General features: G+C 36.5%; 16 protein-coding genes and 1 pseudogene across 20 annotated transcripts in view; 10 read left to right on the top strand and 7 right to left on the bottom strand.

The window, feature by feature from the left end:
• Positions 1–6,099, bottom strand: part of LOC114734142 (uncharacterized) — a 6,587-nt gene extending 488 nt beyond the window's left edge. The window contains exons 1-15 of one of the 2 annotated variants that reach the window (XM_028921686.1): positions 5,938–6,099; positions 5,634–5,698; positions 5,467–5,539; positions 5,139–5,261; positions 4,454–4,623; positions 3,956–4,105; positions 3,531–3,674; positions 2,995–3,055; positions 2,515–2,828; positions 1,740–1,871; positions 1,535–1,654; positions 1,319–1,405; positions 1,078–1,209; positions 869–986; positions 658–783 (exon numbers count right to left, since the gene is read on the bottom strand). In XM_028921686.1, the coding sequence (XP_028777519.1) occupies positions 658–783; positions 869–986; positions 1,078–1,209; positions 1,319–1,405; positions 1,535–1,654; positions 1,740–1,871; positions 2,515–2,828; positions 2,995–3,055; positions 3,531–3,674; positions 3,956–4,105; positions 4,454–4,623; positions 5,139–5,261; positions 5,467–5,539; positions 5,634–5,684 (1,801 nt within the window). In that variant the 5' untranslated portion in view covers positions 5,685–5,698; positions 5,938–6,099. Of the gene's footprint in view, positions 1–657; positions 784–868; positions 987–1,077; positions 1,210–1,318; positions 1,406–1,534; positions 1,655–1,739; positions 1,872–2,514; positions 2,829–2,994; positions 3,056–3,530; positions 3,675–3,955; positions 4,106–4,453; positions 4,624–5,138; positions 5,262–5,466; positions 5,540–5,633; positions 5,706–5,937 lie in introns of both variants that reach the window. The other variant, XM_028921685.1, reaches the window with a different exon arrangement.
• A 620-nt stretch (positions 6,100–6,719) lies between these two features.
• LOC114734250 (mediator of RNA polymerase II transcription subunit 27) lies at positions 6,720–11,865 on the top strand. 2 transcript variants are annotated; one of them, XM_028921834.1, is made up of 8 exons: positions 6,720–7,037; positions 7,217–7,382; positions 7,980–8,427; positions 9,185–9,244; positions 9,331–9,399; positions 9,517–9,560; positions 9,639–9,834; positions 11,495–11,865. In XM_028921834.1, exons 1-7 carry the CDS (start codon positions 6,758–6,760, stop codon positions 9,811–9,813), a joined length of 1,242 nt encoding a protein of 413 aa, XP_028777667.1. In that variant the 5' UTR covers positions 6,720–6,757; the 3' UTR covers positions 9,814–9,834; positions 11,495–11,865. The 2 variants fall into 2 exon arrangements, with proteins under 2 accessions (XP_028777667.1, XP_028777666.1); XM_028921833.1 differs by lacking the exon at positions 11,495–11,865 and adding an exon at positions 10,755–11,135.
• A 1,455-nt stretch (positions 11,866–13,320) lies between these two features.
• Positions 13,321–17,348, bottom strand: LOC114734232 (receptor protein kinase TMK1). The gene is made up of 2 exons (XM_028921808.1): positions 14,670–17,348; positions 13,321–14,106 (listed from the first exon to the last, which is right to left on the bottom strand). The coding sequence occupies exons 1-2, from the start codon at positions 17,032–17,034 to the stop codon at positions 13,598–13,600; spliced, it is 2,874 nt and encodes a 957-aa protein (XP_028777641.1). The 5' UTR covers positions 17,035–17,348; the 3' UTR covers positions 13,321–13,597.
• Positions 17,349–25,745: 8,397 nt separating this feature from the next.
• LOC114734234 (ribosome biogenesis protein NSA2 homolog) lies at positions 25,746–28,943 on the top strand. Its single transcript, XM_028921810.1, has 9 exons — positions 25,746–25,831; positions 25,942–26,061; positions 26,176–26,243; positions 26,909–27,017; positions 27,119–27,187; positions 27,318–27,375; positions 28,022–28,257; positions 28,449–28,500; positions 28,586–28,943. Exons 1-9 carry the CDS (start codon positions 25,829–25,831, stop codon positions 28,651–28,653), a joined length of 783 nt encoding a protein of 260 aa, XP_028777643.1. The 5' UTR covers positions 25,746–25,828; the 3' UTR covers positions 28,654–28,943.
• A 1,946-nt stretch (positions 28,944–30,889) lies between these two features.
• LOC114734233 (digalactosyldiacylglycerol synthase 1, chloroplastic) lies at positions 30,890–35,204 on the top strand. Its single transcript, XM_028921809.1, has 7 exons — positions 30,890–31,516; positions 32,142–32,174; positions 32,482–32,569; positions 32,744–33,228; positions 33,318–33,584; positions 33,740–34,089; positions 34,376–35,204. Exons 1-7 carry the CDS (start codon positions 30,890–30,892, stop codon positions 34,887–34,889), a joined length of 2,364 nt encoding a protein of 787 aa, XP_028777642.1. The 3' UTR covers positions 34,890–35,204.
• A 3,694-nt stretch (positions 35,205–38,898) lies between these two features.
• LOC114734131 (aluminum-activated malate transporter 8-like) lies at positions 38,899–40,887 on the bottom strand. Its single transcript, XM_028921668.1, has 6 exons — positions 40,611–40,887; positions 40,365–40,505; positions 40,007–40,279; positions 39,796–39,905; positions 39,555–39,698; positions 38,899–39,451 (listed from the first exon to the last, which is right to left on the bottom strand). The coding sequence occupies exons 1-6, from the start codon at positions 40,885–40,887 to the stop codon at positions 38,987–38,989; spliced, it is 1,410 nt and encodes a 469-aa protein (XP_028777501.1). The 3' UTR covers positions 38,899–38,986.
• Positions 40,888–57,017: 16,130 nt separating this feature from the next.
• LOC114734174 (BEL1-like homeodomain protein 1) lies at positions 57,018–60,914 on the top strand. Its single transcript, XM_028921725.1, is given in 8 exon segments — positions 57,018–57,284; positions 57,461–57,516; positions 57,878–57,966; positions 58,132–58,388; positions 58,391–58,963; positions 59,187–59,560; positions 59,653–59,713; positions 59,799–60,914. Coding segments are annotated over 5 exon segments (2,061 nt in total). The 5' UTR covers positions 57,018–57,284; positions 57,461–57,516; positions 57,878–57,966; positions 58,132–58,154; the 3' UTR covers positions 60,618–60,914.
• A 5,546-nt stretch (positions 60,915–66,460) lies between these two features.
• LOC114734255 (E3 ubiquitin-protein ligase PUB24-like) lies at positions 66,461–67,868 on the top strand. Its single transcript, XM_028921839.1, has one exon. The coding sequence runs from the start codon at positions 66,613–66,615 to the stop codon at positions 67,834–67,836; it is 1,224 nt and encodes a 407-aa protein (XP_028777672.1). The 5' UTR covers positions 66,461–66,612; the 3' UTR covers positions 67,837–67,868.
• An 11,356-nt stretch (positions 67,869–79,224) lies between these two features.
• On the top strand, positions 79,225–80,806 carry LOC114734157 (E3 ubiquitin-protein ligase PUB23-like). Its single transcript, XM_028921703.1, has one exon. It carries the CDS (start codon positions 79,329–79,331, stop codon positions 80,595–80,597), a length of 1,269 nt encoding a protein of 422 aa, XP_028777536.1. The 5' UTR covers positions 79,225–79,328; the 3' UTR covers positions 80,598–80,806.
• Positions 80,807–84,261: 3,455 nt separating this feature from the next.
• Positions 84,262–85,009, bottom strand: LOC114734198 (dof zinc finger protein DOF3.5). The gene is made up of 2 exons (XM_028921747.1): positions 84,628–85,009; positions 84,262–84,539 (listed from the first exon to the last, which is right to left on the bottom strand). Exons 1-2 carry the CDS (start codon positions 85,007–85,009, stop codon positions 84,262–84,264), a joined length of 660 nt encoding a protein of 219 aa, XP_028777580.1.
• Positions 85,010–87,417: 2,408 nt separating this feature from the next.
• On the bottom strand, positions 87,418–95,130 carry LOC114734151 (DExH-box ATP-dependent RNA helicase DExH1). 2 transcript variants are annotated; one of them, XM_028921696.1, is made up of 16 exons: positions 94,975–95,130; positions 94,495–94,640; positions 93,770–93,869; positions 93,469–93,681; positions 93,251–93,346; positions 92,577–92,852; positions 92,096–92,299; positions 91,867–92,022; positions 91,243–91,335; positions 90,918–91,132; positions 89,639–89,798; positions 89,197–89,470; positions 88,926–89,118; positions 88,625–88,811; positions 88,114–88,482; positions 87,418–87,968 (listed from the first exon to the last, which is right to left on the bottom strand). In XM_028921696.1, exons 1-16 carry the CDS (start codon positions 95,128–95,130, stop codon positions 87,840–87,842), a joined length of 2,967 nt encoding a protein of 988 aa, XP_028777529.1. In that variant the 3' UTR covers positions 87,418–87,839. The 2 variants fall into 2 exon arrangements, with proteins under 2 accessions (XP_028777529.1, XP_028777530.1); XM_028921697.1 differs by lacking the exon at positions 94,975–95,130 and having other exon boundaries at positions 93,770–93,873; positions 94,495–94,577.
• Positions 95,131–95,703: 573 nt separating this feature from the next.
• LOC114734150 (trafficking protein particle complex subunit 8) lies at positions 95,704–108,586 on the top strand. 2 transcript variants are annotated; one of them, XM_028921694.1, is made up of 28 exons: positions 95,704–96,012; positions 96,098–96,192; positions 96,524–96,623; positions 96,843–96,947; positions 97,110–97,272; positions 97,902–98,022; positions 98,220–98,282; positions 98,370–98,450; positions 98,567–98,661; positions 98,753–98,903; positions 99,284–99,370; positions 99,493–99,612; positions 99,694–99,822; positions 99,910–100,007; positions 100,116–100,239; positions 100,539–100,646; positions 101,538–101,679; positions 102,715–102,825; positions 102,952–103,015; positions 103,112–103,184; positions 103,543–103,728; positions 103,840–103,950; positions 104,297–104,461; positions 104,557–104,715; positions 104,925–105,158; positions 106,056–106,229; positions 107,596–107,714; positions 107,838–108,586. In XM_028921694.1, the coding sequence occupies exons 1-28, from the start codon at positions 95,853–95,855 to the stop codon at positions 108,388–108,390; spliced, it is 3,891 nt and encodes a 1,296-aa protein (XP_028777527.1). In that variant the 5' UTR covers positions 95,704–95,852; the 3' UTR covers positions 108,391–108,586. The 2 variants fall into 2 exon arrangements, with proteins under 2 accessions (XP_028777527.1, XP_028777528.1); XM_028921695.1 differs by having other exon boundaries at positions 95,705–96,012; positions 102,715–102,804.
• A 1,371-nt stretch (positions 108,587–109,957) lies between these two features.
• On the top strand, positions 109,958–111,669 carry LOC114734244 (syntaxin-121-like). Its single transcript, XM_028921826.1, has 2 exons — positions 109,958–110,624; positions 110,904–111,669. The coding sequence occupies exons 1-2, from the start codon at positions 110,057–110,059 to the stop codon at positions 111,329–111,331; spliced, it is 996 nt and encodes a 331-aa protein (XP_028777659.1). The 5' UTR covers positions 109,958–110,056; the 3' UTR covers positions 111,332–111,669.
• Positions 111,670–114,012: 2,343 nt separating this feature from the next.
• LOC114734240 (syntaxin-121) lies at positions 114,013–115,331 on the top strand. Its single transcript, XM_028921817.1, has 2 exons — positions 114,013–114,709; positions 114,797–115,331. Exons 1-2 carry the CDS (start codon positions 114,148–114,150, stop codon positions 115,150–115,152), a joined length of 918 nt encoding a protein of 305 aa, XP_028777650.1. The 5' UTR covers positions 114,013–114,147; the 3' UTR covers positions 115,153–115,331.
• Positions 115,332–116,781: 1,450 nt separating this feature from the next.
• Positions 116,782–122,968, top strand: LOC114734197 (putative deoxyribonuclease TATDN1). Its single transcript, XM_028921746.1, is given in 20 exon segments — positions 116,782–116,865; positions 116,960–116,980; positions 117,082–117,182; positions 117,966–118,023; positions 118,118–118,161; positions 118,244–118,324; positions 118,420–118,490; positions 118,596–118,706; positions 118,968–119,050; positions 119,587–119,668; positions 119,670–119,694; positions 119,870–119,927; positions 120,020–120,066; positions 120,149–120,229; positions 120,325–120,401; positions 120,500–120,610; positions 120,872–120,954; positions 121,488–121,704; positions 121,985–122,068; positions 122,688–122,968. Coding segments are annotated over 20 exon segments (1,524 nt in total). The 5' UTR covers positions 116,782–116,843; the 3' UTR covers positions 122,755–122,968.
• A 1,127-nt stretch (positions 122,969–124,095) lies between these two features.
• On the bottom strand, positions 124,096–125,875 carry LOC114734231 (33 kDa ribonucleoprotein, chloroplastic). Its single transcript, XM_028921807.1, is given in 5 exon segments — positions 124,096–124,395; positions 124,502–124,546; positions 124,548–124,811; positions 125,122–125,223; positions 125,362–125,875. Coding segments are annotated over 5 exon segments (939 nt in total). The 5' UTR covers positions 125,776–125,875; the 3' UTR covers positions 124,096–124,281.
• Positions 125,876–126,860: 985 nt separating this feature from the next.
• On the bottom strand, positions 126,861–131,282 carry LOC114734230 (nuclear transcription factor Y subunit A-10-like; annotated as a pseudogene).
• Positions 131,283–141,137: the final 9,855 nt, after the last annotated feature.

Raw genomic sequence — 141,137 nt, 5'->3', positions numbered from 1 at the left:
GATTCTTGTTGGTGCATCAACTTACAAATTATTCAATACTCCACGAGGTGTCTCAGTTTTCAGAATCTCTGTACCAAATAATCCAGGACTTTAGTCGCAAATTAAATTTTTTATTCCAAATATTATACATGGCTCTCACGTTTTAAGTTAAAATACTACATTTCAAATAATTGAAATCACATCCTTAAGAAGATTGAAAAACCGAAATATTCTATTTGACGCAACCTATAAACAATCTACTCAGACAATTATATTCATTTTTTCATGAGACACCAGCTACAGATTCCGAATTTATTGTCTATGAACAACTACATTCCGCTTTCACATGTTCATCGGATTTTTTTGAAACAATATAAGCACTTCCACAGATCAGTCATCAAATAAATGCAAATTCACAAATACCCAAGAGTATCGAGCAGAAAAGGCCAGAGGCATAGGTAATACTAGACTACTCGTCGTTAGTTTTGATACATAACAGTACAGCATCAAGAGAACAGGGTTGTGAAAATTTAGAAATTCTAATCTATAAATGAAGAGCACAAAAACCTAATCATCATGCACGATCAAGAGATCAAACAATGAAGAAATTTTTTAAAAAAGAAAAAAAAAAAAAACAAGACAGCCAGTTACAATTGTACCGAGGACAACAACACGTACATAGGCAGCAACAAGATATTGTCTTCAAGAAATGTGAATCCAAATGAGAGAAATAGTAAAGGCAACACAAAGAGAGCTCTTGAACTTCTCTAGGAAGCCTGATAAAGGGACCATAGCACATATTTCCTGCAACAAGAAAAGGCAATATGATGAGAATATAGGAAATAAGAGTACAGGTAAGTTAACAGTGGTTTTTTTTTTTTTTTTTAACCTTCTTGACATGCACAGTAAAACTCCTGCAATGAGTTCTGCATGTTGTCATATACACAAACAAGTGATGAGTTCAACAAGGCATGCTGTCCAATGTGGAGTTGAAGACGTAACACTTCCTGAATCAAAATCCAATGCTTAAGGACAAGGAGACAGTAAATAGGTGATTTAATAAGTTACATCTGAAAACTTCACATATTTAGTGATTACCTGTGAGAAGGCTGGGTGTTTATCACCAATCTGGACCAGCAGCAAAGGGAGCTCTCTTATCCACGCAATCAAAGCATCTTGAAATTCAAGATTTTCCGGACTGCTTGCATCTAGATGAAGCTTACCTTGGATCTATAATTTGCACCAAAATATAAATATAGGTATAAGTTGCTTTCATTTGATTATCTGTTGGTCTCCAACTTGAAGTAATTATTAGGGATAAAAATGAAGCCAAACTCACAGAAGTTAGCATATCCTCAATTGCAGAAAGACAGGCCATTTTCAATAAAGAAGCTGGCTTGCTTTCCCTGAATGTCTGTGTAAACGCCTGCATTCAAGAAGTGTTAATTATCAGAACAAACAAGTTACACAATTTAAAAAGAGTTAGAAAACCCAGTCAATGGTATCTAAAAAGAAACAATCAAATATTCAGAATCTTTAAAATCATATGTCAAACCTGAAGAAGACGAGGTGTCCAATAGCATGCCTCATAAGTAACAATTTTAGGAATATAAGGAAGGAGTTGAATTAAATGCTTTTCCCAGACAGGTTTAGCTGACTGTGAAGCTTCACAAACCTGCATAGCAACAAGTCCAACCACTTTCAAATTGTATAACTCAATAGCTCAAACTTCCAAAAAGTTATTGGTGCATTCATCAAACCTTCCCAAGCAGTGCATTATCCAGAAATTCAAGGAACTTCTCCAGCAAATCAAGAGGAAGACAGATCCGTTCATTGAGTTGAAAAAATATTTTCATAACAACCATATTAAGTTCAAGGCATCTATCATATTCCTGGAAAGCATAGGTAAAAGGAATCAGATCCACTGGGAGTGCAAACCAGAACACTATTTTAATCTGAACGAACTCCCCCCCCCCCCAGGGGGGGGGGGGTTGCAACAAATAAAGGGTATTTCAACACAGAAAAGTTCAATTGTATGCTTATTTTCACATAGAAACTGGCTGTAACATTGTAACACATGCCATTGTTAACTTTTAAGTATCCAGTACAAACACATAAACCAAGAGTCATACTCCCAGAAACGCATCATCAAATTAAATATCCCAAGTAACTGTCAAGCTACAAGACTGTCAACTGGTACTTTTCCAACTTTGAACACCTTCATTGGAAATTAATATATGTGACGACAGTGATCAAATATTTGTCAAGTTGGAACACAAGGCATGCCATATCAACGGCCAACATTCCATCTTGAGTTGCAAGAGCATGAGCTGCGCTTGCTCATGCTCTTGCAACTAAATACCTAGCTGAGCAAAATGCTACAATTGATTTAAAAAAGTCAAATTAACAGACATATTCAAGATGAATAACAAGTCATTCTGAATAATTCTATTTTATCTTCCACACCCTATATTGCATCAACAGTTCTCCCCTCCCTAAGAAAAGGTTAAGAAACCAAACCCAAAAAATAAGTACCTTTTCTGAATGATTATGGACAGGATTGAGGGGGAACAAAGAAAATAATTTCCTCAACATTAAGGAAGAAATAGCGTCATCCCATATCATCATGCCAAGGTCACCAAGAGAACTCTGGGACTCTGACTGCTCCCTATTACTCCCATAAATAAAGGACCTGATTATCATATCTATGCAGTTAAGTATAGACAGCATACAAGAAGAAGACATCCCATCAAGTTTTGGGGAAGCACGAGCTTGAGGAATGAATTCCTGGAAACTATTTAGTAATACTGGCACAAGATCCTTCAGTTTCTTTATGATAAGAGGAAATCCTATAAATCGAGAAAGCATAAAGCAGGACAGTCAGACCATTAGTGTCTCCATTGAACAAAAAGAATTCAGATCTGAATAAACAATTAAACAATTCTACTTAAAAATTATTCAAACTCATCAACATCAAAATATCAATTATCTGTTTTAAAATTTATGATGTCTTACCAGTGGATCTTGCAGGCATATCATCCTCAAAAGCATGCAATACCCTTTGTCCAGCATCATTCTATTGAAATTAAAGAAAGCATCAGAGACAAGTTCGTGAAGCCAAAAGCAGCTGATAAATATGCAAAAGTATTAAAGAAAAAAAAAATTTTTGTGGCACAAAAGCAAGCAATTCTAGATGTGGAAAAAACAGTAACCAGATGCAATCTCAGAGGCTGGGTGCCACAAAAATTTCATATGTATCATTCCAGTAAATAATATGCATTGTGCAAAATTACATTTTATTTAAAGGGTTTCTGAGCACCAAGTACTCCATTCTCTATATGCCAAAGTTACAAATCTGCATAATACCCCTCCCCCTCCAGATCCATGCAAGGGCAATGACAAAGAAATAAAAACATTTCATATTCACACTAGAGCTTTCAAAGGTACAAATTGACAAAATCTAGTATATTGTTAAAATGCCAACAGCAATTAGGCTTACGCATAGAATTACCAAAACAAAGAGTTCATTACTTTAATTGAAAACAAGAAACCTTATCATGCAAATCAGTTTCTCCTTTATTCCATGGCAAGAGTGACAAGCAGCGAACCAACCCAACAAGAGCAACCTTCAATTTCCCTTTCTCCTGTAAATAGCACTGGTTCTTCCTAAGAATATCATCGTAGTTTTGGAAAATCTGTTCATCATGCAACCAACGAAACAGTAAATACAAAGCTCCAATAGAGCTATTCCAATTAAACCACACAATTACACCAAAGAATAAAAAGATCAATATTGGCATGGATGGATGCAGCTATCAATATCTCATTGCAGGAACATCGGCAAAATTAAAGCAGCCCACTGCCAATACAGCATGAGTCAATGCCCTTTAGCATTCCCTTCTCCAACAGAGAATACATGCACATGCATCTCAGGCAGCAGTTTCCCATATATCTTCTAGAGGAAAAATGGTGTCACCTTCTCAGCATATAAAGGTAAGGAAGGTGGATAAAACTCAAGAACAAGATCCAAGAATTCAAAAGCTTTGAGCCGTATGTCAATTGCTAAATGTGTCATTGCTTTGAAAATGTAAGCCATCAGCAAGGAAACAACCAGCTCTGGATTATCCTACAAAATAAAGGTAAATCAATTGCAAAAAGGGATAAGTGTACAGTGGCATTAATTATAATGAGTACAAGATGCATCAAGGTAAAACAAGTCATATCTCCAGAACCAAGATTGAAGAGAGCATCAAAATCAACTAATCCAAAAAGATATAGTATATGCAACTATGCGAGTAACTTTTGAATTCCAAAAATAAATGTTTAGATTGTCAAAAAGAAAACCAACTTTTCCACAATTTTCATTTTCAATATATCCTATACCAGGTTAGAATAGTTAATTTTGATTATTAATTACCCATCTTCCATTTCAGCAATGGAGAAAAGATAGTGAGGAAAATTAACCTATACATACCTCTTCACAGCCAGGCAAAATTACTAACTTAAATAGATCATACAGTGAATCTCGAACTACTTTGACATCATCACCAATGCGCTCACGAAGTTTTTCTACAGCAGCATACTTGTGCAACTTCAGTTCTGTTGGATGTTTGATGAACAGTTCCTTGATACCCGCCAATGCATCTTTGAATTTTGGGGAGGGGGACGGGGAAGGATTGGCTTATATTAGCATTGAGTACCGTGTAAATAATATAAAAGTTGCATGCTCCAATAAATTGATTAAAAAGAGCAAAGATGATTTATAAACATGCAGCAATCATAATGGGCCATTCAAGTTAATTCTCTAAGATCCAAAAAAAAAAAAAACCAATTAACTTGCACCTCAATCAATAATAGTGCAACAATATAAATTGAAAGTTGAGAAAAAGACCTGTCTGGAACATCTATTCATCATTTTCACAATTCATTTATTCTATTGTTACTCAAGAGAAAAAGTTTGCTTTTAAAGATTACCAACGGATTCCTGAGTTCCATATCCCAATTAACTTATTTTCATTGAGTTCGGCTTAATTTGGTGTTGATGAGTGTTTGATGTTTTGTTTTTCCCCTTCAACATTAACTTGGCTTCAAACGTAATATTTGTTTTTAGGCTTACTGACCCTGCTAGCATGATGACAAAACATTCAACAAGGATATACCTCTTCGAACTTTTGGGTTGTGATGCGATGTTTGTTGAAGAAGCTCTTTTAATGTCAAGCCTTTCTTGTTTACTGCTAAGCCTCCCTTCTCTGATGCCACACTCTGCTCGGGCAAAATAATTGCTGCCAGAAACGTGTGTAAGCATAGAACTAGTTCATGTAAAGTCATTTAGAACTTGGAAGTATCAACCAAAGAAAAAATTCATTCGTAAATTTAAAGAAATCATTTTTAAAGAGTACATTTAAAATTGACTTGATTATTAAACCAGTGAACAGTCATATCAATAATGAAACCTAGAAAGAAATTGCAGCTGAAATAATGTAGTACCTTTGGATTTAATTTCAGTATTTGTAGAGTTCTTAGGTGGTGGCAGTTTCCTCCCTATCTTTCGCTTTATTTTCTGAAATTGTTCAATCAATGAGCACTTGAAGAATTTTCATACTAGTAAGTTTTAGTATATATACTGAAAGAACTTTACTAATGTGTTTTAGTACCTTGAAGTCCACGCCATGCTTTTTCTTTGAAGTGGCTTTCGAACGAGTCATGTTTTCGGGCCAAACTATGCACTGAAAATACCCAAACGAACCAGTTGAACTTTTAACGGTCTAGACAAGGTAAACAGATGTCTACAGCACAACTGAATATGACAGAAACCTTGTGCTGATAAAGCCAAAAGACTAGGATAGAGAACTAAAACGAAGCTCAGTTAATAACAGGTAGAATATCAGGTTATTATTGCCCTCGTCAGTCTCCGTCACAGATGATACGAGCAGGAGGGACAGAAGGAGATAAAGGAACTACCTGTGATTGTGATTGAGGAGTAGAAGACACTTATGTTTCCTAAGTGCCGGAGACGATGAAACGGCGAACGTATATGACTAATAGACTATGAACGTCCGCAAGGGTCAGTTTGTGGCGGCGAAACGAGGGAACTGGACGGAGCAGGAACAAGCACGATGCGCTCTGAGTAACAAAATCAAAAATGTTAGAAAAAAGACGTTAATTTTAAGTAGAACTAAACTTGCTCTGGCCAAAAAAAAAAAAAGAGACTCTGACCTTATGGAATGTAAGGGGAACAAAATTGTTATTAGAAATGTACTAAAATTTTTGCATTTTTTTCCGATAATTTTTGCATAGTTGAATTCTAGTTTAATCATATCATAAGTTTTGAATATTTCTTATTCATCAACAGTTGGCAAAAGAAAGATTTATTAATAAGTAAGATTTTGGGGGGAAATCTTATGCTTACATTTTGTTTGGCTGGAGAAGGGAGAAAGATTTTTGATGAAAGAGAGGGGATAGGAAGAACCGGAGAAGGGAATTTCAACTATCCTTGTCTGGACTGATTTGGAGGGAAGTGAATGAAAGAAATTTTTTTCATGCTTCACGAATAAAAAAATTAATTCTCCCCTTTATTTTTCTCTTCATTTTAATTTAATAATTTAATTACCTTCAAAAGTAGAATTATTTTGGGCCAACTAATGGGCCCAAAACAGGGGATTATGGGCCCAATCTAGTTGACATCGAAACCAAGCTCTCCGGGCCGCCTCGTGATCAAATTAAACTCCCCTCCACTGTGGAACGGAGATCGCGAGATCGATCGCTGGTAAACAGACAAATGCACCATAGTCAGCCGGTGACGACAACGGTTAACTCAACACCCACCCCTGCTTCCACCGGAAGCCCTTCGGAGGAGGCTCCGCCGAAGCAGGTGGCGCTAGCAATGGATAGGCTGGGCCAAGCGGCCCGAATCATCGCAGATATCAGAATTGGCGCCGACCGTCTTCTTGAAGCTCTCTTCATCGCCTCACAGCCTCATCAAAGCACCAAGCCTTTGCAGCTGTTCCACAACGAAGATGCTTCCATGCGTCGACATCTGCAAGACCTTCGTTCCCTTGGTACTCTGTTTCTACCACTTGGATACTAAGTTGTACCTGGGGATGACTTTGTTTTTAGCTTTGGCTTCTTGCTTCTAAGATTAGGTTTTATACTCTCAGTATTGCTTTAACGTCGTCGTTGTTGTTTATTGACATTTTTCTTTCTGCTAATGCATCTTTATGTTATTTTGTGTTGGTAGGAAGGCAGCTAGAAGAGTCTGGGGTTCTTAACGAATCGCTTCGATCGCGAAGTAATTCTTGGGGTCTGCATATGCCTTTGGTTTGTCCAGACGGCGCTGTAGTTGCATATGCTTGGAAACGACAGCTTGCGGGGCAAGCTGGGGCTTCTGCTGTCGACAGAACTAGGTTCGTTGCATGGCAATTGGTTCGACATTTTGCTGCCTGAATTTCAAAAGTCCCTTATAGTACTCATTGGTGATTAACTGACAAACTGTGCTAGTTAGTAGCACGGCTTGTAAATGAGGAGGAATTTTAAGGAATTAATTCGATGAAGTGTGTTGCGGAAGTACAATGCGGGAGACCTTTTGTAATCCTCTCAAGAATATTTTGCATGATTTTGGGGAACACCTTCGGTCTTCAATTTTTGTAATGGCATTCAGAATGCTATTGGAGACAGTTATACACGCATGCTCTGAATCAATTGAGGAGGGAATTAGATCATTTGTCTTATACCTAGTCTGTGCAAAATACTTTAATGTTAGTCTGTAACAAAGCTATGGCAATTTTTCCTATAAGAGGTAACAAATAGAAACTGATCACTTGCTCACTGAAGCTTATTTATATTAGATTTCAGGTGACAAAATTAAAATTATTGGCCATTTAAGAAAGTGGAGCGGCAGCCTTTTTGTGCTCCTCTTTTGTCATGCAATTCATGAACAGGGCCTCTAGTGTTACTGATTTATGCTACATTGATTGCTCACTTAGGCTTCTCAATGATTTCAGGTTGGCTCTCAAAGCCTTCACTGATCAGAAAAGGCGATTCTTCCCTCATCTTGATGATGGACTCCTAAATAATGACACACCTTCAAAGAAACATTGTGGTTCTGAAGAAATCATGTTGGATTGTAAAGATGAAGCTAGCAGTCTCAGTACATTACCAGATGTTCTAAAGCGTTTGGAAAAGGAAGTGCCAAATCTGGAAATTTTAACTTTTGAACGATTGGACTGGTTAAAAAGAGCTCCTTCACTACCCTCCTCACAAAATGAGAATTCTGTAGAACATAATTTCCATGGATCAAATAACCTAAGGCCAGGATCATTTGGAACTGATGCTGCAGACAAAATTGCTGTGATAGAGTTGCTATTTCCATCTGTCTTTAGAGCTGTTGTATCTTTACACCCTGCCGGCTCCATAGATCCTGATGCAGTAGCTTTCTTCTCTCCAGATGAGGTACACTTGATAATATTATTATGAAATTTGTCCTTGTTACTTTGTTCTTGGAGAATTTTGTAATACGAAATTTTTTTGGTTATTTTGCATGATTTGACCATTCTGTATGAGGTGAATTGCTCAACCCACTATCAATGTTCTGCTCTATTTGGAAAATATGTAATTCTTCCACTCCTGAAGCCATAGTTGTAGGGAGAGAATCGATAGGCTGCTATGCTTTTATGGCAGCTAACTTTTGAAGCTGTTCTTCTGCATATCCTGTATTTATTTTATGTTTTGAAGACTGTATTTTAAAGTTTAAAGTAGAGACTAGGAAGCTACAGGAGTTAGGTGGCTGACCCTGACTTGCTTTGTGTATTTATTATCAATCCTTAAACTCAAAATCAAATTCAGTAGTTACCAGGCTTCATATTCAGATTGAGACCTTGGTTTCTATTAGCACCTCTCCTGATTCTTAAAATATTCACTTCTAAAATGGTTATGTGGACTAGTGGCCCTCCAATGCAGTTATAAGAGTTGTTTCTTCAGTCCAAACAAAAAATCCTCCTTTGTTCATCCACTTGTGATGTTTCTGTCTTATTAGGTGCTCTATTTTAATTCTTCATGTATGGTATAACAATGAAACTCTCTGTGTATTGGTTTTCAATTAAATTTCCTTTCTGAATTAAAGTGACACGAAAGACATCCATATATTCTAACATCCTATGTTGCTTGTTTCCTTGCTCCATTGTATCTAACTGTCTATAATCTTCAACAGGGTGGAAGCTATGTACATGCAAGGGGTTATTCGGTTCATCATGTGTATAGACATATCACGGTAACAGATGTTGTTGCTAATTTCATAATATTGTAATTATAATGTGCAGCCTTTGTGATTATAACTTCATCTTGGTTTTGTCATAGGAATATGCGGCTACAGCTCTGCAATATTTTCTAGGAAACCAAGCTGAAACATCTCTGTATTGTTTATTGGTACTGAAACTGTCTTTTGCAAAGTTTCCAGCATTACGATAATGCTTTGTTTGGTCACGTCAGTAGCTGTTCCTATGGATACTGGGTTTTCTCACCTTTCTGGTTCTTTTGTTGTAGCACTGGATTTGCAGCTACCAGACCCTTTTTACAAGGTCTTGCAGGTTTGTATCAGTTTTCAAATTCTTTGGATTTCTATATCAGTTATCAGAATTATGAATCTCACTTTGCTGCTTCTGCAGTAAGTGTTCTCTGCTACTTGCTATGGATAAGCAGTCAGCTTTGCTGTTACCTCCTGTCCATCGTGCCTATTGGCAGTTTTCTTTTTCAAAGCTGTTGTCAACCATCACCTCAAAAGACCAGAGCACAGATACTACTCAGGCTTTTCACGTTGGCTGCTTCTCTGCAGAAACGTAACTGCATATGCCAATGATATTGGTAAGCCTAGCGCAATAGTAGATTTAAAACTTCAAGGCGCCAGTTTAGATTCTTTAAAATGTTCATTTGCTTGTGTTAGAGATGTCATTCCTCATCTTCCATGTATCCAGAGGGTGAGGATGCTGAAATGAACTTTCCTTATGTTATAGCCCCCATTGTTTGTTTGTTTTTGTGTGTGTATGTGTGTGTCTTAATTTGGCTTGTACGTTGCTAACCTTGCAAGATCAACAGAGGGGCAGCATCTCCTCTCTTCAGATGATTTCTGTAAACATTATTCACTTGTCGATGGGAAGTTTGAGGCAGATGGATTCTCTTGTATAATTACAGAGTCGTGAAGACAAGAGTTATATGGGCAATATCACTTCTGTCCTTGGAGCCCCTTGATATTGTGTCATAATTATCTAAATCAGATCCTTTCCCTTCATCATTAAAAAAGAGCTTAAAAGCGTAACACAAAAGAATGCAATTGTGCTTGGGATCCATATCTCATAATTACACACATAACAACACCACCCCCGAAAAAAAAAATAGGAAAAGAAAAAAGCAGCTACCACATTCACAAAATAGAGGACCCGAACTGATCTTCATCTTGGTATAATATATGTTTATTTGGTATGGTAGTGATGAAGACACCTGGCAGCACCTAAGATACCCAGAAGGAATTTTAGTAGTGTCATATATTCTCATTCTACTTTATCAAGCTAAATCATACATCTCACATCTTAAAATTTCACCCAACATAAGAAACACAAATATAATGTTACCTTCTATTATGCCTTCATGTTCTATGCTGTGGTGTCCAACATATTAAAGATGTAGAACCATCAAAACAAATAAATGTAAAACCAGAGGATCTAACATCCCCCTTATGCTACAGTTTTCTTTGGATTTAATAGAATGTTTGTCTTAATGCGTTTCAGGTTGTAGTAGTGACTCACTTGGTTGAAGTTGTGTTCCTGATAGTTGTAGAAGATTTGAATAGAAATGTTCGGGAAAAGGCTTGTCATTGCTTGAAAGCCGTAGTGTTTGCTTCCTGGGCTTCTCTTCCTCTAACAATAATGCATGTATGTAGTTTCCTAATTTCTGTGCAACAGTTGAGTTAATTGTAGTTAGTGATAAGTTTCAGCAGGAAAGGAGATGTAGGAGTTTTGTGGAAATTCTTGTTGATGGGTCTCCTTATATTTTTTGTTCCTCTTGAATATTTGTGGAAATACTCCCTTGTATTCTTGCGGAAATACTCATTATGGTATATGTGCTTGTTTTAACTGCTCAGTTGATATCTTCATGTTCAGCTTAGGGAAGGGTTGCACTTACTGCCCGCCCGCAAAAGAGGTGGTTTCTAACTTCTTTTGGTTTTTTGGGTCTTTTTGGCCCAATCGCATCTGACATGCGCAGCAGATCTTTCTTTCTTTCTTTTGTGGTCTTTTGACATGCACACATTAGTGATACCTGTGGTGTCCCCCACAATATGATACACTATTCAAATTTTTGCTGAGAAAGATACTCATATCTAACAGTACCTCGAATATAATTGCCTTTAATAAGAGGATACATGTGCCTAAAAACCAAAAGGAAAAAAAAAAGTTATACTTTGTTCTCTTGAGTTTAAAAGAGAAACGAAATAATCTGTACAACTGTCTGAGGTCTGAACTACTTACAGGGTCTTTGCAGAGATGTCTGTTGTCCAAGATATGAACTGTCCAGGACATCTCTCTGCTTTAAATATTTACTTACGGGATCAGTCTCTTCTGTGCCTATACTGAAAAAGGTCATTGGACGTGGTTTTTTCACATGATATCAACTATCAACCATAAGATCATTGAGAAATATGAAAATTTGCTGTTTGGGAGAGGGGACAAGCACGACTATTTTATTTATGTAATTTTACTATGCTTTCATTATTAACATTTGATGTCTTTTGTTATTTTTAGTGATGGAGGTTTTTTTTTTTTAATTTTCACATTCTACAATTTTGTTTACCAGCTTAACCATAGTTCATCATTTAATTAGATATCTTCTTTATTCTATATATCTTTTTGACTCTGTATGATTAAACTTTAACGAGTTATATACTTATATTCGTGCTTTTTATAAGTTGAAAATAATATAACATTTTTTAAATATTGTGTACCACAGAATTTGAAAATAATATAACATTTTCCAAATATTGTGTACCACAGAATTTGAAAATAATATAACATTTTCCAAATATTGTGTACCACAGAATTCACACTAGTTCTTAGTTGGTGGAAGCGAACGACATGTGGCAAACACATGCTGATCGATAGCATGTGATTGTGAATGTGTTTGTTAGTGATGCGCAAAATAATTACTTGAGATTTGACGGAAACTTGAACATCCCGAGGAGGCCATGTGAGGTTAGTCAGATCATCAAGAATCAGCTCAGAACGTTGCTGGCTGCTTTCAATTTGGGGGTCTCCTTCTCTTAACACCCTACCAACTTCCTGCCCGCGATGTGCCGCTCCAAGCAGATTGGATTAATAATGCGTCAAATCGTTGTCAAAGTGACAATGAACCATGATTTCATTTCTCGCGGTACCACCATAGAAGGGTAGTTCAAATTTAAATGGAAAGAAATGTTTAAATTAATTTTTCTTTTTAGTTGCATTTTGCTCACACTGTGAAAGATTCATGTAGGTTTTATTATTCACATCTTATGCATACGAATCATTGCAATTTTCTTTAGTGTGTGCGTGTGCAGGTGTTACAGGTTTTTGTATGATATATTCATTTGGTCTCAACCTTATTGTTCGATCATAACACAATTAGTGTGTTTTATTTTATTTTCCCCGATCGCAACGCGATTAGCACATATAAATTGAGAGAGAAGAGTTTAAGATATCAAATTTATTGTCGTTTAAAAAAAACATAGAAACTGATGTAATTACTAAATCGTCGCCTTTTTAGGATTTCATACTGTCTTATATCGAATATCCTATCGAATATCCATTTGTTCCGATTTTGCTTGCCTGGATAGCCTGTGAAGCCCAAACTAACCTGGCATTATCTTGTGCTAAACCAAACAATGTGCAATGTGAGGCATTTGCACGAATTAGCAAAGGGAGCATGCATTGTTTTCCAACAAGGGGGGAAATGGAAAATTAGCTTGCAGGCCAAATCAAATTTCAAATGGTCAATGAATGAAAGTCCGGAGACAAACAACAAAGAGAATTATAATAAAATCCCAAAAAGAAAAATTACAGAATAAGTCTAAAAAATTATAATTTTCTATTCTGAAACTTGTTACTGTTGTTATTAGGACTTTTTAATAAAAAAATTTTCTTAAGACATTATTGTAATTCTCCCTAACGAATTTTGCTTGGGTCATCAATCGTAGTGAATGAGGCACCATTATATTTATAGACAACCCACTCAGCTAGACAGGGCAAGAGAATTTCTGATCGAAAAGAAATGAAAATTTCCATCTTCCACAATCCAATTCATATGACAAAGGAACACACAACGTTAATGAATGAACAAATGGCAAACACACGTTGATTATGGCTGACTATCTACAAGCATTAACACTTGAGAGTCTCGTAGTTCAACATACAAAGCATACACGTGAGATTTCTAAAGCATATGAAATCTCATGCTGATTTCGACCATCAAAACAGTGGATACAAAATACAAAACAGTTGACGCAGTGCGTTTTTAGCCACAGCAAAGCATGCTACCTGCAGCTACGTACTAGACAGTTGAGACCAGAAGAAGAAGAAGAAGAAGAAACAAACCGCTTGTTTTAGCGACCATCAGCAGAAGTAAAAGAATCTGCAAATCCCGTTGGCCTTGCGGGGATACTGCCTTTACTGTCTTCCAGGTCCATGTAACTCAAGTCCTTTCCTTCTGCCTCTTGCCAACCCTTCACCATCTGATTGAGGGGAAGGCTATAATCAATTCCAGAATACTCCTCAGTGTCATCATCAAAGGGTTTCCATTTTTCAACGAGTGGAGCCAGAACATTTACAGCATGGCCCATATCCGGTCGCTGGCTTGGTTCTCTTGCAGTGCAGTGACCAGCTAGCTCGGCAATGACACTAATACTCTCAAAAGTTTCTTCTTTTTTATCAAGGGACGGATCAATAGCAGCCGTAAGTTTATCCTTATCAGATTTTATATGCCAGAACCATGCTGGCAAGTATTGGTTTTCCTCAGGTCTATCCTCATCAAGTGCCATCAATCCAGTCAACAACTCCATTAGCACAACTCCAAAACTAAAGACATCTGCTTTGGTTGTGATTTTTCCCGTCACTGAAACATTTCAATAGATGAAAGCTCAATTAGTACAATATTTATATGTACCTAGTAAATTAGGTCCCTTTGCGTTGAAGCATGGGGTTCTAAAAATCTGCTACTGAAATGAACTTTTTTTGGATAAAAAGAATTGCACAGGTTGTCCAGGTCTTTCCTGAATGCCAAATGTTTGTGAACATGCGTATCTCAACTTTCAAGATTAATCAAACTGAGCAAAAATGTTTATCAAAATTTAATGACTGATTTCATGATTAAATTCTCGAAGAGCAGCCAAACCATATTTTTCTCACATTTAATCCTGATATAATGATATGAAACATATTCTAGATGAGGATTAAAGTATATTGAGGTTTAATTCGATCAAATTCTGCCACTTCATTAACAGCGTCAAATCCAATTCAATTTCAAGACAGTTTGAGCGGAAAATTTATCCACTGACTATAAATTAGTCTAGACTGCTCTACTAAGAAATATGCACCTTACAGAAACAAATAAAACTTTAGATTCCATGTACTGCTTTAGGATATAAGTACATATAATCTTAACAGCTAGCGAATTACCTGCATATTCTGGGGCTAGGTAGCCAAAGGTCCCAGCAAGCTGAGTTACTACAGATTTTTCACCATCAGGAGCCAGTTTAACCAATCCAAAGTCTGAGACTTTGGCTCTAAAATCATCCCCAAGCAAAATATTGGAGGGTTTAAGATCCCTGTGAATGAAGCTCTGATGAGCCAGACTATGGAGATACTCCATTCCTCTGGCAACATCCAATGCTATATTGAGCCTCCTTTTCCAAGAAAGTGGCTCCAACTTAAGGCTCTTCCATTGAAAAAGATGTTTGCTGAGAGCCCCTTGGGACATATACTCATAAACTAGAATTCTCTCATTACCTTCAACAGAGTAACCCAGGAGAGACACTAGATGACGGTGTCTAACTTTCGATAGAACTGCAATTTCGGACTGAAATTCATCCAACGCTTTGTTACTAATTATACCAGCTTCCATTCGTTTTACTGCTATTTTAGTCCCATCGTCCAATTCTCCCTTATATACGACACCAAATCCACCACGACCAAGCTCATTCTCTGGGGCAAAATTTTTAGTCACGTTTCGAAGAACTTGAACTGATATCACAAGATTTCCAGCTTCAATGACATGAGACTCCCCAGTTGCACTGCTATTTCTACTTCCTGAACCACTTCCTGTTAACGTAGACGTATTTCCATAGGTATTGTTAGCTACAGCAATCTTTACCATATTGTCTGGATCAGACGGATCTCTAGGGTGGATTACTAGTGAACTCGGAGCCAGTGAGCTATCTTTTCTCCTCTTGTAACAATATATCAGGGGAATGAGCAGAAAAGCTGCTGCCGCAACACCTGCAACAGGGGCTACAATTGCAACCAAAATTTTCCTGCTGGAATTCTGTGATCCAGAAGTAGTATTGGGACTGCGATTTGTGTGTGTTGACGAGGATGGAGTGTCAATTGAAGGAATAGAATTCCCAGAAGATGAGCTGTTCCCAGATGAAGGGGCCTTTGAGTTTCCATTCAATAATGAGTTCCCAGCATCGACAAGTTTCAACTTGCTGCTAAAATGAGGCACTGGAGGGGAAATGTTATTGTTACTGAGATCCAACAGCGTCAGAGAACTCAAGCTAGTCCAATTACTAGGTATTTGACCGCTCAGATTGTTGCCCCCCAATATGATCTTAACAAGTGAAACTAAGTTTGCAAGTGAGGGGCTCAGAGTACCATTGAGTTTAAATCTGGGCAAATTAATCACGGACACCTTTCCGGAGGCATCGCAATTTAGTCCCAGCCATGGACCTTTACACGGGTCATTACCAGACCAAGATTCAACTAGGTTTAAAGGATAATTCAATCCATCCAGAAAGTCCAGAAGTGCCATGACTTCAAAGGCACAAGGAACCCCTGGTTTGGGTTGACAAAAATAATTATAAGCGTATGAAACTTTGCCTGCTGCGAAATTTGGAATCGGTCCCATTAGGTGGTTGTTGTTCAAATTAAGACTGTCGAGTTTCATTTTACCCAAAGCATCTGGGATTATGCCAACGAGCTGGTTAAAATTGAGATCGAGATCCTTGAGAGAAGTTAAGGCTCCAATGTTCTTAGGAATCGTCCCTGTGAAGTGATTTCCATGAAGCCACAGACTCGTAAGCGAAGTCATGGTTGCCACCACATCAATAGAACCAGTGAGACCGCCGTCCAGCTGATCGTTCAACCACAGAACCTGCAGAATCGAGCCACTTAAAGACGCAGGAATCTCACCAGTTAAATTGTTGCGTGAAAGTCTCAGGGCAGAGAGAGAAGACAAACTCCCCAGAAAACTCGGCAATGGACCGGCTAAGTTGCAGCTCATACAGGAAAGATTGGTTAACTGCGATGAATCTTGCAACTGAGGGGGGAATTGCCATCCAGTACTGGCATTAAAATTATTATCATCCAATGCCAGAGCTTCCAGGCTCAAAAGCCCGTCGAAGAAATCAGTGGGAATGGAATCGAAGTCATTGTAGTCCAAGTACGCGTATCTCAAATTGGATAACCCACTGAAAGTCGGTAACGGCCCGTTGAGTTTGTTGTTCTGAAGGCCAATGTTTTCCAGCATGGAGAGCTGGTTGAAATTCTGAGGCAGAGGACCACTCAAGTTCAAGTTCTTAGCCTGAATCTGGGAAACTCTATTTCCCTTGCAGAAGATGTACTTCCAGGGAGGGCTTCCGCATGGGTCTCCACCATCTTCAGGCCACGGCAGAAGCTCCGGGTTGTCCAAGCCTTTCCTGAACTGGTTGAGAATCTTAACGTCATTCGGATCAGTGGCGCTAAAACCCACTACCGCAAGCGAGAGAATGAGTGCTGAAACAAGCTTCAGGAAACACTCGTCCATGGCGGGAGCTCCGCGGTTCATTTAAAGCATCGACTCCTGAGTGATTGACGAAATGCTCCTGCTTCATTCAACCATACCATCTGGTCAAATCCGGCGCAGAAATACAAGAGGAAAACGCAGATTTCAGATACGAAACGAGGGAAAGAACCTAGAATCCCTGAAATAGAAATGTAGAATGCGACGAACTCTTTTTGGAGTGAGAGACTGCAATGTCTACTTTGTTCTTCTGAGACTAGAAAGCTCAGATCCGTTTATCCGCCTCATCGACATTCTGGATTCGCTTGTCCAGTTCGCCCGACGTCACGCTTTTCATTTTATCAATGACTGCGGAACTGCCACGTTCCATCCGGGATTGCCAAACGCGGCCTTGTTGCCCCAGATGTCATGTCTCCAAAGGGCCACGCTATTTTGTTTTATAAATCATGACCACTACAAAATTGCCATATGGCTGTTGCGTCGTAATATGATACTCAAGTAAAGCCATTCATTCATTCATTTTCGTCAGAAGCCATTCAATTCAGTAATTATTTAATAAATTATAATACTTCTTGTTGCGTTATCACGTTCATGTTTATCATTTTTACATCAAGAAAAACACTTGCAATAATAATTAATACAGATGCTCAAGGAATCTGTCTAAATGCCTCAAAAAATAGTAAAATAATAATAAATTAGAATAGAAACTTAAAAGTACAGAAAAATATGATCAGCTACAATTCCTTAAAAAAAACCAGTTACAAATATTTAGTTGTACAAATTATAACAATAATTAATTAGACTCTTGCAATATAAGAGTATCATATCATCAATGTATGAGCAGCAAGTATAAAACTTGCAAATAAATTCAATGTTATTGATGTTCTGCTCTGAAAAATATAGGTTAAAGTATACATTGAGTCCTTTAATTTTGTACAAAATTTCAATTTAGTCCCTTAACTGTAAAAAGTATATTTTTAGTTCTTTAACCCTAAAATTTTTTTTTAAAAATGAGGGTATTAAGATCTTACATGTTAATAACATATTTTCAAATGTTAACATATTAAGTTTAATTTTGAAAACATTCATGATTGTTACAAAAAATCATCATTGAAACCTAATAATTTTATGATTAAATGACCAAATGTTTGTTTTTTAAAGTTAAAAGTCCAAATTAAAACCTTGTACAAATTTAAAAGACCAAATGTATATTTTAACTAAGAATATATAAAAGTGACGTATGAATATGCAAAGATTGAGGCGTTAGAAAAATTGTTTCATTAATGAGATGATTTTGGAATCCCTGCCATAAATAAATAACATCTTGTTTGACCATCCCTAACTAATGCGTTGGTAACTAAGTCTTAATATTAAGACCCAAATGTAAAATAATAATTAAAAAAAAAAAGAATGCTGTCGTGAATTTTACTGCAAGGTGTTAAGCCCGTGTTCAGACAAAAAAAAATACTAAAAGGAAAAAAATCTCTAAAATAGTAAATTATTTTTTTATTTTTTAAAGTTTTGTTTAGTATTTATTCTTCCTATTTTTCTCTTACTTCCTTCTCCGTTTAATCGAAACATGGTTTGACCTTATTTTTCTGTTTAAAAAAAAAAACTGATGAAAAAAAACTGATCGAAACATAGTTTGACTGTTTGGCCGAGTGGTATGTGTATGTGAGGTGTCTACTTCACGGGTTTTATCCCTCCCCCTTGCAACTGAAAAAAAAAAATGATGGGAAAATGATAGTCAGAGCAGGGGAAACCGCAGGAAACGACATGCCGTCAATGACTTAGGATTGGTTACTTTAACTTCTTCGCGCAGAACTTTGATCACGAGTTAATATTTTATAGGTTTTCGCCGCTCTTTTATTAGATGATAAAAATTATTGTTTTAGACAAAATTTATAATTTAAAATTTAAAAGACTAAAATTAAAACAAAAACAAATTTAGAGAATCAAAATTTATATTAACTCTTTAATTATTTTTACTCACGGCATACCGTAACGTAAGTGAGAAATCCAACGCGGAACTTTAGCAACCGCTGATGAAATCATGAAACGCAAGTTTAAAGCCTCGCAGGAAAAAAACTCAGATTAATTTCAGACTCAAGGGGATTATCTAACCAGCTTCAAAAGTTCCTTATTTGCGGTTTTTTTTTTTTTTAACCAGCTTCTTTGTTTGCATACAATATCATAATTAAGCGGTAAGTGTATATGTATGCGTAACGTCGTTATTCGCAATTCAAACTACGGAACTAAGAAATGGTGACACGCCAACACACTTCATGTGATTTTTATGAATCATTTGGATTATTATAATGGTGAGGAGTCAAATGATCATAGCCACGTGGTCACGTGTAATCTTTAAGTGAACAGCCAGGCATTCATTCGTCCAAACTCCAATTATCCACATGCATTTGCACGTGCCTAATAACACTATGATTATTGCTTGCATGAGAAACACAATTAGCCTTTTATTTCAAATTTAAGCAAATATCCAGTTTTTTGTTGCCATGTGGGAAGTACACCCAAGCAAACTCATCTGTCAACTAGCCCCACACACACACACACACAACATTTTAATTTGTATTTCAATTTATTGAATTACATAAATACAAGACAAATGCATGTAAATCAATTTTTATCTCACGGCTTATCCGTTTGATGAAAAATAAAATATATTTATCCTGAAATGAAAAATACGGTGAACATGAAACGTAAAACATAATATGAATATATATATATATATATATATATGGAACCTTGACGTCATCTAACATTATTTCGCTTATTTCTTTTAGTTATTAAAAAAAAATGCAAGGCCGCGGAGCGAAAGGGGATGTTTGGTTGAGTTCGTGTACTGTGTACAAGAACATTTGTGTCGAGTCGATAAAAATATTTACTAAAATATGACCTTTTATTTTTAATACAAGAGTTAGCAAAATTTTTAATTTGATTCTAAATATAAAATATTAATTTATTTTGTCTTTTATATTTATTTATTTATTTAAATAGTCCTTATAATAGTTGTAAGTTAAATGTTTCATCAAATAATAGTTCTAACTAATATACATGATTAGTAAAGATATTTTAAGAAAGATAACACATTTATTACAAATAACTAGTTTAACAAACTTTCTTAATCTATTTAAATTGTTAAAGACTGGAGGTAACATTAACAAGCCGGAAGTTATAAACCTTTCCGTATTTGATTTTAAAATATAAAAAAAACAAGAACACAAAAAATTATTACTCGTCGTTTTTTAAAAAAAAAAAGTTGTAAACTATAAAATCATAGTCAACGTTCTACTGATCGGCCGGATGCATGCCACCCGCTCCCGGTAAATCAAAGTCAAAATTCAAAAGTCAAATCCCCGTTGTTACAGAACACCGACTAGTCCCTTTGCCTGCTAAGCATGGCGTGGAAAGACGTTCTGAAAATAATTAATTACATTTATGATCCCTTCAGCTGTTAAGAAATCGTTACAGCTATAATGTAATTTTTATTACTACCTCCTGTTCTAATTATAAGAACTAATTGACTAATTTGAGGAGATTAAGAGAGTAAGTTGAGTTAGTTATTTGTTCTAAATAGGTATTGTCTTTCCTAAAATATCCTTGCTAATCAAGTGTATTAACTAGAATTATAATTATTAGAAGGATTATCTTGAAAAAAATTGAGTAAATATGAGAGACAAAGTGGATTGGGTTCTTATATTTAGGATCAAAATAAAAGTCAAACAAATTCTTATATTAAAGACCGAAGGTAGTATTTTATACTACCTCCGGTCCTAATTATAAGAGCCGGTTGGCTAATTTGAGGGGATTAAGGAATTAAGTTGAGTTAGTTATTTGTCTTAAATAGGTATTGTCTTTCCTAAAATATCTTTGTTAATCAAGTATATTGACTAGAACTATCATTATTAGAAGGGCTACTCTGAAAAACAATATATAAATATGAGAGACAAAGTGGATTGAGGTCTTATATTTAAGACAAAAAAAAGTCAAACAGGGTCTTATATTAAGGACCGGAGGTAGTACTACTTCTAATCTTAAATATAATAGCTAGTTGACTAATTTAAGGAGATTAAAAAAATAAATTAAGTTAGTTATTTATAATAAATAGATATTGTTTTTCCTGAAATAACTTTGTTAATTAGGTGTCTTGGCTAGAACTACTGTTGTTTAAAGGACTAGCTTGGAAAAAAGTACAAATATAAGAAACAAAGTAAATCGGGGTCTTATATTTAGGACTAAAATAAAAATTAAACGAGATCTTATATCAAGTACCGGAGATAGTATATTGGATTTATTCATTTCCCTGTGTTTTCTGAAATCAAACATGCCTTACTTTTAATTTGTCCTGATGTCGGTTGAATAAATATGCATGCATAACAAGACAAGAAATAATTAGGGTGCTGAGAACTCGCTAATAATGCTTGTGAGTTATATCATGTGATCCAGCTCGGTTGAAAGCTCTGCTTCAACTTGTTTTGTCCGGTAAGAACAATAAGACGCAAGTTTTATTAAACTATTTTCACGATTTTATATCGAGATCGATGATGTTGAAGATATATGCATGGTTTCTTTTGTTTTACTGCAATCTAACAAAGAAGATCCAGTAACGTAACTTTTTCTAAAGCAGCAACATTTGACTTCGAATTCAAAAAATGGTTTAGCTAGTCCAGTACCAGTGATTTCTCCACCCAACTAAACGTGTGTTATGAGCATTGCACATTGTTTGAGATAAATTTGTTGACAAGTAATTTCTTGTAGATCACACACACACACACACACACACGTATATGTTCCTTGTAATGCTTATAGTGATAAGGATGCTGCTGTTCAGTGTCCACATAGCCTTTAATGTATGGAAATGAAATAAAAATGTGACGAGATATCTCTGGTACCGTCACTCATTCAAAGTAAAGATATGGCATATGATATAATTGGGTTCATTATTTACTCCGAAGAAAAGAATCATGCCGGCTGAAGTGGGAATTAATTAACATATTTATACTTTAACAGCTGGTATATTTATATTCTCATGAGTAAAAGTCTCTGCGGAGAAATCTTATCTTCACGGGCACAGAAGGCAATATCCTTAAACAGTTGCCATATCCCGAAAGACTTCATAAGGTGAGTTTGATAACATGTGATATGAAGTAAAGCGCACGACCGAGAACATGAGATGCGTTAGAATAACATTTAAGATTAATTAATTATCTTGTTGGATCGACAAAGCAAAAAAAAAGATTAATGTTCTCGAAGCACTCGCGAAGAACAGTAATAGAGAGAACATATGCGAGAGATTCAACAATTTGAAGCTGTCATTTTCCACAATTTAAGCTAGCAAGCACCATTGGTTATATTATTATTGCAGTCCAGCTGTTTTCTTTTGGGTTTGCTTAGTTAATCAATAATCAAGGTGAGGAAAACCCGATCCACTGAATGAAATGCGAGGCACGCATTGCCAAGTTCTTAACACATAATCCAAATACTACCTCCAGTTTTTAATATATAATCTTATTTGATTTTTATTTTGACCTTAAATATAAAATTTCAATTTATTTTGTCTCTCATATTTATTTATTTTTTTCAAAAGTAGTCTTTCTAATAATAATATATAGTTCTAGCCAATATACTTGATTAGTAATGATATTTTAAGAAAAACAGCACTTATTTATTATAAATAACTAATTTAACTTATTTTTTAATCTACTCAAATTAGTCAACTAGTTCTTATATTTAAGATCAAGGTGGTAATTAATTAAGAATGATTAATAATATCACGAGAAATTTAGAGAGACAGGACGATCGAGTTCGAACTCTGTTCAAACGAATATATTTGTGTCGGGAGCTGAATTGGATTTGGACTCCCCACCTATGATTCCGTGCATGCATGTATCCAATTTCATCATCACAGACAAAAATGGGGCACCCAATGCTATAACATTCCCTGGAAACAAATGGCATCATATTTTATTTATAATGATTTACAGGGTCACAATAATAAAATACAGTCACTTGGCGAAGAGAGTGACAACTTTTAAGCGTAATGTGTGGTCCACATTATTCGATCACCAGATAGAGAAGAAAATATGTAAAAATAAGCCGGTCTTATTTGCTACGAAACATTGAAAATAAGAAATATAAACTATGATTGCAATTGAAAAAAACCATTAAAATTTTTTTTAACATGAGTAATTGCTTGTTATATATGATTAGGTAAACTCATGGAGATAGGATTGAGAAATACTACTTTCCCCTATGATGTTTCTCAATCCCATATATATGGATTTGTCTGATTCTATACAACAAACAATCTCTTATATTAAACACTCTTTTAATAGATTTGCTCAATCCCAATTCTAATCTTTATCTCTTATTTTTAATGTTTTGTACCAAACGGTATCTTGATTCATGGAATAGCTTAAAGATGAGTCATTTGATGTTTTAAATTAAAAATAATCAAAAGTAGTACTTGGTATTCATTTGATCATTTCATGGTATAATACTGTAATTAATCCACATGCTGTGGCAATGGCGTATAGCATAGAACCAATCATCATGCCACAACAAACAAACATACCAAAAGTCTTGGCGTATGTGGATCCATGGGCATTAACGTAATTGCCTATTTTTAACAAAATTTAAGGGGTTTATAATTAGATATTTTGAAGGGAAAGGTGGGGGTGGCACAGGGAACCAGTCATGAGTGAGTGAGAAACAGTGAAATGATGCAAAAGGATGGGAAGGGAGGCCATGCCCGGTTGCAAAAGCTGGTTTTGGAGGAAGGCACATACCACAGACAAAGTCGGGCCCCATGTCTATTGCTATACTTTTTGTTTCTATTGTCTAATGAATCAATCCATTACTAACATTAAAAAAAAAAAAAGCTGATTTTTGGGTTCAATTAGTCAAAAGTTGCAGACCTACATTTTTGGCCTTTTCTCATACCTTTTATTTAGTACTCTTTCGGTTTTAAATATAAGACTCAATTATTAAATTGATTTTGGTTTTAAATATAAGACTCATTTATCATATTTATCAATTTTTTCTAAATTACTCATATGAATACTCCTTCAACCATAATCAAGTAAAAGAAGGAGATGAGGTGTTAAAAAAATATGATTATGATATTTTAGGAAAAATATGTCATATTTCTTATAATTATTTAATTTATTTAACTTTGTTAATCTAATCAAATTAGTTAAATATGTTTTATATTAAAAATTTTTATCGTAAACCAATCTTTTCGCTTTAATTTCGGGGGGATCAAAGACACAGGAAGACATCCCGCAGATTGCAATCTCTGAAAAGAGCTTTAGAATAAATAAATTATATATCAGGTGGGTGACCGCCACTACTGCAGCATCAAGGATCAAAGTACTTGGTCATGAGTGATGAGATAAATTTGCTCTGCAGATGTGAAGGAAAAAGGAAAGAACGCAAGTCTAGGCAGTGATTTAGTCGGTGTCTTTGATTAAGCCATGGTTTTCGTGATGTTTGGATCATTGACTGGGTGATTAGATTAGATATTTAGTTTAGACATGATATTGAAATCGAATCAGAAGGCAGCCTGGTAATAATAAATAGAAAATCTTGAGAAACTCCAATGCAAGTACCCTCCTGCGCGTTCGTTGGTGGGTTATTGTTTCCCATTGGCCATTAGGCCCCATCGTGAAAGAGACGTCTCCCTAAATTCTAGATTACACCTCGCCGTCCCTAACACGCGCACGCCTTTTTCTACGGTTTTTACTAGCAGTGTGCCATGTAGGAGCCGAAAGTCTTAGTTTTCATTTAGTACCTGTCTTGGCAGTCAAAAGGGCCTTTGAAAATGGTAGGTTATTATTACCACCGATGGGAAAGAGCCTGTTATTTCGTTTGTTCGGCCATAAAAGTAGCACTCATTTATGTGCGCCGATTATTGGGTGAAAAATTGATTCTGCCGAAACCAGACTCGAGACATTACTTTTTTTGTAGCCTTCTGAAAACGGTACCGTGTGAAGATTAAACATGGGCATATATTCGAAATGACAAAACAATGTGGTTATGTCATGTACAATGGAGGGTTAATGTCAGGTCCCTCCCGAAATAATGATAACGGAAATGGGAGATAGAGGCGCGGAGCAAAGGGACCCCAAATCAGCAAATAATTATCGAGACGCATGGATGATTGGTGACTTGGTGTCTCCATGCCCATTACCAGCAGGCAAAGCTAGGCTGTCTCGCTGTCGTCATGCCAACATAAGTACATCCCTACAGTACCATATCGATTTAGCACTTTGTCCTTTTCCCTTGCCGTAGTTCTACTTGCCCCATGCTCACGGCCACCCACCCCCAAAAAAAAAAAACAGCAAATATTCACTTACTCTTAATATTTAACCAGATAAGTACTTTACTCTATAATCTACTACCCCCCCCCCCCAACAGGACCAGTATAATTTAGTTGCTCAGAGTGTTTACGTTGAATAGGCCCTCCTCCCTGCAAATGCCTATTACTATTGAAAGGGCCCAAAAGCAATCAGATAACACCACTGGAGGTTTTCCCCTTTTGAATCTTGTTCTGATAGGCCCAAATTAACACTTGGGTGTGTCAGGCCCAGATCCAAACTCATATAGCAAATTGTTAGCCCAATCTTTATCAGTGGGCTCATTTTAAAAAAGCGCAGTGTCGCTGGTGCTCTTCCCGGCTCGGTTAATTGCCAATAAAACCCAAATAAAATCAATCCCCACATAAAGTTGGGGTTTATGCGTCGCGCATACCAGGTTCGGAACAGAAGTACGATTGCCGACTCTCGGCTTGCTCTGAACTGAGGAATTCGCCGCCGTCACCATGGTTTGCTCTTCACCTTCATCATGCAGCCTTCATGGCTCGAAAATCTCATGCGTCTACTGATTCCTTATTTCATGTTCCGTTCTTTCTTCATTTTTTTTTTATTATTATAGCCACAAGGGGATTATATCGAACTCCATAGAAAGCGTCATGGCTATCGTCTCGACCACTTCGAGCGAAAGCGCAAGAAAGAGGCTCGTGAGGTTCACAAGCGCTCTGCCATCGCCCAGAAGGTCGTATTCTTTTCCCCCATTCTCTCGTTGAGATTTCAACTACCTTCTTCTTCTTACCAGCTTTAGTTGTATCTCCATTATTCTTACTGCCTTCTATTAATTCGCGTGGAACAGACTCTGGGTATCAAGGGCAAGATGATTGCCAAGAAAAATTATGCCGAAAAGGCTCAGATGAAGAAGACGTGAGTTATTACTTCGAGTTGATTCAGTTTTCACTCTTAATTCTTGTCTTTTCATATTAATTTTAAATACGATGTGGAACTGATTGAAATAATATGTCAGTCAACGTTTAATTGTGTTTATATTTTGCATTGATCAACCAAATGTGTTTTTAACCCTCATAACTTTATTCTTTTGGCTAGAAGTGTTATTTCACGGCTGAATGCTGCCTTTCTCTACTCCCCTCTCCCAACCCTCTCCTTCATTGTGACTGACTTGCATTTTTAGAATTCTGTTGGTTTCTTTTCGGGTATGTCTGGTAATTGGAAGGAATAGTGAAGGAAAGAGTATGGTGGTTTAGTATGTAAACTCCCTAATTTCAAGTAATTGGGAACTTAATTATAAACATTTGAATATGATCTGTGTGAACATTTGAAAATTCATGCCTTGTTATGGGTGATAGCTTATCAGAGGTGGGTCTTGTAACGTTTTCACAGATGATATGCCATGCCTGCGGGGTGTGTGTATACTACAACAAGTTTTGGTTGATGTATTTATTTGGTTCTTGAGTGCTTTTATTATTTCAGAATAATTGGTTAATTTTAGACTGTTAGTGTAGTTCTATTTCACCAATTTCCCCGCTATTTTGAAATTCCGGAGTAATAGATTCACCATCATTGATCAACAGTTTGGCCATGCATGAAGAGTCAACATCCAGGCGCAAGGTTGATGATGATGTCCATGATGGGGCAGTTCCTGCATATCTTCTTGATCGTGAGAATACAACCAGAGCGAAAGTTTGTCTTTCCACATTCTGTATCGAAAAGATTGATCTGATTCCTCTGAATTCTATGTAAAGTGAACTAACACTTTTTTTAATAATATAAAAAATAATTAGGTTCTTAGCAACACCATTAAGCAGAAAAGGAAGGAGAAGGCTGGAAAATGGGATGTTCCTCTACCTAAGGTAAAATTGCACCCAATCTTGTGCTCCAAAATGTAAAACGATTGTTTTTATTTTGCTTCTAAGCCCATGTGGTGGGTAACTTGCTTGAGTGTGTTGGGGATAAGGGCTTTAATGCAATTTTTTGGTTTAGGTGCGTCCAGTGGCTGAAGATGAGATGTTCAAAGTGGTCAGGTCTGGCAAAAGAAAGAGTAAGTCATATGCCTTGATGGTCTCTTTATGATTAAGTTGTTTATTTTGATAATAATTGGCATAAATTCCTAACTCTGAAACATATGGTACCGGTTGCTGGCTGGTGCAATACATTAAACAGGGTATATAGAAGTTATTTACTTTTTGGTTTTTTTTTTTGGGGGGGGGGTCCTTAAATATTAAGACATTATTTTGAACTGTGATAGTATTTTTCATATTGTCTACTCATTGTTGGCTTAACTTGTCCTTGTTCTCTGTGTGCGTGTGTGGATAAAGTGTTCTTGCCCTTTATTAGCTTGATTATGTATGAAGCCAAGTGATCTCCATCTGTAGCTTGAATCGATTTAGGTGCTTGAGCCCTGAAGTTCTTCCTTTTGCTGTGGCTAATTTTTTTTTTTTTGGGGGACTGATCACTGAAATTGAAGCTGTGGCTAACATTATATGCTAATTCTTGAGCTTGGGTTTCGTGATCTTCAAGGGTCCTGTTACTGCTGAATGTAGTCTACGTCCATGATCTTTGGTCTTTTGATGCATTTCGTTTTCAAGAAACGAAGTCGTGTTATATGATTATATTAAACAGGATATGTAATGATGTATTCCCATGCTAGAATTGCACATGATAAATGATAACCTACCATTTTGCAGCTAAACAATGGAAGAGGATGGTCACAAAAGCTACATTTGTTGGGCCTGGTTTTACCAGAAAACCTCCAAAATATGAGCGTTTCATACGACCTACGGGATTGCGGTTTACTAAAGCTCACGTGACGCATCCAGAACTGAAATGCACCTTCAATCTAGAGATAATTGGAGTGAAGAAAAATCCAAATGGTCCTATGTACACCTCTCTTGGTGTCATGACCAAGGGAACCATCATTGAGGTAAATCTCCTGATCTACTTGGAGGTTTCTTTTCAATCTAATGGGGTTCTGATGGGATTAAGCTGTCTCATGACATCCCATCTTGCCATTTTGTTTATCGATCTGCTTCCACTGGGCAATGGTATTGTAAGGGTTTCGAGAAACTGAGAATGACAGTGTTACTAAATTTTATTGGTCAATTTGAATTTCAGGTGAATGTCAGTGAACTTGGTCTGGTCACCCCTGCTGGGAAAGTTGTATGGGGTATGATTATCAGCCTAACCCACGTGTTTTTTAACCACTCGCGGATAATTTGACTAATGTGCTGGTTGTATTTGTGATAATCCAGGTAAATATGCCCAGGTGACAAACAACCCAGAAAATGACGGCTGTATAAATGCAGTTTTGCTTGTTTGAGCTGGAAGCAAGGATTTGAGTGCTGACTTGATCTCTATGCCCGTGCTGGCTCTGCTATTGGCTGACTCATGCACCACTATATTTCATTTCATCTTCGTGTAAACTGTTTTGTAATCTCTGCCGGCGCCTGCATATTTAGAATGAGGAAACTGGGGAACTATTAAAATTTTTGACCCAACAGTGGCAGTTGTCTGATTATACTAATATTTAGCGAGTCTAGTCTTCTGTGGTTATTGTACCCTGGGGAAATCAAAGATTTGTTGAGCAAAATTAAAGTTCTTTACTGAGAAGTTTGAGTTTTTTTTTTCTTTTGGGGTACAATGAGAAGTTTTTCGCTCACGAGACAGAGGGCCATGCCCTAAAACAAAAGGAAAAACTAGACTATGGGGGATATTAGATCCCAAGCACTCTTGATCAACAAGTGTCCTAAGATAAGTGGGACAGACATCCGGCAAAGGAGAGGAGGATGGTCCCTGTTTAGCCAACGAAGAGGATTATTCCTTCTCCCTTGTTACAAAACCTTGTCAAGTCAAAGTTCCATGGTAGTGGGCTCTAATAAAGCCCGACGTTTAAGTCTTTCATTGGCCCCTTCTTTGTTCCTCTAAAGTGGACCGTCAATTTTATTTGGTAGATGGTCACCTCTAGCTTGCAATGAAAATCAAAGAAGTTGATAACGCGTGTTGCAGAACCGCAGATAGAATACAAGATAGGCAAGATAGGACAAGGAATGATGGGTGCATATTGGCAGTACTCCACTGAAAGGGAATGGGGCAGCAGTAGCAGCAAACCACTCGTCCATGCCATGGAAGCAGAGAGAGAAACAGGGATGCTTGGTCCCTCAAATATCCTTCTCAGCTTCCAATGACATCTCTCAAGTTAATAAGGAGGACTTGCTCGGTCCTTCTTGTTCGTTGTCAGCTGTCATGCTCATTTAGCTTCCACCTATTCATCCCTCCTTTGTGCGCATTATATTACGCGGTCCTTAATTAAAGTTGCTGACTACTCACTAGCACATATTGACACGCATTCCCCCTTAAAAAGTAGATTTCTACCAACTAATTATGACACATGTTTCGTGAAATAATTTCCACCGTCCGATTGGGAACCAATTAAATTTGATTTCTTTTATTTTTTTTAACCCTTTACTATTATCAACACATTTTTTCTGAAAAATATAAAATTGCATCGAAGATTTGCCTTTCGCATAATAAGATATGTAACTTGAATTTCATGTTTAATAACTTTGGTATTGGCGAATAATTAGAACTTCGTGCTCGTGCCTTTAAAATACTAGCAAGCATCACTCAAAAATAAAAATAGTTAGCATAATTGGCCTTTTCATTTTAAAATAGATTATGAGAATGTTCTGGATGAAAATTTTTATTTGAATTATATTATTTATAATTTATGAATAGCGTAATTGCTTTAATAAATTTTATTTTGTATATTAGTATATTAAATAAAATTGCATAAGTCAAACCCACAGAAGATTCAAAAGCTGAATTTTATTAATCAGGTGACTAAAAAAGCATTTACGCTAATAGATGATCAACCATGTATCAACCTAGATGAATTATAAGCAAAAAGACAAAGTTGAAGTTGAATTTTTGTATTGGCTAATTTCTTCTAACGTTGATAGATGTAAGAGAAAATGACCCATAAGTCCTAGTCAAAAAAAAAAAAGAGTCTCAAAATTTTGTATTTATAAATTAAATTTAACAATTCGAGTCGTGTTAAAAAACAAATTTTCATATTTACAGATTAGGTTCCATTATTTACAAGCAGAATTAATAAAATTTATAAAAAAATTAATTTTCTATATCATCTTTCTCTATTTAATGTTTTAATTGAGATTTACTTGTGAATAATTTCCCGTAACTGCGATTCAACAACTTCGATATCGAAGGGCGGCGGTGACAAACCCGACCCGGCTCTATTTCCCGATCTGAGCATATTCTCCCAAGAAGAATATAAATACCCTTTAGCGCGAAACTCCACTACCCAATAGGACGCCGCCATATGAGCACCTCACGTGATTCTCATCCACGTCAACTTACAAATTCTAAACCGTTGTTAGTCCTTTCTCGTTTCTTCCACTTCTTTGTTCTTCTTGTGGCAAGCGCTGCTCGCGTTCCCAGCATTCACCTATATGATTCAGGACTTCTGAATTCTCAGTTCTACGAGCTCCACGAAAAGCTCTTTCCTTGCGTCCTTACTTCCTAGTTCACGTCCCGCCATGGCCACCCCGAGTCAGACTTCCCCCTCTTCCAGCGCGTTTTCATTCATCTCCAAGGGTTGGCGGGAGGTTCGGGATTCTGCAGACGCCGATCTCCGTTTGATGCGAGACCGAGCCAACTCCTTCAAGAACCTTGCCACCTCTTTCGACCGCGAGCTGGAGAACTTTTTCAATTCTGCTTCCCCGTTTTCCGTTCCGGCCATACGGGCTTCCCCGCAGGCCGAGATTGATTTTGTAAAGAAGTTGCAGCCCAAGCTGTCTGAAATTCGACGGGCCTATTCGTCGCCAGATTTCAGTAAAAAGGTTCTCGAGAAGTGGCGGCCCAGGTCGAGGATTCGGATCGATTTGTCAGCGATAAAGAATGCAATTGTATCCGAGGTTGAGGATGGGGATGAAATTCTCGATTTTGATAGGGGTAGGAGAGCTAGGAGATTGAACTTTAGAGAGTTCTGGGGGGAGTGGAAGCGAGAAGGTGAAGCGGATGGGGAAGGGCAGTCCGCCAGGGATTGGGAGCCAATTCGAGCCTTGAAGACAACGTTTAAAGAGTTTGAGAAACGGAGGTCGTCTGTAGAGATTTTTGATGGATTCAAGAATGGCGAATTTGTGGAGAAACTAAAATCAGGCTTGGTACGTTTCTTCTTGCTTTCTAATTCATTAATTCCCCCCTTAACATTTTTTAGATTGTGCGGTTTCATGGTAAAAGCAAGTGGTTCGGTGTTTCTATGCGTACTTTAAGCTGAAACTGCTATTAGTTGCTTTCTTGTTAAAGATAACTTGATATTATCTTGGCAAGTGCCACCTTTAAGGGAGAACAAAGCTTTCCAGAACCAGTTTTGAGGCTTTCATTATCCTAACTTGACATGTGTCAAGTAAACTCTATAGCTACATACGCGCACCCACACACCCATTTTGGTGCTGATTTGTGGCCCAATTCCGCAACTAAGCTTTTATATACGATGCAGCATCAGACTATTCGCATTCTGCTTTCACATTGTTTTCAATGGCAGGCCTATAAATTAGTCCCAATTTAAGTTGCAACCAACGATACAATTGCTGTCTTTTTTATGCTCGTTGCATAAGTGTTTGCATTCTATTAAGAAATCAGGTGATAAGCTCATGTGTGTGGTAAACTTTTATTAAATCTTCTTTTTCAGTAGTTTGTATTTTAAAGTGACTATGTGGACGTTTCACATTGGAGCATAAATTTTATCAATACTTGTATTCTAAGATATCATTTCTTCATTTCTTGCAGAAATCAATGTGCATGGAGCCTCAAGATTCAAAGGTGTGTGCCAATTTTCTTTAGTTACCTTTGGTTTTATAAACTTGCCTGCTGCATATTATCCACTTCATCGCTGTAAAGAAACAAAGTTTGTCAATGGGAGGCTCTAACTTCTGTACGTTAGACCATTGTGTATTGTAAGTCTTTTGATCAATACTATAAGGGAGAAATGAGGGGTACGTTGTGGTTAAACGTAATTTTGCATGCTTCATTAGCTTTCCTGTAAATTGATTCTTGTATTTCTGCACCTCAGCCCATGCTTTAGATCAAGTACCATGTTTTATATTTTTCCCTTTAACATTTGTTGCAGGAAGTGCCGCCATTGGATGTGCCTGAACTTTTGGCCAGTTTTGTCAGGCAATCTGAGCCATTTTTGGATCAACTTGGAGTCAGAAGAGGTACAGAATTTACGTGGGAATTATTTGTCAGGTTTTATCCAGCTTTATACGTGTTCAATGGAAATTGTATTACTTTACTATGTAGCGGTCAGCTGTTCCTTGTTTCTTTCATCTCATGTAGGGTTCACTTTATCCTTTTGTGAGTTTTGATAGTTTGTTCAAATGCGATTGCAGAGATATGTGACAAGATAGTGGAAAGCTTGTATAGCAAACGCAAAAACCAACTTTTCCTGCAGTCCCTATCTGGGGAAGAATCTTCTGCTCTTGGGAATGAAAATATAAATGATGAATTGGATTTGCGAATAGCAAGCGTCCTTCAGAGCACAGGGCACCGATATGATGGTGGGCTCTGGACAGAACATGCAAAGCATGACCCATCAGGCACCGAAAGACATGTTGCAATAGTTACAACTGCTAGTCTTCCTTGGATGACAGGAACAGCTGTGAATCCACTATTTCGAGCAGCATATCTATCACAATCTGCAAAGCAAAAAGTTACTTTACTGGTTCCGTGGCTTTGTAAGTCAGATCAAGAACTAGTTTATCCTGGCAATCTCACTTTTAGTTCACCAGAAGAACAGGAAGTTTATATACGGAACTGGCTTGAGGAAAGGATTGGTTTCAAGCCAGACTTTAAAGTTTCCTTTTATCCTGGGAAGGTAATTCTTTTATGAAGTTAGCAATATGCTACCTTGTATCAAATTTAAATTATAGTCGATTCTGAGGTATTTGTCCTTCTTGTGTTTAGTTTTCAAAAGCAAGACGTAGTATTATACCTGCTGGAGACACTTCTCAGTTCATACCATCTAAGGAAGCGGACATCGCTATACTGGAAGAACCTGAACATTTGAATTGGTACCATCATGGTAGGCGTTGGACAGACAAATTCAATCATGTTGTTGGTATTGTCCACACAAATTACTTGGAATACATCAAGAGAGAGAAAAATGGGGCCCTCCAAGCGTTCCTTGTGAAACACATAAACAACTGGGTGACAAGAGCATACTGCAACAAGGTATGATTTTTATCCTGAGCACGTAAGCTAGCACTTGTGATAATTCGAAAAAATATAGAGTAATTTTTTTCCCCTTTATTAATGCACATCGGAGTTAGATTGTTATTGGAGAACTTAACAAGACAGAAGGACCTAAGTTGTTCATCTTTATCCAGGTTCTTCGTCTTTCAGCTGCCACTCAGGATTTACCCAAGTCTGAAATTTGTAATGTTCATGGTGTGAATCCCAAGTTTCTGAAAATTGGGGAGAAGATCGCTGCAGAGAGGGAGCTTGGGCAGAAAGCCTTTACAAAAGGAGCATATTTCTTGGGAAAGATGGTATGGGCGAAGGGATATAAGGAACTGATAGACTTATTAGCGAAGCATAAGAGCGACCTTGATGGATTCAAGTTGGATGTATTTGGAAATGGAGAGGACGCTCATGAAGTTCAGAGTGCAGCTAGAAGATTGGATTTAAATCTCAACTTTCAGAAAGGAAGAGACCATGCGGATGATTCTCTTCATGGGTAAGGATAAATTGAAATGGTTTTTTTTTTTTGGAATGTTAGAATTTATTCACCTGAAAGAACCCTTGCATTATCATAAACCATATGTAAGTTAATTAAGAAAAGTAACTGCTTTTAGTTGCAGCATAGAGTAACTACATTTTATGGAGACTGCAATGTTGAAACTGTTCATGTCTTCAATGCCTCCACCTACGGGATACTGTTTAAGTCAACCAGATACTAGTAATGATCTAGCTTTTTGTTCAATTTGGCTAATCTTTTGACACTTTTTCCTCCTTTCTTGAAGGTACAAAGTCTTTATAAATCCTAGTATTAGTGACGTGCTCTGCACAGCTACAGCTGAGGCGCTTGCCATGGGAAAATTTGTGGTGTGTGCTGATCATCCATCAAACCAGTTCTTTATGTCATTCCCAAATTGTTTGACTTACAAGACACCTGAAGACTTTGTGGCAAAAGTAAAAGAAGCTTTGGCCAACGAACCCCATCCTCTCACCCCTGAGCAAAGATATCAGCTTTCGTGGGAAGCTGCTACTCAAAGATTCATGCAATATTCTGAGCTTGACAAAGTCTTTAAAGGGGAAAAGGAAGGTGGAAAGGCTGTTGCAAGGTCCGCATCAATGCCTAATCTGACGGAACTAGTAGATGGAGGCCTGGCTTTTGCTCACTATTGCTTCACTGGTAATGAATTCCTGAGGCTTTGTACTGGAGCAATACCTGGTACACGTGACTATGACAAGCAGCACTGTAAAGACCTTCATCTCTTGCCCCCTCAGGTAGAAAATCCTATCTATGGCTGGTAAATAGACTAGTAGTTAGTGGAGCAATTTCTGGGACTTAGGATATTATCAGCACTGCAAGAACAATCTCTTGACTTAGTGAATGCTGAATAGAATAGCAAATAGATTTACCAGGTTGAATTCGTAACGTTAACTATAATAATAGTTAGTGGTTGTAATTAGTTGTAATTAGGATCTTTCATGCGATCACTCCTAAGTTTATGCAGCTTATTTGTCATACACATCCGGAATGCCAAAATTTCAGTTTTCCCTTGTGACATGTTTTCCCTCCTTGTAAAGTGAGTAAAATTCTATGGATAAGCATCCGTTTGACGAAAATGCAACAAACATCACATGTACTGAGGATGTTGAAGGTTTGAATAAACCAATTACATTAGTTAAATATGTTGTGTGTGTTTTGCTAGCAAACCCCCCCCCCCCCCCAATTTTCCCATTCAGTTGAAGCACGGTCCTCGTCATTGTCTGTAACCTTCAAGAAGATTTCAGCTTTGTTGCTGTCCTGAATTAACAATATTTACTGTGTTGGAGACATAAAACTGGTAGCTATTCGTAAATACAGTTCAAATCTCCCGAGAAAGACTAGCTAAGGCATCTTATCATTGAATGTGAGTTATCGTAACGAATGATCACAAGGCATTTAAAGAGGACCTTACGTAAAATATATCAAAGAACTCATCCCATGCACAGTATTTTTTTTTGCCCAAAAGAAAAGAAAAATTAGACAAACATAGAAATCATAGTATGATCGTCCATGTGTAATCTTCACAAGTATAGGCGTCACAAATTCAATCGTATGACAGATCACAGAATCAAGTGTTTTTGAATATGATTGTTTGGCCCTTTTCTGTGAACAAAATACATCTAACCAGTCTGATGAAGCACTGGGATTCAAAGAGCTTCTACGCCATCCTTCACAAATTAGACCATCTCCCCCGGGGGCCTTATGTCCATTACTCCATTTTATACGATGATGGGTGCCCACGCCCAGGCTCATCTAATCTGCTATCCTACCTTCTTTTGCAAAAAGAGAGAGGGAGAGAGTGTGGCGGAGAAAAGCGACGAAACATATATAAAACTGATAAGCAGCTCAAAAGAAGTGCTCGTAAATTCTCCTTTCCGGATCAAGGTTTAGACAACGTTTGAAACAATAAAAATTTTAAATATCTGAAAAGTTCTGATCTGCAATATATCCTACGTGAGACGGGTATAAATTTTCCCTTTAAACTATGGTGTCACATGCCATCCTGCTTCCCATTTCGTGCGTGCGGTATTAATTAATAGCCACGTGATTCCCATGAAAGACCGGTAAGTGGTATCCCTCCAACTAGGTTAATGTTTGAAGACGAAGATAGAAAACATAGCGCTCACCGTGTGTAGGATCTGGAATGTCTTTTAGTTGCAACTTGTTGTAACTAATTTGATTAAGCCCATGCTTACTTCTGTTCCTATTTATACCATTAACAATATATATATATATATATATATATATGCATCTTGTTAGTTATTGGGGAAATCATAAAATTTGAGAGGAAATAGAGGGAGCCTATGGGTGCAGGCACTTGAAGAATATCTCCACTGAGGAAAACTGTTGTTGAGAACAACACGTGTATGTAAACTGAAAAAAAATCAAATGTAGTTCAGCGCATGCAAATTTATCCATTGGAGTGAAAAAGGAACAAGGAGGGAAACTGATGATCATGACTTTAATATCAAAAAGCATGCATATTGCTGATGGCGTAAAAAAATTGCATATTTTGTACTGCTTCCTTTGATTTTGTTCGCACCGTTCTTCTTGGGGAGAGTCCGTGCTTGTGAACTTGTATATTTTTCTAATTAATCCCAGATTAAGAGTGAAGGGCTGGGCAATTTTCTACTTCAAAAGACATTCGAAGAAGCTTTCCCAATTAATTTGGACTCTTCTTCGGGCAGCAAAAGGAACAATGTATGTAGACACTGAAGTCAAGCTAATGCTAACAATGAGCGTCTTTTTCTAAAGACTTCTGAATTCTGATTGTTCGATGCATAAGATCCTTTCTGCTATTTTTTTAAATTGAGATCCTAGTGATTTGGCAGCTGTCGAATGTTCAGCTTTTAGTTCAAGGCTCTGCCTTGGACTATGGGATAGTAGCCACTCACTGCTTATCTCAGTTATTGGAAGACAGAGTACACAGAAGCATACTTTTTAACCCAAAGAAAAAGCAGAAGTATACAACTATTTTTAATTTTTTTGTTGGCATACCTTGTGTTTATTTAAACACACCAACGAAATTGTTTATCCTTGCTCTTTATTGTATTTATTGTATATATGAAGTCCCTCTTTCTCTTGCAAGAATATAGTTATCAGATATTTTGTTACTAAACAGACAAATGGATACTAACTGAAAAATGTTTTTATGCGGGGAAAAAAATTGAATTTGATTGTAATGATCTGATAAAAAATTGCAATTAGGGAGTCAGGGAACAGATCATCTGTTTTAGTTGACCATGAAATGTGTGAAAGAAAAATAAAGATCGAGCTATGTATAACATTAATATACGTATGAATTCAAAATAACTCACGTCTTTTAGGTGCATATGCATATGCATGCCACCCTCTTTTGTTTCACCTTTAAGATTTCCTGTAATTATAAGTATATGCTGACTGCTATTTTGTTGGGAATTGGACTTCAATTGCATATACTAAGAAAAGTCAAGTGCTAGAAGTCTCAAATGCTTTGGCTGAATATTCCATTCTCACTGTGGAGGATATATATATATATATATATATGTATTTATATATATAAAGCATATGGTTTCTTCGAATTGTGCTGTCAAACCTATGTCTCAATATTATATATTGCAGACAGCTGCATTTCTTGGTCATAACTGCCGCAGTTATAAAATCATGAAGACTGACTCTAGTAAGTCAAGAGTGTTGTATTCTTGAACCTTTCTTTAGTAGAGTAATGTTTTTCATTTTTCAATAGTTACGCTAATCTTTGTTGATATACTCCTCCGGTCCTTATTATAAGACCCCATTTGACTTTTTATTTGGTCCTAATTATAAGACCCCAATCCATTTTGTCTCTTATATTTATGTATTTTTTTCCAAGATAATCCTTCTAATAATGATAGTTTTAGCCAATATACTTAATTAGCAAGGATATTTTAGGAATGACAACACTTATTTATTATAAATAACCAACTTAACTTACTTCCTTAATCTCCTCAAATAAGTCAATTGGGTCTTATAATTAGGACCGGAGGAGTATATATTACTCTTCCAATTCTAAATATAAGACTTTTATATACACTAGTATAAAGGTCTGATATTATGAGTGTTTAGTTTAGAAAAGCATCTCCCTACTACTACGAGGTAGGAGTGATTCTTGGTCATAAGCTACAAGTAGTGCCAACTGTTCATAGACCTATAATACGTATCAATCGTTGTATCATTAAACTAATTTTCAGTTTTTATAAATATATTCAGCGTCATATGTACGTTAATCATCCATTAATTTCATTGAAGCTCAGGGTATAAGCTTTCAAGCATCTTCAGGGAAAAGCAAATTGCCCGTGTCACTTCTATTTTGGCTTCTTCATTTTTGCGCACTTTCTTTTATTATTCGGATACTCCCTCCGGTCCTTAATATAAGAGTTTGTTTGACTTTTATTTTGGTCCTAAATATAAGTCCCCAATCTACTTTATCTCTTATATTTATCTTTTTTTTAAATAGTTCTTGTAATAATAGTAATTTAAAAATACACACTTAGTTAACAAGATATTTTAGGAAAGATAATACTTATTTATTACAAATAACTAAATTAGTTTTCTTAATCTATTTAAATTAGTCAACTAACTCTTATATTAAGGACCGAAGGTAGTATATCGGAGTCATGGGAGCGAGAAGCACCAAATGTGGCTCAGACGCTTTGCTAGTTTAATTTAATTTCCCTAAGTTATTTTCTTTAATATCCCACATACAACAATATTATCTAAAAGATGAGGTCAGAGACTACATTTTAATACTCAACCTGGAGAAAAACTGTTGAGTAAGCGACTTACTAGCTGGCCTCTCTCAAATTAGCAGTAACGGATAACAAGTAAATTTAAAATCAATCTATTTACAAGATGCAATTTCCTTCCCAGTGTCTGAACCTTGGATGGTAATAATTTCAATATGATCTGCATTACCACCGTCTGCGACAGGATTGATAACACCTCGATGAAGTAAGTGTGGCTTCTCCGGCGAGACATTGGGCTCCACTTTGTCGAAATGAGCCAAGTTGGAGAGTTCAGAGACAGCTTCATATATTTCCTCCACTGTCCTTGTGATTTCTACGAGTATGGATGCCACCGTGGCAAGTGGAACTATTGCTAAGACGTCTATGTCCTCTAACGAGGCAGTTTGGACTGCGATTTCGAGGTCTTTAACTGCGGTTTTAGAATTCTCCAGGTGGGGTTTTACTTCACAAGGCTCTTTCATTGTTTTAATGGACAAAGATAATGCTTTCAGTGCGATGCTTGATTCAGAAGTCATCTTCGTGCATGATTCTTGAACTTTCCTATTAAATTCTAAAGACACCTGCAGCAAGCAAAATCCATATAATATTAAGAAAAGTAGGTGTAGGAGAAGTGGGTTACAAACTGTTCGATTTATATCTATAAACTATGAGTAAGTGGGTTACTTGGATTTCAGTGCTAAGGTAACCGCTGAGAGCTTCCATCTTGTAAGCACAGTTCCGAGAAAGTGCTCCAATCTTGAGGTATTGTTTCCAAGGGTGACGAAAACGAAATCGGCCATGTCCCGGTTCCCACCTGGCTAGATTTGCCTGTTGATATTGTGGAAATTATATAAGATCCTGAGAAGTGACGAGAATGCAGAGCAAAACAAAATCTCGAAAAGAAGAGACACTTTTCAATGCTCACCAAGGACTCTTCACTTGCTTTGGAATTCAGAACACTCTTATATCCTTCAAGTTTTGATTTTTCAGGTTTTGCTTTATCCTCTGAGCGCTGAAAATATTCAGCGTCGAAACCTGAAAATTAACGACGCCAGGAGTTAAATTAGAAAGACGCGACGTGTCCGCATGCAACAACATGAAGTAAATAAATCTTATAAATATCAGTATATATTTACCTTCGAGGTAATTAGCTAGCTTTTCAATGTTGGAAGCGACCAACTTGTGAAGGTCTTCGCCTGCCCAAACTGGGCAGACGAATAAGGATATTATCATGCACGTTGCTCCCCCAATTATAATGGTTGAGAACCTTTGATGAGCAACCTCGAAGAGTTTCTCTATTCTGTACCCTGATACTGCGACCAGACTGAATGTTAATATAAATATCACCATTCCATAATCATATCTTGCCTTTATCTTTGGGAAAAACCTCGAAAATGTAGAGCCTGCCGCTGCATTCACATAAAAACGAACAATTTAGCCCCACAGATCTATTCGTTTCAAACACATTCACGACCATTCATCTCTTTTATTTACCCAGAATGAAGACGAGGGTCCCGAGTACAACAGGCTCTCCTTTTTCTCCAAATAAATTAGCCAAGTGTTGACTTCCAAATCCTAGAGCTCCTGCAACTAATGTTGCACATCCCCTATTTATGCCTTTACTAATGGTCGCACCTGAACATCGGAAACAATACAAGCATATTACATAATTCAGACATATACATTTGTCCGTGATATGATAAAAATACATGAGTTTTGTGATTATCCGTATGAACCTACCTACGGTGAATTCAAACACGACAACGACAGTGAGGACAGCCCACATTCCTGCAACACCAAAGCCATCATAAAGAGGCCTCCAGTAGTATATGAGAGAGACTAGTGTGAGAGCTAATCCTACTTTTAGAGAGTGAATGATTCTCCTTGGATCATCTTTTCCAATCTTCTTTATGCCCTCCGCGAAGCTGATCACTTTGGACTTGGACTTGTGGGGCAAATCCTTGAGGCAGTTCCACCAACCTCCTTCTTTCACTTGTGTTCCTGACTCAATTCCCATGGCTCTTATAAGCTAAGGCTAACCAAACCAGAGAAGAAGAGCTATTTGATAGATAGATCGAGGCTTGAGGTTGTGGAAGGAAGTTTGCTTCCGAAGGACATATATAGGGTACAAAAATTCGGTCATCTGATGCAACTCGAAGAATACACTTTTTTTCAATTTCTTTTATGATGAGGTGCGCATCGGTTGCTGCTTCTAGTGTTGAACAGGAGATAATAAATTATTCTGATCAGAGAATCTCGTGACTCTCTAATAGTTCATCCACCAAATGCCTCGGCTTTTAGAGCAATAATCAATAAAACAGAAATTGTAATAAAATTGTACAGTACACTATTGCCTCAAAAAGAAACTAAAATTGCATAGTGACCACTAATGTGACGAGTCTAGTAAAGATTATTCATAATAAATGTACGTGCTGACTTGAAGAATTCATTGCTGATCTACATGCGCTTCACTCATCTATAGAATTTGATTAGTGAAACAATTGGTTCAACGTGTTGCCATGGCTGGCTGGCAAGCTGGGTTTATTTTCTGATCAAAAAATATTTTTCAGAGCAGGCCTGCAAATTAATGAGAAAACGAATGAGATGACGGTGACGGTGAGTCACTCTTCATTTCTTGGGCTCAATGAAAAGGTTTAACTAGTGAACACCTTTAGTTTGCATGCAAGCCACCCACTTAAAAATTCCAAATTAATTAATATACTAGTATATTCTTTAACTCGTCGAATATATAATCAGATCAATAAGTGAGAACGTAACTTCGTTGAATTAGGTCATCACCAACCAAAATAAGACAGCTGGAATAAAAAATAGGACTAGTTAATTAACAGTGTGCGATTACATATTTCAGCCTTTCTGAAGCCTTAAAAATTTTAATTCATGAAAGTTTCGATTCCTATTCTATCCTTTTTGACACTGCTTAGCCCTGATAAAGTATGTTGCATCCACAGTAATACTTGAAAATTTTAACAAACTACTTAGGTTTTATATTGTACGGAGAAATAGTTAAGTTGCTAAAACGAGAACCCTAGAATAAAATAAATGTTGAATGTGGAGGACAGGCTTACGTCGTCAGATGAGACATGCTTACAAAAGATACCTAGAGATCTATGTCTATTGCTCGTTTAACCACAAATCCATATATTACAGCTATTTCTATATGTATGTGTGTTTAAGGGGATTTTTGGTGCCAAATATTCATGTGACTCATCTCTGAAACTTCATGCGATGCATGGAAACACACACACACACACACACTTGATTAATTACATAAAACTGCATGCAATTATAATCCTGTAAGGATTCATAAAATTATATACATTGGGTTTTCAAATATTAATAGTACAAGTCGCTCTTGATCATTAAGTCGGAAAAAGATTATGCAACTCATTACTTATCCTGAGATTTTTTTTTTTAAAAAAAAATTAACTGGTGACAAGTGGACGGCGTCACCATAGCGTGTGGCCTATAATAAAATCGAACAAATGTTTCATGTACTATCGTATTATGTTATCATAATCTACAGATCAGAGCAAGTGACTTAAAATAAGATTCACCTGATTTTTATGTGTACGTCTCTCTCTATCAAGAAGACTCCATTTAATTATTTTAATATCCACATTCATCTTAGAAATTAATATAAACTTAGCAATTATCATTAATAATTTATTGAACAGTCAATCAATATCGGGCTTACTTATTCAACAGGGATTCGTTCGTGCTTATTATAAGGATGTCAGCGTGACTTTAATTAATAATTTAAATTTAGAAATGATAATTATATTAAATTGACGGGTGCTTTCTGCTGTAGGCACTAACTCGCACATAATAGGAGCTTTACAGCTTGTAAGTCACTAACCCAAAATTAGAACACAGAAAAAAGAAAAAAAAACAATTGTGTCTCAGACTCTATGGTGATTGTCAGTAATTTAAGACAAATTGACATAAGTAATGGGACTTCCATTAAGCAAATTATAAAATTCAACAAAACAAATAAATTAATATATATTATCATGTCCAGGTTTCGCCCAATACCGTCTTCCAATTTGATCATCTCCTTTCTATATTTATTTATCAATATGCCTTAATGCCCTATATCTTTATGTAAACGCCCCACGTCCTCCCAATATATACAGTGCCTTGAAGACGATATATAGATGGTGCTCTACCTAATATCTTTATCTCCTAAGTCCTGGAATAATTTATTAATATAATAAATGCCTTATAATATTATCAAGTAAGATGTTGTAGCTGCTCCAAAGAAGGGATGTCTATCGTTCTTAACATGCATACGTTAGTGATTATTAATTGTTATCTCTAATTAAAGCAGGTTTCGATCACCACTAGAAAGTTTTTCATCACTTGCATAATATGAAAGTGATATGTCTTGTATGCGCCAGAAAGAAGCTATTATGGCATATATAATTGTCGAAGATTCGGCAAAATAAAAGAGATTGTCCCATAAAATTTTTTTTTTTAAAAAATCAGGTCGGCTATATATATATATATAACATCTAATAAAGTGTTATATTTGTGTTGGTTTAGTTTGAAAGGACGTACGTGTGGTTGTTATGGAATTAACAAGCTGTGACACAAGACATCAATATGGAGGGGCAAAAGTTCCGTACATTTTTGGTATGACCGAATCGGTGATACTTTATTTGTCTGAAAGCAACATTCTGGTAATTAATAATAACGCTTTGATCCTCATTGGGTCACTTCCTTTAGGAATTATGAACTGCATTATATATACTAGGTCAACTTTACATTATAAGCTAAAAGAGCAATGAAATTAACGCTACATCATAATTAACACAATGGGTGGACGTACGGAAGACACAAACCGTTAATCAACAAGTTTAAAATCACTTTATAAAGCTCATATTCCGAACGAATAAATACGTAATCTTTTGGCAAAAAAGGAGTAAATTATCTAAATTAAGTAATTAACAGTATTCTCGGTAATGTGTCAATCATCACTATAATATTTAAGTTCATGTCCTATTAAAGAGTGTGTTTAATATGAAGGTTTTTATATATATATATATATATATATATATATCGCTATCTAATTGAGTTAGATTCGAACATTATCTGACCCCATTGGAGGCAACTCTTCTAAAAACGTTGTCTACATTTGTACGAACTCAAACTCGTGATTTTGTGCATAAACTGTCAAAACTCTTTTTACTGGGATCGACACTTAATAATAATATGAAGACTTTATTGATGAATAATCTGGTCTCTCGGTGACTAAAAATTATCATATAAACAAAGTTTTGGGCTGATGTTTTTCATGTAAAACCGGAAGGTAAAGTTCAAAGTTTTGGGCTGACCATGTTTTCATGTAAAACCAGAATGGAAAGCTCAAAAAGAAGAAAGGTGACCTCTAAGAACTGGATTTAGACCCAAAAAAGGACGAGGAGAACTTTTCCTTTAACGGGCTGATCATGGGCCGGCATTGTCGTTGGGCCAGGAAGCCCTTCTTAACCTCAATCAGCCCACGGGGCGAAATCTTGCGTCGGCTTTCAAGATGACTAGTCCCTGGTGTAAACCTGTTGCTACCTGCTAATAAACACAAGAAGATAATAAATCTATGATTTAATCATCAGTAATGAACTAATGCTATAAAAATTATATATAATCTTTTGTTTTCATAATTTTGGCGAGTAAACCAAGGACAGTTTCTTTTCCAAGTAAAGCATGAAAATAGGACAAGAGGGATGATCCTTTCCTTGTTTGAATGAAACTGCGTTTAGTCAGCATTGAGGAAAGAAGCAATGATTATTCTAAAGAGATAGAGCGTGTAGTGATTTTCATCATTGCTCCCCTATATATTTCCAAAAGCACAAAGGAGATCAACTCAAGCTAGCTTGTGCCCTCTAAAATACACTGAGCTGGACCGCTTTAACAGATGACAGATATATGGAGAAGCGAAATTTCTTGCCAAAGTTACTCTATTTTCAGGGCAAAGTGAAAAATGGCTGTATTTTTAATGGATACTAGATGGTATATATAACCATACGCGTCAAGTTCCAAAGGAGTCGCAGTAGCTAGCTAGGCAGCATCCCTATGTCCAAAAAGCAGCCACAGAAAGATCATATTATGGAGTAGGGACTTGGCGGGAAGAATTTTGTGGCCATGGAACTTTTATATAGGATTAGTGGCTGGTCTGGACCACGCCCACAAGTTCTTATGCTTTTGCTTTTGATCACAAAAAAAGCTAAGGAACTGAGAGGGAAAGTACTGCATGCTGCGGTGGAATGAAGGCCCTGATGAGAGATGAGCTTAATTGGAATGCGCACAATTCTTCTGATTTTGGGGTTAGAAATAAAAGAAGTGTGTGTTTGTGTGAATGACATGTAGGATACCACCAGGGCACATATATATGAATATGGGAATCTCATGATTGAACAACAATAAGAAAAATGGTACTCCTCAGGTCCTTATTATAAGACCCCATTTGACTTTTTATTTGGTCCTAATTATAAGACCCCAATCTATTTTGTCTCTTATATTTATGCATTTTCCCAAGATAATCCTTCTAATAATGATAGTTTTAGCCAATATACTTAATTAGCAAGGATATTTTAAGAATGACAACACTTGTTTATTATAAATAACCAACTTAACTTACTTCATTAATCTCCTCAAATAAGTCAATTGGGTCTTATAATTAGGACCGGAGGAGTACATAAAATAAAGCAGCAATGGAAAGGACCCATATCTCCTTTCCATTACTATTTCTTCATTCAGTAACTTCCCCATTGGCCCCAACCACTCCCTCAGTTTTTCGGTCTTTCTCAATCACACACATTCTCTTCTTTTTCTGTATTGCTCTCGTACCAAACTCCTTCCAGCCATCGAAAGTTCAAAAACAGACCAAACACACACACACACACACATTAAAAGTAAACTAGTGCTTTATCACCCAAGATGATCCTACCTTCCTTTTCCATATCAAACTTAGTTATAAGTAGGCGTATTTCAGCTTACATTATACGGAATCTGAAGAATAAACTATATTAATAATTGTTTACGACCTGAAGATGAACAGACTCTAGAAAAAGAAATCGTCGCGAAAGAGATAGCAAGACCTGCAAGATCTTGATAGCGAAGGGAAGACAGATTTATTATATGAATTGCGTGCACAGGACCTTCTCAGAGTCGTCTATACTATTCGAGGCACCAAGCTTCTTAACTCGTTAATTAGATATGTATTCCGTACAAGATACTGAAAGAAGCTCTTGGAACTCATGAATCAAATAAAAGCACAAAAAGCAAAAGGAGAGCAAATTGAAATTTAATATTTGTTTTTCTTTGGCACATTTGAGCTTTCGCAAAATTCGATCGGATGAGCCGCTTGTTTAATTTGGTCTATTGATCACAGTGTCGGCGACAGTCATGAGGCCTTTAATTTGTTTATTCAGTTGGTGATACTTTGGAGAGCTCTGTCTTCTCAATGACCCTCTCACATAAAGTATTTTAGTACTCAAGTATCTTTCCATGGACTGCTTACTGCGCTACAATCTTCAATAATAACTCTAATATACAATTAAAAAATTGTGGATAGTCCCGATCTATCTTTTCATGAAGAGAACATTCCAGCCTTCCTTGTAATTAAGTTGCTTCTTAGAATAACATATCCAACGTCGCCATCTTATCCCTTTGTAGCTTGGTAGTCTACGATCCCTGTCTATCCCTTTCATGACAATTAAATATGTGTTTATACGCAGAAACAAACGCATCGCTTAGTAGTGGGTATGTGTGTGTATGTATGGAGGTGGGATCTTTAGAAATAGTCAGGTCCTTCTTTTCTCTTTGAACCCCTTTTTGGTAACCAAGTTCAATTTTATAATATCTTAATAGTCTAAATTATACAAAAGAGGGTTTGTGTGCACCAAGTGATGGGTTTGTGGGGTTCCTTTGAAAATTGCCAAACATGAAACATGTGTCCTTATCTTATCTCACAAGGCGGAAAAAGAGGAAAAGAAAACCAAGGATCAAACGGGTAGACTGGTCCGGATAGAGCCTATAAACTGAAGACAAGTGTGGTGGTCATCCGCGGATACAAAGAAGCCACGTTTGACGTTAAAAATGGAAAAGGAAGTAAATGTTTCTGCAAATCAACTAGGAACTAGTACGCCTATATACCCCTAAGGATCATATTAGTTTAATGATAACGATAATTAAGAATCCAATATTTCAGCTAAAGGTCGGAATCTGATGAGTGACATATGGCCCCCCGTTAGGTACCTACACAGCCTGCAGGCAGAGACTGAGGAGAAAGGGAACGCTAAGATTAATTAAGCGGAGTCTTTCAACCACTATTCCAGCCTCAAGCAAATATAATTGCTCTATCAGAAGCTATAATGCCATGTTTGTTGACGCAATTGCAGATTTCAACAACCAAATTTTGCTTTCCTTATCGTTATGATTATCATTCATAATTACGTAATTCTGACCATTTAATTTTGGTAATTATCTCCCCTTCAGTTATCTTGTTTCCCGTCATATATATGCATACAGCCGATGAGCCATCGACCATTGTAACTCAATTTTGAAGGCGCAGAAAAAAGAGGCCATCACTGAAAATGAAGGAGCGAAACAGTAGAAGATATTAGGTATAGCAAGTGTTGGAAACTCGAAAAGGGCCAAGGCGGCTGGCAAGCTGCAGTTGACGTCGTTCAAGTGGGTCTGGGTTCGTAGTAATTAACTAAAATCCCCTTAATGAAGAAACTAAAAACCAGTTCTATAATATAAGAGTTAGTTGACGAGTTGAATTTAATTATAAATCATAAAATTTTAATTTATCATTTTTTTAAACTAATTTACTTAACTCATAAATTAATATATACTCTAATGATATACGGGATATTTCAAAGAGATCAAGTTACATGTATTATGGTTAGTTAAATTATTTAATTTTCTTATTGGATATAGTATATGAAACAAAACACAGAACGTCAACACCCAGACCACATCTTTTCTCTATTTTTCTCGGATGGAGCTTAGATCCTGCTGCTGCGATTGGCCTCCATGCGTACATTATAATAGCGGATATAGTAGTGATGATGGTGGATGGGTGCACTAGGGCGGGGGTACCCTTCGTTTAGCGACAAGGGTCCTGAAAGGGGAAACAGAAAAGGATAGTGGCTATTCATATTCCCTTGTCTTTTCCTGGTCATGTACCAAAAGGTTGCTATTTTTTCTTGCCTGCCAAAATCTTTTCTCCGAAAATGACCCTCGAGGGACTTCGAATGACCCAAGATAGTACTTAAAGCTTTCATTTTTGAAAATGACGCTGAAGCATCAAATTCCTGGTTTTGTTTTGTTTTTTTTTTTTTGGGGGGGGGGGGGTGTTGGTACCGCTGGAGGCCAAAACGACTTTACTTGATTAGAAGCATGATCATTTTTGAAAATCGAAAGTCAGATTACAAAATTTAGATCAGTTATGAATAATTAAGCTTCCATAATTTACAGCTGCATTATTCATGTTCTAAATTTTAGAACTTAAATGACATAAGAATCCGAAGAGGAGGGTTTCAGTAATTTACTACCAGTTAGCTTTCATTTTCATTAAATAACTAAATTTTGAGTAGTCGAAGCTTTCTCTGTTTTCAAAATTTACATTTAATTTCAGGAGAATTACAATGACATCTCAAAGTAAGAAAATAATTATATATAAGTCTCAATAACAAGTGAGCAGCTGTTATTTTTTACACTATGACTTATTATTATAAACTACTCTGTTATTATTATAATACCTCCAGTCCGTAATATAAGATCTCATTTGACTTTTATTTTAATCCCAAATATAAGACCCTAATTTAATTTATCTCTCATATTTATCTTTTTTTTTCAAGATAATCTTTCTAATAATGATAGTTTTAGCCAATAAACTTGATTGGTAAGGATATGTTAGGAAAGACAACATCTATTTATTACAAATAACTAATTTAACTTATTTCCTTAATCTACTCAAATTACTCAACTAACTCTTATATTTAGAATCGAACGTCGTAACTTTTAAGTAATTATTTTTTTTTTGAGATTACGTAGCAATTTTTCCTTTAATTCCTGCAGAAGTAAATACTACCGTGTGTTATTCACAGCATTATTATTTTTAGTAGACAAGGGATCGTAGTTCTGTTGTATTCGAGATTTAAGGTCCATCAGTGTTTGCATAACAGGGTCAATCCGTGACGAGAGCCTGTCGCTGTTTCTCTAAAACTGCCTTCTCCAACTAGCATTTCTTTTACTTCACACATCAGGAAAGGAATATTCATTAGAATTTCAAGAATATTAGCAACTTATAATTAGCACACATCGAAAGGATAAGCCATCAATCATTACATTATCTCCAAACAGTTTAAAAGGCACAGTTCAATACAGCAACGAGACCTGACCCCCAAAAAAAAAAAAAAGCACAGCAACGAGACAAAATTGGGATTGGTGAAGAGTTGACGGATAAAAACTCAGGAAAAGATAAGATGAACTTACATTAATATTAATTTCGACATTATTAGCATTAACAAAACATAAAATATACAACAGTAAATCTACAGAGAACTGTGTGCTTGTGATTATATGCAAAATAATAATAATAAATGGGAGTTTCGGATCCAAAAAGCACTTAAAAAAATATTGTATAGACAAAATTCCTCTTACAGATATACTTTCCTCTAACCCCGTAAAATTACTCATAAAAAACTAATCCAAACGCCCTTTTAAGACTGAAAATTTTACTTGTTATTGATCAATTTGATCAAGCCACATAATTAAATTAAAGACAAAATAAAGACACGAATAATAGGAAAAGTAAATAAAATATTGAGCCTGACATAAACCAAATATGTTAACCGATCATTTTTATATGCAAAATACACAGGTTCTCCCCCGCAAGCACAGCACACACGCACACATCATTCTTTAAAGTATATGCAACGGGCATAACGTTTCACGACAATTCCAAAGCCGCGTCGCTGAAAATTTTAAAACGATTCCTGGGTTTTTGTCGTTTTGAACAGCTGCGTACGTCTTACGTCACTTTACCATCCAAATCCAGACACGCGATCCCGAACAGGATGGCCGACGTGGTGTCGCTGGACATGGCAAAACATCGACACATCAGAACCGTTGAGGGAATGATCCGACGGGTGGAGATCCAACATGATGAAGGGGAGGTGGAGATGTTGCTTGAGCTTCACTTCAATGGAAGGTACAATAAGTTTGAAAAGTGGAAAATAAAATAAAAAGAAAGAAAGCAGGCGGGGGCAATAAAGAAGGGACACGTGGAAAAGAAAGGGAGCCGACAGGGAGAAGCCCATAGATAAATCGGCATTTAAAGAAAAAGGGCGGTTGCCTAGAGAGTCATCCCTCTTCTGCAATTGGCTGCTTTGTTGACCTTTGCTGGGGGAGTGGGACCCGCTATATTCGTGGCATTACGCTTCTTAATTAAAAAGCAGTGGGGCCCTCACCCCTCCATAAAGGAAAACCGAATCTCCCGGAGAAGAGTAGCGCCAGAGGACCCGTGGAGTTGACGCGCCTACAGTTGGGGCGGGGACCACCCTCCGCTCGCAACACTCCAAATTCTCATCTCTCCGCACCAAACCAAACATCCTTTCATCCAACATCGCAGAAATTTAGCAAAAGTTCTTTAACTCCTACTTGGTCTCGGCACGTGGGCTCTAGCCCGTGGGACCCCGTCCTTTCCGACGCCAAAAAAAAAAAAAATCTCAAATTCTGGTTAATGTAAATGCAAGATTCGAATGGAGGGAAAAAAAAAAAAAACGATGGCAAGATAACTCGGGTTAATTATTATGAAGGGCTAAATCATTTATGTCAGAACATTCACTTTTGACGGAAAAAATGAATGAAAGCTCGCTGTCTGAAGTAGTACAAAATAATTGGTGAGGTCAATTTATGAAATAACCGTCGCTGTAATAATTAACAATTATTGGTTTCAAATGATCGGCGTTGACCTTAACTACTCTGTCATATGCATGTTTGTCAAGCTAGCTAGCTATTGCCTATTGCAATAAAGTGGTAAATATGTTTAGGGCATGGTATCTTGTGGCCGCATTATGAGCATTCCTGTGCAAACTTGATTTAAATTCCTCCAGGCTCCAGCCGACCCCTTCAATCTCCGGTCAGGGAAGAAAATTTGAACCATATGAATATATGTATCTGTGTGTGTTAAAAAGTTATCGGGAATGGGTGCCTGGTTAATGATTTAATAAAAAGGAAAAGAGAGAAAAAAGCAAATAAAAACATAAAGGTGATTAAAGCAAGAGCATAATAAGCACGCGTGAGTAGCCATTGAAAGCCATGTTAATTTCCAAAACAGACCAGACAATGTATTAGTTTCTCTTTTTCCTGGTTAATAGTGTAAACTGAAAAGAATAGTAAAAAAGATAATGTGGGTAAGGCGTAATTAGGGATGCATGTACGTAGTAATTAAAGATATTAATAAGCTCAAAAAGAGTCGAAGGAGGGGATTGAAATAATGGAGAGAAAGGAACGAGTGAAATATAATGTGAGGTAGCATGTGAGAGAGCAGATCGAAGCACATGGCGATACATGATTGCGTGCCCTATGATAGCCAAGATAAGCGGAAGCTGTCTCTATTATTTCGCCTTCTTCAAGTTTCCCATTACTATCAACCTACCCTCAACCTCAAATGAAGCTTTAGGGTTTTTGCTTCCCATGTCTTATTCTTATCCACTTCAATTCTTGGGACGCCTCCACTTGTAACTATTTTACCACCTCCCGTAATTTTGTTCTAAGGGAGTGTTTGGATAAGATTAAAATTATGGTTTCAGAAGTACTTTTACGGTGTAAGAGGTAAATATGTAAAGAAGTTTGCCTTGATTTGCAAAAAAGTGCTTCCGAAAAGTGCTTATTATGCTTTCCAAACACCTCCAAGTCAAATTCCGACACCAAATCCTTCTACGAAGTAGTTAATTTTTAACATTACACTACTGTTTTTACTTTATATTTGTTATATTGTCTATGGATGTTTCGCCTGTATCTAACTGGAGCTAGCTAGACTGGTGCTGTCTCCTTTAAGACTTAAGGTGTACATGATTCACACTGTACCTAACAGAAAATTTAAATCTCATATGATGTCTCAATTCTCAACATTCTTTCTTCGTAAAACTACTGTTTGTCACGCTCTCTTGATTAGTTACTCAACTATTGGCGATTTTGATGTTACAGTCATGTTGTTAAGTTGAAAGTGAGAGAACGACGCTGGTAGCTAGTTAATGTTCAAATTATTAGAGTATATATGAGAGGAGAGAGTTCATTCAACAGTACAAAGGGGGGAAAAATACATATACGGGATAAGAGAAGAATGTTTATGAATTGACAGTACAGAAAGGCCTGCCCTTTATCAATATAAATATGCTATTTTCCACTTTCTGGCCCTTGTTTGCTGGACTAAAGACGTATTAAGGTCTACTCACGACGTATTGAAAACTCTCAAGGATGCAAGCTGAAGAATGATATAAAGTATTAGGATATTGATCAGTGTATCTGTTTCAGGTCTGGTATATATGATTGCTGATTACTTGATAAAACGAAGCAAATCAACCTAGGAAACCTAAACAAACACACTTACTTTAGAAATCTCCCAAAATACAATTAGTTTATAAATAAACAAAAAGCCATGCACATGCTATTAAATATAGACAATTGAATGGGAACATGAAAAATTTTGGCTTGGGGCAAAGGACAGGATCGGATAAGGAGAGATAGGTGGGGAAAAAAGCGAAAGCGACAAGAGAGCGCATCACATATATATGGACATGTAATTCAATGAGCTTGATTATCAAGCTACAAGACATATATAAAAATATAAGGCGGGAAAAAAGAAGAAGAAGAAGAAGAAGTGACCGATATTAGACCAAGTTACCATAAAGCAAAACAAAAGCAGAGGTTGGCAGAAGTTGGGGGCAGAAAAAAAGCTGTCTGGATCAAAATTACAATCGCATAACCACGTATACATATAGAAGCAATATCTATATATATCATCTCTTAACATGTTTATTGTATATATTAATGACTTTGTTTTGGGGAAGGAGGGGTCATTGGTCCAAAATGGGCGTTACGTGTTGATGTAAGTAGGTATACATGTGATGGTGAGAGTGGAAGAAGAGGCAACAAGGTCGTAGTTAAGTAGGTACAAGGTGAAGAAGTGGACCCGTCACTTTTGTGGCAATATTGATTAGGGTTCTTTATACTATTTGGTCTTTACTTCTCACTCCCTCCCTCTGACCAAAACCCAATCACATTAGTTGCGTCTTCGGATGGGAATTCCCTCCAAGGAAAAAAAAGAAAGAAAGAATCACATTTGTAGATATCACCAAACACTCTTTTGTTTCTATTCAAACATAGGGGTCCACCCTCTTTGTCGCACTTATGACTTAACCGCCCCCCTCCCTCCCCTAACATTTATCTCTCTCTGCTTTACATTCTCAACTAAACACACAGCTCATTTCTTGTACTGATTTTAAATTTAAATCTTGTAGTTTGAAAACTTTCAGTTTCAGATCAGTGGATATTCTGAACGTGGCGGTAATCTTTTGTATTCTGTCAGTCTTGTTTCCGGCTTATGAAAAATATGTGATGATGTAACCGGTTGGTTTCTGTTCTGATGCTTGAATTTGGGCGAAAATATATTTGGCTCTTATACGAACTTGATGCTATTTTCCACACACCGACGTACTTTCCTCCTTTGCAATTATCCTTGTCCTGCCCTCTTTTGACACATTCTAACTACATATGCAATAGTTTAAGTAAGAAATCTTATACCTTTCCCTCTGTTCTCTTCCCCTCAGGCCATTATCCCCAGAAAAGAAAATAAAATATATGACAGAAGTGTGAGACAAGCAACAGCAAGCAAAGAGCTTCCATGACAACAGTATATATTGAAATAGATACAGCACGCACACACAGCAGCAACAACACTAGGGACCATACCCACAAACAAAATCCCTTTTTGTATACACTGTATATATATAATTAATTAAGTTGTCACACCCACATGAAGGGAATAAGTGGGATGAATAGGGTAAGGGGGTAAAGATCTCTGAGATTAGTTACTATGATGTGATGTGTGCCTCTTGTGGTTTAGGTTCAAATCAAGAGAATCAAGTTCCATTTTAAGGGACACAAGTACGGTGATGTACACAAAAGTTGTAATTTTCAGCAAGTGGTGCTGATTATTTACATGAGCCTTGGGTTAAATATTCAATGAGCCGATAATAACTCGTGTATTGGGAGATTTTTAACCCCCCCTCGTCAAACTTATGATGAAATGCTTTTGTTTAAAGACGATCGAGAATAATAATTGATTTAATTCTGTGTCACCATCAAGATGATAACTAGCTTCCGCCTTAGATTCTAGGATTCCATAATGTACTACTTTTCCAAAGCTTGCATACTCAGGGGCATGCATTCAATTATAAAAGCATAACCCCTTGCTAAATCTAGAGGGGGAATTTTAACTTTTTCTTTTTGAGTTTCTTTGCTCCCGCAATTGGAATGCACATAAATATGCAAATAATAATAAAAAATTCTCTATTTATATTTATTGTACCTATCCCCTTAAAATTCAGAAAGATGTCCATGGCATGCCGTCTTCACCTTTCATCTTCAATAATTCACCATCTTTCCTTTTCTGTGGAGCCTCGTTTTTTTATGAAGAAAATAAAAAGTAAAAGAGGGGATCGACCTTCCACCCTTTGGACAAAAGGACGATCCGTTATAAGCGAGGAGCATGTATATATGCTATATTATATTTCAGATATTAATGTAAAATATTAAAACAGGAATTAGTCAAATACGATATATTCCCCATCAATTCCGTGTCTGTACATATTTCTCTTTATCCTCGAATTATAAATTATTCTATAGAAAACTCAGAATGGGTCAACTTCATGAAATCTTACAAGACAATAAAATAAGGGGATAACTTTTATGAGTAATGGAAAAGCGGAGAGGGAGAAAGACATCGTTATGCAACTCTTGATCACTTTGTACATTCAAGTACATATGTTTCTGACAAAATTTGAATAATACTCATAACACAGGCATCAGGCAATACTTCTTTTCCTCTCTCGTTTTTACAAGTGTCGGTGCGAGGCAGATGTCGAACGTGCTTTCCCTCCCTTTGGCTTGGCTGGCCGTGAAAAACCAGTCCATATGTTAATAATGTCCACTTCAGTGACAACACAAAAAGTTCTCAATTGCGAGTTTTCGTGCAAGATAGAAAGAAAGAAAGACACGCGTGAAATAATAAAAAAAGAATTACAATCAAGTCTCACAGAATAAAAGTAATTACCAAAAGATTCTAATAACAACCTTAACAACTTCTAATTATAAGTTTTGTAATAAGAATAACAATATGTGGGATTTGTTTTTCAATTATTTTTCTTACTTGGGATCTTATTATAATTCTCCCAATAATAAATTCCATTTACATCATTGATCTCCACGAGAATATGACAGCTTCATTACAACCCAAAAAAAAAAAAACCACCACCATTCAAGTAACAATCTCTATATAGAATATATAAGCAGTACTACCTACCCACCCCTGCGTTGTTTTCTGGGTAAATCAGTTTTTATGAAACAATGTTCCAAACATCGAAAATTTTAGTCCTATTAACATCATACGGCCTCAATTTATTATGACGGCTCCTTCTCCCGCCATAATAGTTACTGACGGCGATGGACTCCTTTCAAAGGCTGTTATGTGGGGAAAAAGAATAATAGCTCCAGAGTATTTATTTTTTTATATATTAATTATTAGTTATTCTGTGCCTTTCCATGCCAATGATGGGATTACCTCACCCTTTCGAGCGTTATAAATTATAATTTATTTGGTCGTTCGTTTTCTTTCCTTATCGATTAATTATTTTATATTAAATTAATCATAGGAAAAGGAATTTTTTATCCTGTTCTTTGGTTATTCCATTTAGTACTCATCCTTTGGGCGCCATCAAAGATTATTATTGATAAAAACGTAGACAGTTTGAAAATAAGAGGAATTTTTTCTTTTTGAGCATTAAAAGAAAATAATTTATATATGCTTTAATTGTTGATGATGTGATGATGCTTGGCAGGTCTGATGCATGGAGCCAGGGTGGGACCCTTATTATGGGAGGGCTCATGATTCATATACACGCCTTCATGCACTTGATTGGGGCCCTCTTATTTCCTCAATTACCATTGCCGTAACACTGCTAAATCCGTGAGCTCATTGAAATAATATAGTAGTATAACCCATAATTAAAAGCTGGGAAATTAAACAGGCATCCATCATGGAGAAATTAATATATATAATTGATTGATATTGCAGGAACAGAGTATTTTCAGTCTTGACGGCATTAAAGACGGTGCTGGGGAAGTTGGTTCTGTGCTTCTTCACAATTTAATTGCTTTATCTTAGAACTCGGCCATCCAATCCAACCACACAAAAAAAAAAAAAACTAAATAAGGGGGGGCCATGGAAATTGTGAAAACGACAAGGAGATATTTAATGCAGAAAAAAAGTGCCCGGGAGACCCTTCCACCCCGCAGCGCCCACCCGCATCTGCTGCTTCATAATCCCCTCCTTCTTTATCTTTTCCCCTTCCCTCTATTTTTTAAAAATAAATAAAATGATTAATTAAACTTTGTGGAAGAAGACGTTTCCTCGTTTTTCAGCTGTTTGGATCTTCTGACACACCTCATCATAATTTTCCTTTTTAAAATAATGCTTCTCAGCTTCTGATCTGAGCACAGGCCCTTCTCTCTCTCTCTCTCTCTCTGTATCCCCCCAAAAGTTATTGATTTCTCCTTCGTCCATCCAAGGCTGCTTGGCTGCATCAAGTGATTTTGAAATGAGAGGGTCAAATCACAACAAGTTCCTCTGCTTTCATCTATTCCCAGGTACTTCTCTCTCAGACCCAAAAAAAAAAAACCTAAAAGAAAAGCCACCAACAATAAAAAAAAATTTTTTGGGTGCAAACAATAAAAAAGAGAGTTACTAATACGTAGTCTATGTAAAATTCCCCAGTCGCCTGGTGATACGGTCTCATATTTATTTTCCTCCAAGCCCAGAATTGGAAAAAGAAATAAAAAGAAAACCGTAATTTTTGGCGTGGAGAGTGAGTGGATAACGAGCTGAATAAAGATGGGTATCTTTCTCCCAAGTCTTTTTAAGCCCATCTCTCTCTTCAGCTCTTTTTTCCGCTTTTCAGCTGGGGTTGGAGTTGCAGAGATTTGAGTCTGACAGTGAGCTTTCCCCTTTGTGACTGAAGGGACCGATACAATCCCAAACAGAGATAGATAGACAGACAGAGCATATACACACACACACGCACGCGAACAGAGAGGGAGAAAGAGGTTGGGTTTTGATCCATCTATTTCTGCTGCTTTGTTTTCATGTATGCTAGCCATAACTGTATTGCTTTTAGTGGTGAGTCTATGTGCTGGTGTTTGTGTCCCTCTCTTTCAGAAAGAACCCATTTTTCTCTCAGGTTTTGGGTCATTGTAATTCAAATTCTTGTTTCCTCTTGCAGTGCAGGGACGATGATGAAGCACGTGCGCTCTCTATCTCTTATTTCCATCCCACCAGGTACTACTCTACCTCTTCCTTATCATTAACTCATATAAATAATCAATTCCTCTCCTTTTCCTTCTCTCTTCTCTCTGTCCTCCTCCTACCCTCTTCTTACCCTATATCTCCTTCTCCCTTCTTCAACCCTCCCTCTTTACTTCCCTCCCTTTCGATCTCTTGCTTTTCTCCAACTTCTTGGAAACACCGCGATGACCCTCAACCTAACACCATAAAGCTCTTCTGCAACTTTGAAACACATGAATAAGAATTTTATAAATTTCGAACATCTGAGTTCATGACCCTTTGGATCTTTACATGCTTTCGAGGAGAATCCATATCACTTATTCTTCCCGAGCCTTGACTGTTTATTGTTTCTCAGGACTCATTTGAGAAGACCGACTCTGTCACAGTGATATTAAGCGGCGATAATCCCGCTCGTGTTTGATGGAGTAATTCACAAGATTAAAGGTAGATTATACATGGTCTTCAATTTAATTTTAGATGTGCATGCTGTGTCTCCAAAAGAAGAGAGGTAGAGAGATGAGATGAGGGAGACGATTCATGGGTTTGTGAGGTTCGTTTTGGTTGAAGGAGGTCGAGTTTGAGAACCTAACTGACGTGCTCTGTTTCCAGCGAACTAACGAGTAAACAGATCGATGGCGACGTACTTCCATGGTAATTCAGAAATCCAAGCACCCGACGGCGGTCTTCAAACTCTTGTACTCATGAACCCAGGCTACATCCAGTACTCCGACACACCTCCGCCGCAACCATCGCATCCCGGAAACCTTGTCTTCCTCAATTCTGCCAACAACTCGCTCCCTTCCCAAACCCTACAACACGCGCCGCCCTCTCACACCCAACAATTCGTCGGCATCCCTCTCCCCGCTGCTCCTCCCACGACCCCACGCACCACTCCATGCATCCCCATCACGATGTCTCTGCTCTGCATGGATTCGTGCCCCGCATGCAGTACAACCTCTGGAGTACAGTCAACTCCAACGCGGCGGCGAGTGATACCCCACGCTCTCAACGGGGTCTGTCCCTCAGCCTTTCCTCTCAGCAGGCAGGGATGGGGTCTTTCCGGGTCGATCGTGACGTATCACAGGGTCAGGCGCCAACTATGTCAGGGGATGATGTGCGTGCGTCAGGTGGGTCACCGTCTTCGGCTTCCGGAGTTACTAATGGCGTTTCAGGGATTCAGAGCGTGCTTCAGGGCTCTAAGTACTTGAAGGCAGCTCAGGAACTGCTAGACGAGGTCGTGAACGTCAACGATGGGATAAAGAGCGAAATGGCTAAGAAAAGTCGCAGCCAGACAAAGGCGAATAAAGATTCTTCCACGGCGGCGAGTGGAGATGGTTCAGCTGGCGGAGAGGGAAGCGCCAAGCCCAGCTCTGAGCTCACCACTGCGGACAAACAAGATATTCAGATGAAGAAGGCGAAGTTGATCAGCATGCTTGACGAGGTATGTCACCGCAAGTTTTTTTTTTTTTTTTTAAGTTAAAATTTTGAGATTTTCTAACGAAGCCAGGATTTGGGATGTTTAATTAAAGAAATGAAAAACTTTTGACTCAAGTAGTAATCAAAGTTTATTAATGGATCTATAAATATATATATATATATGTAATTGTCTACATTACACTCTTATATTTGATTCAAAATTAATCCTTTTTTGCTGCTACTTGAAGGTGGAGCAGAGGTACAGACAGTATCACCATCAGATGCAGATGGTTAGTTCTTCATTTGAACAAGCTGCAGGGATTGGTTCGGCAAGAACATACACAGCACTAGCACTACAAACGATCTCGAAGCAGTTTCGGTGTTTGAAAGATGCAATAATGGGCCAAATTCGAGCTGCCAACAAGAGCTTAGGAGAGGAAGATTGCTTCGGTACAAAAATGGAAGGCTCGAGGCTTAAATACGTGGACCATCATCTACGCCAACAGCGAGCCCTCCAACAGTTGGGAATGATCCAGCACAATGCTTGGAGACCCCAGAGAGGATTGCCTGAAAGATCTGTTTCTGTTCTTCGCGCTTGGCTCTTCGAGCACTTCCTCCACCCGTAAGCATCTCAAATTCTAACTTCAACTTCCCAATCGAAGATTCTGCTTTTTCTCAACTCTTTCTTGATGCCTCTGGGTTGTTTGATTTCAGTTACCCCAAGGATTCAGACAAACAAATGCTTGCAAAACAAACAGGGCTCACCAGGGGCCAGGTACTTAATAGTCTTGGCTGTTTTGGTCAATTTTTGTCTCTTAATTATAGTATTGATCCTGTTAACCAAGTTTGCAATGATACAGGTCTCGAATTGGTTCATAAATGCGCGAGTCCGATTGTGGAAGCCGATGGTGGAAGAGATGTACTTGGAGGAGATGAAGGAGCAGGAACAGAACGGTGGGGAGGAGAAATCAAGCAAGAGTAGTGAAGATCCTGGCATTAAATCTTCAGCAGCCCCACAAGAGAAATCTCCTGCCTCTGCCACTGAACCCAGAAGCTTCAATTTCAAACAAGACGTTTCCACAAACCCCAACACTCCAACAGTATCAGTGTCTACGCCATCGACATCACCAGTTGGAGCAAATGCCAGAAACCACCCAGCGTTCAGCTTCATGGGGACTTCAGAGCTAGATGGGATCGCACAACCGAGTCCCAAGAAACCAAGGAACCATGAGATTCTGCAGTCCCCAATTAACGTTGATATGAAGCCCGATGATGCAGGGAATGGCCAAATCTCCATGAAATTTGGGGATGAGAGGCAGAGCAGAGATGGGTACTCTTTCATGGGAAATCAGACGAACTTCATTGGAGGATTTGGGCAGTACCCAATTACAGAAATTGATAGGTTTGAGGCAGAGCAATTCACAACAAGGTTCTCAGGTAATAATGGGGTTTCCCTCACCCTTGGTCTTCCCCACTGTGACTCATTATCGGCAGCGACGCATCAAACATTTCTTCCAAACCAGAGCATTCAACTTGGAAGAAGGATGGAGCTGGGTGAACCAAACGAGTTTGGCGGCATAAACACTTCAACTCCTCTCTCTTCGGCTGCATTTGAGAATATCAATATGCAGAACCCCAAGAAGTTTGCTGCCCAATTGTTGCCAGACTTCGTGGCTTGAATAAGACATTAATTAAACAAAGAGACTGGGTTTCTCATAGTATGCTAGGGTGGGGGGATAGCGAAGAATCCATGGCATTGTAAAGAAAGGAGGAAATTTATATTAGTATAGGTTTATAGTTTATACCCTGCAAAAACCATTTGAGTTCTAAGATGGCTAGGCTAGCTTAGGATTTGAGATTATATGGTTGAGGATTTGTATATTATTTTTGTAAGCTTTGAAGATGGGATAGATGGGTTGGTCATGTCATAAAGTTTTTATTTGGGAAAATTTCAAATATATTTTGGTTGGGTGGTACATGTGTTGTGATTACTGATTACCTTTTACTGCGTTGAAGAATTGCCAAGTGAACGTTAAAACTGGCCTCCTATAAAACCATTCCACGCGAAACGAACCAGTGATCGTTCAGAAGAAGAATTAGAAGTTACAGAGGCGCGGAGGTGCGACCATATGTTAGTTGCAAGATGATTGTGATTATTATTACAAAAGTTGAAGCTACTAGATGTAAGGATAGAATATAGTCAGTGCAATTAGGATTGACTCCTCAGAAGGATACAGCGTTCTTAGCTTTCTAAGTACTAGTGTCACTGAATATTTAAATAATAACAATAAAATTATGAGCATAAATTGACGTAATCCATCGGTAAGTAGTAAGCACTCGTATCTCTTTTTTCGGTCTAGTCTTTACTTGCCTGTACTAATAAGCAATAAAGTCAACAAAGACCCTTTAAAAGTCTAGGGACACTTTGGTTGTCCCCTCATCTCAGGCGCGAGTCCCTGGCCAGAAGCCTTCTAAATCCAATATGAACATCCGAGCTGCCAATTATGAGGAATCCCCCCCCCCCCCAAAAAAAAGTATCACTCACTTTAATCATGAACAAGAACACATATATAACTAGTCCTAAAGCAATCTGCATATAAACTACATGCTGCGAAAAAAACAAAACAAGACAAAACACGAATACACGAGCACGCGTAGATATCCATGATCCTGCGTAGCTCTAGTTGTTTGATTAGCATATACCGCGTCCGATTCTGATACGGGCCGGGGGCAGGACAGAACAGGACAAAGTTCAAATTGGAGTTAACTAATGATGTAAAGGATAATGATCTTGCATAAAGGATAAGCACAAGCAAGCTTCCCTTATTCAAAGATTTCTGCTTCGGCTAAAGCGTATGGGGGTTTAATGGTATAATAATTGCTGTTACTTAATACAATAAAATACCATAATTATCTCCTGCATAAACGTGGTGACTTAATTTACGGACAAAAGTCAAACCGTGTGCCTCTTTTTTTAACACCTTTATTGACTTTGGCCTCCTAATGTGCATTGGTCATTTCATTTCATTAATTTAATAACAGAACTGGGTCCTGACGTTTTTTTTGGGTTTAATAGACCGGTGGTAAGCCTTTGACGCAGTCTCAAATAGATAGAACAGCCCAGACGAATTAACAAAACTAGGACAATTGCGAGATCCAACAGGTCAAACATACATCAATGGCGTCGCCCAGAAACGATGTAGTCGTCTCTTTGCAACTTGGTACGAGTAACACCATGCTTCAAATATTCCTGTCGGGTCTGAATACAAAACACATTCAATTCCGAACTCCTAATCATTCAGTCGATCAGAAATGCTATATAATCTGCAATTTCTCTCTTTCAGTGCTCACTTAGAATAGTGAATTGTGAGTACTGTAATTCATCTGAATGTCTCCTAGTGGGTTAGTCCGGGAGCTGAGTTTTACGGTACTCCACGACGTAAACACCCATCATTTTTTTTTTTTTGCCAACCTAGTTCATCAGAACTTTGCTTCGACTACATATGGATCCGACCCGTGTTGCGCACCTGGTTATGGTGGGTGAGTCTCCTAACGGGGATTTCTGCATACGTTGAGGCTCGAACTCGAGACCTCGCTTAAGCGGTACCAAATCGCTTACCATTTGGACTAACCTTCGTTGGTAACACCCATCATTTTAACACACCGAGCACAACGGCATGCTCTTTTTTGTCTTTCTCCCAATAACACAAGCGGATGACAAGGATATTGGGCTCAGGCCCACAACAGAAAATTCGCCCTTGTGTGATGATGTCTAACTGCATAGGAGCGGCCCATAGACCCAATCAACCTTTAAAATTAGAGTTGCATATTAATCTGAGCATATTGGGCTCAACAAAGGTGCTTATTGGTATAAATCATGCGGTAATCCAAAAAATAATAATAAAGAATCTAATTAGATTTTGTTTCATTTTTTATTATTAATTTATCTGTTTCCTGGTCGTAATTATAATCTATGGATTTAATATTTTGCTCTTTTTGTGTTTGTTTCTGGGTTGAAATGTTCTTCTATTAGTGGGCCTGAGTTCTTTTCTATTATTTCTGTGATTAGATTGTCCTTTTGCCATCGTTAAGTATCTGTTAATAAAATTTCAGGGTACCGTTATCTTTCCAGCCAAACAAAACGCTAGATTCATCAACTACCCTGATATAACAGTTTTCCAAGATGTATACAGCATATATCTTGCTAAACAGCGAGGCCTCCAGCATATTTATGAAAATAGAAGAAACATTGAGCAAATGCTCATGTTCAACCTCCGATGCCAACTAGGAGAAGTAAAAAAGACACGTATAAGTTGAAGCTACGTTTTCAAGGTATAGATAGAAAGTATGCATAATTATAATATTTAGACAAGTTTCAAAAGAATGCGACGTAGAATTAGCATTAAGGCAGTTTGGACCATATATGAAATATGACACTCAGATCAATTGCGGACCCATGCATGCGATGATGCTGAGGTTTATATATATTCGATCAGACTAAAATCAAACGAATGTGTTCTACGATGGATTGGGATCATGTTTGTTACGAGATGGAGAGTTGAACATAATGAGGGTGGACCGTGAAAATCAGAAACGTGACGACCACTAAATTGTCAAACTCATTCCTTTTGATCGCACAAATAACAAAGCAACGCACCGGCTTCAATGTTTTTCAAAAAGTTGACTGAAACCTATAAAAAGCAAGTTAGGAGTAGAGAAGTCGCCGGTAATGGAAGGGTCACGACGATGATGAGGATTGGACGAGTTTGAAGTGGGTGTTGTGGGGACTCCCAAATTAATGAGCAGAGGGATCGATTGCAAACAGACAACAACGTTGACTTGGAATTACGAATCATAAGAAACAAATGGGAAGAATATTACGATGCCACGGGATTCAAATGACGACCAGCCGGCATTGTTGGCCGATCTAGATCCATCTCATAATCCCTCCCTGCACGCCATGATCTCACTTTGCAAATATTTTCCCCATTTCTCTACCTGCGTATATCTATGAAAATAATTCAAAAGGTTAATTAATGTGATGTTTTAAAGTTTGAATGTTGAAGTTAGTATACTTTAGTTCGAATGAGTAATCGTGATAGTTAAATTTGTCGCTTTCATATATATATTTGTAATTATTCATAGAATTGTGATGTGATCATCAGTTATTACTTACTTAAAATGGAATCATACCTCCTGACAATTCGCTCGCTCGCTCGCTCGCTTTTTTGTCGCACAGTTATCCCCAATAATCTAAGTGTATATTACGGCATTTAGTTTGTTTCATTAATATTCAACTCATGACTGGTTTGTTAATTTATTTTCGGACCCTACTAGAGTGGGAAGGGAAATTGGAAATAATAAACAACATATATATGCGCGCGCGCACACAGAGTTGGCCAAAAAACACACACACACACACACACAAAATCACTACATACATGTAAATGATCATTTATACATGTATATTATTTAGAGGAAAGCTCATTATTTATAGCGAACACTCTTGTCTCAAATACTACATCTAGTCCTTAATATAAGACTTTATTTGACTCTTATTTTAGTCCTAAATATAAAATTTTAATTCACTTTATCTTTCGTATTTATCTATTTTTTTAAAGATAATCTTTTTAATAATAGTATTTCTAACCAATAAACTTAATTAGTAAAGATATTTTAGGAAAGACAACACTTATTTATTAAATAACTCATTTAATTTATTTCTTTAATTTATTCAAATTAGTCAACTAGCTCTTATGTTTAGAAACGGAGATAGAAACTTATATAACGGCTGAGATAAAACAAATTGCATACGCGGATAAGGCAGTTGAGAATAGCATATGTTATTGTAATATTAATGTTTCAAACCCTACAAGAAGAAGGAGGAGGAGGAGATTAATCAACTGAAGAGGGATTAAGTAAGCGTATGGGTTTGGGCAGTAGAAGCAGGTTCAAAGAATATCAGAAAGAGTTAGGATGATATTTCACCCAAAGAAAGAAAGAAAGGAAGAAAGGAAGAAAGGGTTAGGATGACGAGTGGGATTGCGCGTATAATCGATGTGAGTAAACTTGCCCGTTTACTTGGGTCTTCCCTTTTGACTGGAAGTGGAATTTCATCTCCTCACGTGACTACACACGTTAATTAATCAATTTTCAAAAAAGAAAAAAACATAGCACAATTCACATTGTCTCAATAAGTCTCTTGTTCCTAGTTCTTAGTTCTTTTCCCATCCATAGCTCTGCTCTGCCTGTCTTGTTCGCTATACAGGCAGTAAATTATTGCCCTCTATGATGTCTATAATAATTGCCCCTCCCTTTTGAATTCCCACTATCAAATATATATTAATTGAAGCACCTCTCATCTTGGAAACTCTTTTTCAATATGTGACAGTTTGCTTTCACAATAACACACAGATTAGATATATATCGACCATGCATGCTCACTCTACTAAGGCATAAATGTTATCGTACTGTGTTGGATCAGTTGTATATGTCAACATTTTGTTTTCAAAAGAGTACAACGCGTTTAATTAGCATTATATACTAGAGAGAGTAGCGAGACATTCTGCAGAGAAGATTGTGATCTCGTTATGTATCTTCCACAAAACTGAGGCTGAGAATCCGTAGAAAGTAATTTCATGACTGCTATCCGCGGGATCAGATGTGCCAATAATTAATTACTATCTCCGGTTCTAATTATAAGACATTGTTTGTGGACTATAAATGAGATCTTATAATTAGGACCCGAGGTAGTATTTTCTTATTAAAAATTGTAACTACGAGAAACAGGAGATTAATTAATTAGTCAGAAAGGAAAAAGGGAAAAAGATGCTGTCTGGTTATTTGTCAATAATTTAAATACAGTCGAGGGGGTAAGCGGCAGAGAGAAAATCAAAGTTGTGTACACATGGTGCGTCAAACAATTGGGAATAATATACATAACAAAGGTCCCTGAAATGTGATACACAGGTATTCTAATCTGTATGTAGATCGGAATAATAACATGAGAAAATGAAGTCTTGCGTGGTAACAACTTAAACAATGCATGTGACCAGATTCTCCAAAAACATATCCACACCACACAAATATATAGTGCTGATCAAAACGTTCAACACAAAACCATTTATGGAGAGCGGAGTTTGACGGCACACACACACACACACACTCTAAAGTTACAATTACAAATAATATTAAATGGGCTTAATTAAGGATACTGTAGAAGCCTGGGAGGTCATTGTTCCCACTACTTCACTTGTCCCATTGGAAGAGCCAAGAAGATGAAAGTGTCGCTGTGTATGGGTCGACATAAACAAAACTACCCTACAATTCCGTGTGCCTCAAAGTAGGCTTTTTCTCTTACTTTGACCGCCGAACGGTCCCTACCTTGGAGCGTAGAGCATTCTGGATCGACGACCTCTTGAATTCTTGCACGTCACTTTTATATATTCTTTATATCTCTCCTCTCTTCTCCAACACTATAACCTTGTTCTTTATGTCTGTCTCCCTCATTAGTTTGTCAAATAGCCGCATTCTCTTACTACTACTTCTCCTTCTTCATTTCACACCCAACCTCCTTAGCTTCCTTCTCATATATCCCTCCACCCTCCTTCTCGTCATAACTGATCACGCTTTAACTAGTTCTTGGTTTCATTCATTCACTTTTGATATAGGGACATGGATCAAGTTGAGATTCCTGAGTATTTCATTTGCCCCATATCCCTCCAAATCATGAAAGATCCCGTTACTGCCGTTACAGGCATCACTTACGATCGTGAAAGCATCGAACGCTGGCTCTTCACCGCCAAGAACACAACATGCCCTGTCACCAAACAGACTCTGCCGTTAGACTCTGACCTGACCCCCAACCACACCCTTCGCCGCCTCATCCAGGCTTGGTGCTCTCAGAATGCCTCCCTCGGCGTCGATCGCATCCCCACACCCAAGCCTCCCCTCGACAAATTTCAGGTCCTCAAGATCCTCTCCCACCTTCGCAGCCCTCATTTGTATCTCAAGGCTCTCAGACAGTTAGAACTGCTCGCCGCCGAGAACGAGAGGAATAAGAAGTGTTTGGCGGAGGCTGGTGTTCCCAAAGCCATGGTCATGTTCGTTTTGGATTGTTTCCAGAAACGACGGATCCGCGAGGGCCTCGAAGAGGCTCTCAGTTTGTTGCAGTTTGTTAAAGTTCCGCCGGAAGAAATCAAGCTGCTTCTGCAGCAAAATGACCAGGTATTGTATTCTGTCACGTGGGTTTTAGGCTGTGAAATAATGGAGAACTCTGTGACTCTCAAGTCCCACGCGATTACGGTGCTCAAAACGATCATCCAGAAGGCCAGCTCCGGCGTTATGGAGAGGCTGAAACCTGAGTTCTTTAAAACAGTCATGCGAGTCCTACGAAATGGAATAACCCTACAAGGGATGAACGCTGGCCTGAAAGTTCTTTTAGAAGCTTGTCCGTGGGCAAGAAATCGCCAGCTGATGGTGGAGGCTGGTGCAGTTCATGAGTTAATTGAGATTGAACTGGGGACGCCGGAGAAGAGAACGACGGAGCTCATATTAGGAATACAGTTTCATCTTTGTTCTTGTGCGAGTGGGAGAGCACAGTTCGTGAGCCACAGAGGCGGCATTGCGGTGTTGACGGAGAGAATATTGAAGGTCTCGCCGACGGCCGATGAAAGAGCCATATTTGTGCTGTCACTGGTATCAAAGTCATGTGCCTCGCAAATAGTAATCCAAGAGATGGTCCAGCTTGGGACTTTGTCAAAACTTTGCATGTTGCTTCAGGCCGATCATCCTTCGTATCTAAAAGAAAAGGCAATGGAGATACTCAAATCGCATTCTGAGGTTTGGAAGAACTCCCCTTGCTTTCCTGCATCTTTTAACGCAAGTTTGCCCAGATGAATATACAATGAAACTATTAATAATGCCTTCAATTTCGAGCCAAGTGATTCAAGATTTTCAATTTTTAATCGTAAATTAACTACTCCTCCGGTCCTAATTATAAGACCCAATTGACTTATTTGAGGAGATTAAGGAAGTAAGTTAAGTTGGTTATTTATAATAAATAAGTGTTGTTATTCCTAAAATATTCTTGCTAATTAAGTATATTGGCTAAAACTATCATTATTAGAAGGATTATCTTGGAAAAAAATGCATAAATCTAAAAGAGAAAATGGATTGGGTCTTATAATTAGGACTAAATAAAAAGTCAAATTAGGTCTTATAATAAAGACCGGAGGAGTATATCATATCTACAGAGCTTTCTTGTGTGCAAAACCTCCGAAAATTAAAGCACGGAGAGTTGGAGACAAAGAGAGTGATCACCATCATTTATGCACAACTATTATATTCCTCCGTGATTATTCAATACAAGATCTAATTAACTAATTTGAATGAATTAAAAATATTAGTTAAATTAGTTACTATAATATATTTTTTCTAAACCATCATAAGCATATTTTTAAAGTTTTTTTCTTCTCTTACTTGATTATTATTAGGAGAATGACAATGAGATTAATTTGAAATAAATATGTAAAATAGATCTTACATATAAGATCAATAGCAACTCTTCAATTAGATCCTCTGAGAATCAGATGAGTACTTTTTTATACTCAGCTCAAAAACTCAGAATTTACATCTTGTCCTTTAGTCTTCAATTTAATAGCTCTATCTAGCACTATTGATCCCAGATCATGTTATATCCTTCAAAACATGGATGTGTATAGTTAATTATATACATATGTAAGATAAATCGTTTATAAGAGATTTTTTCTTTAGATAATCAAAATATAAATTTTATATCAAGGCAGTAACACATAAGATGCCGTGATTCTTGTTCTTAGTTTTGTTTCTTCTGTATTTTCGGCGCCGAAGAGAAAGCAGTCATAGGGTTTTATTATTATGCATGCGTATGGAGCCTGATGAATATAGATTTCATTGTTAGTTATATTATTTAATTACACGGTCAAATATTGACTTGATTTTTTTTATAGATACATCATATATAAATTGAAATCCTACTAATATACACGTCGGCTTGCTTGCCACAGGAGATAGAGATCAGCTAGTGTCCGTATTCAATATAAAAATGCTTTTAAATTAAAGACCAAACCATAATTTTAAAATTATTTTTACAATATACTATGTAAATCGAATTAAATTACATAACTTTTTTTTATGCGCCACATGCTTCTCAAAATAGAATATATTAATCGTTAAAAAATATCAATATGTAAATCAAGCCATTGATGTTATGTTGCATCAATGTGTGTGTGTGTCCAAATTTTAAAATTAAATGATTTAGTTAGCTACATGATAGTAGGTGGAAACGATGAGGACACCGGTGGGTATAGATTAAGAGTTCAAACTCGCTTAATATAGTTAAAAAAAAAAAAAAAACTTTCATGAAACTGTATGAGTGCGAGAAATTTCGAAGTGTTTTTTTCTCTGGGGTATATTTCTATTAATAAAACGCATCAAATATTGTAAAAAGATATTATGAATTACAAAGGGGATTTTATAATTAGGACAAAAAGTAGTAGTATGTGTTAATGAAAGACGTCAGACTGTCAGAGTAATAACAGGCCGCTGTTTATGCTAAATGGGCTTTTATGGTTGGGACAATTTACTAGTGGACTGGTCATTTAATGTCTGTTATTGCTTTGCCTATGTGCGGCTTCATACGTGTGACGTGTTAATGGCTCTGGCAAACAGTTGCATGGGCCCATGATCTCTCTCTCTCTATATATATATGTATGTATGTATTTTTTTTTTTTTTTGGCCAGAGAATATGTATGTATGTATGTGTATTTGCAATGTTGTAACGGAAACAAACCTGTGATCTCTCAACTGTAAAAGAGCATTTCATTTAGTTTCTTTAAAGAATTTCCGTTTATCTTTTTATTGTGATGTAGAGTAGTATTTACAGATTTTTTTAATAAAAGAAAAGGTATTTCAGGCTGGAACATCATTGTTGCATGATCCTTTCTTTTGGAGGCTAATCATGACTATTTGCCATAACCGTTTTTTTCCCCCTAATTTAATGTAATTAAACACACGCTTGCACATGAGCTCAGATCTCATCTAAGGGTGGTGGATGGCGTTGTTGTTGAGACTTGAGAGGATTAACTGTTAACTGTTATAACTATTCTCCAGTTAAGAACTACTATATATATATAAGTAATTGTTTTTATTCTACAATTTGATATTCATATAACGGAGTTTAACATTCGTATTGAAAAACATGACAGTGATGCTGCTTTGGAAATATCATTGCTGACTTTGGGTTATGTTTGTTAAATTTTACAATACGGGCATTAAATTTTAAAATCCTAATGTCAAAATTCATAATATCAGGGTCAAGTTATTGAGGGGCCTGGATATTTGACTGAAATGTCGGACTATTCTGATATTAAATTATAATTAATAATGGCATAAAATAATCACCATGATCATTCATATTAAGCCTTTTTATTTTATTTTATCAAACCATGATCATATTAAGCCTACGGTACAGTTTTTCCTTGGAACCAACTTAGACCATACCCACCGTATAGAGGCTCACGAGTTTATGACGAGTTCTTCTTAAGATCTATTTTTTTGCCCTTAAGATGTTTGAAGTAAGGAGTAATGACCCATTTCAAATCCGCAAAACTGAAATATTTTTTTGCTAGTGGAACGTTGGAAATTGAGTTCCCCCCCACCCCCAAAACCATTCATTCAATAAAATAAATTCACGCATAGGACACGTACCCTCATGTTTAAGTAAAACTTAAAGAGATATATGTCAAAATTAATGTGGATGGAGCATGCACTAGAGAAAATAGGCTTACAGCGTGCGGAGGGCGTAGCACGAGATCACGAGGGGACTGTTTTAGATGGTTTCATGTTCCATATAGGTCGAGGATCTAGTCTGCATGCAGAAATGTGGGCAGTGCTTTGGGGCCTCAAGAGAGCTTGGGAACTACAATGGCGTAGGGTGATCATAGAAACAGATTGCTGGGAGTTCGTTCAAACAGTCACGACTGGGTGGTCTGAGGACCATGGTGAAGCAGACATTCTTCGTCAGATTTGGGACCTGCTGTGCAGCGACTGCTCGGTCAAAATAGAGTGGTGTAATAGAGAGGTTAATTAAGCTGCGGATGCGCTCGCAAAAGAAGGCTTGAACATTGCAAGCGGTGCCGTGTTTTTCAGTCAACCTCCGGCGTTCCTGTTGCAGTTCATCGACTTGGACATTGATTGCCAAGTCTTTCGGCGTTTTTGTTTTGTAGCGAAAAAAAAGAGAGGTACTTAATCTTGATTGGAAAAAATAACCAAGCGTCGAAAACTAAGTTAACTTATTTGATATGGTGACATGAGTTTAGTTCAACAACTATGACATGTTACAAAAATGCAGCGACCTTCTTTTTTCGGTCTTTTGTTACAATTGTGACTTGTGAGTAGACTGTTATCTAAGTACTTAATTAAAAAATCAAACTACCATTCCCAGCAATAAAAATCAAATTACATAAAACTACTCTTCTAGTTAACCAGAAATTAAAGTTGATGTAGTCTTTCTGCGGGGCTTTAATTAATTAAACGGTCAAAGTATATGGATGAAACACTTTAAAAATATAATAAAATAACTGCTCCAGAATTTTATTTATCGTGGGGTAGCTTTTGACCTCGTGCGTGGACCTTCTTTTGTTACCGGTTCTTTGGGTTGTTCTGTGGTTTACCGTTCAAAGTAAAAAAATTTCGTGAGTCTCTCTCCTTAAAACAATTTTGAATCGCTCCATATTGTACGCCTTTGGATACTTTTCCTTCATTGTGATCCATCACTGTTATAGTAACCATTTTTTAATTATCATCTGTTATTTGGCACCGTCGACTAATCTAAATTAAACAAATAAAGTTTGAGGAAATTATCTGGTTAATGTATCTGTGGTTGTTTTTCGAATTTCGAATTAATAAACAAATAATATTTTCCTCTGTGTTTTACACGATATACATGTAAATGTAATTGTTGGGGGCAGCCTAATGCAAGTTGCTCTGCACACAATCAATGGCATATAAAGCAAGTCAACTTAATTTGTGACGTAATTGTCACATGGATCTTCATGTTACCGTTGGCAGGACGGTTGACTTGGTAAACCCGGCCCCCACTACAGGCGCCCAGCATAATGCCACTGCTGGCCGGATTATTCAAAATTTAATATTACTTCTGATTCTTAAATAGATCAAAGAACTAGTTTGTTAAGTTAATTATTTGTAATAAATACATGTTGAGTTTTCTAAAATGTATTTTGTAATCATGTGTATTAACCAGAACTATCATTTAATAAAACTTTTAACATATATAATTATTACAAGAATTACTTTAGAAAAAATAATAATAAACATAAGAGACAAAATAAATTGAGGTCTTACAGTTATAATCAAATTAAAAGATAAACTAGCTTTTATATTAAGAGGTGGAGGTAATATCATATATGTGTTTTAATATTAGCTTTAATTTTTCAATCAAGTCCAAGAATGAAGAATCACCCCATGGTAGTATGCGGGGAAAAAGTTTGGCCAGCGTGAGACCGTCAAAAAAAAAAAAAGATCATAATTTTTTATCCCCCCCCCCCAAAAAAAAACTTTGAACAGAGAATTTGAACCGAGACGTCAACTCATTTTTTATTATGCCAATAACCTTTTTTCTTTTTTTCTTTTCACCAGAATTATGCCAATAACCTAACGCGTAGCTTGAACTTCTTATGAAATAGATCACCGCCTTTTATTTATTTATTTACAAGTATTTTTTTTATTAGTAGAGTCAATATTATATAAATTTGAACATTAATATTTTTAATTAATCAATTTCATTGAAGATATAATTTTAGTATTTTTAAAATACCAACCAATCTTAACTGTATTTCTTATTTATATGAAAAGTTGCTGCTATTTTATTTTGAAAAGGATTAAACCAGTAGTTTTTAGTTAGGATTACGCAAATAGAACCTATAATCTCCTTGCTTCAGTGAATATACTTGTCTCCCTTAAACCAGAATCAACTAATTATACAGTTCAACTTCCATGGCTATTTCGTAACAGTGACTTCTCCAGGCACGTGAATATGCTATGTCATCCACACTAATCGATCAGAAGCCGGTAGTTAGGTTTTGACAATACATTCCTCAATATAACTCCTTATTTGTAGGACTCAGTAATCCGTATACATACCAAAACATCTTTCATTGACTCGGATATAAATATTTAAGTGTAAATTTGAGCTAGATTCTGTTTATATACAGGTCGAAGCCCATGATGGACTAAAAGCATCTAAAATAAATTGATTCCATTCTATCGATTAAAAAGCCTGAAGAAACTGAAACTAAAATAATATATATACAGTATGTGAAATTTAAATGACATTCAAACGTTGGGTGTGCATTATTTGATTAATCAAATATTGTTTCAAATTTCAATGGGCGATAAAAATAATCATAACAATAACCTTGCGCATGCCGAATATACACACACACACACCGTGATTGACTCATCCAGAATTATTCATCATCTCTCTTTCTTTCTGTAAGTTCCTGGTTGCTTTAGGCAATAAGCTTTAATTTTTAAGACTACAAGACTCTTTTTTACCACAAAAAAAAATGCAAAAACACAAAGCTTGGAACATGCATAACTAATGACACTGAAATTAAATTATTCTTTTTGTTATTTAGTGAAATTAATTATTCTAATACGTGAAGAATTATATTTTATGTATTATAAATTGAAAAAAAAAAAAGACGAGACTTTAGGTGCGGAGGTAACCCAATGATATTGATATTTAAATCGGGGGCACAAAAAAATATTTACCTGAAATTGATTTTATATATAATAATGTTAGCATAGCAAGTGGGGTCTGCTTATTTATTTGTTGAGTTGGAGAATGAGAAATTTAAGCGTTCGGAAATGAATAAAATAAGTGAAATAGAAGTTTGATGGCTAAATCATGGGCCAACCATGAAAAAACGAAATAAATATATAAGAAAGTAGATGGGGAGAAAGGTATGAGATATGGTCGGAGACTCACTGCTCACCGCCATGCAGCGACGCCATTCTTGAATTCTGAAAAATGTTTTTTGGAGATTAAATGAAAAAATTATAATATTTTACAATTCTGAGATTTGCAAACACTAGTATTAAATACAGACTCTGGAGGCAGAATTTTATAAATGAATCAATTTAGGTAATTTATTATTGTCATAGAATCCTGAGATTTACAAACATTACAAATTAATATTACAATCCGGAAGCCAAAGCTTCGTTAACGAACTAAAAAGAAAAAGAAAATTGCAGTGGCTAAAATGCTTTTGGGGCAGCAACTGAAAACAAGAAAATGCCCTCCCTCCACCTCTCGTCGTCTCCAGCGGCAGCGTTGTCACCAGCAATTAAAAAAATATATAATTGTTATTGCCAAATTTAGCTGTCAATTTCAGATGTTAATTAACAACTTATATAAATTCTAAAAAGATTAGAAGTCAAATAAAAAATTTTATTAGGGTCACTTTCAAACTGAGTAATTAATTTGACAATATATATGTACGTGCCTCGTCAATTAAACAGCTTATTGCGTTTTTTAAAATAATTTTAGAAATCAAACGAAGGAAATATAAAAAGCGTTGCTCATAAATTTAACGACAGTCAAGTTTAGGATGCTCATTAATTTAACAAGTTATATCATTTTTTATTTCAAAAGAAAAATTTCAAATCATGATTTCGTTGAGCGGCTCTTATAATATCCTCTTCGTTGACTTCTAAATCGTGATTTTTACGGGAAAAAACGTGGCATAAGCTGTTAAACATCCTGAATTAACTGCAAATTTTTAGAGTGACAATTCTAATTTTTTTTCCATCTAGCTTCTAAATATACATTTTTTTTAAAATATTGCATACAATTTGTCTCCCATTTTTTTGGCATCGCATACAATCTGTCTAACTGCGTTACTGGAAAAGCCAAGTTGTTGGGGGATGGTGCCGTCACCATCTCCGGAAACAATATCGGAGGGGGCCAGGGAGGACGTGGGCATTTTGTTTCGTTAGTACACTTTGTCTTTATTTTCAGTAAAATCTAATTAATTAATTTATGAAAATAAAAATGGTTAATATAATTTTTTATTTCTTAAATTTGTTCCTATTTTAGTTTTAGTCCTTATAATTCAATAAAAATTTGAACAATTTTACTTATTAAGAGACTAAAACCTAGTTGTGATAAAGAGGGCCAGCCTACTACAAATTGGAACCCATGCGGGCCTGTCCTAAAAAGACTGCTTTTTGGCGGATTCGTATTTAGCCAATCAGCCCTGCCAAATGCCATTTTTTTTGAAAGTTTTTTTTTGTATTTTACATATATATTTTTAAAATTTTAAATTAAAATTACAAATTTTTACATGCTAAATTTTTTTATTTTTATATTTTCACATAATTATATAATAAAATTAATCTCAAAACTTGAAATATAAACATAGAATTCTTTTTTGAAAGTTATCTTATTAGTATAAAAATGGTAACATAATAACAAAATGAGAAATCAAATTTAGAATGAACAAAATATAAATCTATATGTAAATTGAGTGAAAATGACAAAATTCTTTGTTAAAATTAAAACAATTAAAACAATTAAAAAACTAGCAAGCTCTTGGCGAGCTACGAGTTGGCTAGCTGAAAGAACCGCATCCAAACGGTTTCTATTTTTTTTAACCCAACCCGCTACTTTTTAAGGGTTGGTTGGTTGATCAACCCATATTACTAGCTTTATTAAAACTTATTAATTGAAATTTGAGGGATTAAAATCAAAATGAGGATAAATTTGAGACCCAAAAGATTATATTAACCCATCATGAAAAGAATATTATATTACTCCAAAATAAAAAATTAGTTAAAGTATCTATTTGTTATTATCATTACTGAGTAAAAATCATGTGTAACTTTTTCTAAAATATCTCTTCGTTAACAAGAATATAAAATGTGGGGATAAAATAGCCTAAATAACACTAATCATTTTTCTTAAAGCTATTTTAAGTGTGGGATGATGGTTCCAATTTCCAGACCTACATAAAAAGTATAATGGGTGCGTAAATTATGGCAAAAAAAAAAGTCCTATATTTATAATAAAGAAGTAGAAATAAATTAATAATATTCACTTAACGATATTTTCATTAGTTAAAATAGGCAGCATGCAAGGTCAAATACGCATAATAAATTATTGATGATATAGGAATAGGATGCTGAGTGTTGATTGCGTGTGCGGTCAGCCACGTGACACCAATCGCGGCCGACGTTTGGAGTTGTATACTCGCATCATTATCGCCCTCTTTTGATTTTCTTTTCTTTTGTTTTTTTTTCTAAATTTTATTTTTTCCGTCGGGAGGCTTGCGATGGCCGTTTCGTGTCTCGTTCAGGGGTGGGTGGTCATTACGCGATATCTACACAGCCCACAAACAGCTACCAACCAGCCAACCAATTAACTCCACATCATCATCGTCTCACCCGCTGGTCTGCTTTAATGTTAATTTTATATATAGACTCTGCCACCCTTACCAATATACCATGATTCAACCGCATGCCATCTTATCTGAATGGCTACAAATTAAATTCAAATAAAATTTATAAAAAAATATAATTAACATGTGTATGATAATTATATATATTTATAAACACTTTATCTGGCAAAAAAGGGTAAGAAAATGAATAAATGAAAATTTCAAGCACTTCAATGTGCTTTTGATCACGGTCAAACGATTTATCAACACCGACAAGTGACTCGCTATTTGAAAGCAGAAGAGTTTTTTTTTTTTTTTAAGTTAATTCACTCTGTCTTTGGATCATCAACCCATATGAAGTGCTTGTCAATCAAAGTTGATCCCACCATCAATACAGAAAAGTTGATCATCTTTATCTTTTATAAATTCCATTACAATATGAATACTGTACTTAGACCCGAATGTAATAAAGTACATCATATCTATGTATCAGGAAATAACTCAACAAGGCTTCCTTGGAGCTGGTTTTGTTTTTTAATTTCTTCTTGTCCGAAATTTTATAAAGGTGTTCCTCCACCCATAAGCACTTACATGCGTATATCAATAACACTTGGGGGGGGGGGGTTCTGCATGCATATATAGAAAGAAGTCCTTTTTGTATATCTGTTCAATAATCAAACAACTCTATACTTCTATGCGATGCTTTGGTTAGTGACATCGAGAGAAGATTTTACACACACATATTTACAATTATAACGAGCTGCATCATAATTTATTACCAATGATATTTTATGAGTAGATCTCGAACAAAATCGTGAGATTATCTGTCATGTATTAACTATATACCACCTTCGGTTTTTAATAGAAGAATTAGTTTGACTTTTAATTTGATCTTAAATATAAGATTCCAATTCACTTTATCTTTTATATTTATTCATTTTTTTAAAGTAGTCGTTGTAATAGTTGTGCTCGTTAAATATTTCATCAAATAGTAATGTTAGCTAATATACATAATTCGTAAGGATATTCTAAGAAAGACAACATCTATTTATTACAAATCTAATTTAACTAATTTTTTTAATATTTTCAAATTAGTCAATTAGGTCTTATATTAAGGATAGAATGTGGTATTGTAAAAGTGTGTATATGCAACCCAAGATAACATTGTATATAATACACGACGTGCGTAACGTGCGTACATTCTCCTTCTGTTTTTTTTTTTGGGAATAAAAATAAAATAAAAAACTGTATACTTCGAGGGACCCGTTGTGTTTTTTTATTATCATAATTTGCATTTTCAAATTCTGACCCATCACCGCTTATAGATGAAGTAATATTATACATGGTATTGAAATATTGAAGTGTTCAACAATCACGGAAGCCTAATTTAATTGTTCAGGTCAGATCTCATATGCATAAACATAATATTTATGTTCCAGCTCAGTAATTGGTTGTTCTTATCTTGATTTTCGGGATTGAATATTTATATGGCAAACAAAGTAACATGTCAGCACTCCTAATATGAACAAAAATATAAAACAAGGAATCACTCAATCAAGCTTGCAAGATGCTCCGACGACCATATATGTTTTGTATTGTATAATGTACATGCCAGAAGTCCCCGTCTTACTTATGTATAAAAGCCATTTTTAAATACACAGACAAACATAAAGTCAACTCTACCAAAACATTACTTAACATTATTCGATTCAAAGTTTACAGGATCAGAATTTTTACTATTTCTTATGTTGTAGTACTGTATATACAAATTGCATACATTGCAAGAAATCAGCAAGACAGGTGTCCGTATTTTGTGTCGAAATTTAAGATGAACCAAATGATTTGTGACCTGTAAATAATACGATTTGATATGGTAAATTTTATTATATGTATTGATAATATCGATAAGAAATACACATCATCATCAAAACTTATTTATTGATATTTGTATATATCCACAAATAATCAAACATGTAATTTTTTTTGGGGGGTAAGAATACACAAAATATATGAAACGTGGCGCAGAAGATGAGTTGGAACAATATACATTGAATCTAAAACGTTACCGATGCACAAAGAAGAGATGCGTAAAAAGGCAAGAAGGCGTTTGTTAAATATTTAAAAATTTCTAAATATTAATATTAGAATATTTAATTATAATATTCTTTTTGAATAAAATGGAATATGAATATAATGAATAGAATATTATTTATTTAATATATTTAAAATATTTAATTTATATTATTAATTATTTTATTATTAATTTTATATTTATATTTTTGAATTTTGAATTTAATTTTAATAGATAATAAAAAGAAAATGGAAACAAGCTTTGCTGGTCAAAAGGAACGGTGATCTGAGAAGCAAGGAGGCATGGAAGTGAGATGGAAGGAGTGTGGAGTTAGGAAGAAGAGAGGAAGCGTCTGGATCTGAACAGCGAATGGGCGATGTGCTTTGTGGGCAGCCCGCGGTCAAACCCCCTCACGCGATACCAGCGCCTTCCATAAGGAACCAATCAGCATTTAATCATATTGGCACAAGAGAGAGAGAAAGTCAAAACGACATGTGCTCCATGGCCTTTTCCACTGCTCCTTATTATTATCAACATGTCTGACAAGGTAAAGTAAAGTTGGTCTTCTTTGAGCCCTTCCCCCATTCATCTCCCGCCCCTCTCCTGGAAAAGTCATTCCCTCGCTCTCTCCCCTCCGTGTTTTGACTTCGAAACACGCTTTCCCCTATAAATATTAACCCCCTTCCCTCTCTCTTTTTCGCATCACCTTTCATTCATCGCGGCCATCTTCTTCTATACTCCTTCCAGTACTCCATCTCATTTTCACGTTCTCAGATTCCACCAGAGACTTCGTTAATTTGTGCTTTCAGGTTTGAGACATGGACGAGAATATTGAAGTTCCTCCCTTCTTCTTGTGCCCCATCTCCTTGGAAATCATGAAGGATCCGATCACGGTTTCCTCCGGGATTACCTACGACCGTGAGAGCATCGAGAAATGGCTCTTCTCCGGCAAGAACAAGACGTGCCCGGTCACCAAACAACCCCTCTCCGTATCAGACTCCTCCGACCTCGTTCCCAACCACACCCTTCGTCGTCTGATTCAATCGTGGTGTACCATGAACGCTTCTCACGGCATCGAGAGGATCCCCACGCCCAAACCTCCCATCAACAAAGCCCAAGTGGCTAAAATCATCAGAGACGCTTCTCGATCTTCTCAGTCACCGGTTAAATGCCTCCAAACACTCAAATCCATTGCCTCCGACAGCGACGCCAATAAACGCAGCATAGAAGCCGCGGGCGCCGTCGAATACCTAGCATCCATTGTACTCCGTCACACAAGTTTCTCCTACACACCTGAAGAAGCTAGCCCTGACGATGATGGATTTGAATTGAAAACAAGCGGAGGTGATGAAGCCTTGAGCATTCTCCATAGCCTCCGCCTGTCCGAGGCTGGCTTGAAGAGCCTCGTCAGCTTCGAAAACGGATCATTCATTGACTGCTTAACCAGAATCATGCAGAGGGGATTCTACGAGTCACGAGCTTATGCCGTCTTATTGTTAAAATCCATGTTCGAAGTGGCTGATCCATCGGTTTTATCCCATTTAAAACCAGAAATGTTCGTTGAATTAGTACAGCTATTGAAAGACCAGATATCCCAGCAAGCCTCGAAGGCTACTCTAAGAACACTGATCCAAACATGTCCTTGGGGAAGAAACAGAATAAGAGCAGTGGAAGCAGGAGGCGTATCGGTGTTGATAGAGCTTCTTCTAGATTGTAAAGACAGGAAGCCATGTGAGATGATGCTGGTGTTGTTGGAGATGCTGTGTGGGTGTGCTGAGGGGAGAGCCGAGCTACTGAGTCACGGGGCGGGGATCGCAATAGTTTCGAAGAAGATTCTGAGGGTGTCGACTATGGCCAACGATAGGGCGGCGAGGATTCTGCTGTCCATTGCCAAGTTCTCTGCAACCCCTAGCGTTTTGCAGGAAATGTTGCAGGTTGGGGTGGTGGCGAAGCTGTGTTTGGTGCTTCAAGTGGAGAGTGGGCGAAAGGCTCAGGACAAAGCCAGAGAGATTCTCAGAATGCACTCTCGGGCTTGGAGGAATTCTCCATGCATACCCAGCAGCTTGCTTTCTTCTTATCCGAATTGAATTGAGAGTCGTTCAGAGTTTTGATTTTTTTTTTCTTTATGTATATTTTTCCTCTCTGTTGATTAAGTTTCCTGTACAGAATTATTTTGAGAGGTATGAAGAATAAATGCCAGCATGGGCATCAATTACAGCCCATGCAGGTTAGATTGGTTGATTGATATGGATTGTGCTTATAATGGATTACTGACACAAATGGTGTCATTGACCAATTTCCCCTTGTCCTCTTCGAATTCCATCTTATAATTAAATTGCTTGATGGTACTTAAGAGTAATAAAAAATACATATAAGATGATTATATGGCGATCAAATCGCGGTTACGTAATACAGTTCATGTTGAATAATATCTAGCTATAAATAATAAACTGGGAAAAGAGAGCAGACACAGACACACAAAGACAAGAACAACTATTTGGAGGGTTTGATTAATATTACGGTACATAGCTTGGATTTTTTGTGGAATAGATGTTATGAAGGAAAATGACAAATATGTATATAATGTCACTGCCTGCTTTTCAGGGAGCTTAATCTTTTAATTTCCTCTCTTTGACGATGAGCCACATGCACTGCCGGCCAAGGTTACTTCAAGATGATAAACTGGGAATTTGCTGTGATCATCATATTTGTCTATCGCTAGATCATGAAAAAGAAAATGGATAGACTGGGAATTTGTGATCATCTGTCTATGCGCTAGATCATGAACAAAGAAAATGGTAAGCTGGGAATTCGTGAACATCTGTCTGTCGCTAGATCTAAACAAAGAAAAAGGATTAAACTGGGAATTTGTGATAATCTGCCTGTTGCTAGGCCATGACTCATGAGCAACGAAAATTTGTGAATGGAATTAACTAGAATTAGGCTGGGGAATGGGCAATGAGCAGGAAAAAAATGTCATATCTTAACTCATCTTAAAATTCAAATTTATATAAGTCATTCTATCTTATTAGATATTACTTGTTAAACTCAATCCGATGTAAGACTTTTTACATCAACTTAAATCCCCTCACACTTGAATATCTTAACAAGAAGCAATTATAATTTGTTAAACAGTCTCTTACCAAACTGTTTGAATTCATCATCCTTTCTTTCTCCATACTTCTAAAACCGGCGGAATCGGTCTCTTAGCCTCAGCCCATCAGTAATTATTAGTTCACTTTAATTGCGTTTTGGACCCAATCATGTTGGTCCCCCTATTGATAGGTAATTAATTGGTCAGACATTGCAAGGTTAAGTCACATGAGCGTTCAAAAACTATAAATGATTTTTATTCATGCTTTTCATTTGCTCCATTAAAAATAAATGGACCTTCATGAGGTCCAAGAATAGCCACTGTTAGTTAATTAAGCACGATTAATTAAGTAGCGAATCGTTGTGTTTTTCTTGCAAGATGCAACCTTTTTACTTTCTAGAAAATCAACCAGACTCGATCCACAGCAGCATGCACACTATGATCTTCAAATTTCCAGAGTTATCTACTTCGTTTGAAATGGAACAACCTAAATCGATCGGTTTTAAAAGTCTCACCTGTCGACCTAGAAGGCTAAAATCTATCAAAATATAAATTCTTAAAAACCAATAAACTACGAATTATTCAAATCATTTTATAGAATAAATAATAACGGCTGATGTAGGGAAAGGTACAGCTCGCACACGGTAATGGCACCTTACCAATTCCGTCAACCACCATTTAGCGGCATGAACATAGCGTCCTTGAGGAGCTAGCGATTTAGAAAGATTTATAACTCATATAATATTAAATCAAAAGTTGATAATATATATGAGAAAATACTTGAAATGCATATTATTTTCGATCGGCCAGCTGCTTTTAAAAAAGATCATATAATTTGGGCCTGCTTTTAGGAAGATCTTTGACAAGTATTGAGTTATAGTAGTTATAAATCTTTCAAATTCAAATTGTCGCGATATATGATAATATTGTATAATAAATTAAACTATATCTGCTTTGTCCAAAAAGGATTAAATTATTTGATGTTTCTCGGATCATGTGGTTTCTGGGATCATGTGATGCACAGAGTTTTATATTCAGTTAGTTAATTAGGTGGCAACGCCCCACTGGAAATTACTGCTTAATTAATCTAACATGCAAACGTCGACGATCCAAACATGAATTGGAGCATGTTTGACTCTGGTTGTCTGACCGAATACGGGAAATAATGTGCTCGTCGGTTGTACAGTTCAAAGTCCATCTGTATTGGCATGAAGAACGTTAATTCATGTAGAATATAAAAAAGGACTTAATTCGAAGAGTTATTGAGAACCACCAATATAATCAAGTGGTTGAGATGTATATAGGAGGAGCCTTCTGACCCTTGTAATTGTCAAAGCCTCCTAGTTAGTTCAAGTCAATATTTCCATGAGAAAATTCGCTCTACCATCCTAAATTGTAGCATAACAACAACTTGGCCTATGGAAAGATTCTTAAATTGTGGTGATATATGATCTATATGTTACGTTTAAATTAAAGCTGATTAATTATTTTGTTGCATTTCATGACTTCTAGCTTTTGCAGCTAAATTGACCACCAATAACGTTAACGTGCTAAGGGAGGGACGGGTCTAATAAATGGATGGTTTGAAGGAACTTCAACGCACAACTTGACGAGAAGCATACACAAGTATAAGGCAGTCCATGTCAGCACTCAGCATAAAGCCCATCATCATGGTCACTTTTAAGATGCACATACGAGTTCATCTTTAATTTTAACTAAATTATGTTATTATCCCCTATATATAAAATTATAAATAGTAATATAATTATATTCCCTTTTCATGGCAAGAAGGGATTAATTAAATAATGTTTTTCTTCTATTACTAATGATAATTGCTAAGGGTATAAACGTTATTGTTCCAGCATAACTCTTGAATATTCCTCGGAACCATATAAGGCGCATGGATTTTCTCGAAATCTTTTGTCAACTTGAAAGAAAGATAAACATAAATTATGAAGCACGCATTATCTCTCTATTGTGTGCGTGTGCGTGAGGAGGGAGAGCGCAGCTTGTCTATTTTTCTTCAATTTACACAAAATATTTTTTAGAGCATCCACACTCCCTTCAAAACAAGCCATTCGAGTTCGACTACACTTTGCAGATCGACCTTTATTTTAAGGAGAAGATTAAATAACTGTCCCCCTATCTCTTTTCAAATCATTTCCCCCTATTTTGGGCAAATTTTTTCCATTTTGTTTTCATATTTTTGTGAATTATTTCCGTGCAAATCGCAAATGCACAATCACCTTCGGAGTTTGTACGAACAAAGGGATCTGCCATTTGATCCAGTATGTAAGCGCAAGAGAATTAAATACGAAAGCCAGAGGCCAAAAAAGGAAATTAAAAAAAAAGCACAAATTAAAAGCCAGGGGCACTACAGATTTGATCGAGTATATCTTGTTCATTGAAAAGTCGACCTTTTTGCCCTCCGGCTGACGACTACTTGAAACAAGTGAATGTTTTGCAGAACTGAAAATTCCGATTATAACTTATAAAACCTTGGAAGCATGAACATAGCTGAAACCCCAGTGTAATTATTATGATATCAATACCTCGAGAGTACGTAAAATTGTTTACATATATATAGTTATTCAGTAATATTGATTCATCCTTAATGACTTGAAACAAGGCAAGAATGAAGAGATACAAATGTATAATCAAAGGCCGGGAAAAGAAACATTGGTTGAGTAATGAAAATGTCCCCAGTTACCATCTACATGAGGTTGATGAGTTCCAAGTGGCGCCTGGTTTACGACCATCATCTCATCATGAGATTCGGACCACATCATCATGTCATACTGCGAGGCGACCTCTTCACCTGGCAATGGTGGCAGCTCAAAATCGCTACTGCCAATTATTCTCTCTCCCTTATGCTCCTGCATGGAGTTGCATAGCCCACCTAGACGATGACCCGCAGCAATGTTGAAATGGGATTCTATTGTGGATGGTTCAGAAAGACCAAAAACTATGTCGGACAGACTCGAATACTCTACGCAAGGATCAAAACCTAGTGTTTCATAAACTGATGATGCGGCTCCTGGTCACTTGATCTGGGTTTTGATTGAGAAAATTGGCATAAATGAGTGCAATATCAATATGTGGAGCATGATCAGAGGCCGGTGATGAGGAGCTAGAAGATGAAACAGCAGCAGCATTTGGTGAAGGCAAGGCTGATGAGTTCACTCTTAAAGTCCTGCTAGTATGGCGCCTGGTTTTCCGGCAGCCGCCACCAACGGGGACGTTGCGGAGGGATCCTCCTTTGGTCCAGTACCTTCTGCAGCCTTTACAAAAGTAGCGAGGTTGAGTTAAGCTGTAGTTATTGTAATAGCAGAACTTGGTGTTGCAAGACCCACACCTGGGACAGTTCGGTGATATCTCCGAATTATGCTTCCAACCTCTCTCCATCATCTCTTTTATCGTCTCCACGCGTCATCTGAGACTTGAAAGAGATCAGTAAAGAGAAGGGTTATATATATATATATATATGAGGCCAGGTATACTGGTATGATCAAGTGGGCATAGGGGAGGGTTTTATATGCAAGTTTGGAGTGGACGAGGATGAGAGGGAATGCGTATGGAGGCGTGCGTGCACATGAGGACGCATGCATGGGTGTAGGCAGTCCAGGTAGTGCTTCACAGGTTCCGTAGGCTAATTATATGGTGTCGGTGTTTCATCATCTATATGAGCCTTATTCAGGAAGCAAACTCCTCGGTACTACCATTTCACACGCCTCCAACCACATTACTTTTCTCTCTTTTTGTTTGGATAAAAGGGGATTCAACAAGAAATCGCAGAGAGATAATGACAGGTACTATATCAATCTTTCTTGATCCTTCATCACCTCATAATTAGCTAATGGAGGATGATCAAAGACTCAAATCTGGGAGTTTATCTTATGAGCTGATTTATCAGCATTTCTAGCAAAATCTCTGCACATGAATGTCAAATCAACTATATATCCAGTCCCTAGCTACAATCTTTCCAGCTTCTTTAATGATGTCCATGAACGGATGTCCCGCTCTGAGATCTCTGGTCATAAGATTAATGGCCAACTCTCCCTTATTAAGTATCCCTCATTTCCACCTCTGTAATAAATGAAGTCTTACTATAAGCCTCTGCGGATTTTGTAGCAGTGGCATAGTCTTTTGTCATCTTGTTCTTGTTTTTCTTTTCCTGATGTCGCTTATTTTCTTGCTAATATAAGTTCAGAATAATGAAAGACGTACTTTGCTGGGTACTACGTATAACGTTATTAATCCTTAGCTATAATTTGTTAACCCAAAAGTTGAAGTTATACTATCTGAGCATGTAGCGACTTTGATAAGCAAATTATTTGTGTTACTGTGTGTCTGTAATTCACGGGGGAAGAGCAAGCATTGTAGGAAGGAATGTCTCTCTCACGGTGATCATATAAACTTCCATCGTTGACCCCGATTTCTTGGATCATGGGCACCTGGGATTTCTCATCAAAAGTCACTTAGTTTTGTGGCAAAATGCTGACGAAACGTACGAAAATCGATGCCCAAGACTAATCGCTTGACCGCTCTATCCTCATTCAACAAGATGCTTGCCCTAGAAACAGCTCCAAAAATTGCCAAACAAAGTAAATTAATGGACAATGCTTGGAATTGAGATGACACGATTTTGAGAGTCCTTCAAAGCAAACTTTTAAATTGTTGCAAACAGGACGCCGCACGTGGATCTAAAGATCTTTGCTTGCCCACGAAGATAGGAGAGAATTATAATTTCCCATGCTTTCTTACCCAAGAAATACTCCATAATTCGTTGTGTATCTTACAAGAATCCCAAGCAACCAACAGATATGCTTCTCTCTGACTGAAACGTCTTGCAAGCAGAAAACTACCATTAAGAAAGAGTGTTTGGAATCATAATTTTAAAAGTAATTTTACAGAAATAAATCTGTAGAGAAATTTGTCTCGATTTACAAAAAAGTATTTTTTTAAAAGCACTTTTAAGTGTTTCTAAACATTTTCCAAGTAATAATATGACATTCGATGAAACATTGAATGATACATTGGCAGTAAAATGTCACAAGCGAACTTTTACACGAAGTCTTACAGATTTTTTGAAACGGTTCTTTGTTCACAGATTCAGAATTGATAAGTTTTCATTCTTCAACAATAATCAACCCCTATAGGGTCATTCTTTGTCCCTTTTTTTTTTTTTTTAATAAATAGTAGCTGCTTTCCCTTTTCTATGTTTGGATGAGCATATGCACAAGTCAGTAATATCATTAACAAAGGCACCAAGCTAGTCCAAAATGTCCAACACTACAGGCTGGATATTAACAACAGGGGTGAGGTCTCCAACTAGCGTGCTCTTGCAAGTAAGAGGGGAGTAAACATCAACTGTCTTACGAGACTCAAGTCACGTCTTATTGCTTATAAACTGACATGAACTATGAAGGCTTCTCAAGAAGAGTGGATACGAGGGGGAAAACCCATCCACGAAAGAGCTGATGATCGAAAGATACAGCCATTTTGCTTATTGGAAAGGTACTCGCATAACGCCAATACTGGCTTGGCATAAGGGTGATGATGGGAAGGTTCATTTCGACCACTTGTCCTGATAATAGCAGATCAGTGTTGTGGTGCTGCCAGATTTCACAAGCCTAGGAATTTAAGTCAGCCAATCACCACTAGAGAGTTGTTGACCCAAGAACAGAATAATACCCGCTCAAAACCAAGCCCCAACAAACTGAGTTATCTGGCAGGAAAGTAGATGCAATGAAGACCATTTTGTCCCCCCCCCCCCCCAAAAAAAAATTTTCACTGCAACCATGCTTTTCAAATTACAGAATACAAAACTTATTTTTTTTTTAATTTTATAATCAATTTGATGTATTTACTTTTCATTACATACCTTCTCATTCCGCAAATCAGTCAAGCTTAAAATGATTGCTATGATTACTATTGGTCAATTACAACACACGTATAATCCATTGAGGACAAATCGAGCACAGGGACTCTAGAGGAGACGACATTGCTACCAAGACTGTCTATATTTCTATCGTCCTAAATAATATCTGGGAAGAGCATGAACGGGAGCCACTCTCTTGGGAGCCCCATATGGGATTGCTTCCTTACAGAGGGAGGCGACGCGAAGCCTCCACACAGACGCAATCCCACAGTCGCGCGAACAATATGGCACCCGCAATAAATTTTCCCTGAATTGAAGGATTCAAACTGGATGCCGTCAGTCCTAGAAAATAGATCATCTTACATTCTGACTATGCAGTAGTTCAACAGCAGCAGCGACCACCCCCTTTCCTTCAGCAGAAATGTCGAATCCTGGTTCTTCAATCTTCCTGTTTAATAGTTTGTCAAGCTCCCCGCGCAATTTCTGCAAATCCTTTACCATGAGATATTGAGTATGCAAGGCTCAAGCCAATATCAAGGTTTTAGTGTAGAGGGGGGGAGAGAGAGAGAGAGAGACACACACACACACACACAATCCCGCAATAGGGCGAAAGCTTAAGAGAAATTACCCTTATTAGCTCAATGACACTCTTAGAAGCAGAGAAATGAAGGTAACCTCCTAGCATCTCAATGCCCTCCCCAGTTTTACTCGGCGTAAGATTACCACCAAACAGAAGCAGAGCATAATCTGATATGTTTGTTGAGTCCCTAATATAAATGCTGGTCGTTTTAACCTTTTCACTATACACCATATAGGGCAGAGGGAAGAGATGAATCCCTGCATTGACAGATGCAGGATGAATATCAACTTTCCCAACTTCTTTAGTGTAGAAAGCTGTCCGTTTTCCTCTTCTTTTGCACTGCACAACATTTGGGTAGAGCCCTGCACAAAGAATTGCGCAAACCATCTCCAGATCATGGCTGTATTGGTTGTAAGCCTGCATAGACATAAGCAATGGTTGTTTAATTTTCAACATCAACTGAAAATGGGTAGAGCACCAATACCCATGAAAGCAAATTTTGAGGAAGTTATGTGAAAAGACATTACAATTAATAAATATTCTGAGACCAAAATCTTACATTAGCACCCCGGGATTTGTCAACAAATCCAATGTCTGATAATAAACTGAGAAACTGCATTCTCATATCATCAATCATCTGCAAGGTTACTGAAGATAGAAAATTATCCCAACAAAATTGCCTGTCCTGTCCTTTACGTTTTGCATCCTTCCATTCTTCAAATGCTTTCAGAAGGCCTATGTGATCGCTGAATAAAAAAATATACTTCGAATTTCAATATTTAAAGACACGCAAAGTCAAAATTGTAAAATCCATTGTAACACTATCAGAAAGGAGCACAGCGCCTGGCTACACAACCCACCTGCAAGAATCACCAGCAAAAGATCGCTTTGCCTCATCAGCTTCTTCTTTTCTGTTTATGGGCAAGACAAATGGGTCACGATATGCAAGAGCAGCAGCTATCGTCAAGGCAGGATTGAGACATTGAAAAATAGAACCCATCAGAAGCATCTTCCCTATATTTGGGTCCAAGGGTATGGTGCAAAGATGCCGACCTGTTATATGAAATCAATTCAGAGAACATCCAAAGCCAATACTTACAAATGGAGAGAATAATATGCAGCATAAGATACCCAGTGGAGTGAGCTGCTCCTCATCATCTAATGCCCCAATTGTTTTCAGAAGTTCAATAGCATTCTCAACAGCAAGAGGATCTGGTGGTTGAAGTGCTTTTGCGAGAAATGATCCCACAGTACCAAGCTGCAAACTTTTGATGTGCAGGCACAACTCTTGCAACGGCGTTCGGAGAATTTCAGGCAACTGATACTGAGGCATTGCATCATGGATCACTTTTGGATATAACCTAAAACAAACTCCAGGCTGTACACGACCAGCACGCCCTCGTCTCTGGCATATTCTCCCCGATTAGCAAATTGAAAACAACATATGGTGAATAAGAAATTCAGCAATAATCACAAGCTTGACCAGACAGCCACAGAAGTGTAAGATGTTCACCAACATGAAAAACACCCATGGGTCATTAAAATTTAAAATGCAGTTCTACAATCTCAATACCTGATGAGCTGAAGCCTTTGAAATCCATGATGGCAACAGACAGGCAAGCTTGTTTAAAGCATCATAGCTAGTCTCCTTTGCTTTTCCACAGTCAATGACATATACAACATCATCTATGGTGATGCTACTCTCAGCAATGTTTGTAGCTATTACAATTTTTCTACAGTGGCAGAATAACATTAATCAAAACCTAAGAGGTAAAATGACAAGAAATTAAGATACATGGTAGCAAAACAGTTAGATGTTAATCTAAACAACACCATGGAGAGCAGATTAACAAAGCTGATGCACTGCAACACAACTAAAAGGGTATAAGGTCAAAATGACAAGAAAATCATATTATCATGAAATTCTAAAAGTACCAGCAACAGCATAACATATAAATAACAACAAAGGGTTGTGTCAGCCCAACAATACAGGTAGATTTTCCAAAAGTTTGTACAGACCAGGACAGAAAATATTCTATCCCGCACATATCTATTACCAGGATAAAGAAGGCAGAAGGACAGAGGCTTATATCTTGCTCATGGGATATGATGATTCTCTAATGCTCTAGTGAGCTAATAGAACATTGAAGGAGCCAGTAACAGCAAAACAAGATTGAATTAGTTTAGTTTAAAGTGCATCCAAGTAGCACCCACTTAGTTGAACCAATTAATCTATGGTAATCTAATCATCTAATAATTGGCCAAATGCCTTGACTATCTCAGACGAGTGCAATAGATGCAACTTCTGCCATAATTTTCGGAATGCTTCTTTTAGCTCTTACATAGTTCGTGAACCAAACGTCCGATTACACTCGTCAATTAATATGAACAATAACATCAACTATATAAATCAAAACCTTTTTTTTTTTGGCAAATGAGTACATAAATAAATGCTAAATAAACTGAATGATAGCTTTCTTTCACATTATTAACTTTTCCACAAGCAAAACCCACCCCATCATGTTTTTGCCAACTATAGTACAATTAGGGGGGAAAACAGCTTTGCATCAGATGCAAAGCATTGATACAATTTAACAGTTTCTTTGAAATGCTTTAATTTACTGATGAGAAGAGAAACAAAGACACAGGAAAAGAAATCTTAGCCAAAATTAGATCCAAACGGGGAAAAACCTGGCTCTCACTCAAAAGAACCTTCCAATCCTTTAGAAGTTCTACAAGACACAACCCCTCAAGAAACCATTTGCGGATATCCATAAAGAGGGCATAAAAACTCCTCAAACTTTTCCCAAGCAAAATCTGTCAAACAAGATCAGCAAAAGAGAAGGGCTTACCTCTTGTTAGGAGGAGGGCGGTCAAATATTTCACGTTGGTTCATGGTAGGCATTGAACCATGTAAAGGAAGAATTGAAAACTTGCTAGGCTCTCCAAGAAAGTTATTTCCTTTAAGTTTGTCAAGTAGTTTGGAAATATCATCCCAACCAGTAAGAAATACAAGAATTGCTCCATCACCTTCATTTCGACATATATATTCAATTGTTGCCTCTACCTGAAAAATCACAATAAATAAAATGGAATAAGAGAAGCAGAGCTACCGTTTGAAAATGAAATCACCAAAATTAACTCATGAACATATGAACAAAGGCATAGAGTACATACCAAGCCCAAATCAACCTTCAAACCAGACCAAGCTTCAAGAGACTTTCTAGCATATAAACTGTAATTTTTATAGTGATTATCTATATCAATATCCTGCAATAACAAAACATAAAATATCATACATGCATATTGCATGCATTTACATAAGTCAATCTACACACACAAACAAACAGTGGCCTGTGTACAGTGAGAAGCCTTCAAAAAGAGAGAACAACTACCGTATAATTGACGACATGAAAAGCCTAAAGAAAACGCTAGTCAACAAATTTTCAGAAAATCACCGAAAAAGAAAAAATGAAAAAAAGTCATTGGCACCACAAACAAAAGCATTACAATACCAAGGAAAGAGAAGCATTTTACATCCAGGTCTCGACAGGAAGCTACTTTGCTCCACTATAAGTTTTTTTCTCAAACCAAAAGGCACTATTACGGGCAGAAAGTTTTTTTTTAAAAAAAAAAAACCACTGGAACTCCCCTTTTCTTTAAAATAAAAAAAATTGAAAAGACATGCCACTAAAGTCTCCTTCCAACACAAATGCAACTCAAGAAGACAAAACAGAGTTCATGGCATCTTTATGCATCATGTAAACTGCCTGCGCTGTATGATAGGTCAAATATACATGCCTCAAACAATTCAGTCAGAGGATCCTTTTTAGGAGCTTCTTGTTTTCTCCTCCTCCTTGAATTCCCCTCAAAACTGTCAAACTCTGACTTGATGCTGTATCGGGTTTTCTCCAGTACATCTTCTAGGAAGAGCTCTGCCACCGGGAATGTAAATCCCTGGCACAAAATATACAAAAAGAGTTACTACATATGTAGGGAAAAAGAACTGAAATCTATAGAATATGCATACCAGTATGTGTATTGTTGGGGCATTGGCAAAGTACTTAGAGAATAAGTCAGCATTAATGGTGGCACTCATTAGAATGAGACGCAGATCTGGACGGCGAGGCAGAAGGTCACGCAAAATTATGATTAAAAAGTCTTCATTCATTCCTCTTTCATGGATTTCATCTACCATCAAATGACTAATCCCAGTTAACTTGGGATCTTGAACCTGAACAAACAGAAAAGAAAAGTAAATGCCACAAGTTGCAGGCAAGAATTTATGAATATCCTAGGTAAAGTATATACATTCTACACAAAAAAACTTATAACTCCAGGGATGACACTCTATAGTCAAGGAAGTGAAGATAAAATGTTTCCTTGAAAGAGAAATTGAGATTCAGGACAAAATAAACCAATGGCAATCAAAGAAACATACTAAAATTCAAACAAGGTTAGACAGCATGAAAAACAGGAATTGTTTGGGATGGAAAAGAATTTTAAATTACCAGCCGGCGAAGCAATACACCAGTAGTGCAAAATAAGAGGTGTGTTTGAGCAGAACGCTTTGCTTCAAGGCGAATTTGGTAACCAACTGTTTCACCAAGACTCTCACCCCTTTCAGCTGATACTCGAGCTGCAACAGAAATTGCAGATATACGACGAGGCTGAGTACAAATTATGTTGCAACTAGCTCCACGTAAACAGGATATCTCCTCTTCTAGAATGAACTGTGGCAGTTGAGTTGTTTTGCCACAACCTGTCTCTCCTGAAACTACCAATACCTGCACTTTATGCAAGCCAAAGTTTACTTTTTGATATGGAACCATCATTGTAATCTATAAACTGATAAGCAAAATTTTAAATCAGATCCTATCCAACCAGGAATATTTACCAACTTAAGGTTTTACTTCCTTTTTCATTTTCTCAAGGATCTACAAATGCTAAACATGTCAAACCCTCAGTGACAGAAATTCATATAATTTATTATCGATTTCACGCCTAGAAACAGAAAGTTAAGGACAGTATGCAATTAATTGAAATTTAAAACTTAAAACCCTCTTCTTTTGATCATTTAATATCTAATAAGGAATAAAAAGTGTTGGCTACGTACACCAGGGCTGGTGAATCAACTATGTTGTATAAGGCATTATATTGAGTTATTAATAGACAATTTACCCACCTGATTTTCTTTAACTGTTTTCAGAAACTCGGACTTCATTTTAAATGCAGGAAGATTTTCCCGAAATGACTTCATTGTCTTCAAACTATCACTTGCCTACAAATAAATAAATAGAATTTAGCTCTGATAAGAGTTTAAAAGGCCAACACAAACAAGTAAAGAAATTATACCAAAATTAATGCTAAAAAATGATATTATAGTCAAAAAAGACCATGTACCTGCATTTTCCCCTGTCTTTCTTTGAGTTCAACGCAAAGTTTCTCATTGGAAGAATCAGTCTGGTCAGCAGGAACAGGTTTCATAGTACTTATTGTTTGCTTAGGCTTCTCATTGGCTGTTGTGGAAGGCACATTAACTGATCCTGCCTCCTTGGGTTGTGTATTATTCAAAAGAGATCCTACCCTCCTCTCAATGTCTGAGGACATTTTAATCTGCAGAAAGCTCAGAAAATGATCGGATTGACAAAATTTTTCTGGGCAAAAAATGGGTATTCAGCATATAAATAGTGATATACTGGACCTCCTTCTGTGTGGATCCATGACGTTCATCAAGATCAGCACGGTAATCAGGCAATGGAACTTTGCTAACGACAAGAGTTTTCCCTTTGTTATATGCATGGCTTTCTTTGCCCAAGCACAAAATCAAGAGAAAAAATGTCAGACAGAATAAAAATATTATCAAAATATCGAATAAAGTTTTCAGTTTCCAACTTCCGCAGACCAAATCCAAAAAAAAAAAAAGAAAAGAAAAGAAAAGAAAACTTTTGCTGAGTATATATAAGGTAGATGGGTATCAATCACAACGAAGCATCATGTAAAGTATACTGTACAATATCCCTTAATCCAACGTGACGCCATAAGACTGCTGGTAGAGAACACACATAAGCACACAATGGCATTGATATGACATCAGGGATTGGATAAGGACCAAACTTTCAGGGAGGAGAAGAATCAAAGATAGAGAGTGAAAACGAAAGAATATCAAGAGAATGCAGAGCTTCTACTTTTCGCTCGGTTGATGAGTGGGAGCAGTTGCATATTACATGCAATAATTAAAAGGACAGCCTGCAGTTCAACCCCAGGTAAGGTAACATGGGCAACCCGATAAATTTTCCCCCTGTCTTTCAGTTTAAGAAAGAAAGCTCATTTGGATAAACACGGTACAAGGCTGCGCTCAGACGAGCTGTCCCACCTCAATTTTTTGCGGAATGAAAAACTTAAAAAGTTAAGTTATAAAGCACTCACAAGTGCAGCCCAAGTTCATAAGCCATATCAGCGAGGGTTTGCTGGCCTTCACGACCATAATTACGCTTAATGATCATCTCTTGCTCTCCTCCTCTTTTCATCTTTTCAATCTTATCCCACCATTCGTTCTCATCAAATACTTCCTTCTGCATCTCACAAAAATAAATAAATAAACAAATAAAAGCCAAGTTAACAAAGAAGTATTTGAATTTCTAGACAATATTCGTGAAAACAACATTGAGCTGTCCTTATGAATCATTTTACAAGCCTGTGTCCTCAGAGAGACCAATGAAAAATCTAAACTTTTAAGTTTTACAAACCAATTCGCCAACTAAAAACTTTGCAAATCAATCCCCTTGTCACTCAAAACATCTCAGACAAACATTAAAAACAAAACAACATGACGCCCAATCTACCTTAATATACTTGTATAACTAATAAAGAATTTGTATGGAAGTATAATTTGCACCATGATATTACCTCGCCCTGTATTTGTCTCAGGCGCTCGGCTCGCCATGCAGGGTCCCACCATCTCTGCCCTCCCCCTCCGCGCCCACCACGGCCGCCGCCAGCGCCACGCCCGGAAGATGCGGCTCCACCCCTTCGTCCACCTCGGTAATTGGGCCGGTAAGACATGACGGAAGTCGAGATTCGTAGCCAGCCCCGGAAATGTTTTGGAACGTGCGGGCGTCCTGCAAACAATAGCAAAGGTCTAAAGCAGGTGGACATTTATAACACTGCAGCTCGGTCCCTGGTGACTGGCGAGTGTCAAGCACTAAGCATCGTGGGATTAAAAAACGAACCGGCAAGTGAACCGGACAAGGGCCGGTTTAATTCACCAGATTGTAGGTCAACTGGAAACAGTGGATATCAGATCATAGATGGATATATTTTTACATTTATATACCGTAATTTAAGAAAATGAAAGTTGGCAAAAAAATTTAATAAAATGAAAAATATTTTTTGAAAAATATGATCAATATTTGGTGATGTAATTTATTATTGATGATTGCCGTCTGAAGCATATGATAACTATTATTTTTAGTCTAACACTAATAAATATTTAATTATTTTAATATCGGAGAAAAAATCTGTTAGGAAGGCAAAATGCCTAGACAAATAAACGGCGCAGGGCGGTCGGTATGATAAAGCCAAGACCCCCGCGAACCATGGGAAAAAGAGGGAAGAAACGAGGACGACGTCGTTCGATAAAGCCGTTCTGTCCTTCTCGTTGTTGCCCACCCTCTCGGTTCCGATCCCAGTGAGCAGCCAAAATTCCTGGGAAATCATTTCCTCAACGGGCGCATCTGACTCAGCCAGTGAGGCGAATTACCAACCACCGGTGAAACAGGAAGATCATGGATCCGGCGAAGACGCCGCTTGGCCAGATGTTACTGGACGAGATCACTCCAGTTGTGATGGTACTTTCTACTCCTTCTGTCGAAGATGCTTGCCTCAAGAATGGCCTCAGCTTTCTTCAGATGCTTACCCCATTCAGCTCTTTTAACAACATCGACGGTAGTCCTTCAGTTTCTGACAATGCCTGCATTTTTGTGCCTGATATCAAGAGTCGTAACAAGTTTTATCGGCTTGTGTGTTGCAGTGCCAGTAAGGACTGCCAGTGACCAGCCCTATAGGCTTCAGAAGTTCAAATTGCGATTATATTATGCTTCGGATGTCAGGAAGCCAGATTTGGAGGTAATTGTCCACCGCGTCATTTCATCGGTGCATGACTCGGCTATGGTTTGGTTGGTAATATTGCACGGATTAACATATGACAATCTATTCGTACACGTATGGGCATCCAAACATCTGGAGATGGAATTTAAACTAATTCGGCTTAGATGGTATTCTGTATCAAAGGCTTAAACAACTTTAGTTTGAACTTCTTTCTTGCCCATTCGTGCGAAGTCGATTTTTAGCAATATTTTGTCGTGGGAAATGCACTACAGAACTACTAATGTGTCAATATATTTTGCACTCCGAATTTATTATCTGGTTCCATTTGTGTGTCCTCACCTTTAACTAGGTAGCTAAAGAGCATTTAAAGCAAGTTATCACAGAGGCGGGGGAGAAAGAGTTCAGTGAGCTGAGTTCGGATACACCAGAAATTAATCATGTACTTGAGAGTAAGTGATACTGTTTGTAAAATCTGTGTTAGTCATAGTTTGTCTTGTTTCCTGCTGCTGCTACTGTTTTGACGTTAGCTGTGCTGTGTCTAATTTAGTTAGCTTGTGCGCGAGCTTGTATGTCTTGTTTCTGGTAAATTTTAGGATTTTCATTTCATCAGGTATTTAAGATTCTATAGTTATCTTAGAATGTGCTTGACTAACAATTGCTTTTTCTAGATTCTCAACCCGGAAATGCACCATCCTGGCTTCAGATTTTTAACAAAGAACTTATCCGTGTGGTCTCCTTTTCAGACCATGAAGCTTTTGATCATCCAGTGGCATGTAAGTTTTTAGAACTAGTCAGCATTCTTATATCCTGTTTATAACTGGCTTGAAAAGTATAGTAGATTTTATACACAAATAAACCCTCATGAAAATCTCCTCCTTTTAAGCTTTTTTATTGATTGAATTCCCCCCTTCCTCTCACCTTTAAGTAACTTGCAGGTCTTTTGGCTGTTTCTTCTAAGGATGAACAACCAATTAACAGATTTATTGACCTATTTAACACCAACAAGCTGCCTTCTCTTCTTAATGATGGCGTGATGGATCCAAAGATTTTGAAGCATTATTTATTAGTGCATGATAATCAAGATGGCCCTGCTGACAGGTACTCGCTGTCATTACTTTTGACAGAATCATAACTTCCTTCTTCATGTGAAAAGAAAATTTTTTATAGTAGTGTTTTTTGGATTGAGCCATTCTTTGTCATGATTGGGAGGGGGTGTCTTTGTTCTTATTATAGCATGGATTGCTTGGAGTTGAGTCCTTGAATGCTTATTGGATATGAATGTCGCAGGAAGTGGATCATTCTTTGTGTATACATGAGGGAGTTTTTGAAGTTCTTTTGACCCCTGGTTGATTCATCTCTTTTTCTTTCAAGTATTGCTGGATATTTAGATGATCTTTTTCGTTCAGAGTAGGCATGCAACTGAACTATTTTATCTTTACAAGTAACATTCATATGAAAGAGGGCACACAGGGCATGACATTACCACCCAAGCTGTAGGCAATAGAAGAAGGGAGAAAAACTAATAACAAATATATATAGATATAACTTTCAGAGTCTGGATTTCAGAACTTAGCTCATCCTGAATATTTTCAAGGAATCCACGTAAGAAATCAATCATAAATTAACTACCTTAAGATTATAGTTTGCTGAGAACACTTTCCATAGTACATCTGACGTGGAAATTGTTTTGATGAGCTTTTTACATGCCATGATTTTGTTTTGGGCAGGGCAACTAAAATATTAACAGAAATGAGGAATACGTTTGGTACTAGTGACTGTGCGCTGCTATGTATCAATTCTTCAACTGATGCTCCAATCAAACGTGAAGAGAACCCATGGGCTTCATATGTGAGTTTTTTTTTTTTTTTCTTTTTTTGGCATTACAGGCCTTTCTATGTGAGTTTGTTCTGAGGACTCAAGCTAATTTGATATTTTAATTAGAAGTGATTCTTCGTTTTCGGTTCAGCTTTCGGATATTATTTTGGGCCTCTGTTTTCTTTGGTATTTTTGTTCATATAAATGTTGTTTACTGTAACTTGTGGCAGAATTCTGACGTCTCTCCTGGTCCAGATCTTGGCTTCTTTCTTAATACTGATGATATCACTATGGTAAGTTCCTTCTGCCATTACGGACAATTACTTACATAACATTTGTTCTCTGTTGATACACTATTTTGTTACTTGGCCTGAGTACAGATTAAAGATCTAATGCAAGATTTATCATCCAAGCACATCATTCCAAGCATGGAGCAAAAGATTCGTGTGCTCAACCAACAAGTATTTTATATTAATTTTTTCCTTTGTTTTAATGAGTGTGGTGTTTTTTTACATCTTCTACTGTTTTGAATATTCTCATTACTCTTTACTTTTATTTAATATTTTCTTTTGTTTAGGTTTCTGCAACACGGAAAGGCTTTAGAAACCAACTTAAAAATTTATGGTGGAGAAAAGGGAAAGAAGATAGCACAGATTCAGTTAATGGTCCCATGTATGCTATGCATGAATCTTACTAAGATTCCTGTGCTTCTAATTTCCTTCTTCTTGTTCTTTAATATAGTCTTTGTTTTCTTGATTATTAGGTATTCCTTCAGCTCCACTGAATCCCAGATTCGAGTTTTGGGTGATTATGCTTTCATGTTAAGGGATTATGAACTTGCCTTGTCAAATTATCGCTTGATTTCCACAGATTACAAGCTTGATAAAGCTTGGAAACGCTATGCTGGGGTACAGGTAATTTCATGTTTTATCAATCCCAGTTTCCATGTGGAAAGGGTCTTCTTATGCTGCATGGTTTGTTACATATGTTTTGGTTAGACTATGCAATTTTTTTTGGGGTGTAGAAATGGTGGGAGGATACTGCAGTAGATTTATGCTTATTTTCTGAATTAGAGATAAGTGGAGTTTCCTGCGTTACTCTCTTGAACGTTAATGTGTTAATGTGTATAAAATAAAATGTATGACTCATTTATCAGTTTCTGTGAAATGCATGAGAGAAAAGTGTCTAGTTTACAGTTAGATCCCTGTGTTACTATCCATATCACTATTATATGCTACCTGATTGTGGAATGATCAATGAACTCATTTTTGGTTTGTGCGCCCTGCTGTTTCAGGAAATGATGGGACTTGCGTACTTCATGTTGGACCAATCAAGAAAGGAAGCTGAATATTGCATGGAAAATGCCTTTAACACTTACTTAGTATGTATGATTTATTTTCAGATGATAAATGTTTATTAGATCATACTTTTTTTCTTGGACGTTGCTCTATTACTGCTTTATTTTTTTGCTGTCACGTTGGTTTACAAGATTATTATGTCCAGAAACTCGGATCATCTGGGCAGCAAAATGCCACACGATGTGGTCTCTGGTGGATAGAAATGTTGTTGGCACGAGATCTATATAAGGAGGCAGCTCCTATTTACTTCCGCATTTGTGGTGAGGTAGTGCATTTTAATTTGGGCTCTAAAAAAGAGTTATTTGGGAAGCATTTCTTCTGCTGCTGACAAAATTATCTTTTTTAGGATGTCCTACATTCTGCTGTAATGCTTGAACAAGCATCCTACTGCTACTTATTGTCTAAACCTTCAATGTTACGTAAATTTGGATTTCATCTTGTGCTTTCTGGGGACCATTATAACAAGTGTGATCAGGTATTGGTCTGTCACAGTTTCGCAGAAATGTTATTCCATGTGATGTGGTCCTTTCTCTTGCTAATTTTCATGCCTGGTCTTGAGCAGATCAAACATGCAATTCGAACATACAGAAGTGCTCTTTCTGTTTTTAGGGGAACTACATGGAGTCATATAAAAGATCACGTTCATTTCCATATAGGACAGTAAGTTAGGCCCTGTTCAGCAATAATACATGGATTCTCATCAGAATAAACTATGGGATCTGCATTCAGCAGACTTTTTGTTGTATTTAACAAAGGACGTTTTTTTAGGTGGTATGCTTCTCTTGGGATGTGTGATGTGGCTGTCAAGCATATGTTGCAGATCTTGGCTTGTGGTCACCAGTCCAAGACAACACAGGAGTTATTTTTGGGCGACTTTCTTCAAATAGTTCAGGTGATGGTGGCTTTTCAAAAGTTTAGAACCTGCTAGTTTGTTATTTTCAATTTTATTTGTTTGGAGTATTGTATTTCAAAACTTAATGTTTTTGTTTAATAGAACTTTTATGGGCTCCTAAGATTGATAATTTGATTTACAATTAAATAAGTTTCCTTGCACTATATGTATGATATAGTTGGCAACCAGTCAGATTATTTTGTGGCTTCTTTTTTGAGTTCTGGGATGTCTTTTAAATACTGAGTTAGACAAGAGCTAATTAATTTAACACTTGTCTTAATTTTTCTTTTATATGATAGAAAACAGGACGAACATTTGAAGTATCAAGACTTCAGTTGCCTGTAATCAACATTTCTTCACTCAAGGTCGTCTTTGAAGACCACCGAACTTTTGGATCACCTTCAGCTGTAAGTTTAGTCACTTTCTGTGCTCCATTTTTTCTGGGTCTAGAAACATAAATTGTCATGTTTTAATTCTCAAATTGTTCGCCCCGCCTTTTCTATTTAGCCCTTGTTGATGATTACTGTTTAGAAGTTTATAATCTCTTAGAAGATAGGGATGATGCTATTATGAATAAATGTGACATACAGTGGCATCGTGTTGGCATGGTATCTTGGGTGATCTTATTCTTTATCACCCTTAATTTTTGTCTTTTTTCCTGGAGAGACTTGTCAAGTTACTATTCTGTATAAATTTCTATTTAACCTACAAAATGCATCTCTTCCCTTGGGTTCGTAAATGGATACTTGGTTGTATCCCTTCATCTTTTAGTCATGCAATAAAGGAATAGATATATGAGATTCTCTTAATGTCAAATCATTCATAACCAACTAAAACTTCTATTCACTAAGTTTTTTTTTTTTTTGGGTCATACTGGCTGCAAAGCATAAGAAATTAGAAGCCAACCAGCTAGTCAAGCCTTACCCCTTGCAAAGTGGATTGAAAGGCTTAAAGTATCTTGGGTCCTTGACCCTTATAAATATCCATATGTAACTGACCACTTGAATCTGCCTTCCTTCGAGTTTCAGATAAATCTGATAATTTTATACCTTATTGGAGAATCTTTCCATGGGGCACATAATCAACTTATTCAGAGAAGATGATGTTTATATTTGACTCTTAAGTTGTTTGCAAAGTTACCCACTGGCACCTGAAATTATGCATCCCTTGATATTTGCTATGTGAAAAATCAAATTTTGTCTATGTGCGTTTATTCTTTCCATATTTGTATTTGAATGTTCAGGGGTTCATAGATATAGTCTCATGAATTAAGGTGTTGCTTATAATAAAATTTTCAGGCTAACACTAGAGAAAGCTTGTGGCGTTCCTTGGAGGAAGAAATAATACCATCATTCTCTACTACGAAGAGTAATTGGTTGGAGTTGCAATCAAAGCTTATATCAAAAAAATACAGAGAATCAAGTGTTTGTGTTGCAGGAGGTATGAACATGATAGGTCTTCATTTGAAGTTACTAAATTTAAGAATTAATTATATCACTTCTTGAACTTTTCTTTCCAATATTATTTTTACTCCTGGGATAAGTAATGATTGTTTTCCTCTCTACATTTTGACAAATGGGTGGGCTGCTTTGGCTCTTGAATGGACTTGCAAAATGATTTTGAGCTGAAGTCCTTTAATTTAGGCTTTGGATTTAGCTAAAGGGTGATTCGTTGTTCTCCTGGTTGTACTACTTTTCTTTTGTCTCGGTGAATATTTTATTTCTTTAAGAAAGAGCACAAAGGAATAAACAGAATATGCAATTAGAAATAAACATCTTGTTTGAAAAAGGGCTTAAGTTTGAAATTCTATTAAGTTTATTGAAACATATGTTTGTGTTAGGTGTAGGCCGCTGGTAGTTCTGGACAAAACTGCTAGAATAAACAGGCTTATTTTGCCTGACCATTCACGAAATATTAGAAATAATCTTATTTGGATTGCTTGGAAGTTCTAATGAAACTGCTCAAAAAGTCTGTTATGGAATGGAAGGAGACGGGGATAAACACAGTAGAAATAAGAAACCTTGCCCTCCTTGTCTGATCCAATTAGGAGGATATGCAAAGACTTGAGCGAGGGCATAAGAGATCATTCAGGTTCCCAAAAAATTGGAACTTACATGGAAGATTGGAACCTTGAACCCTATATAACAAATTTGTGTGAGGGGCTGGGTAAAGTTTCAAAATGATGAAGGCCCTGCCTTTCAAGTTTCAACTAAACCTTGGATCAGGTAATTAGCATGAATAATATTTGCATTAGCTCAATTCCATATTTTTTTGAAAGATTAAGCAATCAGATTTGGACATTTATCGGATGTTCATGAAAAAATTAGATGGCCTGTCGTCTCATGCTAATTTTGTTAATATTGGTAAGCACAGAAACTTGAACTGTAATCGTGATCTCACCTAGTACACTATCCTTTGTTTCTCATTTTGCTTGTTCTTATGAAGCTTATGCATTGTTTCACTACCCTATTACAGAAGCTGTGAAGGTGAACGTCGAATTCAAAAACCCACTTCAAATACCGATTCCTGTGTCTGGAGTTAGCCTTATATGCAAGCATTTTCCCGGTACTGTTGAAGTAGGACCTGATAAGCTTTGAGTTTTCATTGACATTGTCATTTACGTGTCAGGATTCTTCATCTTTTTAATATCTATCAAATTTTCATATTTTTACCTTTCTTCTTGATGCTAATCGTTTGTCAATTGCTGTATAGATGAAAATATTTCAAGGATGGAAAATGATAGTGTAGGTGAATGTGAAGAGTTGACAGCCTGCAGGTATGTATCTTATCCTGTTAGTTTCACATTTGCTTTTTTTTTTTTTTTTTTTTTGTATTTCAAAGATAGATTTATCCTTTTGCTATGTGACTGCAGGGACATGAGCTCTGAGAATTCGTTTTTGGTGTCGGAGGTTGACTTCTTGTTAAGAGGTGGTGAAACAACCATGGTGAGTTTATATCATTTTAGAATTCCTTTCTCATATCAGCTCCTCCTCTTTGAAGCTATCATGGTTAGAAAAGCAGGGCTGCATTTGAGGTGAAATGACGTTGCTTTGACTGAAACCATATGAATTGTTTTCATGTTCAAAAATAGGATGTTCATATTTTCATATTTATGTGTTTGTAAAATGACACTAGACTTCAGTTCTGAAAGCTTTAAATAATTGGTCTTTCTGGAAAAGTGCTATCTGAATTAAGGTCCAAATATGATGTATCCTTTGTCTAATAGAGACGCAATGAAACTTTTAATATCTATATTTTTGCATTCTTGTTGCCAACTTTATAAATTTCACTTTGTCAATTCAGGTGCAACTATCAGTTACTCCAAGAGAAGAAGGTACTCTGGAAGTTCTTGGTGTTAGGTGGAAATTGTTGGGTTCTATAGTCGGCTTTCATGACTTTGACTTTAATCACGTAAAGAAGAACGGTTTGAAAGGAAAGAGGAAAGGGAAGCGCTCAGCTAATGAAAACTTAAAGTTTTTAGTGATTAAGGTGTTTGCTACTATTATATCCTTTTTTCATTAGTCTTACGTCAACTGAGTCCTCTTCTTGTAATCTCAAGATTAGACCTAACAAACAATTCTGTCTCGGCTAAAATAACAGAGCATACCCAAGCTTCAAGGGTCCATTCACCCTTTCCCCGACAAGGCATATGTGGGAGATTTACGGCACCTTGTTTTGGAGTTGAGAAACCCATCAGAGTTTCCTGTCAAGGTAACTGTTTGAATTTAATTACCATAACTGGTTACTACTTTCTGTTTATAAATATTTCTTGAATTCTTTTTGTATATCAAATTATCTAGGTATGGTTAGCCTTGATTGTCAGGAATTGTTATTGATGGCCTGCTGTAGCTGTTTTTTCCCCATGCGGGGTTGGGGTTGGGGGTGGGGGGAGTAAGTCTTCAATTGTTAATGGCGCCAATTACACCTGCTAACAATTAGAGCTGACACATAATTTCACCAAAAGGGATGTAGCCTGGCTTCCCTATGTCAAGCCTAAACTGGGTTTTCTCCTGCTTTGTCATTTGTCTCCATGCTTATTCAATTTGGATTCTGGCAGAATCTGAAGATGAAGATAAGTCATCCCAGATTTCTGAATATTGGAAATCAGGAAAGTATGAAGTCAGAGCTTCCAGCTTGCTTAATAAAGAAGGTAGATTCAATACCAAGTGGTGCAAATGCTAATCCATTTAACATGTCTGACACAGTCTTTATGTTTCCAGAGGTTAGTATGGAGTGATTTTCATTTAAGTTCTGTAATATAAGTCTGATCTGAAAAGGCTAATATTCACATTATGGTCTCATGAATTACTCTTTCAGGGCACTTCAGTTCAGGGCGCTACACCCTTTGCATGGCCTCTTTGGTTTAGGGCAGCTTTTCCTGGCGATATTTCTCTATATATGAGCATATATTATGAAATTGGAGATATATCAAATGCCATCAAATACCGTATTCTTCGGTTACAATACAATCTACAGGTTGATATAATAGATATTTGAAGTGAAAGATATATAGCTTAATTTGCTTTGTTTTTCTTTCTTCAAATGTCTTTCTTGTCACAGCAACGGAAATATATAGAATGATTATGCTGTTGTAAATTTTTTGGTTTGCATGTATAGGCTCTAGAGGTTCTGTTTACCCGTTGTTAATCAAGTTAATTGTTAATTCTAATGTTTTACTTCCACAGGTATTGCCATCATTGGATTTGTCTTTTCAAATTAGTCCTTCTCCATTGAGATTACAAGAGTTCCTTGTTCGAATGGATGTTGTTAACAAGACTGCCTCAGAAGATTTCCGAGTAAATCAGCTGTCCTCTGTTGGGAGCAACTGGGAAATATCATTACTTCAGCCTGTTGATACCATTTTTCCTTCACAATCATTGAGGGCTGGTCAATCAATATCATGTTTCTTAACGCTAAAGGTTTGTATTCGAGGCTTTAATTTTGTGATCCATCTCCAAAACATGCTTTCTGTGACGGCATGGGGGAGAGAATTCATTTTGAGGGGTGATAGCAAGATGTCAAAAGATCAATCATCAAAGCAGTTAAAGTGATTGCGTAGGTTAGACTGACAATTATATTAAGAACCTGATGGAGAACATAACTGTGTATATTAGTGGAAAAGTAAGTAATTAATTATTTTTGCCTGTTTCTCATGAAATATTATTGGGATTGGGAACATGTGATGATTTTATTAACAGCAGATGACTTGAATCAAAAAGCTAGGCAGTGTGATAAGTAAAGTGGTCATTTTGATATAAACTTTGGTCATTCCCAAATGTTGTAAAATAGTAACTATTATGAATGTAAGCCAGTAGGCAATTTTTCTTGTCCAATTATATCAGGAGTATAGATAAATGCAAGTGTCTTCAGATGATCTGATTGGTTGTAGTTGCATGCTGTGGCGATTTTTAATTCTTATTTTCTTTCTTTTTTTTGCCTTATTTTTTATTATAATATTTTGATATTTCCTCCTGAGAGAACTAAAGATTATGATATTAAAAAAAGAAAGAGAAGAGAACGTAACCGATAGGAAATAAGTATTAAAAGAAGAATGAACTATAAGCTGAGAAGTTGTGGTGAAGAAATATAGAAAAGGGCTACATCATAATATTTCAGATTTTATATAGGGCAATGCTCAGTTATCAGAACTGGTGTGCATTCCCTTGACTTTTGGTACTCGTTCTGTCCTTGTGTCTTTTTGCTATGTATGCTTTTGTCTGTGAAATACTGGCAATCTAGATTTTATTGAAAAAGTATGTGTGTCTTAATGTAGTGATGCTTTCAGTTGGTTGAATTAGATTAGTGTTTGCCATCAGAATTGCAGGAGCCTATCGACTGCTAAGGACAGTATATCTTTGGTTCCTAAGCCTGTCAAAAGTGATATCAAATTGGTTCCTCAAGGTACTGACGATTCACTTTATGATACGAGAAGTGAGCCTTTGGTCAATTTCCACCATTACGAAAAATTGCAGCTGGAATCACTGCATGAGGTAGGCATGTATCTTTTGTATCAAGCCCATTACTCATGTATAATATATCTTGGTATTAGAATCTGTTGTCATCAATATTTTCTTCACGCTTAGTTGATACATGTAATGACAGTGATCTAATGATTTCCTTCTTCATGAGTGAGAAAGTTGTAGAAAATTTCACCTATGATGAGGGATGAGCATGGGTAGGGTACTCACTTAGCCAGGTCTGGGGCTAATAGTTTTCCCATCCTATGGAAAACCCTTTTCGCTCCACTTAGCCCTATCCCCCCTTAGGTGTATTTTAGAAATAGGTTCTATAGGAACTGGACAATCCTATTTAGTCAGATGCCTAGCGACAGACTCCTATGTTCTAGACTCATATAACATGACTATGTTGGGGCATTCTCTGAAATGGACATGGGCGGATGATAAATCATAGAACCATTAAGGTTGCATCATCCTTGATAAATCCTCAAATCCCCATACTTGCATGCGTTTACCCAAAGTTATTTCAATATGTTGCCTCTCACTGATCGCTTGCCTCCTTGACTGCATCTAACTACATACCTCAAAATATATGCTTCCCTTTCACACAGACACCTCACGCACCCCATGTGAGTCAGCCTTGGCCTATCAGTTCCTGTTTCATGAATGTTTGGATTTGGTCCTTGTAGTTCAAAGCAAACAATATTGGCTCAGTGTTTTAGAACGATATAATTTTGCTGATCTGTCATATCTCCACCTTAAATTTTATAGTCTACTGACTTGGAGTCCAACTTTGAGTTTGTTTTGGTGCCAGAAAAATAAATATTGTCCTGGTCTGTTAATAAATTTGACATGAAAATTTTCTATAAATTATATGGTGAAGGGTCAAGACCTGTACACAGTACATTGTCAAAAAAACAAAAAATTAGGAATGTTGCGCTTTTTTAAAGTAGGGTTACCAAATTGAATTTTTTATGGAACTACTGGGGTTCTGGGGCTAAAAGTGTGTATAAGCCCAACAAATATAACCCAACATAATTTTTGTAACTTGTCAGAGTGGAAATTTCTACGTGAATCATCATCATCATTATTAATTTTTCAAACTTTCAGTATGTTGTCATTTGTTGCTAGGTAACTAACTGACTAGTTAATGATAAGAAATCAGTATGTTCAATCATTAGTGAATGCCATGTATAGATTGCTCCAACAGCAATAGGTTTAAAGACAATGCTGAATAAAAATGGAAACTTCAAGATTAAGTTGGCTAATGTTGTCAACATTAATGAGTTTGAATCATGTAGGATTGAGTATTGCCTAGTCCTTACACTTTGGATTATTTCCACTTTTGCAATGTTCTATTATTGATATGAGCTTGAGAGCTTCATCTTTGTTGTTGCAGGCACAGAGAGACCTGAACACTGTTGATTTTGTATTGATCTCTCGACCACTGCAGAGTAACAGAAATACCGGGTCTGTTGACCCTCCTCTTGTTATGTCTCATTACGCGTGCCATTGCAGGCAAGTCCTATTTCAAACCTAAGGCTTCTGATTGACATTCTGAAAGATTTTTGCCATTCACGCATTCCTTGTTTACTCACTTTTTCTGGGTTTATATTAATCTCTTGTTTTCTCTCTTGATAGTACTGCAAGTACGGGCCCTATTTCATGGATATTGGATGGCCCTCGAACCTTACATCATAATTTCTCTGCATCCTTTTGTGAAATAAATCTGAAAATGCATCTTCACAACTCCTCTGATGCCACCGCCTTCGTCCGTATTACCACCTCAGGTTCTGCTGTCAATGATGGGCATCTGAACAGTGTAAACATGCCTCAGTCAGCATCTTCTCCTGATGATCAAGGAGGGTGGCGTCCCGTCACACCAGTGAATGAAGTGAAGGTCCCATCCAATATTAGTGGGACACCGCCCGAAAAGCCTCTATCATTAGGAAGTGTCTCCCCGTACATTTGGTCTGGATCAAGCTCGACCAATATCCACCTAGAGTCTATGTCCTCAGCTGAAATTCCCCTTCAGATCTGTGTGTTCTCTCCTGGGATATATGATCTGTCAAATTACGCATTGCATTGGAATCTTGTTCTGGCTGAAGGTCGGGGAGATCAAGATGCAACGAGGCAACGGTCAGGAAGGTGCCTGGGATATACATACTACCTAACTGTGCTCCAATCCACATGAGAAGTTGGCAAAAATGCTGTATCACTCACGGATGCTTGAATTCTATATCTGATTTGTTACTGAGTTGTATATTATGTTTCGGTGTATTGTTAAGTATGAATAGGATCAAGGAACTGTGATACGTAAGGAAAGGGATAGGATAAAAATATTCATTATTTGTTCACAGAATAATTGCAGAAATATATTTTTGATTAAAAAAAAAAAAGCTTTTGAACAAGTATTCTTATGAAGACAATCTTACTGCTCACAACCATCTGTATTAGGTTGGAGTGAGGATAACCGTTCCAAAATATGGTAGGTTCTTATTGGAAGGAAAGAAATCGGACCTGGATATCATGCATTCATAAAATAAATTTAGTGTATAAATGTGATCAATGAGTGCATGGGAGAAATTTTGAAGTTTCTATTTAGTATCAAATACTTTGATATCTTTTAATCTTCCTCTGTTGAGTCAGAAGTTTATTGAATTTTTGTTTTAAAATAATGTGCTCCAATGATTTAAAGTTATGATTGAGATTAAATTTATGACCTCTTATTTATTGAAAAGCTTTCTGCTTATCGAAGTTTTTGGAATTAGATAAGTAGGGTATTTAGAAATTATTTTCATGGTCTCGAGCCCTCACACTCATGCGAGTGCCCCGTAGCCCTTTTTTTCAAATTCATTTTGAAAAGAAAAAAACTTCCATATCAGTAATTCCTATATTCTTGTTGGGATTGTTGAACGGCTTCGTTCGCTGGTAGAGTATTTACGAAGCGTGCAACAAACGAAGAATATGGCAACGATACTCCCGTTTTATTTCTATCTAGATAAAATTTCAACAGTCAAGATTTCTTATGTTATCCAACTATTATTATAATTTTTAATTATAAACAAAAAAAATAAGTGCACATTCCATTGTCATGTTGATTCGGGAAAATGAACTAATGATTCTCCCAATCTCCCTTACGTCACAGGTTCGAATTAACGGCGAAGACTGAAGAAGTAAATGGGGAAAAATTAAAATATATTCTAAAAATATATTAAACTGGAATTACCTGAATTTCAGCTAACAGTGAAGATGGGAAATGCAGAGAAAAAGAAGGGGAAAGAATCATGTGCAGTCGAAATACAACATTTGTTTAGAGTTCCTGTTAGATTTCAAAATATCAAATGTTTGAGATTTCTGAATTTCATGGTTATCTTAAAGTATACTTTTTGTAGTTGCTACGCAATAAACTGTTTAAGTAACCGTGATATGCAAATTTTTTTCCGTGTTAAAACAAAAATTTAATGCTAAAATTATATTTAATCTTAACAAATGCCGTTGCAAATTAAAAATTGAAATTGGTGTTATCCTCGAACCCGCGTATGGAAAATTCCGGCATGTCAGGATCCAGGAAACCAGCCTTTTCAAACCGAACCTCTACGCGCTTTCTTCCATCTCCGTTCTCTCCCTCTGAGCAGAGATTTTCATTTGCCACGTCGTCCCCTACCTCCATTGACTTTTTTTTTCATTAACCACTTTCCCATAACCATAAATGTCCTCCTTCCCCATGCCTTGCTCTTATACCTCTCTGTTTCTTTCTTCTTCTTCTTTGTCAGATTTTAATTTCATTTTTGTTTCTTTTTATCCTTTCTTCTTTTCTAATCCTTCCCTTTGGATCCTGAAGATCATTGCGTCTGAATATGAACGACTTGTTCTCTGGCTCCTTCTCTCGCTTCCGTAGCGAGCAATCGTCGCCTGACCATCATCAACACCATGACATCGAGATGGGTTCTGTCATGGCCTCCATTGGCGGCGGCGGCGATCTCAACAAGTTCTTCGAGGAAGTAGAATCTATAAAGGACGAGCTTAAAGAGCTGGAAAGACTGAACCAGAATTTGCAGAGCTCTCACGAGCAGAGCAAGACCCTTCACAATGCCAAGGCCGTCAAGGACCTTCGCTCTCGAATGGACAGCGACGTTGCTCTTGCTCTTAAGAAGGCGAAGCTCATCAAGATCAAACTGGAGGCACTGGAGCGATCCAACGCCGCCAGCCGGAGCCTTCCCGATTGTGGACCCGGCTCGTCATCGGACCGGACACGGACATCTGTGGTGAACGGTTTGAGGAAGAACCTGAAGGACTGCATGGACAGTTTCAATGAACTCAGACAGCGAATCTCCGTCGAGTACCGGGAGACCGTGCAGCGCAGGTATTTCACGGTCACCGGAGAGAATCCCGACGAGAAGACCGTCGACCTCCTGATTTCTACAGGTGACATCACTTGTATTCTTTTATTATCATTCTATTGTATTTTATTATAGTTCTGATTCATATGGAGCTGTCATGGATAATTGCTCTGTGTTTGGACTACCAAAAAAATTGTTACAAAACATCGCTATAGCACTGGTTTCTTCCCTTTGTTAACCATCAGTTCTTGAATCACCAACTTGTTTACTGAAATACGCCCGAATTTGCAAAATCAGTTAAATGGAGAGATGCTTTTATTTTTTACAGGTTCTTGATAATTACGATCCACTTAACTGTGTGCAGGTGAGAGCGAAACGTTTCTTAGGAAAGCCATCCTGGAGCAAGGCAGGGGAAGAATACTGGACACCATCAATGAAATTCAAGAGAGGCACGATGCGGTGAAAGATTTGGAGAAGAATCTGCAGGAGTTGCATCAAGTGTTCCTGGACATGGCAGTGCTGGTGCAATCCCAAGGCGAGCAATTGGATGATATTGAGAGCCATGTGGCGAGAGCCAGCTCGTTTGTTAAGAGGGGAAACCAGAACCTACAGACAGCAAGGAAGCACCAGAAAAACACCAGGAAATGGACCTGTTATGCTATTATTCTTCTGCTTGTGATTATCTTGTTCGTCGTGCTATTCACTGTGAGGCCGTGGGAAAATACTGGTGGCAGTTCTTCATCATCACCGCAAACACCTGTACCACCACCGCCTCCTCCTCCTTCGGCTTAATCTTGGAAATTAGTCTCGATTATTAGTGATGTAGATCGGGATGCTTGTGGGATTCATAGAGATTTTATGCTCCAGGGCTTGTATCTGGCTGAAGTGAGACTGACATGATTTGAGAGGTACGGTGATCTTCAACAGTTTTACATATCAATTCGAGGAAAAGTGGGGGGATGGCTTCACTGGGGCAGTTTATGGTTTTGGGCATTACATTCTTTTTCTGTAATTAATTTAGATGAGAGGATCAGTCGCCTGTTCATTGGAGGCTTATATGTGCATTCTTTATGGGATATTTATTATTACGTAATCTGCATTGAGTATGAGACGTGCATAAATTTTTGTTAGGCCTTGTGTCTTTTTTTCTGAAGATTGGAAGCCTCCATTCCATTAATGGAATAAGGCAGGACATGTGGCAATGGCGATAAACTGATATAAAATTTGATATGTTGACAACTAAAAATAAAAATATGTTTGATATGTTGAAAAACAATTATGTAAATATTTCTATTTGCATTCAAAAGGAAATTTAACAAGGGGCATGGGGGCAACACAACAAGTGAGAGGGTTACAAATTTTAATTCAAGTGCTGAACCAATTTTTAAATTTGTTTAACCTCTCAGTTATCACACAACTCGAGTGAAAATAAGAACCAGTTTTAATGCTCATAATTTTGACGAGCATCCTAAAGTCCTAAACTCATCATCATATCTGGGTTGTTTGTATCTCATTTAGATTATCTGAATTTAATTTTTTTTAATTTTTATTGGTATAGAATCTAAAATAGAGATAATTTATTACCTATCATTTTTTTCAAAAAATAGTTATTCTACTTAAAAATAATTAGTTAGACTGTTCAAATTGTAGGGCTTTTCAAAGAAACTAAAATTAAGCTAAAATGTAGAACAATAGCCTAACCTAGGTTGAATTCACAAGGAGCCTTTTTATGGTTAAAATTCCTTAGCTAATCCACTAACTAACAAATTAAAGTTGTAAACAAATGAACAATAATTTGTTTAATTTTCTGGTTCAAAATTGCAGAATATAAATCTTTATAGTTTCTTGATTTATCTGGATAAGCTGATGAAAAGTGAATGATAGAATATCAAGTATGAATGAAACGTTCCCCTGGAAGCCATGCCTTGCCTTCCTGGTCCAATTATGATAATTAAGTTTCTCAACCAAAATCATCGTGCGAACCCAACCACTGTTTAGTTATCTTACAATCAAACTTTTAAACCACTCGACCGAGACAGTTTTAATAGTCTAATAGTAGGTTACTCATTTGGTAGAACAGAATAGCTCAATAAAACCAAATTCTCTTTAGCAATTGCAACTGCATATTACTTTGAATGTAAATCAGATTAATCTCAAGAACTAACTCAACTCGATTCAGTAATCAAGATCAATTTTACTCTTAATCAGAGAGTACAATCGTTCAACTAAACTATTGCAAATAGAATTACTAAACGATTCAGTTCTCAACCCAATGTTCTAAACCACAGCACTGCTACAGCAATCTCAAAGTCACAGTCCAAATGAATACACTTCGAAATCTCTACCACCTCTCCACTCACCGAATCCCCATTCTCGGCTCAGATTTGATGCTTATCAATATGATAAGCACTGGAACTGTTTCAATAAAAATGACTTTGTGCTTTATTGTTAGTTCAAATATCTAAATTCTTTTGATGGATCTTGACAGAATAATTAAAGGCAGGCTTTATAGAAGGTGGAAAGGAAAAATAAGTTAATTATTCTTTTTTATGGTACATATAATTAATAAGGATGAACAGGAGCAAATTAAATAATTTATAATACGCGGGCAATGTTATTGATCTCTTGAGAAAAACTGTCTCTTTTAGAATGACTGTTTCCCATGGCAAAGTAATACTATTTCAAACTTTCAAACATCATTCTTAGGTAGGAAATATCAAAATACGTAAATTGCGAATTAGACGGTTTTTTCCCAATTAAACAACTGGCATAGCCCAACGAGCATTAAATTTGTAACTTCTTTCTTTAATTTCTATAGAACTCATTCAAGATGGGACGTTTGAATTCAACAAAAAAAAAAATGATGATGATGACCATGACGGTTGGGATGTCCACAAGAATCACCAGAGCAAGCACCTATAATTGCATGCTAACGGCCAATCCACGCTGCGAAAGACACCGTCGAGTTCAGCCGAAAAGGACCCTCCGAACTTCCGATCCTGAAACACAAGTTTAAGATTTTAGTTTATCTTTCGCTTTCTCATCCAAGCAACCCAAATCGGCTGCTTCGGAAATGAATCTAGATGGTACATGCATATACGCGCCAATAGTCCAATACTTACGACCCATTCTCATGTGGACACACACTTTTAATTTCCATTTTTGCAGCTCCGTTATCCCCATCTCAATTATCACCCGCTCTTCTTACTCTTCATAATCCCATCCAACCATAGGAAGCTTCCTCATCTAGTACACTCTTCATGGTCTCTCCCACTTCTATTTGACTGTTTCCGAGGGAGGCGTTTTCCCAGCAAACAACATTAAAAAAGGAGGGAAATTTCCCTTCTACCCATTTGTCCCGTCTCTGTCTTTCCAATCGTGTTTTGACCTGTTGACGTCCTCTTTCGTCTCTTGCAGCTATTGAAATTGAACTGGCCTTCTATTTGACCAGTTCCCATAACTTTTTAACCCTTTTTTAGAAGCCAGAGCTTAAAGCGGCCTTTAAAGTCAGGCCTTCCCTCCTATTACTCTGTTCAATTTATGCTCATTCCAGATTCTCTGGTATCAACTGATTTGCTCCAGGAATCTTTTAAGTTGAAGCTCGCGGAATGAACGACCTGTTCTCCGGCTCGTTCTCCCGCTTCCGCGGCGAGCAAGTCTCTCCGGACAACCAGCACCACGTCATCCAGATGACGGACACGTCGCCGTCGAGGGACGGAGTCAACCTCGACAAATTCTTCTCGGAAGTGGAGTCCGTCAAGGAGGAGCTCAAGGAGCTGGAGAGGCTCAACCAGAGCCTCCGTGGATCCCAGGAACAGGGCAAGACCCTTCACACCGCCGAATCCGTTAAGGAGCTTCGGTCTCGCATGGACGCCGACGTTGCCCTAGCCCTCAAGAAAGCTAAGCTCATTAAGCTCCGCTTGGAAGCACTGGACCGCTCCAACGAAGCCAATCGGATCTTGCCGGGCTGCGGACCCGGCTCTTCGTCCGACCGGACGCGGACCTCCGTCGTAAGCGGATTGAGAAAAAAGCTGAAAGACTCCATGGACAGCTTCAACAACCTGCGCCAAAAGATATCCTCGGAGTACAGAGAAACCGTGCAACGCAGGTACTTCACTGTCACCGGCGAGAATCCCGACGACAAAACCATTGACCTGCTCATCTCCACTGGTGACTACCATGCTTGCTTCTTGCTTCCTAATCTTCTAAGCATTCTAATTCTAATAATGAAGTTGCTTTAAATGATGATATATGAAGGTGAAAGCGAGACATTCTTGAAGAAGGCAATACAAGAACAGGGGAGGGCGAGCATTGTGGAGACGATAAAGGAGATACAAGAGAGGAATGACGCAGTGAGGGAGATAGAGAGGAATCTGAATGAGCTGCACCAAGTGTTCATGGACATGGCCGTGTTGGTGCAGTCGCAAGGCGAACAATTGGACGACATAGAGAGCCACATGGCTCGAGCTAATTCCTTCGTAAGGAGTGGAGTTCAGCAGCTTCACGTTGCTAAGAATCACCAGAAAAACAGCCGCAGATGGACCTGTTTTGCCATCTTACTGCTTCTCATTGTCGTCTTGGTTATACTTCTCCCCATGCTTCTCAGAAACTGACTCATTCCGATGCTATAAGATTACACACACACACACACAGACAGTTCTTTAATTAATCTTTGTTTTGACGGTGTGCATATTTTGGCTGGCCTTTCTTCTACCAGCAGCCGCATGCTCTGTTCTTCAAGTTCTTCCTCTGCTAACGGAACGTTTGCTGAATAGTTTTTGTGTGATCGAAATATCTCTCCTGAACAAAAGTGTTCTTCGCATGCTATGCCATCGGCAGTAAAAATTTTATACTCCTCCGCTGCTAAATACACGACTCACTTTATAATGTTTACGTTATAAAGTGGGTATTATATTTATGATTATAAAGTGGATTTTATATTTAGAACTGGATAAATAAATTTTAACTATGATGTGATTAGCTGTCCAACATCAAACAAAATTGAAATTGGTTAGACCGAATTAAAAGAAACCCAACAAAAATGATCATAAACAAGACTTGACTGATTCGATTCAGTTTTTGTTTTATTCTAATTTTGGCCAATTTAATTCGAATCAAACTGCTCAAACAGTAATTTTTCATACTTCTAACATTCAACCCAATTCAATATATTTTAATATGAGACTCAAACAAAGGTTATAAAGTATTCATAGGGCTCAGTTGATGTTTCAATTAACATAATTTTTTAATGAAATGTTTTTTGAGCGGGGACTTTTTAATGAAATGCTATTAGAAGATGAAGAATGTTTATTTTAGATAATTCTGCTGAAAGAAAATTTTACTTTAAATTGAGTTCCGAAGTATATATTTTGAGATATGAACATATTGAAAAGTAATGCTGTCATTTTTTTTTCTTTTTTTGAGAAACATATGGTGTTCGGCCATAAAATAAAAGAAAAATTATAATAAGGTCTCACCTAAGAGAATTAAATACAAGAAGGTCCATTAAAATTATTAAATTATTTTGGAGTCTCAAATGACCTCATTGCAAGAAATTTTATTTGTTTAATTACCTAATTGTCTTTTTTTTAAAGTATGCATTGATAATTAAAAGAACAGTCATTAACAATTTAAGGTGTAATTATTAATAACTATCGTGATAGGTATTAACAACATATTTTCTCAGCATATCACAAAAATGTAATGCATGATTAATATTTGTCATGATAGTTATTAATCACTATGCATTAAGTTATCAACGACTGTAATTTCAGTTATCAATGCATATTTTCAGGGGAAAAAAAGATAAAAGCAATTTGATAATTAAAAAAGTAAAATCTATTTAAATGAGATCCCTTAGGACTTCTAAATAATTTGGTGATTTTAAAAACCCTTTTTGTATTTAAATCTCTTAGATGAGACTTTATTGCAATTTTTTCTAAACTAAGCTTGGTCGAGCTTAATGTAAAGATGATATTTTTGCATGGTAGTGATTTTTTGGTTATATTTTAGGAACATTAATTTTAAAAGGCATTGTTAATTCTTTTTACTATATATATAACGTTGATACGAGAATCTTGAAATTAGATCATTTGCCATAATTTAAAACTCATCATCCAAACTTTTTATTAAGAAAAATAAGACAGTTTTTTCGGTAAATAAATAAGAAACAATTTAGGCGCCTGCTTCAGTGAGTGTTACCGGGAAATGGGTAGTTAACCGGTAGCTAGTCTTAAAGAAAGCAGCCAAGCAAGAAGCACATCTTGGCAGTCCATTGTGAGGAGATCGTTTTCTCAGGGGAGGCATGGCAACTATTCGAATGATAGGTAAGCTACTGCATAGACTAATTAATTTGCAGATTCATTTGTGACCATTAACCCTCGGACTTTGAACTAATCCTCTCTCGCGTAACCGATGCAGATATAGCTGTTAACTTCACAGGTCAGGCATTTTATCAAATAGTTCTCGGGCGTCTTATCACACTCCGTGTTTGTTTTTTATTCTCTATTTTAGTAATTCTAAACATCAATATTCTTCAACAGATGGAATGTTCAAAGGAATCTACAACGGCAAGCAATGTCACGTCTCAGATATTGCAACGGTCTTGAGCAGAGCTTGGGGTGCCGGGGTCGACCGAATTATTGTACACTATACCCTCTTCCTTTATCTCCATTTTATGTAGCTTAATTCGCGATTAGCTTTAATTTTGTATCTAATTTGTTTACTAAGTTGTGAGATGCGAAAGGATGTAATTTTAGCTGGTAGACGAGGCAGGGCAAGTTAAGCAAAGAGATTAAACGGCCCAGAATTTGAAATGTTTTTTTTTTTTAAGGGTTCGATTAGGAGTTTTTGTTGTCCACATTTCTTGGTTTAGAGGATTTTAGGCTTGAATTGGGGTGTTTACGAAACTAAGGGGGAGGAAGAGAGTTTTTGTTGTGAAGTTATACGTTTATCGAAAATCCCCTTAATGTGTGAATATCTTGCACAGTGGCGGATTATCAAGAACTTACTTCCTGGAAACAGTGAAAACTCATAAAAGCATAAAACGTAGAAGGATGAGAACTCTGATGGAGAGAAGAAGTTTGAAGAATTCTTCTTTGTAGTCTCTCTGAATTTTTCCACCAGTTAAGGTTATAGTGTTATTTAAGTCCCATTTTCAATATTAGCCTCAATTGTCTTTAGGAAATCTTTCCTTGATTGACACTGGAGAATCCCTTGTTCCTTCAGATGACTCTCTCCATGAGTGAGGGTGGCACTATACCCATAAATTCCAAACGAGTAAAAACCATATTACAATCCCTAAAAAGCAAACAAGAGGAATGTCATTACTACTGATATATTATTCTTGCATATATATGTTTGATGGACATAAATTTGATCCGATAAAATGTAATGGGTTTAAATGCGTGGACTTGGTCTGTTGTAGGTAACTGGTGGATCGCTTGAGGAATCGAGGGAAGCTCTTGCAATTGCAGAAACAGATGGTTTGTGTATATTACCTTACTTTCTCGTCCTTGTAGACTTTAACATGCAAGCTTTTCTTATTGAGCCATTTAATGATTTATTTCTTTAATATAGGACGGCTCTTCTGCACTGTCGGTGTGCATCCAACACGTTGTAAGGTTGCTTTCGTCCTTCAGAAAATTTCTCTGGATGGGTGATTTGAGTTGAAGTGTTTTCAAATGCCTCGTTGTTTTGGTTCAGGAATTTGAGGAGGCTGGAGATCCAGAAAAGCATTTTCAGGCTCTCTTGTCATTGGCTAAAGAAGGAATTCAAAAAGGAAAGGTATGGTTGTACTCTAAAGATAAAACAAATTATTTCCTGTCATGACTATTTTCCAAAATACTTGTAATAATAACAATAATAACTTCTTATGCAAGGTGGTTGCAGTTGGAGAATGTGGATTGGACTATGATAGGCTTCACTTTTGCCCCGCTGAGATTCAAAAGAAGTATGCAGTTGTAGCTAAGTCTTTTGGTACATTCGCTCTATTATCTTCGTGGTGTTCGCTTTCTAATGTCATCTTGTTGATAATTTGCTTTATTGTGAAAACTAGGTATTTCGAGAAGCAATTTGAATTGGCACATATCACAAAACTGCCAATGTTTTTGCACATGCGAGCAGCTGCTGCGGATTTTTGTGAACTAGTTGAGAGAAATAGGGACAGGTGTGGTTGCCAACGTGCACTAAGATATTGTCAGATAATCAAGCAATAATAGTTTAATGGATGTGATAAAAGAAAGTGATGGAGAATTACATAGGAATTATATCACCAGCGCATTAAAAATAACATCTAGCTCATTTTCATCACTAACCCCATATTATAAAAGTCCATACCTGAAATTGAATGTATTCCAACTGGTAGTGACTGTTGGAATCATAACTTGAGGAATTTAAATGGACTTTATCATTTCCATTTGTATGACAGGTTCACTGGTGGGGTGACTCATTCATTTACTGGTAGTGCAGAAGATAGTATTAAGCTTCTCTCATTTGATAATATGTACATAGGTAAATCACATCGTTCAATGTCATTAGCTTTATTTTATCAGGTTACCAAGAGATGCGTTATTTCAAAAATATATGTAATATATGAAAGGGTAAAATTGAAAGCACAAACGAGTGAAGCATTATATTAAATTAATAATCATTACAATGTTTCGAAGCTCATATTATATATTTAGAGAAACAGTTAAAGAAATAGATATAATGTATATAAGCGTAAATTAGACCATAAAGGTATAAACTATATGTGGCATTTTGACTGGTTGGGGGTTGCATAGGCTCTCTGAAACCAATATTTAGGCTGCTTCATAGTTCAACTGATTGAACTGGTTGGTGCCATCGATTTTTAAGAACAATGACGGTTAGCTAATCTAGGCGGCAACTGCTGGCAATGGCTTTGTGCATATACTGCTCTACAAATCAACTGATGTGTTTCGTAGCTAGTTGACTTGCCTGAATTTATTACTTCCGAGACTACCATGAGTAAATGCTAACAGTCTAATTGACTCTGATGGTATGGCATGCTTGTGGCACTATGACAGGCATAAATGGCTGCTCGTTGAAGACAACTGAGAACCTTGATGTAGTTAAGGGTATTCCTGTTGAGAGAATGATGATCGAAACACTCACCTTACTGTGAAATCAAGAGGGTGGCACTATACCCATAAATTCCAAACGAGTAAAACCATATTACAATCCCTAAAAAGCAAACAAGAGAATGTCATTACTACTGATATATTATTCTTGCATATATATGTTTGATGGACATAAATTTGATCCGATAAAATGTAATGGGTTTAAATGCGTGGACTTGGTCTGTTGTAGGTAACTGGTGGATCGCTTGAGGAATCGAGGGAAGCTCTTGCAATTGCAGAAACAGATGGTTTGTGTATATTACCTTACTTTCTCGTCCTTGTAGACTTTAACATGCAAGCTTTTCTTATTGAGCCATTTAATGATTTATTTCTTTAATAGGACGGCTCTTCTGCTGCACTGTCGGTGTGCATCCAACACGTTGTAAGGTTGCTTTCGTCCTTCAGAAAATTTCTCTGGATGGGTGATTTGAGTTGAAGTGTTTTCAAATGCCTCGTTGTTTTGGTTCAGGAATTTGAGGAGGCTGGAGATCCAGAAAAGCATTTTCAGGCTCTCTTGTCATTGGCTAAAGAAGGAATTCAAAAAGGAAAGGTATGGTTGTACTCTAAAGATAAAACAAATTATTTCCTGTCATGACTATTTTCCAAAATACTTGTAATAATAACAATAATAACTTCTTATGCAAGGTGGTTGCAGTTGGAGAATGTGGATTGGACTATGATAGGCTTCACTTTTGCCCCGCTGAGATTCAAAAGAGTATGCAGTTGTAGCTAAGTCTTTTGGTACATTCGCTCTATTATCTTCGTGGTGTTCGCTTTCTAATGTCATCTTGTTGATAATTTGCTTTATTGTGAAAACTAGGTATTTCGAGAAGCAATTTGAATTGGCACATATCACAAAACTGCCAATGTTTTTGCACATGCGAGCAGCTGCTGCGGATTTTTGTGAACTAGTTGAGAGAAATAGGGACAGGTGTGGTTGCCAACGTGCACTAAGATATTGTCAGATAATCAAGCAATAATAGTTTAATGGATGTGATAAAAGAAAGTGATGGAGAATTACATAGGAATTATATCACCAGCGCATTAAAAATAACATCTAGCTCATTTTCATCACTAACCCCATATTATAAAAGTCCATACCTGAAATTGAATGTATTCCAACTGGTAGTGACTGTTGGAATCATAACTTGAGGAATTTAAATGGACTTTATCATTTCCATTTGTATGACAGGTTCACTGGTGGGGTGACTCATTCATTTACTGGTAGTGCAGAAGATAGTATTAAGCTTCTCTCATTTGATAATATGTACATAGGTAAATCACATCGTTCAATGTCATTAGCTTTATTTTATCAGGTTACCAAGAGATGCGTTATTTCAAAAATATATGTAATATATGAAAGGGTAAAATTGAAAGCACAAACGAGTGAAGCATTATATTAAATTAATAATCATTACAATGTTTCGAAGCTCATATTATATATTTAGAGAAACAGTTAAAGAAATAGATATAATGTATATAAGCGTAATTAGACCATAAAGGTATAAACTATATGTGGCATTTTGACTGGTTGGGGGTTGCATAGGCTCTCTGAAACCAATATTTAGGCTGCTTCATAGTTCAACTGATTGAACTGGTTGGCCATCGATTTTTAAGAACAATGACGGTTAGCTAATCTAGGCGGCAACTGCTGGCAATGGCTTTGTGCATATACTGCTCTACAAATCAACTGATGTGTTTCGTAGCTAGTTGACTTGCCTGAATTTATTACTTCCGAGACTACCATGAGTAAATGCTAACAGTCTAATTGACTCTGATGGTATGGCATGCTTGTGGCACTATGACAGGCATAAATGGCTGCTCGTTGAAGACAACTGAGAACCTTGATGTAGTTAAGGGTATTCCTGTTGAGAGAATGATGATCGAAACAGACTCACCTTACTGTGAAATCAAGAACACGCATGCAGGGATTGGATTTGTTAAATCTACATGGCCTTCTAAAAAGAAGGAGAAGTATGATCAAGAGTGCATTGTCAAAGGCCGGAATGAACCTTGTTTAGTTAGGTAATTGAAATGATTTTGCTCATACTGGGTTGATGTCAACTTGTAAACTTATTAATTGATGTCCATTATTGTGATACCATCGTCTCAAGAAAAATCCGTCAGTGGTATGAATATAATTAAGAATATTGGAGCCTTCTGCTTTCTAAATCAACACTTAAGTGTTACCCGGCAAGTTTGGTTTCAGCGTTTGCAATTGTTATCTACCTTTGGCTTTTGTCTAAGTGTGTTTAAAATTAGGTAGAGATTTACCTTTTTCGTTGAACAATGTGGTTGTTGCCAGGCAAGTTCTTGAGGTGGTCGCTGGCTGTAAAGGCATCAACGAGTTGGGTAAACTCGGTGAAACATTATACCACAACACTTGCAGGTAACGTGGTTCCCAGCCGAGTTTCTTCTGAGATTGTCCATTGTTGAAGGAAACTTTCAGTGTTCAATTGTGAAAAACAGATCCTAAATTAATTTGAATGTTAATGTCTGAGTACCTTCTTTAACGTAAAAAATGCATTTTCATCGAGCAAATTATGTGAAAAAGCATGTAGGTGGAATGGAAAAACGCCAAACTCTGCCTTGATTGAATTTCTTTGTCACCAACTCACAGCGTTACATGCTAGAACCGAACTATATTGTGCGGATGTTTTGAGTCAGTTACACACAAATGTGCATGTAGTTGGAAAATAGATACTGTTAGTGTTAGGAGCTCTGCAGCACGCTTGACATAATTCAATAGCATTGTTTTTTCCCCACAAAAAGCGCTGTTCTTTTCCTTTATCTACTCATGATCTGAAAGTGTACGCGCATCTATTTTAGATTTTTGCTGTTTTGGCTGATCCGTCTTCTTTCCTTTCTTACTTTCAATTTTTAAACTCGTTTATGTTACATCTTATTGAAAAACGTAAAACCAAACACGCTATAAATAACAATTGGACTGCTGCTTTGAAGGGGTTAATGCAGAATCTGGAAAATTTACAGGATTATTCTGTTTGCAGGGTTTTTTTCCCGCATGACCTGGACTCTGCGGCAGATGCTCTTCTTGCCGGTGGTGATTCCTCGTAGACAGAATTATTTCATTCCTATAATTCTTCTTTTTTTTTTTTTGGTCGAAACACTTTTGAGTTATTGTTCTTCGTGTCTAAGTGGACTTCCAAGTATGTCAAAGTGTGTTACACCTACAACACGAAGTGATTACCCAGAAAGCAGTCTCATGAACGATGATGATTTACTGTTTAGGGTCACTGTGATCGTGTCCAATGCTTTTCATGGTGCAAAACACATAATCTGTTTTCCCGCTTTATATCCGTCCCTTTTTCTTTGCTTCGCTTCTTTTGTTTTGGTCAAACCCTTACTGTTTCTGTGCATGAACAAAACAAGTCCAAAGATTTTCTCCCGTTTTACCGGAAATAAATTAAAAAGGTTACTGCGCCGCAAACCTAAATGACTTCGAAAATTCGCGCTTTGCACTTGCAGCTTTACATCATGCATATCGCTATTTCCGTCCCTCCCGATTCTCAAAGAGCTGAAACTAAAATAATATCCTGTGTTGCAAGGCTAAGACACCGTTCATGGCTGATGAGTATCACACACACACACACACATATATAGATATTCACTATATATATATTATACATACTACTTCTACCTCCGATCCTTATTATAAGACCCTGTTTAACTTTTATTTTGATCCTAAATATAAGACCCCCATCTACTTTATCTCTCATATTTATCTACTTTTTTCCATGATAATCCTTCTAATAATAGTAGTTATAGATAACAAACTTAACTGGCAATGATTTTAGAAAAACAACACATATTCATTACTAACTAATTTAACTAAGTTCTTTAATCTCTCCAAATTAGTCAACTAGATCTTATAATTAGGACCGGAAGTAGTATCTATTAGTACCCATCCACGTGTAAATATTTGATGATATTGGTATTTGTTAGCTAATGCAAGGTGGAAGGAGGTGTCGCGCTGTTACTGACCCGCCAGATATGCGTTTGAATACATTGACGATATTGCATGATCAAGCGCTATGTTTCGGCACCTCAGCATCTTATTGAAAATAATAAGAAGAAGAAGAGAAAGGAAAAAACCAGCAGAACTCTAACAAATACTCCTTCCAATTCCTAACATAGGAGTTATTATATAAGTTGAAGGATTAGTTTTGACTTTAAATATAAAACTTTAATTTACTTAATTTTTCATAAGTCATAGTCATCATTTTCCCCAAACTAGTTTACTTGACTCATAAGCTATACATAATATAATGTTATACAGGAATATTTCAAGAAGATCATATCATATTTGTTATAATTAACTGATTTATTTGACTTTTTAAATTTATTCAAATTAATTAAATAATTCTTATACTAAAAGGGAAAAGAAAGTAAGACCTCCATTGAAAAGCCTGTTTCCTTTCATAACTACCAAACTATCCATTTAATTGAACATGAATTCTTGAATAATATATATTGAACATGTGTTCCAGATATACATACCACAACCGCCGGGACGTGTAGTTACTATATACCAATTTGATTAATAAATAACCGGAAATGGAGGAGCAGAAGGGGCAAAATTCCTCACGTGCTAACGCTAGACACCAATTCCTCTTGCGCAGTTTCATCCATTGTTGGAGGGGATGCACTTGTCCTATCTGCAGCCAGATTCAGTCTCAGAGCCCTGCCTTGGACCTCCTGAAACACATTACATGTCCAAACAAAATGATTACACTAAATCGCTACATCACAAGAAGATTTAGCTGCAAAACCAACCAAGCTACGATGATTGATTGTTCTTAACCACCCCATTCATAGCATTCAAAGCAGCCTCAACATCCTCAGCAGTTTTCGAAGGAGACAAACCCAAAGCCTCGAGATCTTCCAGTGTCCCTTTCATAAATGACCTTGGCACTCAAAAAGCCAGGTTGGCCAGCAAAAGCATCTCTGAGACCCTGTGAAGTCAATCCCCATCCAAGGTTTCCAGCGTATATCTTGTGAGGACTGTCCACGAAGCCTCTGTAGTTGTTCCTTACTTTTGGCCCCATCACTAGCCTTTCTCCTCCTCTTGGCACTTCTGGAAAGTTTACCTTCACCGTCCTACCTCCAACTTGCTGCACATCATCACAGTCACAGCCAATCAAATTCACTAAACTTTTGTATTAAAAAAAAAAATCACTATATTTTGCACATTGGTGAACTCAACATTGTTACAAACATAACTTCGAAACCAGTGTTTTTTTCATCTTTTTTAACCTATTATAAGCACTTTGATGAAGAGTTCTCAGGTCTGGATGAGCTTATTGCATGGGATGGCATTTGCACTCATTCAATATACACACTTTCATTTCAGGCTTATGTCAATAGTTCATTTAAGATCTTTACGCATTAAATTCGGTACCAGTAAGTGCGGGTAAGACTTACGGAGCCATCAAACATGCGAATGGCTTCTTTAGCATCCTCAGCGCTTCCCATTGTGACAAATGCAAATCCTCTGCTTCTATCCGTGACGCGATCATATACTATCTAAAGAATTCAATTATACAAAATAAGGGCAATCCATACATTAATTTAATTACCATGAAAAAAACTTATTCAAATCAAGAAGTTGGAACTTTTAAATCAAACAGGGAATCATTGAAAGAAAGGAGGGAGTTTGCAAACCTCTACAGACACCACATTGCCAACCTCTTGAAAAATTTCAGATAACTGGGAAGAAGTCATCGAAAAGGGCAAATTTCCCACATAGAGCCTCCCAGCTTCGTTTGAGTCGGGTACCTTTTGGTCATCCTCCTCTTGTTCTGACTTTTCAGAGGGTTCGGCTTCTGGTTCTACCTGCTCAGCGTTTGTGCTGTCTTGAGCGACTTCGAATCCATCAAAGGCAGCCGAAGCCAAACGAAGATGGAAGAGTGAGAGAGGAGAGGAATTGAGGAAGTGGGATTTGAGACTGAGGTTGGGGGGCTTTTGAGAAATGGGCGTGGGAGGGAATTTGAGGGTGATTGAGAAGGAAGAGGGAGTGACGTAGAGGCTGTGGAGTCGGTTGCAGATGGAAGAGGAAGGAGCGGTTGTAGCAGCCATGGAGAGAGACAAGGTCGAAACTGTGAAGAAGGGAAATGGCTGAGAAGTAGAGATTAAAAGTCAGGCATGGGAAAGAGACATGGCACAAAAAGGGAGGAGGAGAAGAGGCAACGTTGAGGCTTTCCATTTGAGCGGGGAGAAGGATAAGGTTAGCTCGCTTTCGGATTTTTTTTTCTCTCATTCTCTCCTTTATCCTTTCTCTCTCTCTCCGTTGTTATTATTATTATTTCGTGTGAAAAAAAAAAAAACTCTCCCCATTTCTTTTATAAAAAATAATATCCCTCATCATTATATTTTTAAATATAAGAAACAAATATTTTTATTTTTATCCTTATAAAATAGAGTATATCACTTATCTGCAATAAATTTTTACTTATTATATTTCTCATATTTCTTTACAAATAAAAATATAATTAAAAAAATATGTATATATCTTATATATTTTATTATTGTAAACAAATTCAACTAACATTTTAAATTGCATGATTTTGATAATTATTCTTATAATAAGTGTGGAGGGAGTAATAATACAATTCATTTCGTTTCACCCAAAAAATAGGGATACCAAATATATAATTTATAATGTAAATTATTAATATTACAATTGACTTCATAGAATGCCATTAAATAGATATTCATAATTTAATCTAAATTCTAGATTTTATTATAAAGATCTGATAAGTAGTCCAACTTTCAGCCTTGAGACTGAGAATTTTTGTCGCCAAACACTTCCCCCTCTCTTTTTCTTCCGTGTCATCACATCTCACACCGACATACATTAAACACGGCGCTGAGATTTTTTTTTCCCCCTACAGAGAGTTTGCGTTCTAGAGAGAGGAGAACCAACTCTTCACCATGAGAGAGGAGTATTATCTAGGACCAACTCGTCATCATTATGAGATAGGAGTATCATCGAGTGCCCATCTGGATTTAATTGGGGATAATTGACTTTGGGCTGCAAATGTGGGAGAAAAGTTTTGGGTCATTCTTAGTGGGGAAAACAAACGATTTCAAGCTCACTCTTGTGAGAGATAGAGCTCGCGTATCATAGTCCTCGTGCGGGATTGCTGGAGAAGGGATATATGCTTGCAGGGAATCCAGACAAATGTTTTATTCAAACAAACATCACGTTCTATGGTACATAGATTCACAAAGTCAGGTCTGGAATAAAACACCACCAAGCTCTCAAAAGTTAAGTTCCCAAGCACACATGCAAACTAGAATTTCACACACTTATTACAACAAACACACACAGCATTACAACCCACCCAGTTTCAGGATATCAAGTCATTAGCACGTTATGTGTAAAAACGCCACAGGCGGACAGGCCTGAGGGGAAAGGCGGATATTAGTTCTATAGATAGTAATAATGAGCCAAGGACGATTTGCCAGCAAATTTTCATGAGCCAAGAATGATTTGCCTTCAACCCAGACGACGGAGACAGCCTCACATACGAAACTAGTCACAGTAACCACAAGGAAAACGCAACAAAGCTCTTCTTCATCTGGTTGGGGCAAGGACGGGGATGTGGTACAACGTTGGTGCACCAATCCCACTGTATTTCCTTGCCAAAATCAAACTTCAAGGCTGCAGCATTTACCTGGTGCTGCAACCCATTTGGCGGGCATAACTAAGCCGCCGCCGCCGCGACTGTCCATCATGCCTCCAAGAGTGTGATGAACATCTGGTCCAAGATGGTTGAATGTAAAGCCATGACCTCCCCTTGTATACATGCTAGTCACCTCTGATCCACACACGGGTGGACTGCTCCCACTTGTTTCCTTTGATGATTGCAACACTTCAGAGATTTGAGAACCAGGAGACTGCATTTGACCCTCACCAGTTTTATTCCCTTCACTTCCGCCTTTTCCATTGCCGTTTTTCAAGTTCAAGAACCGACCACCACATCCTCTTGGGCGACGCATTGCATGCAGATGGCGTGATTCATGCATATAAGGCTGTAAATCAAGAATGGCCATTGAGTGAAGATGAAGGGATTTGATTGCTGATTGTTATCAAGCAAATCTACATCATCATAACTATTTCTTGGTTATTTTAGTCTTGCTTAAGATAGAGGAGAAGTCATTTGATTAAAAGCATATCAACTTATTATTGCTCAGCAGCCAAACAATCATTATGTGCCACTGGCCACAACTCCACATCGATTTGGTACCATCACGGCTATAATGTTTCATGGCTGAATAATGATAGTATAAGAGATTATACCTTGCGACGTTTGGTCAGTTTATTCTCCAGCACAGCTTTTTTGCTCGTGACTGTCGACGTCGGATGATTCCATGGTACTGCTTAGCATTAACATAGATCGGTCCATCATCAGATGCCATGTTAAGTGGCAGCATCATACGGCCCTTGATTGATTACAAATATATTAAACTTCGAATCAGAAGTCAGAATTTAGCGGAAAACCAGTTCATTATGAATTTTTCTGGGTAAATGCTCGGTAAACAAGAGATTCGAGTACTTAAGAGGCACGGAGAAACTTTTGCTCAGTAAATGAGTCGGGGAAGGGAACTATATTGGCCTGCCCATGATCATCCCTAGTTATTTATACGAATGTCACTCAAGGCTGAAAATCAGGGCATTGGAAGCCATATACAATGAAAAGCACAATTAAATACACTTTTTCGCCATAAACAGTCATACTAGATAAACTTCAGAGAATTATGAGAAAATTAGCTTTCTCATTAATGGTTACACTTCACGAGTATGAATTGACAAAACAAACTTCCCATCTAAGCAAAGTTAAAAGAATAGCATGGCTTATGTGGACTAAGGTGATGGTGGAGTAAAGACTGACCAGAATTTAAGATCTGTAAGTTGAGAAGAGCACAATCAAAGGAGATCATACTTTAAAGAGTTACAAGAAAAATGGCTCCCTCATATACGGCTACACAATGTTACTATAAGTTGATAAAAACAAGGCTATCATGCAAGCATGTTAAAAGAATGGCGTGGTTTATGCAGATTTGGATGCTGATGGTGTAAGGACTAACCGGAATTTGAGGTCCATAACTTGAGAAGAGCCCGTAAAATTGATCCATATAAGGATATTTTGCGCAGATCTACATCGTAAAAAGCAACAAAGAAACTGAAAGTTCGGGCAGAAATTAAAAAAATAAAGCATCAATGGGGTCATTTTGTGACGAATTTTACCACAGGCTGATTAATTCCCAGCTCAACACGAGTGTGAGGATCAGGAATTGATGATTGAAGTGATATGCCAGTTTGAGACTTCTGATCACCTGACATTTTACAATCATCTGAAGCAAAAAATATTTGACTCGTTAATCAAAGATGTTTCAAGTGACAATGCAAGAATTCTCACTTCAAAATTTAGAAAAAGAAATACCTCTCTGAAATAAACTGAGGCAACCAAAAAACCAACTTAGAGCATAATTTTAGATTCCAACCTTACGCCCATAATCATTAAGAAAGATCTTATCAACTGTGTTTGCAGTCAGCAGATGGAAGTAATAGAACAATCCTGGTTTATCTGCTCACTTAAGAACTAATAAATAGAACTCCCTGATAAGACCCTTGTCTTCATTGAACTTTCAAGTCAGTACAAAAAAGAGGCGGATCGGGAGGAAGGAGGAGATTATAATATTTATCCTCTCTCTCATTGCAGAGTTGAAGTCCAGTGAAAGAATCAGTTTCACACCGAATGCTCTGCCAGTGTGTTAAATAACAAGATTTAATTGGCCTTGAAAGGAGATTCGTTTAAGAGAAACTTCTTTGAAAAAAATGTACCTTTCCCTAGTTTAACTGTCACTACTAAATCTATCTACTTCCTCCCGAAGCATATCAGCAACTGAAGACCAAGATATGGCAAAAAGGATGTCTTTATGAGGCAACAGCGGAAGAATATTTCCAGAAGTACTTAAATCAAGTCTCTATATTCCAATGCTCAAATCAGCATGCTTGAAAGAAGCATCCAAATTCAGGTCTTTCATATACATCATAGCCCATTTCTACGTGGCCCTGGTAAAGAGCCCCATCATCCTAAACAAGCTTCGCCGTTATCATATCTTTCTTTCTAGAATGCTTGTGTTTCCTTTTAATTTGTGTGAGCGCGCGCGCGTGTGAGAGAGAATTCAAAGTGGGTAGGTGGGGCTGTACGAAATGGGAATTATATTTCAACGAAAATGAGATCTAGTGAAAAACCGAAAACAGAGTACTACTTTTGTGTGGACGACGACAAACCCATCAAAAACCTTACCATCATTTATGGGAATTTAACTCAATAAATAGGACGACTAAATTCAGCGATAAATAAGGAGTACGTCATCCACATCTGCAGTTTCCCTCTATTTAAAATTCAGAGAAACAAAATTTACCATTTATGTCTTCATCATGATATTTTCGGCAGGAAGATAAATGGGAACTTGTTACTCATGTCCTTTCCTTGTTAAGATCATAAAGCTTTTAAAACCGCCATAAACTAGGAGATAGATCTAAATTCTCTATAAAAGTAAAAGATTACCTGAAAAGATAGCGAACTGAGTGGTGTGTCCTTTATCAAACACTTGTTCAGCTCCTCTTCCTGCCTGCTTACTGGAAGCAAGTTGCTCTGCATGATTCGGAATCTCCAGTGAAAAAGGTTTCATTTGGCCACAAGACTCGCCAAAAATTGTCTGGGACCCTATCGTGCTCCACCAAGGGGCCGAAGTTACAGATGACATATGCCCGGCGGAGACATGGGTAGCTCCTTCAGCTTCTTTGAAATAAACAGTTTGCATGGCCATATGCACACCGCCAATATGATCAAAGTGACGATTTATGCTATTTCTGTAAACTACTTACTGAAAGAAAAGATGCAAATATAAAAACATCCGGTATATTTGAACAAGTGAAAATATGCAGGGAAACTTTGTAAATAATTTTCAAAAATGAACGAAAAAAAATAAAAAGAAGGGGGGAGAGAGGAGGAAAGTGGAACTTGCACAACAGGGGGAAAAAACAGTCTTACCTTGGTAATACCTAGTCTTCCACAACGGCGTCCGTTCAAGCACAGCTGAATCAACAAGATAGAGGAGCAAGATAGAGGAGCAAGTTAGAACAGGAAATCTGCAGAGGTTATTGATCAAAAGAATGATTGTCGTAGAAAGCCCCGGCAAGAAAAAATTCAAAAGGAAACCAGCATATGCGGGCACAAGAGACAATAAATCACAGATGGGTAAACACAGGGAGCCAAAAAAAGGGAGGGAAAAAACCAAGAAGAAGAGCTCAGAAGTTAGAGGAGGTTAATAGCCAGTAATCGAAAGAGGGGGGAAGAAGAAAGACCACATCACATGGGGGAGAGAGCATGGAATTAACAGAAAAGAAGAAAAACCCCATTAGGTTGGAACTATGTCGGTAGAATGAGAAGCCGAAGCACACGAGCACCGAAAAGAGGAGAGAGAGTGGAATCGAAGGAAGACGACCGATAAAAGCGTCCAAGTGTGTAATGGCAGTCGAGGCCAACCACCAATGGTGTTCAGCCTCAGTGAAGGCTCTCCTTTATTACTGTGCCCCCCTCTACGCCCTCTGATTATTATTATTTATTTTGTTTGTTTATTTAACTAATTATTTTACATTTATCATCATTTCTGTCGTCACTCCCAACTTTTTTCTCACCTTCGTTTCCCCCTCCCATTCCCAATAATCCCAATTTTTCTAAGAGTACTTCTTGGGGATGCTTCTCCATCTCATCTCATATATTTGTAGTTACTCTACATGGAATATATTTTTAGCCGATTTTGAATTTTAAAAAACAAAATTTTTATGCTTTATAAAAATTGTGCATATTAAATATTAACATAAAATTATCATTCCATTTTTATAGCATTAAAAATTAAAAAAAAATAATAGCATTTTCATATAATATTTTTTAACTATAACATTAACAAAAATTAGTAGTATCTTTTTGTAGCATGTACTTAATATCTACTTAATTTTAATTTATTATAACAATAGAATCAAGTGGAATGGAACCCTCAACTTCCTGCCTTTAATGCCACGCACAAATCCATTGCCAAGCATTATTATTTTATATGGAAAACCCTATTTTATTTTATTTTTTTAAATACAATCAACTTAAGTATTCACGCACGCCAATATGCTCTAGCTGCAGTTCAATCTAAGATTTCATTCAAGCGTGATGAGTGACACTCTCAGCTTGACCCAAAAAAATATATATATATTTTATCTACAAAGTAAGTTGAGCGCGTGTAATCCAGTAAAAATCTAACGAGGCCTGATGCCAATCCGAGTTTGTGCGTTTTCAACTTGTGTGATATCATATTGGCGCGTGGACAAAAACTTACAGGGGTTTCGAAACTATCATTAACAAGTTATTACAAATTAGGTGCTGTGAGAAATGTGCGTGTGTGTGTTGTATTTGTGTATCGTGGGGCAATATGTGTGTTAGCGCATTACTTCATAAATCATAAAATTTAAATGATTAAAGTGGGTTTCTGTATCCGAACCCAGCCTAAAATAACATGCTAAAATTTATGGGGACGTCGGGATTAGTGGCGCTGTCTATTTTCTTAAACATATATTCTTATACTATTGACATATTGGTAATGGTGATATGCCGTTGAGCCATTCCCGTTCTTGCTGCAACTAATCCCTTGTCTGATCGGTCTGTTTGTTTTCAAAATTAAAATATGAGCAAATTGCTTAAGGCTGCTTTGGTACCAATAAAGAAAAGCACTTGTTCCTATCTGCTATTTATAATCTCTTAAGTCCTTCGATGCCTTTTAATTAGAAAACTATAATCTCTTAAGCACTTGGGTGCCTTTTAATTGGAAAATTAATCCACTTGACGTGTTTACTTTTATTTTTGTTTGAATTTTTTAATCCGGTCTCCTAACTAGCCCACAACACAAGTACTCTATGGGCTCAGACTAATCCAGATTCAGGCATTGTAGAACTTCAAGAACGGCTAGCCCTCACCAGGTATTTAATGCTACTGTATTCTCAGGGCTTGAACTAGAGCTCTCTTAGTTAAGTTAGAATGACCCTTTACTAGTCAATCTAAGTGTTTGATGGTTGATGTGTTTATTATGGGGACCACCCTCCCACCGTTATCAACAATTTAGAGGTTTCTAGTTTCTTACTATGCCTGATCCAACTTTATCAAAATCTGGGGTAATTATTTGCTTCCTTCAATCAGGCCTACTTGTTCCTTAACCTTAGGTTTTCATTCTTTTAAAACTGTCCCCTCCTCAAGAAGTGAGGTCAATTCTCCGAGTAATATCTCCTACGTTTTAAGACTTTAAGCAATGTTGGATTTGGTAGCGATGTGGGTATTCAAACTTTGGTTGGTTTTCAAAATGCTAACTGTTATGTTTTTTTTTTTTGGTTTCATTCATAATATGTTGTTTTCTTATTTTAGTAATGGGTCGGCTTTTTCTTCTGATTTATTTGGGTTTTACTTAAATTAGCCATGTGTAATAGGCTAGCCTCTCATGTGTAATCTTTTTATTTAGTTTGAATAAAATTATCTTTTAATTAAAAAAATGATAAATTTAAAAATGCGGGTGTTTAGTTTAGGTTAGGTTCTTTTAAACAACTTTTGTATTGTGTGAGGTAAATGTTAAAAAAAAAAAAAAGAACTGTCTCATTAAGTGTAACGATGCTTTTTTTTTTTTAATGATACTAAACGTGTACTTGAATTGATAATATTCTCTCTCTTTCTTCCTTTTTATCAAAAATAATATCTCTCATAGTGATATTTTTAAGTATAAGAAACAAATACTTTTTGTCTAAAATTTTAAATTGTCATTTTCACTTTTATCCTAATAAATATATCTCATGATAAAAATCAATGATATAACTGAAAAAACATATATATTTTGACATGTAACTAAATTTAAATAATACTTTTTGAATCGCGTGATTTAAGTAGTTGTTTTTTATAACAGAGGGGATAGAGTGATCTTTACCTTGACTACACAAATATGCAACGCTAAAGTAACTAAGTAGTAAAATTAATAGCATTTAATACACTTTTCTAGGTACTTTATATGACTCTTTAGAATTCATAAGTCATTTTAACTAGTTTATTGATTTTAATTAAAAAATGGTAATTAATTTATTAATTTTAAATTGATTTTTTTTTCAAATTTTACCTACATTAAAGGAAATTATGAAGAAAAAAACAATGAGTTATATTTAGACGTTAATTACAAAGATAAAATCAATAAATAAATATTAATTACATTTTAAGTAACTTATACTACTTCCGATCCTTAATATAAAATCTTGTTTGACTTTTATTTTGGTAATAAATATAGAATCACAATCCACTTTGTCTCTCATATTTATGTATTTTTTCCCAAAGTAATCCTTCTAACAATAATAGTTCTAACCAATATACCTGATTAGTAAGGATATTTTAGGAAAGACAACACATATTTGTTGCAAATAACTAACTTAACTTTTTTCTTTAAACTCCTCAAATTAGTCAACTAGCTCTTATAATTAGGATTAGTGTTTTAAATAAAATCAACGAGAGAAACTATGAGAATACTTTTGACTGTAGATTAATCCATCATTTCTTTTCATGAGAGATCCATAGGAGTGATTTCCTGTTTGTACGAGTAACGAACAGTGGATCGTTGTCATGTACATTTATTGTACAGTATTATTTACTTTATATTGTGCCCCTATTAATCATACGAGATAGTGAAGCTCATGTCATTAATAAGCCACTGCGTCATACATTTAACATAAACATTTTTTCTGGTCAAAAAAAATACAAGCATTTTTATATGCTGGCCAAATCTTCGTCACCATGAATGGATAGTGTGCCATGTTCAAGGAAACGTGACTACGGTACTATAGCTTATAAGATGAGCCACAAAGTCAATTCTTTTTGTTTTGGCTAGCAATCATAATTTCACTCAGCACTTTTGGAATAATATATTTAACTACAAATTATACTCCTTAGGTCCTTTTTATAAGGCAAAGAAAGAATAAATTTTTTTGGTCCTGTTCATACTCCATTTTGTTAAATTTTTAGTATGAATATACTATTTTATCTTTTATTTATTATAATATTGATAGTTTTTTTTTAAAAGTATATATATTAAATAGAAATTAAGTTACATGTTATCATATTTTAATGAAGAGTCAATAAAATTTATTTTTTTATTTATTTATATGAAATATAATAAAATACTTTATAAATAAAATCAAATGAGCATGATATTAGTTGACGGGGATATTAAAAAAGTGAACGGTTTTATTGTCGTTATTGATAGTGGAAGAAGAAAGAGAAAATTGGCTGGGTTTTATCTACGGGATTTTGCAGTTTTTTTTTTTCTTTTCAAAACCTGAATGGGATTTTGCGGCTGGCTCCCCGTCATTATCCACAGGGAACACTGAAAGATTTTTGTCTTATACTCTTTTTCGCGTTTCCACATTGAGCTTCATTGTTTTTTCTTTTTTTTTAAAAAAAAAAAGAACAACAAAAAATTTGGGTTTAGCATATCCTCTATAAACCTAGCATGATACCACGTACTATTACCCAATCCAATCATTAACATAAGAACTAGTTAACTAATTTAAATAGATTTGTGCCCCTATTAATCATACGAGATAGTGAAGCTCATGTCTAATAAGCCACTGCGTCATACATTTAACATAAACATTTTTCTGTGGTAAAAAAAAATACAAGCATTTTTATATGCTGGCCAAATCTTCGTCACCATGAATGGATAGTGTGCCATGTTCAAGGAAACGTGACTACGGTACTATAGCTTATAAGATGAGCCACAAAGTCAATTCTTTTTGTTTTGGCTAGCAATCATAATTTCACTCAGCACTTTTGGAATAATATATTTAACTACAAATTATACTCCTTAGGTTTTTATAAGGCAAAGAAAGAATAAATTTTTTTGGTCCTGTTTATACTCCATTTTGTTAAATTTTTAGTATGAATATACTATTTTATCTTTTATTTATTATAATATTGCTAGTTATTTTTTTAAAAGTACATATATTAAATAGAAATTAAGTTACAATGTTATCATATTTTAATGAAGAGTCAATAAAATTTATTTTTTTATTTATTTATATGAAATATAATAAAATACTTTATAAATAAAATCAAATGAGTATGATATTAGTTGACGGGGATATTAAAAAAGTGAATGGTTTTATTGTCGTTATTGATAGTGGAAGAAGAAAGAGAAAATTGGCTGGGTTTTATCTACGGGATTTTGCAGTTTTTTTTTTTTTAAAACCTGAATGGGATTTTGCGGCTGGCTCCCCGTCATCATCCGCAGGGAACACTGAAAGATTTTTGTCTTGTACTCTTTTTCGCGTTTCCACATTGAGCTTCGTTGTTTTTTCTTTTTTTTAAAAAAGAACAACAACAAAATTTGGGTTTAGCATATCCTCAATAAACCTAGCATGATACCAGGTACTATTACCCAATCCAATCATTAACATAAGAACTAATTAACTAATTTAAATATATTTAAAAATTTTTTTTAAGTTAGTTATTTATACTAAATATGTATTATTTTTCTTAAATACTTTGCTAATCATGTGTATTAGCTAGAATTACTATTTACTGAAATCTTTAACACGTGCAATTACTACAATGACTACTTTAAAAAATATAGATAAATATGAAAGGTAAAATGAATTAAATTCTTATATTTAAAACCAAATTAAAAATCAAACTAATCTTTATATTTAGTACATACACTAAATACGTAGGGCTGTATAACCCAGCCCTCTTATTCTATTTCGCCTGTCTCTTCTTAATATTATTTACTTTATTTTATTTTTCTTCTGTTTTCCCTTTTCCGATTTGAACCTCGACCTAGTAACTGCTATAGCACAATTGCCCACGCCTTAATTATTTTAACCACTAGCTCAAGTATGTAAATATGAAGGACCACATGTTAACATCAGTGTGTCGGATCCCCAAAGCTGCACTATTTTTTCGTGGTTTTTTCTCTTGGATTTAACTTTTAAGGTTAGTTCAGCAGAAGAGTGGCTCCAGTCCCTTTCCTGCTTTAACCCCCCACCCCCCCACCTTCTTCTTATTTTATTACTGCGGTAATTGGATTAGATATTTCTTATTACATTCCAGTGCTTCTCATGGGTGGCCCATTGCATGCACGATGAGAGCATGGAGTGTTCATTTCACCATTTAAATTAATTTAAATAATCGGATTTAATTTGATTTTTATTTGAATTTAAAATAATTTTTTATTTTAATAAATGTCAACTTTAAAATAAGAATAATATTTGTAACTGATATTTAATTTCTTTAAAAATAAATTTATAATAAAAAATTGCATATTAACAATTTTAAATCTAGACTATTCCGATCAAATTTTAATCAAGTTTATAATGATGAACATGTTGAGTACGTGATGACTCGTAGCTATGATAGTCATTGAAAGAAGGAAGACCCAGGCAGGTGAATGGTTTAACAAAGTTAAATAGAGACTAAACAGATCAAAATCTGCCATGATCTCGATTATTTAATCAATCTCCAGAGTATCTGGTTTATGCATGTATACTTGCGTGTAATAATTCGAGGGAAATTAGCATGAAACTTAGTAAACTGTGGAGGGGAAAAAGTTGATGAACGACTCAATCGATGCCAACTAATAATTGAGGTTTTATGCACAAAAACATCCTTAATTGTTAAAAAACTAATAAATAAAAAATCCTAAACATTTTAAGTTTATGTAATTAACGGCGAAGGGGTTACTCCATTGCAGGGGAAGGCATTTCGTTTACTTTGGAAATAGTCAGCGGCTAATATATTAAAAGAGCCTTTCCGTTCAATGTTTTTTTTTTTTTTAAATGTGGTTTGAAAATGTTTCCTGCTTAAATTTCGTGTTGTATTTTCTATTCATTCAAGCGTGAAATTAAATTTTTAAGAGCTGATAAAACATATATATTCTATGTTATTTTTTCAATAAGCCTGACGTGAATATTTCGTATAATAGTGATGATATGCATTTGAAACAAAAAGATATCCAATAAAAAAATAGATAAAAATAGTGTAAATCAATTTAATATGTAATGAGGGAAAAAATAAAAATTGCATGCGGGTCCTTGAGAAATCTTTGCCAAATAGTGCAAATCAATCTATTAATATACAGGGAACAAACAAACATTAGAGAATTTATAAGAATTATATATATTGGCCTTTTATAATTTTAAGACAGCAAATGTCATGTGGGAAATTAAAATGAACGAGGGACGGGCGCGAGGAAATGTCACATTGTCATTTGCTGTCTCAAAAATATCCGTAAAAGAGGAGGCATACGAGTTTTAGGGAAAACTACAGCTGATTTTGGAGTGATCATCAATCATCGTCATCTCTCTAAGTCAATATGACCTGTTATTAAAATTATTTTAAAAAATGACTATAAATCATTATTTCTTCGGTGGTTTAAAAAAAAAATCATTATTTCTTCGTTCATCCGTCGAATCATCAAAAGATTTAACAGACTTTTAATTGCATTATTTATTAGTTGTTGAGGGCCTAGTACAACCCTCTTCTTTTACTCAAGCTTAAAGTCAGTTATAAAACAAAAGCAGAGTAAAAAATTTCGATGGTGTCCTACAATTCATGCATGTAGCATATTGTTTTTTTTTTGGGTCATTTTTCCAAGTAAAAAAACTTAATATAGCACAATTCCATATAAACTTAATGTAGCATATGTGATTATGTGATCGTCTCAAAAATTTCCCCATTTTTAGATTAATTATGCTGTGTAAGATGACTAACATTTACCAGAACTTCCTCGAACACATATTTAGGACTCATTTAAAATAAGTTATAAATAATTTTTCAATCATGATTTACGAAATACGAAATAAGTATATGAAAGGAGTTGCCTTGACTTACAAGAAACTGCTGATAATTTACTAAGAGAAACAAGATATTAGCTTCGGATCACAAACAAAGAAACTCGCACGTGCCATGTGTATTTTTATTTGTGTATGCTTGAAAGCAAAATCATTATTAGTTATTTTTATTGATGCATGCTTATATTATATCTGTGTTCGCCATATAATTGAACACTGGAAAGATAACATCTATCAATACGGAGAGATACGACGGATATCTTCAATTTTTTTAATGAAGGGAATATGATTTTTAGAAATTAAAATAAATATAAAACTAGACAACAATTTATCCTGCAAACTAAATTCAAATGTCAGAATGCCACTTAAATATTAAGTTCAAAAGTATTGTCATTGCAAGTCCTCGAATAATTCTTCGGAGTTTTAATATCTTGTACAGCCTATTCTTGCAATTAACGTATTTATTTTAAAAAACAATAAATTAATTTCGTATAACAATTCATCTATAAAACTTTTATACAATTAGCTCACTCGTGCGCCATTAAATAACAAATTAGGTCAATCCTATTAAAATATAAAAGTTTTTGTTGTTGAAGGAAAGATAAGTATATGGCTACTTTCTAATTACTTTATAGAGGGCGAGTTATTCTCTTGTGATTCGTTCGACCTTATTTACTAATTAATTTAATTATCAGTCTGATCCATCTTCCGGGGGCTTTGGAAGCTAAAAAAGTTACTCCTCTTGTACTTAATATAGGACCTAATTTTTAAGCTAATTATGATCTCAATATAAGACCTATTTTTTATATTATAGATATTCCTTTAACCATAATCAAGTAAGTGAGGAATGGAGGATATCAAGAAAGTTAATTATGGTGTTTTAGGAAAAACATAACATATTTCTTATAATTAACTAATTTACCTAACTTTTTAAATCTAATTAATTAGTTAAATAGATCTTATACTACCTCCGGTCCTAATTATAAGAGCCAGTTGACTAATTTGAGGAGATTAAGGAAGTAAGTTGAGTTAGTTATTTCTCTTAAATAAATGTTATCTTTCCTAAAATATCCTTGCTAATCAAGTGTATTGACTAGAACTAAAATTATTAGAAGGGCTATCTTGAAAAAAATTAAGTAAAAATGAGAGACAAAGTGAATTGGGGTCTTATATTTAGGATCAAAATAAAAGTTAAATAGGGTCTTATATTAAGAATCGGAGAAGTAGTATTAAGGTGGAGGAGTATTTTTTTTTCCAAACAATTTTGATGAGAACTATGGCAAGATTCGCTGACTAGCACGCGGGGAGGGGAATATTCGGCATCGATTCCTCTAAATCTTGCTTCCTCGCTAAGGCTATAACAATGACAAAATCTGTTTTTTTTAAAAAAAAAAATTATAAAAAGTTCAACTTTACAGATAAACAACACAAGAACATCCTCATCTGGCTTTACCAAGTCCTAACAAGTCAACAACCTTATTAACATATGAACATAACTTGGTTATTGAAAAGTAGTTAATAATTTCTGGCATAATGGGACCCAATATATAGACTTTCGCTCTTCAAGAAACCTTATCAGCAGTAAAGGCAATCAAAGAGCCTTTTTTTTTTTTTTAGCCTTTCATTTCCTCTCAAGGTCTTACAACTTTGTAGTGTTCGTTTTAAGAAAACAAAGCTCATACACCTCTTGTTGATGAATTAGCTAGATACACTAAATCGATGGATCACAGACATGAACGTGCATGTTCACATGATGAATATGTAAGTTGATTTATTTCTTTTATACTATCTCCGATCCTTGATATAAGTTTTCATTTGATTTTTACTTTGACCTTAAATTTAAGGCCTCAATCGACTTGCCTCTCATATTTATTTTTTTTAAGATAGTCATTCTAATAATAATAGTGCTAACCAATAAACTTAATTAGTAAGAATATTTTAGAAAAGACAACACCTATTTATTACAAATAACTGACTAAATTTATTTTTTTAATCTATTCAAATTAGTTAACTAGTTCTTATATTTAAGATAAGAGGTAATATAATTAATCAACAATGGACATATTTTGAATTTGTTCATGCACATAACCCCGACGAGACAGTATTTGAACGCGTGGAGACTGGAGAGGGAAAAGGAGGAGGGGAATGGGGAATCCAAGTGGGAATCTAGCGTAAGGGCACATAGACAAACAAGGTCGGAGATTCCACATTTGCATTCCACAACGATTGATAATAAACAAGGTTACTTTACTTTTCTCAATCAGGGTGTTTGAAAGTTGAAACCCAAAAAAGCATTTTAAAAAAACAGTTTTTTTTTGCAAGTCAAGGCTCTTTTCACATATTTATCTTAAATTCTGTAAAATTATTTTTAAAAAACTAATCTAAACACTCTTACTAATATTAAACATGAATTAATTATCAGACACCAACGCCACTAGCACCACCATTTTGGATATACATGGCTTTGAGTGGGTGGGGGATAATATAGAGTGGGGGAAAGAGACAT

Source organism: Neltuma alba, unplaced genomic scaffold (genome assembly GCF_004799145.2).
Source record: "Neltuma alba isolate B1F8T4 unplaced genomic scaffold, ASM479914v2 tig00013081_pilon, whole genome shotgun sequence".
In the NCBI taxonomy this organism is placed as follows: Eukaryota; Viridiplantae; Streptophyta; class Magnoliopsida; order Fabales; family Fabaceae; genus Neltuma; species Neltuma alba.
Note: the sequence above shows the minus strand (reverse complement) of the source record. Positions and strands in the feature narration are given on the sequence as shown.

Excerpts from the sequence above, each read along its gene's own strand:
- LOC114734234 (XM_028921810.1), top strand. Across the intron at positions 27,018-27,118 it reads AGAATACAACCAGAGCGAAA|GTTCTTAGCAACACCATTAA; the intron begins GTTTGTCTTTCC and ends AAAAATAATTAG. Across the intron at positions 28,501-28,585 it reads TGCTGGGAAAGTTGTATGGG|GTAAATATGCCCAGGTGACA; the intron begins GTATGATTATCA and ends GTGATAATCCAG.
- LOC114734255 (XM_028921839.1), top strand. The coding sequence starts at position 66,613 with ATGGATCAAGTTGAGATTCCTGAGTATTTCATTTGCCCCATATCCCTC.
- LOC114734244 (XM_028921826.1), top strand. The coding sequence starts at position 110,057 with ATGAACGACTTGTTCTCTGGCTCCTTCTCTCGCTTCCGTAGCGAGCAA. Across the intron at positions 110,625-110,903 it reads CGACCTCCTGATTTCTACAG|GTGAGAGCGAAACGTTTCTT; the intron begins GTGACATCACTT and ends AACTGTGTGCAG.
- LOC114734150 (XM_028921694.1), top strand. The coding sequence starts at position 95,853 with ATGGATCCGGCGAAGACGCCGCTTGGCCAGATGTTACTGGACGAGATC. Across the intron at positions 99,823-99,909 it reads ATTATAACAAGTGTGATCAG|ATCAAACATGCAATTCGAAC; the intron begins GTATTGGTCTGT and ends GGTCTTGAGCAG. Across the intron at positions 105,159-106,055 it reads CATGTTTCTTAACGCTAAAG|AATTGCAGGAGCCTATCGAC; the intron begins GTTTGTATTCGA and ends GTTTGCCATCAG.
- LOC114734232 (XM_028921808.1), bottom strand. The coding sequence starts at position 17,034 with ATGAACCGCGGAGCTCCCGCCATGGACGAGTGTTTCCTGAAGCTTGTT. Across the intron at positions 14,107-14,669 it reads CCTAGCCCCAGAATATGCAG|TGACGGGAAAAATCACAACC; the intron begins GTAATTCGCTAG and ends GAAATGTTTCAG.
- LOC114734233 (XM_028921809.1), top strand. The coding sequence starts at position 30,890 with ATGGCCACCCCGAGTCAGACTTCCCCCTCTTCCAGCGCGTTTTCATTC. Across the intron at positions 32,175-32,481 it reads TGGAGCCTCAAGATTCAAAG|GAAGTGCCGCCATTGGATGT; the intron begins GTGTGTGCCAAT and ends CATTTGTTGCAG. Across the intron at positions 33,585-33,739 it reads CAAGAGCATACTGCAACAAG|GTTCTTCGTCTTTCAGCTGC; the intron begins GTATGATTTTTA and ends ATCTTTATCCAG.
- LOC114734151 (XM_028921696.1), bottom strand. The coding sequence starts at position 95,130 with ATGTCTTACCGGCCCAATTACCGAGGTGGACGAAGGGGTGGAGCCGCA. Across the intron at positions 94,641-94,974 it reads TGAGACAAATACAGGGCGAG|AAGGAAGTATTTGATGAGAA; the intron begins GTAATATCATGG and ends TGTGAGATGCAG. Across the intron at positions 92,853-93,250 it reads AAACAGTTAAAGAAAATCAG|GTATTGGTAGTTTCAGGAGA; the intron begins GTGGGTAAATTG and ends CATAAAGTGCAG.
- LOC114734131 (XM_028921668.1), bottom strand. The coding sequence starts at position 40,887 with ATGGGAATTGAGTCAGGAACACAAGTGAAAGAAGGAGGTTGGTGGAAC. Across the intron at positions 39,699-39,795 it reads AAGCAAGTGAAGAGTCCTTG|GCAAATCTAGCCAGGTGGGA; the intron begins GTGAGCATTGAA and ends CAATATCAACAG. Across the intron at positions 39,452-39,554 it reads ACCTTAGCACTGAAATCCAA|GTGTCTTTAGAATTTAATAG; the intron begins GTAACCCACTTA and ends TGCTTGCTGCAG.
- LOC114734198 (XM_028921747.1), bottom strand. The coding sequence starts at position 85,009 with ATGGAGAGAGGTTGGAAGCATAATTCGGAGATATCACCGAACTGTCCC. Across the intron at positions 84,540-84,627 it reads GACCAGGAGCCGCATCATCA|AATCCCATTTCAACATTGCT; the intron begins GTTTATGAAACA and ends CATCCACAATAG.
- LOC114734240 (XM_028921817.1), top strand. The coding sequence starts at position 114,148 with ATGAACGACCTGTTCTCCGGCTCGTTCTCCCGCTTCCGCGGCGAGCAA. Across the intron at positions 114,710-114,796 it reads TGACCTGCTCATCTCCACTG|GTGAAAGCGAGACATTCTTG; the intron begins GTGACTACCATG and ends TGATATATGAAG.
- LOC114734157 (XM_028921703.1), top strand. The coding sequence starts at position 79,329 with ATGGACGAGAATATTGAAGTTCCTCCCTTCTTCTTGTGCCCCATCTCC.
- LOC114734250 (XM_028921834.1), top strand. The coding sequence starts at position 6,758 with ATGCACCATAGTCAGCCGGTGACGACAACGGTTAACTCAACACCCACC. Across the intron at positions 7,383-7,979 it reads TCTGCTGTCGACAGAACTAG|GTTGGCTCTCAAAGCCTTCA; the intron begins GTTCGTTGCATG and ends CAATGATTTCAG. Across the intron at positions 9,561-9,638 it reads CTTTTTACAAGGTCTTGCAG|TAAGTGTTCTCTGCTACTTG; the intron begins GTTTGTATCAGT and ends CTGCTTCTGCAG.